Below are 144179 nucleotides of genomic sequence, written 5' to 3'. Positions count from 1 at the left end.
TGGAGAGAAGAGAGAAATAGATTTCAGTCACTTAGTCAATGGTGGGATATTGGTAAAGTCCATATAAAGATATTTTGCCAACAATATACTGCACAAAGTATCGGAAGCCTAAAAGAAGAAATGAAGATTTTAGAACAAAGCATCCTTGAACAAAGCGTCAGGAATGTTCGTGATGACCTAACTTCTGCTGATTGCATCACAGAGAATAAGCTTCTGTTGAAAAATCTGTTGGAGGAAAGAGGAAAATTTGCTTTTTTAAGAACTAGATTTTCCCAACTTAATGAAATGGACAGTCCCACCACTTTTTTTTTTGGACTTGAAAAAAAGCCAAGGGAGCAAAAACAATTTCATCAATTGAAACTTCCAAATGGACGAGTGACAACTAATCAACAAGAGATTCAGTCTCATGCAATTTCTTTTTATGAGGACTTGTATTGTTCTGACCAGTGTGATGACTCAACAACAGACCAATTTTTACAGGAGTTGCCAAATATTTCAGAGGATGAAAGGTTACAGCTTGACAATCCTTTGACCTTTTCTGAGGTTTCACAGGCTGTTCAGGAGTTGAGCCTCGGGAAGTCACCTGGGATAGATGGCCTTACAGTGGAATTTTACAAATCTTTTTGGAAACTAATGGGCCAAGATTTGTATGATGTCCTTTTAGGATGCATTAATGGAGGGACTTTGCCTTTAAGTTGCCGGAGAGCAATGTTGACATTGATCCCCAAAAAAGGAGATCTTGGATGCCTAAAAAACTGGAGACCAGTTTCACTGTTATGTGTTGATTTTAAAATCTTGTCAAAAACATTGACTAACAGACTCAAACAACATATGGCAACCATAATCCACGTGGATCAAACTTTTTGCATCCCTAAGCGGACAATTTTTGACAATTTCTTCTTGGTGAGAGACATCATTACTGTTGCAAAAAGATACAATTTGGACATTGGCTTACTTTCTTTGGACCAGGAGAAGGCCTTTGACCGAGTAGACCACCACTACATGTTTAAGACTCTGGAAGCTTTTGGATTTGGTCCATACTTTGTATCTTGTATTAAGCTGCTGTATAGTGATATTTATAGTATGCTTAAGATTAATGGATCTTTGACTAGATCTTTTTTAGTGACCAGAGGCATAAGGCAAGGCTGTCCTCTATCAGGCCTTCTGTATGCGATGTCTATAGAACCACTTTTAGTTATGCTGAGGAAACAGTTATGTGGTGTTTCTCTTCCTGATTCCCCTGAAATTGCTCCCATTAAACTCACTGCTTATGCGGATGATGTAACGATAGTTGTAAAACATTCTGAGGATATTACCAGGTTAATTTCTTGTTTAAATAATTTTCAAAAAGCATCATCTGCTTGCATTAACTGGGAAAAATGTACATCTTTTTTGCTGGGTGATTGGCAAATTTTTGTACCTCCAAAATTGCCAAAACAGTGTAAATGGGGCAGGGATGGATTCAAAATGCTTGGAGTTTATTTTGGGAATGAACAATATGTAAAGAAGAATTGGGAGGGATTAATTGATCGTGTTAATGGTAGGCTTCAGAGATGGAGATGGCTACTTTCGCAACTTTCTTTTAGAGGAAGATGCTTGGTCATTAATAACCTTATAGCCTCAATGTTGTGGCATAAGTTTACTGTTCTAGACCCTCCAAAAGATTTGCTTAAATGTGTTCAAAAAGCATTGGTTAATTTTTTCTGGGATGGATGTCATTGGCTTCCTCCAGGAGTCCTTTACCTTCCAGTGGCAGAGGGAGGTCAAGGGCTTATACATCTGGAGTCAAAGATCTTGGCAATGAGGATGCAAACATTGCAGAAACTATTGTATAGTTCAAATGATGTGCCTTGGGTGTGTTTCGGGAGATCTATACTTAAAGAGATAGGTGGAATAGGTATTGACAAACAATTATTCCTAATGAAGAAAACTTTTGTCAAAAAGTTTTCTGATCTATCTTTTGGTTTTTATGTCTCAGTGCTCAAATCATGGGACTTGTTTGAAATATCAAGAACTGTTGAGGAGCATTATGGTGTGGAGGAACCTATTTTTTTTAATCCTCTTATTGAGCTTCCATCAAATATATCTCAATCTTTAATCAATAGATTTTTGAATACTGGCGTCACTAAAGTTATTGATTTGATTGATTTAAGAAGAGGACAATGGAGAACTTCACAGTCACTTGCTGATCAAGTTGGCTTGAATTCTCTTAGAATTATAGAAGGGTTTGTTAGGGGTTTTAAATCCTCCATTCCTTTATCACTTGATCACTTTGTTAATCATGTTTTGGAAGATGGTGTAGTATGGCTGAACTTTCCTCAGTTAAAGGTGTTTCCTAAAGAATGTGGCATTGATGACTCTGGTTCGGTTTCCTTATTGAAAGGTTATGGAAAAATGTTTTTTGTTGGTATAGGGAAAAAAATATTGTATCACATATGTGTTAAAACTTTACATTTGGGTCAATTGAAAGGAAAAGTTGATACTAAATGGAGAGCTCAACTCTCTATATCTGAAGATACTTTTCCATCTTGGAGACTTTTGTATAAACCTCCACTTTCTAAGAGATGTGGTGATCTTAATTGGAGACTGATCCATTGTATCTTAGCTACAAATCAATTTGTTGCCAGGATGAACGAAAATGTTTCATCGAATTGCCCATTTTGTGATGCACTTGATACTATTTTTCATATGTTTTGTGACTGCCCCAGACTTGTTCCTATTTTTGAACTGTTGAGAAAAATAATAACAAAATTAGGGTTTCTGTATACCAATAGCTTATTTATATTGGGCTGTTATTATAAGAAATCTTTACGAGAACAATGTGTACTTGCTAATTTTGTTATTGGTCAGGCTAAATTAGCAATTCTGAAATCTCATCAGGAAAAAAATGCAGGAAGAGACATTTGTATGGTGGCATTGTTCAGATCCTTAGTGGAAGCACGAGTGGTTATAGAATATACATATTACAAGTATGTTAATAATGTTATTTTCTTTAAATGGAGATGGTGTGTTAAGGAAGCACTGGTTTCAGTGAATGAGTATGGGGGGTTGGGTTTTAATTGGTAATGTTTTTTTTAATGGGTGATTTATAATTGAATGTGTTAAGAACATGGTTTATATATGTTTATTTATTTATTAGAAAATGTGTGTTTAATGTGAATGTAAAGGAATAATGTATATCTACATTTTTTATGTAGAATAAAGAGGTTGTAAAAGTCAAGTCTCTCTCTCTCTCTCTCTCTCTCTCTCTCTCTCTCTCTCTCTCTCTCTCTCTCTCTCTCTCTCTCTCTCTCTCTCTCTCTCTCTCTCTCTCTCTCTCTCTCTCTCTCTCTCTCTCTCTCTCTCTCTCTCTCTCTCTCTCTCTCTCTCTCTCTCTCTCTCTCTCTCTCTCTCTCTCTCTCTCTCTCTCTCTCTCTCTCTCTCTCTCTCTCTCTCTCTCTCTCTCTCTCTCTCTCTCTCTCTCTCTGACATTTTCTTAGGCTCGCTCCATGCACTCTGGTCTGCTGTTGCCTTCCCCTCTCCCCAGGTAAGAAAATGAATTTGTTAATTAGAGTAGCCTAATTAAGTTAGGGCTTTTGACGGCGTCTTTTCTTTTTATTTATTTTTATTAGTTAGATAAGAGGTTTAATTACAAGTTAGAATGAGTTTTGTTTTGTTCTTTTCATTTCTTTGCCTTCACTAATTGCGTCCCCCTTTTCTCTTGGGTTATTTATTTATCTGATATCTTTTGGATCTGTAAATATTTTGCTAATTTTTCCTTGCTTATATTCACCATTATTTTCATTACTAGTGTCCATCTTTTTGTATAATTATTCCGCTTATGTATGATAAATTATCTTTCTTTCGCATTACTTCGTTACGTGTTGTCTCTTGCCACCCAAATCACACCAAATTTTATCATGGCGTCAATGTTACCTCCTCTGACCCTAGATCATTAGAGTTCGTAACAGGTGCGACGTTTTTTGTTTTGTTTTGTTTTGTTTCATGAACTTTCATCGTTTTGAATTGAAAACATGCTATTAGGCTATATGATTAATGTAATTCATGTTTTGCGTTTTTGACATATCAGACACAAATAAGAGTGATTTTTTTTTTTATTATTATTTGCAAATAGTTTAAATTGATTACTTAATAACAACAATAGACCTGGAACTTTTACCGTTCTTATTTCTTTTTCGTTGTTCCCTTAAATCCCTTGTAGTCTTTCAAATATGTAATTCCTTTTTAATAAAAAAAAAATACCCAATAACACTCAGTATATATTAGGGATGCCATAATTCTCAGTATCATCAGTTTTGCATTTAAATAATTTCTATGCATTTTATTTCTTTCCGAATTGGCTGTTTGTATGTGCCCGTGAGTCTACATGATGATTTATGTAAATATCCAATAAATATGCACTAACGTTAGGGGGTACTTAGCTACAACTGCAATTCAGGTGTCAGATTTCATACTTTTAACAGGGTGAATGGTGAAGTGAGGTTTCAGTAAGCACAAGGAAGCACCACAGTCTTTCAAATCTGTGGTGTGGGCAGGGGTGTGCGATATATCACAGCTGGAGTGTGTTTCTTCCGAAGAGACCAGTTTCAGACAGGCATTATGGCAATCCTAGCCATTTTCGGATAAACGAGTTGGCTTTTCCATCCGGCCTGCTTAGATAATGGGATCTCGGACAGCTTAAGCAGCCACATTATCCTCTGGTAAAGTATGGTGTGATAGCACCGGGCCTTAAGTTTCCCGGGAGCTGGCTTTCATCACAGCTTCCCCTGCTGGTTTGTCAGAGAGTTCTACCATATAATGTCACCAAAGGCTTTTAATGGGCCGGTCAGCAAGAAGGGGGATCTTCTCACCACCGAGGGTGAAGGTGGTGTGATCACTTCTAACTCCCTTCCTGAGAGAAAGGCTTCGGGACTTGCCAGGTTTGATCTTCATTCTTGCCCAGGACATTAGCTCATCCATTCTCTTCAGCAGCCTTGATGTATGGGGCTGTTGGCAGAAGGCCTGTCTAACTCCTCCCACCACCTGCCTTTCCCGGATGAGGATCATCTCAAAGGCATACAGTACACAAAGAGAATGGGGGATATTGAGCACCCCATGGCGATGTCCACCTCCAGCTGCTGCCATCCGGTTGAGAACTCCTGAAGGGAGATGGCCATTCGCAGGTCTTTGAAATAATTTGAGACCAGTTTTCTAATGCTGCCGGGTATGAGGAAAAACTGTGGCGTAGTCGATTAGCTGGTGGGCTACTGAGCCATATGCATTTGCCACGTCAAGCCACATGACGTGCAGGTCTGATCTTTCCCGCTTGGCCCGTGGAATCTGCTCCCAGATTACTGAAGGGTGTTCCACACACCCTGTGAAGTCATGGATCCCGGCCCTCTGGCAGCTGGTGTCGACATACCCATTCTCCAGCAAGAAGTTGGTCATTCTTCTTGCTAAGACGGAGAAGCAAAACTTGCTTTTGACGTTGAGCAATGCGATGCTCCATAAGAGGCCAATTTTCCTGGAGTCCTTTTCCTTGGGGATGAAAACAGCCAGTGCACTCCGCCATGCCTTATAAATAGTAATTTTTCTCCTCTTACTGTTCCTGTCGCCTAACCATAGAATAACAAAAAACAATCTGATGTGCCAAGCCATCAGAACTAAACGAACCGAAACCCGTGGTTAAAAAAACGATGTATGTATCGAACCATGGGCTAACTGTATTGTTGCATCCTTAATATATATTTTATTTATTTATTTATTTATTTATACATACATACATACATACATACATACATACACACTCATGGATCAGATTTGTGGGGTTAGAGCTGGTAAGGTTCCTTATGTGCTTTTAGTCCCATTGTACCCTGTTTGTCATTAGCGGTGATCATGTTAATTGTGAAACGCAGAGAAAATTATTTATTTTAACAAGATCATCTTCATTCATATTTAAAATTTCATTATCATTGACAAAAAATAAAATGTATTTGTATTCTGTTGACTAAATGAATCAGAGCAAAACATTGGCTTCTTTTGATTGTTATAAACTGCCAACTAAAGAAATATTAAATATAATGCAGGATTTCTAACAAAAGTATGTGTAGTTTATTGTAACTTTACTGGCCATGTGAAAACATTCAAGGTAAATTACAATCACTCCAGCATATTTCTTCAGAACATTGATCTTCTTTTATTCATCCAGACATCCATGTATTTTTCTGTAAAACGAAAAATTCTGTCTTATATAACGTATCAGAGTCTAATAACCACAGGTGTCATATGTACAAACACAGGCATAATGAACACTGATGCAACAGAAGTGATGTGATATTGAACACAAAAAAAAAAAAAAAAAAAATCGTTTCATACTGTTAAAAATTATATAATATTTGAACGCATTGATTTTTAAATCTAAAAATGCTAATGTTCATGTATATATTAGTTTTGCGGAAACAGACATTCATAGTAAGAGAAATAAATGGAAAGTAGCCTTATGAGCTAAAATCAATGATGCTTTCATATTGTACTTTAAAAAAGACAGCAGATATATTTTGATATTTTAAAGAAGAAACATATTTAGATACCTGAAACATGATACCTGAACTGAAGTTATCTGTCTGAAGACCATATCTGTCTGAAGGTCTGAGTTTTTGTTTTCTTTATGATATGATCCACCTACCAAATTCCCTCTTACAGTTCTTATCCAATAGTTTTCTTAATGAGTGCACCTTTTCAAAACTCATCACAATAATAAAGTAAATTATTAAATTAAAGTAGAGCTTAAATCTGCATATGATAGACAAAGTATATTTTAGATTTATGATGCTAAACATACCGGAGTACAATAATACACTTACAAGTAATGTCTTTCAGCTATCAAGTTTTCTTACTGCTTAATACCCAAGTAAAAATAATTTGCAACACTTTGGAGTAAGGTTTCATTAGTTAACTATTATTACTAGTGTGCATAATGTTTATTTTCTAAGGCACATTTATAAAAGGTACTTAAATGTCCTATAAGCCTTAACTAAGGCTTAATCTAAGCCCTGTCCTAAACCAGGCCAACATGAACTAACAATGAACAACACTTCCGACAGCATTTAGCCTATTAATATTAGATCATGCTAATCTCAACATATATAAGTGTACTAATATATTTTTAGATCAAAAGTTGTATTTAACTAACATTTTCGTTAACAAAGGTTAATAAATGCTTTAAAAATATATTGCTCAATGTTAGTTTATGTTAATGTACTATATTAACTAATGTCAACAAATGAGACCTTTTTGTAAAGTGATGACTGCAAATGTTACAGAAAACAGACAAGAGATTAATTTCCTGCACTGACTGCATTCTTTTACTTTCCTTTCATTCATTCACTGCTTTTTTTAATGAAAGTGTCCCGAAGGTTACAACTGAAAATTCACACAATCTATTTTGTTGATGAAATGAATACGTTAACCATCATAATTAAGAGTTTTGGTTTTTAGGAAAAATTGGTTTATTTAACTTTTTAATTTGCACCCTTATGAACTTGAGCATAACCATAACCTGAGTCCTTCAAGTAGAACATATATGCAAAATGCCCTTTCAGACTAGTAAGAATGAGGAAAGGCACTTTCTTGTGTAACATTCTATTAGCAACATGGTTTGCATTTGTCAGTCATCATTATAAACCTGACAGACTTCCTCTTTCCATTTGAAATGGGATTGACCCTATATGAATTCCTGAAAACTGCTCAAGAGGGAGAATGCTTACAACAAAGTGCACATCTCCACAAACTTCAAGATTATGTCGTAATAGGTTATGAGCCACAAAATGAACTTAAAGGGATATATTGCCATATATTTTTATGCCACTCAAAACTGAGTGCAGCTCATGGACAAAGACTACTCTTCATAAGAAACCCACATGAAAACAACCACAAATTATGACAAAAACTTTAATCTGTTGATTTCTCAGGTTACATGATAATTAACAATAATAATAAATGTCTTGGTTACATGTGTTACACTTTAAAACAGCCATAAGAATACATATCTTTCCGCTCCATGATTTTGTCCTTGTTTGTTTCTAAAAAGCTCATCCGACACTCCTTCTAAGATCCAGGAGAGTTACGAACTGCTATATCATCTTGACCTATATATTTTTTTAAGTTCAGCGGCCAAGCGACCTGAAACACCCTGTTATTAGGATAAAATCAACATCTATCCCATAGTTTGACATCTAGCACCAGAGTGACTTGATTTAACAGAGTTTAACAGAGACATTCTCTCTGTTCCACATATCTGCAGTATGAATACTGAAATGCTACATCTAAATATTGTGAAATAATTTTTTGGTGGTACTCTAGCCTGTGTGAAATTACTTCGCAATCATACTTGTTTTTTGTCCTCTTTTATAGGAAAAGCACATGGGAAGGGAGTTTATTTTAAGAGTTGTATAGTGAATGCACATTATCCACAGCCATGATTTGTATCATAACCAGTAGGAATGATTTTCAATGCCCTTGAAATCACATAAAACACAAACAAAGTTACAACAAATGATCTAAACAAGCTACAGTAGTAATACTTGTGAACAAAAAAAAAAGGAACAAAAATACCTTGCTAATTAGGATGTGTTAATTTGAAAAGTAGCAATAATAAAATAAAATAAAATAAAAATAAGGTCAAGGGACTAAATGGTTGATTTAACAATTTACAAAACCGGTTTATAATTTACATCACATAGCTTTTGAGTTAGACATCATGCTGAGGTGTGTGCAAGAATATGCTGCATGTTAGAGAGGTTATAGCATTGACACCAGCTGTATCCAGAGAACGCTTCATTCACGCTAATGCAAGCGCAAGGAGCAGCTTTTTGATGCAGATGAACTCCCGTCTGAGCATTCAAGAGGTTTTAAAATTGCGTGCACGTGACTGAAGGACACAATGGAACGGAGTGAGCGCACATTTGTGTGTCCGTCACTTTGCTTCTGTAGCTGACATTAGTGAGATGCTGTAAAGGTCTAAAGGAGGTCAGGCAAGTGACTATAGACCGAGTCGAGTAGCGTCTGGCTTGCTTCTTGACTCTTCACCCCAGCGATCTCGAACAAGCGGTCCAGCTTGTCCTCCGCCATCGGGATCTCCTCAATGACATGGAGCTCCTCGGGGTTGAGAATGTGCAGCATATCATCGAAGATGGGCTGCAGGTCACAGGGGTCCAGACGCACCTGTCGCAGCACAGTGTCCTTTTTCTCTGAGGGACAGAAGAATCCAGCGTTGCCATTAACACAACAAATATTTTACGACTTATTCATTATACTCTTAATAATTACTAAAAGAAAAGTGCAAAATTTTGAATACAATATATGGTAGAACATAGAGCATCCACAAGGGGGCAATACTGTAAAAAATGACGATACCTTTCACATGTTGGGGAAACCTGTTTAAACCTTTTCCTGACACTTAAATTATAATTTAAACTTTAATTTAACTACTTACATGAATTTAAATGGTAAAATCACAAGAATATATATATATATATATATATATATAGAGAGAGAGAGAGAGAGAGAGAGAGAGAGAGAGAGAGAGAGAGAGAGAGAGAGAGAGAGAGAGAGAGAGAGATGCATCTATATAAAATGATATCTATAGAAATAATATAATCATAATAAAGAAATCTCATATATATGTATATAATGTATATGTGATTTATATATTTTTATGTCTAATTATATATATTATCTAAATAATATTCAATTAATTAATTTATTATTATTATGTATTATTTCTGAATATATCTAATATAAAATAAAATAGCATAACACTTAATACATAATAAAAGTATCATAGCCTATCAATGATAACATTTCTTATGATTTAATCGTTTGCATATTTAAAGCGGTTAAACATATGATGCAGGGACGTAAAGCTTTCATAAGGAGGCCATTTTTACAAACTATAAGAAATTACTTTTCATCACAATAAAGATCATCAAACAACACTGAAGTATTTGAGGAAAACTGTTTATATCTTTGAGGAATTCATGGCACTTAAATGATGTTAAAGTTTATTTAAATTGTATTATATTTTAATTTAAACTGTTAAATTACGAGAAACAAAATTAAATAATAATAATTCATAGAATATTATTATAATTTTTTTTTATATTATTATAGATCGGGTGTGTTCAGCAGTGTTTAGCTCCAACTTGCCTCAACACACCTGCCTGGAAGTTTCTAGCATGGCCAGTAAGACCTTGAATAGCTGGTTCAGGTGTGTTTAGTTGGGGTCAGAGCTGAACTCTGCAGGACAGTGGTCCTCCAGGAGCAGGATTGGACACCCCTGTTATAGATTTTTTTTTTTTACTACCAACTCTTATTGGTGTGTTGTTCTAGATGTGTTCCTGTTTATCCACGTGCACTTACCTTTGGTTATAAAAGAGCCCGTCCGGCTGAGGGCAGAGTCCTTGCTGGAAGTGGAGTCACAGCGCAGCAGTGGCTCGGATTCGTCGGGAAAGAATCCCTTGGTGCGCTCCATGGGGGACTGCTCCACCACCACACCGGGCGACTCTAAAGGCTTATGGCTGGGGCTCAGACAATGGCTTACATTCACAGCCGTCATTAGCTTGTTCAGGTCAACCTACGGCAAAAGAGGTGTCACAGTACATGTTAATGACGGCGATGAGAAAATCATTCTGGCACACACATATTTGTTTAGAGTTTCCTTTTCAAGCTGTTCTGAACTCACAAGTGTAGTCTGTCAGGACAAACAAAGATTTCTTGGAACAACTATTATGTGAGTAATGGATTTGGAAGAATGAGAGTCTTTGCTGATAGACAGCGATGACTGTATTAATGTGTGGGCTCTACAAGTGTATCACTATGTGCCCATGGCCGGGTCAGTACAAAGGGTTCGGCCTTCGCAGACCTGGACCACCCACATGAGTCCTGTCCCTGCTGCCCTTTGCGTCATGGGAGGACAGATGAAAAAGATCAAGTACAGCCAGAAATTCACTGCCCACAGAGCACATAGCCTGTACAATCCGGATTTTATTACCACAATCTAGTACTGTTCTTTAGTCTGTATTGGATACTAAAGGCCAATGTGGCCACCATTTTAGCGAACTATGAATATTGAACTTATCCACGATCGATCCTACCTACCTACCTACCTACCTACCTACCTACCTACCTACCTACCTACCTACCTACCTACCTACCTACCTACCTACCTACCTACCTACCTACCTACCTACCTACCTACCTACCTACCTACCTACCTACCTACCTACCTACCTACCTACCTACCTACCTACCTACCTACCTACCTACCTACCTACCTACCTACCTACCTACCTACCTACCTACCTACCTACCTACCTACCTACCTACCTACCTACCTACCTACCTACCTACCTACCTACCTACCTACCTACCTACCTACCTACCTACCTACCTACCTACCTACCTACCTACCTACCTACCTACCTACCTACCTACCTACCTACCTACCTACCTACCTACCTACCTACCTACCTACCTACCTACCTACCTACCTACCTACCTACCTACCTACCTACCTACCTACCTACCTACCTACCTACCTACCTACCTACCTACCTACCTACCTACCTACCTACCTACCTACCTACCTACCTACCTACCTACCTACCTACCTACCTACCTACCTACCTACCTACCTACCTACCTACCTACCTACCTACCTACCTACCTACCTACCTACCTACCTACCTACCTACCTACCTACCTACCTACCTACCTACCTACCTACCTACCTACCTACCTACCTACCTACCTACCTACCTACCTACCTACCTACCTACCTACCTACCTACCTACCTACCTACCTACCTACCTACCTACCTACCTACCTACCTACCTACCTACCTACCTACCTACCTACCTACCTACCTACCTACCTACCTACCTACCTACCTACCTACCTACCTACCTACCTACCTACCTACCTACCTACCTACCTACCTACCTACCTACCTACCTACCTACCTACCTACCTACCTACCTACCTACCTACCTACCTACCTACCTACCTACCTACCTACCTACCTACCTACCTACCTACCTACCTACCTACCTACCTACCTACCTACCTACCTACCTACCTACCTACCTACCTACCTACCTACCTACCTACCTACCTACCTACCTACCTACCTACCTACCTACCTACCTACCTACCTACCTACCTACCTACCTACCTACCTACCTACCTACCTACCTACCTACCTACCTACCTACCTACCTACCTACCTACCTACCTACCTACCTACCTACCTACCTACCTACCTACCTACCTACCTACCTACCTACCTACCAGCATCAAAGGCTACATTCATTGTAAAAATAAATAATAATAATACATAAAATAAAATATTATAAATTCACAGCATTACAATAACATTACTAAAAATACAATAGCTTTCTTTTTAATGTTTGATAGAAATTCTAAAATTTCCATAAAATAAAAATAAAATTTGATATTCATCTTCATAAATATCAAATTTGATATTTATGAATACAACCATTGCCAAGTAACATTAGAGACTGGAAAGGTCAGTAAAAGATGCTTAACTCTTAAAATAACAGGGTTCTCTGGAAATCATAATTCCAGAGTAATGTAGCAGCTGAAATCTTAGGCCTCTAAAAAAGCTGTGGTGATTTCCAGGTTGGGAAATCCTGACATAAGCTATTCAGGGAAGTGTATAATAGCCTGGGCAGGTATTCAAACTTCAGAAGTGGCAGATCCGAACTGTAGGAAAGATGGAAACCACTCCATTTCCAGGAAAGCTTCCCTTGGAATAAGCAGTGAATAATCAATGGCACGTAGAAAAGCAGACCATTACTCTGAGTGGCACGCTGAGAGATCACATTTAGTCATTCATTAGTCACCCCACATAGAGAAAAACAGCTCTGAACTCAAAGACACCACCAATAAAGGAGTAAAATGGCAACACAAGTGGCCAAGAAAGTTAATATATGAGTAATGCAGCATTACAGACCATTGGCATTTTTTTCCGTCTGATATTTTTCATGTTATTGCAAAAGTACATCAAATATTTGAGAGTTTTTCTGGGAAATTAATTAAATGTGACAACTCACAGTGATTCAGAGGGTTTTTTGTTTTGTTTTTATGATTTGTCTTCCACGGAAGAAAGAAAGTCATTTGATACAACATGAGGGTGCATTTTCAAACTGCGTGAAATATTCCTTGAAACAGTAAGAACTAAGCTGACAGATAAGACTGCTCCACCCTGTCCCAGAAGTCATCTATTGGTGCTGAAAGGAAGGAAGCAAGTGTGCCGTAGCACATGCAAGATACAAAAATAGATTTTTTTTACAAGGGAAACCAGAATGGCTGTGTCAATTACAGATGCATCTCTCTGGTGTGCATTGCTGGCAAATGTTTACCCATCTATATCTAACTGCAAAAAGCTTAATGCCCCCATAAAAGTAAAAAAAAAAAAGACTTATTTTTCTTTAAAATTTGACATTATTTTCATGCCAATTAAACGTTTCCCCACAAAATAAAATCACAATAATAAGAATGAGCTTTTTACAGTAGTCTAGTGTGCTTGAAACTAATGTCAATTTTTTTTAAGATGTCTTCAGTAAAAAGAGTAATATTGTGAAATATTATTACAATTTAAAATAACTTCTATTTTATTATATTTTAAAATGTAATTAATTATTGTCATGACAAGGCGACTTAGTGCTCAAGAAACATTTCTTATTATTAATAATGTTGAAAACAGCAGAGCTGCTTAATATTTATGTGGAAACCCTGATACTTTTTTCAGGATTCTTTGAATAGAAAGTATATAAAATATATATTTTTTAATAATGTAAGAGTCATATTTGATCAATTTAATACATCCTTGCTGAATAAAATGTATAAATTCCTTTTAAAAAGAAGATACAAAACCTTTAAACAGTATATATGTACACATATCAGCATTATCTTATTGCAGATCCCATATTGTTTGTATTAGAACTGACTAGAATCTGCCCCGTTTCCATATCTAAGGTCTAGTGTCAACGACTCCAACAAACGCATTATTCTGAGCACACAGTCTACTGTTCATACAAGTTGCATGTCGCAGGAAGAAGGATGGGCGTATACCCAAATATCTTTTCTATTCACATCCAGCAGAAAAGCTGTTGGCAAACATCTGAAACCACAACATGGGAGCCGCCAAGAACGCTGTGCCATCACCCACCAGGACACAAGCCACAGATGTGGAAAGTGTGTCACTCCCACACTGATCTTATTAACCGCAGCTAACACTGCTCCAGACTCAACAAGACCACCTACAGAACACACCGCATGGTCCACATCTGACTATAGAAAGCTTGCTGGTGGAACTTTTAACATTATACATTTTAAAAAAATGACCAAAACTACTTTGTTCCTTCTTTATGGCTTGTAAAAACCTGTCAAAATGCTGTATATAAATAGTAGCACAGAACAGACTGAGTGCTGGTGACAGCGTCTAAAAGTTCTGGGGCTGTTTGGCTGGCGTCCACGACAAGTGGAGCGTTGGGTGTGTTTATCCTCTGAGGGCCCTTATCTGAGGTTTGCTTGCATGTTGAGTGCAAGTGGTATGACTTTGTATCCTTTGTAACTCCTAAAAATGCACATCTCTCATATTCCTTCCTTACTTTCCAGACATTTCTGGGCATCGAAGTGACCAAATGTCCTTAACACATTGAATCTGACAGTAACATCTGCCTCTTCCTTACCATGTGCAGTTCATTCACCTGACGGGAGGTTATGCGTGCTGTGGCACTGTGGAGTATGGGATACAAGTGATTTGATCTGGAAACACGTGGCTCTGATTAATGCAGCTCTTTCTAATAATGAAGTTTCACCCCCCCTTGCTTTATCAGCATTGCTAATTCAATATCAGATCTTGTAAGCATGTTTTTGCTCAGAGAAACAGAAAATGCCCTCACCAGGCCCATGTAATTCTTACGTTCCGTAGTTCACATCTCTTAAAGAGATGGTTCACCCCAAAAATAAAAGCCCCATCAGCATTTACTCACCCTCGTGATTTTCCAAACTTGAATGACTTTCTTTCATTTATGGACCATAAAAGAAGATATTTTGTAGAATGTTGGTAACCAAACTGTTTTGATTACAATTGACACATTTCTCAAATTATCCTCTTTTATGTTCCACAGAAGACAGAAAGTCATAAAGGTTTGAAATGACATGAGAGTAAAGGATGACTGAACTGTCCCTTTAATTCCCATTCAAAAAATGTATCTGCAAATATTTATGCAGTCATGAAACAAATATATCTAAATACCAATTCAGATTCAGCTTCTAAAAAAAAAAATATATATAATAAAAAAAAAAAAAAAAAAATTATATATATATATATATATATATATATATATATATATATATATATAATAATTCATGGCCATTGTAGCCTAAAGGTTTTTGTGCAATAAATGATGTTGAACAAAAATAAATAAAAATCTATGTAAATTTTGTAAAGTCTATTTCATGCTCTTCTCACTTAACTAAATGATGACTTTAAATGATCTTTTGGGGGTAATTTCTCAGACAAATTTGATGCGCATTTAACTTGCAATTAATTAGACTAATTAATTGGCACATCGTGTATTTAATTAGATTAAAATTTGTAATTGCTTGACAGCCCTATTTATAATATTCAATGATTCTCAAATATCTTCTTTTTTGTGGCAGTTTGCAATTTTTCTAGCAATAAACATATAAATTAAATAGACTTTTAAATGAAATAAAGTTGAATAAATAAAATATAATTTATTTATTTATAATTTATTAAATATAATTTATAATTTGGACAACAGTTTGGGACCAGATTTTGCCTTGGTGCTTACTGATAAAAATATTCATTGTCATGGTTTTATAATATTCAGTGATTCTAAAATCATTTTCAAATTTTAATTTAAAGTCGAGCTATTCATTTAAACTCATAAAAAACATGAGGATGAGTGATGTGAATGAATGGAGAACTGCTTTAAAAAGGTGAACAAGATGTGCTCTGAGAATGCTCTACCTTTACAGACGCAAGTTCAGTGAAAGTCAACACCCGCACTGGCAATTAGGTGATTATGAGGTGGCGTTGACAGGCAGGCATATAAATATGTCTGAGAGTTTTATCTCAGTTTATCCTGGTTATATCAGTGGCATCAAAATTTGTCCAAAAGCCTTAACTTCACCATCTACAGTGACCTTGAGACAAGGACAGAGTAAATAAAGTGGCTTTTATCAAATCTGCACACAGGAAAGGCTTGAAACACTAAAATGAAAGTTGACGACTGATCCTCCGTCTCCGGTAGCCTGTCAGGCCTTTGTCATTAGTAATGCAGCTTAATGGGATGCAGCCAGGAGTCATGAGGCACTCATGTGGCTTGTTTAACCTTCTGCACACGTATTATCCAAATAGAGTGTTATTAGACCTGGGGCGTGAGTGTTATGTAAGACTATATACACATGACAACTTGATCAATTATCGTGGCCTGACTAATACAGCAGCTTGTGGTTTGCTAATACAAACATAAAATGTAAACCATTTAATCAACTTTCTTTTGAATTTTTTTAATAATATGAATAAAATATATTTCTATATTAATAATAATAATAATAATATATATTTATATAAAATATTCAATAAAACAATACAAATATGATTAAAATAATAGTTTTTTTTCTTTTTCTCATCTTACATGAGAAAATGAGTCCAGCTGTATCAGTAGCCTTATAAAAGTTGTTTTATTCTAGATGAAGCATGTTGCCTCATGGGTGCCGCTAAGTTGAGGTCACATGACCAGCTGAAAATGGCTCACTTGTTCATCCTGTAATCATGGCTGACTGTAAAAAGCTCACGTGTACAATGATGTCTGTGACTGAAAATGTTTTTGCAAAAAAGAAACGCTTCATTGTCAACCGAAAACCTAGAGATGCTCACCTGAGGATTGTCTTCCATGACACTGCGTATCTTGTCCACCACGTCAATGCGGCGTTGGCGGTGAAGGGCATTGATCAGCTTAGCCAGGTTGGCGTCACTGTCACGTATGGTCCAGTGCTGCAGGGCAGCGTACGCCCTCTCGTGATCTGCCGAGTAGCCGTTGGAAAAGGCGGCCACCTCTCGCTCGTTGGCACTGGCCAGAGACTTGTACATGTCAATCCATTGACTGCCAATCTGTGCTGCCACCAGCTTCAAGATGTCAACACCTATAGAATGAGAGCAAAGGTCAATCCTATGTTCATCTACTGCATACTCTAGTTTGAACCTTATAGAGAAGTACAGTACAACATTACCATGGTATTACCTTCTATATATTACAGTGCAGCATGCCATATATTGTAGGGCTGGGTAAAAAAATCGATTTTAATCGATTCTCATTTTTACGAACCGATATCGATTCTTAAATCCCAATAATCGATTAGTCATCCTGTTTTCAGTTGATGAATGAATGGAACATTGTTGCGCGCATCCCATCCAATAAATCGCAATAATCTTTGTGCTTTGTTATTATTGATATGAAATGAAGTCTCAGGTTTCAAATTACGTCCATTTTCTTACGAAATTCAAAAACATAATTACCGTTTTGGCGCTGTGGCGTGAGATCGCTCTGGCTTAGCTCAAGAGAAGCACATTGATCTTCTCTTCTGCCTTAATAACACCAGTTACAGCGTGAAATAAACATGAATGAGCATCTGAAAGTGTTAAAAGACAGAGTACAACTTATCGAAGTCCGTATCCTGTCACATGGAATATGCTCAATCAGTGTTTCAACCGTGGAAAGACGTTAGTAAACAATGTAATGTAACGTCACATTTACCTCAGAAAAAACATATCCAGTGACCATAAACTCGTTTGTAAGTGTTTGTATGCAAATCAGTTCATTTTTACCTTCAATATTATAGTAGGCTAATGAAGCCAATAGGCTACAACTGACTCCCATAGTTTACAATAATAGTTAAGGGATTTGTTTTCCTTGAGAAAATTTGCAATGCATTGTACCTGATATCCAAAATAATCAATATTGAATCGAATCATAATCGAAATCGAATCAAATTGCAAGCTTGTGAATCGAAATCGAATCGAATTGTGAAATTTGTGTCAATACCCAGCCCTAATATATTGATATACAGTGACAGTCCAGTTTAAAGGGGTGGTTGATTGCTATTTCACTTTTTTCATTTTAAATACTGTGTAATGTTGCTGTTGGTGCATGAACAGTATCTGCAAAGTTGCTGCGCTGAAAGTTCAACATAAGCAGAGATATTGTCTTTTAAAAATCAGGAAGTTGAATGCCTACAAAAACGACTCGAATGGGACTACAACGAGATACTTCCCGGGTTTTATACGTAACTAACCCATACATTTACATCAACCCTCCCTCCGGAACATGTTCTGCTGTCGAAGAGGAGGAGTTATAGTGGAGAGCTGTAGCTGTCAGGTCTTCTGTGTTCAGGCTTCCTACAGACGCTGTAGTTCGTCAACAATGGTTCAAATTTAAGTTTGATTATGTTCCTGACAATTACAATCGTAGTTTAGCTCTCTGTGCTGCGCATTTTACGGAAGACAGCTTCCAGAATCTACACGAGTTCAATGTCGGATTCAACAAGAAACTATTACTCCAACATGAAGCAGTTACAGCTTTAAAACCAGAGGCCACAACCTGCAAGTAAGATTTAATCATTTTAAATGTATTTGCCTGTATAATTTAAGACGTAATGTTTTACTTTTATCAAGGATGTAAAAAAATGCCAGCGCTGGCTGTAGATGCGTACAAACATTTTGGACCCGAATTTGTAATATGTACAAATTTTGTAAACGTATTTCCCATGTTTACTTTATGACGTCATTTTTTTATTTGATCAAGAACGCAAACCAATGCCAAAGCTGTTTGGTTATAGTAGCTAGTTAGTTCGATGTTATTTTGTGTGTATAAGAAACGTGTACAAACTTCAAAAAATTATCGCAACAGCAAACTTCAGCTGCTGTTATCACATGTACACCTAAAGAAAACGACAAACTGAGTAAACTACCGGTAAGTTTTGTGAATAGTTAAACGGTTGTTCATTCTATCAATAAAACAATATCTTTAAAAAACAGTATTACTCAGTCATGTATTCAGTTATATTAAATGTTTAATCAGGGGGAAAGCGTATCTCAAAAGCTAACAAACAGCAGTAGCATTTTCAAGTAACAGCGTATGGGAATTCTTTGAGAAAATAATAATTAAAAAAAATTACCATTCAGAAACGTTTAGTAAGAGCCGTGTTTGCGGAGGTTCTGCTTGACTCTCTTCATCACCGCTCTCTGGGTCTGATTCTGGCTCAAACTGATGAGGCAATATTGACACCATTACATTTGACCGGGATCGGAGCACATGCAACTGTCGCCCGTAAAGGTAATGGGCGTGAAGATTCCGGACGCAGTTTAGCCAATTACAACACACCGGCCGAACTAACCAATCTGAGCTCATTGCCTCTTTCTGAGGGAGTGTTTTCATAGACTCAGGAAGTCAACCGGTCGTTCAAATGACAGAGGAGGACGCGGCTTACAATAAAGGTGAAATTTATGAAAAATAAGCCGTTTTTTAACAAACGAAACACGAAGACATGTTATATTGCAGCCCATAAACACAATCAAGCAAAGAAAAAAGGCAGTAAACCACCCCTTTAAAATATGGGGGCAGTATGTATGCATTAAGAAATTAATACTTTTATTCAGCAAGGTTGCATTGTATTGATAAAAAACCTTAGTAAAAACATTCTTGCAAGGTTACATAGGATATCCATTTTAAATATTTGTTTTACTTTCTATTTGTCAACGAAAAAAAGTTATGTGAATACATAATAATGATATATTTAGGCCTAACTGATTTCAACATTGATAATAATAAGAAATGTTTCTTGAGCACCAAATCAGCACACTAGAATGATTTCTGAAGGATCATGTGACACTGAAGACGATAATCATAATGATGCTGAAAATTCAGCTTTGATATTATAGGAATAAACTACCTTTTAAAATAAATATTAAATTAGAAACAGTTATTTTAAATTGTAAAAATATTTCACAATATTACTGTATTTTTAATCAAATAAATACAGCCTTGGTTAAGAATAAGAGACATCTGTTCAAAAACCAACCCCGAACTTTTAAACGGTAGTGTATACATTGACTTTTGTATCTGCTGTATCCAAAACCATTAATGTGTCTTTGAAATGTAATGCAGTCAGCATGATGTGCAGTTGGCGCAGTATAGTGTAGACAGACACAGTTAGCGAATGGCATCATACAGTGTAGAAGGGCAGCACTCTTGGGTTACAGTACACCAGCGGCTTCTGTGGGACATGCTGTCCCATGGATAAGGTCATAAGAATGACCTAGATTGATGCCTGTGTTTATATACTTGGTGTAGTGTGACAAACCTCCTAGGGAATCCTTCTAAGAGTGAACCTCAGAGAAATGTGAGCACAATCTTAATGATTTAACTTGCACGATATGCATCTATGTTGCATATTTCCACTTGATACTTATTAGTGGTGTTTGTTAACGGTCATACTTAGGGTTAGGGATCTGAATGTTCCCCAAAGTATTAAACTCCAGCAAGTACTGTAACTCATCCAGCACCATGTGTGCTATAGACATGCATGATAAATCATGAATATATCCTCCACCAATATATACCTCCTCTAAATTTTGTGGGAAAATCCCATATATTCACAATGAAGAACACGAGCCATATCAACGATACTAAACAAATACTGCTATGGATCAGAATACAATGCGTTCCAAGCTAAGGTGATTTTTTTATGACAAGCACCAATCTGTTTTTTTCCACTTTTTTTTTTTTTTTTGAAAATGTAAAAATCTAGTTGTATTTCATTATATATACCCGCTTGATAATTATTGTGTAAAAGCAGACTATTAAAAAAGTGAAAAAAATACCCATATAGTTGTAAAAAAAACCAAAAAACTTCAAAGTATTAAATATGTCGAATAAAACAAAATAATACTTTGGTAACACTTTATTTTACAGTGTCCTTGTTGCATATGTTACATGTACTAACCATAGTAATAACAGTAAATTATGCATAATTACATGCAACTAACCCTCAACCAAAACCTAATCCTACCCTAACCCTATATTAAGTACATATAGTAAATTATTATTACTCAGTACTTACACTGTAACAATGACACCTTAATATAAAGTGTAACCAATACGGTAATATCAATAACTGCATTCTATAGTTTATGAAAAATTCTTGTTTGTCAAAGAACAAATTATAAATCATGTAATCTTCCATGAAGAGGACCCAACATAAAACAACACAGATGAATCCATGTTAAAGTCGTGTCTACTGAAGATGAACGTGACAGAGTTCAGCGTAACAGGATGACTGAGGGGGACAACTGCTGCTGGAAGGTATTAACGCATCTATCTGTAAGCCAGATCTGTCTTATTTGGGATCCATCTGTAGCAAATTGAGTGAAGCTCTCTGAGGGTTAGCGTGCCACTGACTGTATTGCGGATCTAAAAATGCCAAGCCTGCGGGCTGCCCATCCTCTCGCCTGTCGTTTCCAGAGGTCGCTCCGGCATGACAGAGTGCTCTGTCTGAGCGATCTAGGCCAAAGTCGATAGATTGCGTGATACTTTCCCTTGTCTATGACTGTACTGCGTAATGGACTAGGTTGCTAGTCCTGAAGGCAACTTTTATGGAATGCTGGGAAAACATGTGCCACCACTATCTGAATGTACAGCATGTTTACATATGTTTCAAGGCTTGTATGTGCTTCAGTCAGCAAGTATTATGTTATTCTTGAACTCTATGTGACTATATGCACTGTAAAAAATATATTTTTCAAAGTAAATAAAATTTTTGGAATATGTTTTACAAGAAAATAATACATTTTTAATAAAATAATAAAAAAAATAATAATAATAAAATTAATTCTTATTTTAGAAAAAGTCATTATCCATCAGAATTTCACATTTAATTCAATGTTAAAGGTGCATTGTGTAATATGTAGGAGGATCTGTTAACAGAAATACAATATCATATACATAACTATGTTTTCAGTGGTGTATAAAGACCTTCCTCAATGAATCGTTATGTTTTTATTACCTAAGAATGAGCCATTTCTATCTAAATACACCGCGGGTCCCCTTACATTAAAATAGCCATTTTTGCGCCATCATGTTTCTACAGTAGCCCTTAATGTACAAACTGCTCTAGAGAGCGCGTTTTGTCACTATGTTGTTCTTCGTTCAAAGAAGCTAGTTAAAGTCAGCGAATAAAACACTGACACAATGATGAACAAGTAACAATAATATTCGCAATAACATATTGTTTTACTGAATAATTAAGTAAAAATAATTTCTCAATGTATCTTTGTAAAGAAACCTCATTGCTTAACTGGCTACTCTCTGCTGTCTCAAACGACAATATAATGTATTTTCCTGTCGGCCACCGTAACTTCTCACCACTAGATGCTAAAATTTACACACTATACCCTTAAATGTTGTCTATATATGCATGCAATAATATTTGAAAAAATTATACAAAAATACATACAGTAAGTAACAGACTGACATAGCGAGTGATGCAAGTAGTCACAAAATCACCCTTTTGTGTTTAAAGGAGACGTATTTGAGACGCGTCACAACCAGGTGTAAACGGCTGACCACTTGTGATCGACCACCCTATGTGCATCATAGTAACAGCTGTCAATACAAAAGGCATAAGTGAAAGTGAGGAAACACAGTGGATCATTTACATGTACAAGGACAAAAGCTTATCAGCCACAGCCGTTTACAACAGAGCAAAGCCTTAACGTCTTCATATGAGAAATCAAATGAGGTGGCAAACCGGCTGCAACAGGTCTAGGTTGGCTGGGAAACAAAGGGATCCTCAAAGGGAGTCAGGACTTCCCCTTTTTTAGTGAGTCGCTGTGGTGGCTTTGCCGGAATGTCTCACAGCAACGCAGCCATCCCATAAATCCCTGACACCTCATACACGATACCAGCCGCAGTAATTACCACTTCCCCATCAAAACAATGATGAAGACCAGGGGAGGCTTGCTCGCAAGGGGATCCTACAAGCTTCCCCCGAGTTTCCCTGACTCTTACACAAAATGCTGGCAGAGTTAGGCTCACCCATGAAGTTCCTAATTGTCTCTTATAAAAGCCCCAGCCCACCCTGATTCTGGGCAGTGGGCTTTTATAGATAACACCTATTGCAGAGGTTGTTATATGGGGCGTACATGCGGGTGGTTCTACGTCTTTGATCTCCGCTATGCGTGCTTTGTTATACCTCCAATGAAAGAATTCATTATTTGTACGATCGCTCCTTCATCTTTATATATGTTTCCCATGCGGCCCTTTATGGCCATTATTTCACTAATGTAGTAAACGGACACATATGCACATGCACTTCAGGCCGCCCAATTACACACCTTGAATGCATTAGTGAAATGTTTTGTTGTGTTTGTGGAGGCAACCGGCTGTGTAAAGGTTACCTGTGATTTCTAACATGATTCGAGGAGGCTCTACTATATTAGTTTAGCATGTAATAAATTATTTGCTCGAAGAAGTCAATAAACAACGCAATTGTTCACGTTTAAGAGTGCATGGGAGAAAAACACCACAGTAAAAATAGTGCAAATGTTTGTTTTTTTTGTACCTGGTGGAAGTGTTTAACTTTTTCTTTTTATTTACATTCTATCCTCGTGAACAGGTCATTGTTTTTCCCTTTCCTTGATATCCCACTATTTTCAAGGGCAATTAACTTTTTGAATCTTGTGTTAGGTTGCTAGGGTGTTATGGTGTGGACATATTTATCATTTTTTGGCAAATTCTTATGGCCGAAATCCAGACATTTCAATAGGAATCCATGTGATTTGGAATTTCGCATAAGGGCGAATGATTTCCCCATGCACATTTTTCATCAGGTTTATTTGGTCATGTGAATGCTCTGTTTTGACCAACACAAAGCTGCTTGGTTTGACTTCTGTGTGAGTTGTGCTTTATACATCACTACACTATAGACAATGGACATTTTTTGCAATGAATCATGCTACATGGTTCCTTACTGGCCTAAATTTAAAATAGCCCAGGTAAAAGTGTTTATATGATATTACATTCCTTTAGATGTTTTTTTTTTTGTTGTTTTTTTTTTTTTTTATCATTGTATTGTTCATCTTATCATTGTAAGTGTGAATGCTTTAAAAGTAATAGCACACCTCCTCTCAGCAAACCACACAATTTAAAGGGATAGTTTACCCAAAAATGAACATGTTGTCATCATTTACTCATTCACCCTCATGTTGTTCCAAACCTGTATAAGTTCCTTTCTTCTGTTGAACACAAAAGAAGATATTTTAAAGAATGTTGGTAACCAGACCCTTTAATAATAGCCATTGACTTCAATAGTATTTTTTCCTACTATGGAAGTCAATGGCTACCATCAACTGTTTGATAGCTAACATTCTTTAAAATCATTTTTTTTGTGTTCAACAGAGGAAAGAAACTCATAGGTTTGTAACAACTTGAGGCTGAGTAAGTGATGACAAAATGTTCATTTTTTGGTGTACTATCCTTTTAAGATACCAGTCACGTCTGTAGCACAAATGTGTGGAACAAGTTACATACCCAACACTTATGGTTAGGGGTTTTCTCAAGCATGAGTCCCAAGTAGAATATACGCTGAATTCAGACACCTCTAAAGACACATAATTCAGTCCATCATCTCCCACAAGGGCATGACTGCTGATAAACTCCTCTAACGCTATACCACAAAGAACTGGAATAATCTGGTTCCAACTGCTCATGTTTGAAGCAGTCACACACAGGCAGATATCTGAGGCCAATATAAACCATTACCCATCACAACAGTCCCAGCTAACCTAGCAGCCTCTGATGCATTGTAACAACCAGGTTATGGGGCACATGGTGTGAAATGAATAAATAATAAAAGAGAAACCCCAGAGAAGTAAAGCAAAGGCTATCCAAGTAGCAGAATGAGAAACAGAAAGAGATCAGGTTCTTTATGATCATGTGACTGACAGAAAATGAGAGAGGTGATCTTGACATTGGCCTTGTTTGCGTAACTTTTGAAGTTCTCAATACAATATTGAGTTTTCTAGAGCAGAATAAATGGGATTAACAGCACTGATGTGATGATAGATCCACAGATACTCTAGTGCATTGGAAATTCATTGTGAACACTTTTATTGTAAAGTGAGTGTCTGGCATCTGCCAAAGCATATAGCTATAAACACTATTTCAAAAATCTATTTATGCAATTCAGCAATCTAGAAGTGTGTTAAGCCACTGATCAGCCAAACAAATAGCCATGCCTCAAAATCATGCCATTGGTTAAATCATTGTTGCTATAGTGGGCTTGCTGGGATCAAACAAACAGTAGTACACAGTATTTACACTTTTCTGGGAAAATCAACCTATGAATGATTTACTTATAGATTACCTGGGATAGGAGAAAGTATTTTAACATAGAAAAAATAAACACTTCACCTTTAAGTTATTTGGTTAAATAATTTTAGTATAAAGTACATTTAAATTAAGCAATTCAATTTTCAGATTTTAATAAAAAAATATCTCTAGGTCTACGAACTTCTTCACACCTAGTCTGAAACAAACATACTTTGGCAATACAATTCATTTAATTTAAGTCGATTTTTTTAATTGTTTGGACTGGCCAATTTAATCAGGTATTTTGATTACATTTTTTATTAAACATTTTGACCAAAAATGGTGATAAATGATTAATATAAATGGTAAGAAATTACATAAAAATAATTAAAATTACCAACAAAAAAAAAAAACTAAAAGGACATGGTAATGAAAAAAAAAAAAAAAACATGAGATTGGAGGAAAAATTACATTTCAATGCTTTTGTGTTCTTTAAAAAAATATTTGCATTCGCCCACAAAAAGCATTGAAATATAGTTTTTTCTCCCACCTCATATTATTTCCATCAGAAAAACTTTGTTGAAAGTTTTGAGAGAGAACATGAAAGTATTGAAATATAATGTTTCCTTCCATCTCTTTTTTTTTTCAATCACCATGTCCATTTAAGGCTCTGTAATTTTATGCTTTCGTGTTGTTTAATCACAGTTTTAACTCACCCTGTCCATTTGAGTAGTAGATCCACCTCTCCTTGGTCTGCGCTGGGGAGCTAGGCTTCTTGTGGATGGCTTTCTCCATGATGCTACTGGGATCCTGTCTTGGACCCTTCTTCAGTACCCGCGAACTGCGCTTTACGCTGCATACCACGATCACTACCAGCACCAGCAGAAGCAGCAGGACTATCATCCAAGGCAGGTGCTCATTGATGTCAAAGTGCTTGTGCGTGCTAGGCCTCGGCGAACCCCTGCGGATAGGCCGGTAACCCAAACCTTGGGCCTTGCCCTCAGACAGAGTTTCCACAGCCTGTTGGTTGTCAAGCTGTGGGTCTCGTGATACGGAGAGCTTGTGTTGCAATTTAGGAAGGTCCTGAGTTGCAGCGATTAAGAGTCCTGGATCCTCCACACTAGCCTTGGAGGAAGCTGTGGTTGTGGGAATGTCTTCGGCGCCGAGGGACGTTTCTGTGCTACTTAGGGCTGGCTCGGCTACATCCTGAGTCTCTGCAGCTGGTAAAACTGCAGTACTTGCTGTGTGCAGAGTGGATCATTTAATAGCAGGCAAAAACAGAGACAGAGAGAGAGAATTAAATACAGACCTAAAGATGAGCTTAACCTAGACAACAAACCAGAAGGGAGAGTATCTAAAACTTTAATCCAGCATCAAGCTTGCATGTGTAGAGAGCAAAGTGGATATATGCTGCTCAAGCCAACATAATCTCACATGGATTTCTCATCTTAACTGCTCAGATCTGACCCAAAAACTAGTCAATGCAATCTGAAGAATCAGAAATTGTTCTCTTATGGAAATGTAAGATAAAACAGTATACTTCTATACTTCAATACTTCTACTATTGTTTTTAGTGAAACATTGTCTTTACGATTTCACATTTTTTATTATATATTTTTTTTACATATTATATATCAAAACATTTTACACGCTACTGTTCAAAAGTTTGGGGTCAGTATACTTTCTTTTAAAAGAAATTAATACTTTTATTTAGCAAGAATGCATTAAATTGATCAAAAGTGACAGTAAAGACATTTATTATGGTGCAAAAGATTCTATTTCATATAAACGCTGTTCTTTTGAACTTTCTATTTATCAAAGGATCCTGAAAAAAAAAGTATCATGGTTTGTACCAGAGTCCTGCAAGGGTTCGGGTACCCGTTTTGCTCAAACGGGTGAAAAACATCCAACTGTGTTGGATACGGGTGCGGGTCGGGTCGGACACGGGTCTAAACAAGGGTTTAAAACAATCACGTGCAAACGTAAAATATGCATATTTTTAGGAACACATCTACAAAAATATGCCTGTATTTCAAGTTGATAAAATAATTTAAAATCCACATCAGTTTATTTGTGCCCACGCCCTCCCAGGAGTCTCTACACCTACTTTCACTTTTAAAAATTCATCATAACCACGCGCGCGATCTGCTTGCAGTCGTCGAGATGGATGCTGAGGAGTTGAAGAAAAGAATAGCTAGTGGAGATGGTAAAGTTGTCGACAAATTTGTCATCAAAAATCAAGTCCAGTGTGTGGGAGAAATATGGAGTATTCTGAAGAAAACAATATTGTGAAAGGCTTTGCTGCATACATTTTTGTGTTGGATATATAGCCGCAAATGTGGAACTTCATCGTTGAGGAAGCACGCAGATAACTGTCGTAACAAACCAAGCAGTTCTATCGAAGTATGTGTGGTGTGCAGGGTGTGTTTGAACCCAAAATTGTCAGATGTAGGCTAGACGAAATTGCATGGCAGATATAGTGTTGTAGCCACGTCTGTTTGATTGGTAAAATGTTATTTTAGGCTACTCAGTTTTGTGGCAACGTTAGCCATGTTCTTAATGTACCGGCCTTTTGACAGCTTCAGCTGAAGTTGTCCTTGTGTTAATGGTCGTGTGATAACTTCTGTATGACCTGGCAATAAACATTTTTGTAAGTGTGTCTATAATGTGATAGTCTAAACTGATTTTATTTCAGGTCGGGTGGTCGGTTCTATTTTAAGCGGGTCGGGTGCGGATTTTAATTAGTGCTGCTGTCGGAAAACGGGTCGGATGCGGCTTTAAGCACTGCGGGCACAGGCGGGTGCGGATTTACAAAATCGGACCCTTGCAGGACTCTGGTTTGTACAACAATATTAAGCAGCAAAACTGTTTTAACATTGATGATCATAAGAAGAAATGTTTCTAATCTATGGAGCTAGAATCGTCTCTTTATTACATGCGCGAAAATAAATGATCTGAGAGAAAAAAAAAAGTTTGAAAGAAAAAGTTATCACACTGATAGCAAAAAAACATTTCATTAGAGAAAAAATAATATTTGAGAGAAAAAGTTTTCATACCAATAGCAAAACATAATAATATTTGAGACTAAAAAAAAGTTTTGAGAGAAAGTATTTTCTCATAGAAAATAAAAAAGTATAAATTTGAATTTTTTTAAATTATTTCTGAGAAAAAAAAATCTCTTTTTAAAAATACTTAAAAAAACAACAACTCTCAAATATATATTTTTTGCTATCAGTGTGATAACTTTTTCTCTCAAACTTTTTTTTTCTCTCAGATCAGTTATTTTCTCGCATGTAATAAAGACACAATTCTAGCTCCATACAAATAAGCATATTAGAATGATTTGGGAAGGATCATGTGACAAAAATAAATGCAGCCATGATGAGAGCCAAAACAATTCAACTTTCAAAACCATTAAAAACTCTTATCAACCCTAAAACGTTTGAGCAGTAGTGTAGGTGTAAATTAAAAAAGATGTTAAATGATTTTGGTGCATGTATTATTATAATAACATTATTCAGACAGTTGGCTATAGAATTAGGGCTTCAAATGCCTAGCAGACACTAAGTGGAGGATTTTATCTCATAAACAGCTACATGATACAGGACTAAAAAAAGTCCTCTAAAGAAACCCTGCTGAGGTGGACACCATATATTCACATCACATACAACCACTGCTGTTAAACACCAATTTAGGGAACTTGATGAAAGGGTTGAGCAATCATGTTGAACAGAGGGAGCTGTTAGTAACAACCAAACCAGGGAAGAAAGCACTCGTACAACAAACACTCTCTATCTATCCATCCATCTATCTATCTATCTATCTATCTATCTATCTATCTATCTATCTATCTATCTATCTATCTATCTATCTATCTATCTATCTATCTATCTATCTCTAGACACACTCTAATCAGTAAGGAATAGCTCTACATTGAGCTTTTTCACTCTCACCTCTATATGCTGACTCAGTGCTGGAAACCGTGGAAACGGAGGCCTCTCCAAGTAGGACATAGACTGAACTCATTGGGCCACACACACTATCTGTCTTCTCTGTGCCTTTAATCAGCAGCGTTAAGCCCAAAGACGCGCAATCTGAGTGAGCTCGGCACCTCAGTGCATCTGATGCCACGTTGGAGAAGGTGCCACGCTGACATGGCCGGCAGCGCACATCCTCTGTTTCACTTCCTCGCTTTCGGACGCCCCACCCTGGTGGACATAATGAGTGGTGCTGACACTTTCCACCCTGGGAGAAGCTACCTGGCGGACACATGCACAACCGATCAGTGGTGGACGTGCAGGGAGTTTTCTCAACAAAAGGGGCTTGGCAGCTTCTCTGACAGGGGTGACACTGCTGAACTCCGTTCTCACCCCGGGTGAAGGTGCCGTCCGGGCAGGGGCTGCATTCCCGTATGCTGGCCTCTGTGCAGTGGGAGGACACGTAGGTGCCTGCCGGACACTTGTCGCAAACAAGCTTGTTACCAGTGGCGGGGTCGATGTGTTGGTAGTGCCGAGGAGACAAGGGCTTCTCTGTGGTCGGGCTGGGGGTCAGTGTGTGGGTTAAGACGTCACCGACCAGCAGAAGCTAACAACAATAAAAGAACAAGAAGAGGACTGTTATACAATGACTATACACGCAATCGAAACACACAATATTGTCCTTTTAGCATGAATGACCATTGTCTCATTGGTTTGTATTGTAAGAAGAGTCAACAATATAATAATAAAGACCACTGGTACTGGGGAGGAAAGTTTTTTTTCTCTGATGTCTTTTTAACAACTACATGACAAATTTGACATTTTGGAAGAGTCGCTAATTTAAGAAAATGAACCAACAGTCATTTAAAGTTGTGAAAAACTGGGCTGCACACGGACAGTGCGCGCGGATGTCCGAGGACCCTCCTGATGACGAAAATTATGTCACGCAGAACCCGGACGGCCGAAGTATACTTTGGGTTTAATGCATTTTTCTTTGGACCAATAATAAACTCCTTTAAATTCACTTGTGATATGGGAAGATTTTCAAAATACTTTATCCAAAGGGAAAGTAGACATTTTTGTTCTCCTTGTTTCAATTTCATCAGGCCTTAACTCTAAAGTTTAGCTACTCCATGCAATGAAAAACGCTAATGTGCACTGTCCCGGATGGGTGGGGAGCTTTGCTTTTGTTAGTCTTAATGTGTGTATTGGCTGTTAACCAATGAAAATGAATTAATAAAACAAAGAGTATGCTGTACAAAACAAGTGTCCATCGGGCTAATAATAAAGATCTGATTGACTGATTGTTTTAAAAAAGTGAAAAATCACCATGACAATTAACTATACCTTTTAGGTAATGAGCATTATGAAATATCTTTATTGATGTCATACTATAAGGTCCAGATGACCTCAAGATAAGAACTTTATATTGTGAGATCAAAATGCAGTGGAATTGGATCGCCATGCATGTTATCCTTAGTCTGCCATGTGAGCAGCCAGAAATGTGAGCAAGTCATAATTCTTCTCTAAAACACTGACAATAAAAGTCTGCATAACATTTACACAGTCTGAAGCAAATCACCCATGCAAAAACACTTCAACAACATTGAACCCTGGAATGTGTTGACAGCACTCTCACAGCCTGGTGACCTTCAAAAAATAACTTTTAATGACAAGAAGCCTGTAAACACAGCCGCTTTTAAGTTACTTCAGCTTGAACGTGCCCCATTGAAAGCCAAATTCCGATCATAACGGTGCCCCTCTTTCCTCCGGCACATCCAGCAAAGCTGACTGCACAGCATGTGAACTGCACCTAATATTCTTTATGATGCTAGCCCACATTTTAATTCCGCACATAAATGGGGTTTTGGCCACAACAGGCATCTTGGGCTCAGTACAAAAGTAGTCACCAAAAAATATGATCCTGGAAAGCGTGAACATCCAACACACAAGGGCCTCGCTGCATCATCAGATTCTAAACACAAAGTTCTATTAACTGCTGATCGTGAATCCCCTGGAGTTTTATTACAGTTCCTCAACAACAGAACAGACCGCACAGAAGAAGTATAAAAGCGCAGAAGACTAATTTCCTTGCTAATACGGGGAGGGCTGAATCAAAACAAACGTGACATTAATATTCTCCAGCCAACACATACTGACATCGCTGGGAACCGCAGGACGATGCCAGACCGATTGGGCTCGGATACACGTGTTGCTCTTCGTGAGGTGATGGGGATTGTTTCAGGAGGACACACTGAACATGAATAGCGATTAGGCAAAGCTGTTCTTTCCCAGCGGCCTTAGCTCTAGAAGAGGACCAGAACAGACGAGGGTTTGAAGTAGGCCAGCGAGGGGGACAACTTCACTGATGACAGGACAATGTCTGTTCGCTTACTGTGCTACTAAAGCAAGAATGAGTACACTGTTGCCTCAAGTTCACAAGTTTTCTTTCAACCGGCTTTGAAAAAAGAGGAACGAACAACCTAAGATAAGAGGAACACTTTTTCACGCACTCTTGGTTTCGATAGACATGATGTACAAAAACCAGTAAGAAATGTTACAACTCCACCTTCTCATCCCACCCAAAAACAAGGGCACTTGTATGAAACCTAATATACAGTCTTGGGCATTTTTATGAAAGCTTATATAGATGTGACTTATTATGTCTATTCGCATTTTCGACCGTCCATGTCTGTGTAATGTCTCGACATGTCTCGAGTACTGGCACTAGCTAGCTGTGACTTTCAAAGTGCAACTTTTAAAGACACCAGAATATCTATTCATGCACTCATAAATTCACTTAAGAGTAATACTTACTTTTCTCTTCTGCTGATCAGAAAACCAAATGATCAAAAGATATTGACTGCTGATCAAAGATATTGACCATAAAGCCTACTGTATCATATTTGATACATGAAATTCTAAGGCCTCTGAATTATTAAGATGATTAAACTTTGCTGAAAAAACTGTAATATACACAATCTAATCACAAGCTCTAATCAGAAAACTAAGCATTTAAATAGAATCTGAACAAGACATAGGCTAGCCTATTACTGGGAGATATAGAATGACAAGTGATAGTCATAGCTTTGAAAACCTCATTAACTTAAAAGCTATCAATGTCATTTCATATAGCATATAAATATAAGAAACTAAAGAAAATTCCTTAAGTTTGCTCAATTTGGGCCTCTGTTTTTTTTCCCTCCTCAAGTGTGACTCCATATTTTCATTATATAATACTATATTATGCATAAAAGCCTTATATATTAAATATGATACAAAACAACAATTACATATTATTAATTTTTTTGTCTAAAAGTCCAATAAACTTTCATTAAAAAAAATATCTTCTGAATATCATTTAATATGTCCAGCTTTACAAGGTTAAATTATTTAAAGCAGTAATTTACAGTTTACAATGCTTGATTGTTGACTCCATGAGCTATCTATGTATGATGCTTCTGAGTGACTCATGGGGTTTCCTGACTAACCAGTGAGTAAATGGACTTGGCGTTTCACTGATTACATGAGCTTGCAATCTGGGTGAATAGACTTTACATAACTTTACAATTATTGTAATTACTGAGTAATCAATGATGAACTAAATACTAAAGATATGTGGAGAGACCAAATGTTAAAGTGTCATAAAATGCACTAATCTGGGGTTACCATGGTTTTTCAGTTCATTTATCTATGGATGGACTTCAGGATAGGGTTTTTGAATGTGAATATTTGTTGATTCTCAAAACAGCATAGGGTGTAAATCTACAAGAACAGACACAGGGACAGATGTGATATCATAGGGATTCCATGTGCCAGACTCTGCTCGACAAAAACAGGGCACCTGTTACACCTCCGACACATCATAACTGAAGACTGCAGAGCAAGAACAAACACTCCCTGTCTGGAGCCATTCATGCTCATTTTATAATCGACAACAGCCAAATGAGTCTGCAGGCAGCATGAATGAGCAAGGAATATTCCTGCAAATGTCAGGCCACCTGCCAAAAACATTGCATCATTTGCATCTATGCCAATAAATACATTTTCAACGGTGCATGGATGATTTAAACTGAGAAAACTGCTAATCCTTCTGGCGTTGTGAGGCTAATAATGTAAATCAGCCCACACTGATATCACAATTTTTTGAAAACTGAGCTACATTAAGGGATTTAGCCTAATGGTCCCCTGATAAAGACTTGCTAATGGATGAGCCAGTCTGATGTGATATACCAAATTAACCTCAACTGACTTCATACTACATGGGAATATTAAGTCATGTTAGAGTATCTTCAAAACAATAAAGCCATTGCTTCTGATACAATGACATAAGTCATGCCAATGTCTTTAAAATGATAAATTGTATTTATAAAATATACAATACTAAATAGATTACATTAAAATCATGACTATAAGGATGTTAAGTCATGTAGATCTCTTTAGTATAATACATAGCCTAATATTAGGATATTAAAAAAGGATATTAAGAGAATGTATTAAAAAATGATAACTAGGTAGGGATTTTATGTAAAGCAAATGTCTGTAATGTCTGATATATAGGAATAATAAGTCATAATAACGAACAACAAAAATCCAAATGCTCTTAAAATGTATACTCAAGCACAAAATGCATACTTGCCGTTTTAATATCTCCTAAAATAGGTCAAGTTGTGTCCCTAATTTAACCTTTAGCGATTCAACATTTCATAGAATTGTTTGTTAGCTATTTAATATTTAAATATTGACTAATGTAGGCTATGATATAAAAAAAAACTGTAACACAAACAATATGCTACAATGACAATATTTGCCATCCAGCCTCTATTATCTTAAGCTGCCTTAAACCTAGGTGCGCCACAGTGACAACATCTCTAAAATAAAAATAACTGATTTATTATTCTGTCTTCATCTTTTGTTTGGACTCCATCATCCTCACCACTGTAGTATTACACCAAGTGCGACACCAGGTACATCTACTGTCCCTTTAAATAGAACAAAAGCCAGAATATTCGAGAGGACAAGAGAAGCATAATGCGAAAACAAATGTATCCTTGACTTACCATCAGCGAACAAGTCATAGACATTTTCCCAGGCATCGTCCCAATGGAATCACTCTTGTTTAAATATGCCCAGGTCCACATCTGTTACTTTTCGGCTTCATAGGTGGAGCATCAGCATCTCCGCATCAACAGGACACCCACATTGTTGTGAGGTATTGTCCCTTTGCTGGCGTCTTCCCTCAGTGTACAAATTTCGTCCACTGACGCCTTTTTATAGTCTGTTGCCCGGAGTGGACGGGTTTCAAGTAGTAGGGGATAAGCGCTTCGTTTTGGAAGAAGAACGCTATAATTCCCATAGCGATGATGGATGGATCTGTGGACTGAAGTCTGGCTGCTGTTTGTCCAGGCTACGGATTCTCTTCCCTGTGCCGCAAAGACGAGCTGCGGATGATGGGCGGGAACTGGCGACACGCGTCACGAGCGAAACTCGCCACTGGCTCATATTCGCCGTATCACAGGCCTGATCCGAGACGGTTTCCGGGAAGATACTGGGGCTGCTGTAGTGTAAAGTGTACAGTAGTGTACCCTACAGGGCTTTAGACTAAAAAGTTGTTGCACAGGTGTACCGGGCGTACCTCACAAAATTAATTATTAACATTTTGGAACACATTGTGGCAAATCATTACAGTAAATTGGACAATGCGACTTTATCCTTAGGCCTACTCTATCGGTCAAAATGGTAAAATGTTTTTGTGAGAAGTTGCTGATGCTTACCAAAGATGCATTTATTTATTTATTTGATAAACATAGTACAGGAAAAACAGTTATGTTGTGAAATATTATTTTAAAATGTATTTCTTTTGTCTAAAAGTTCAATAAACTTTCATTTAAAACGTTTTTTTTCTTCTGAATATCATTTAATATGTCCAGCTTTACAAGGTTAAATTATTTAAAGCAGTAATTTACAACTGCTTGATTGTTGACTCTATGAGCTATCTATGTATGATGCTTCTGAATGACTCATGGGGTTTCCTGACTAACCAGTGAGTAAATGGACTTGGCATTTCACTGATTACATGAGCTTGCAATCTGGGTGAATAGACTTTACATAACTTTACAATTATTTTAATTACTGAGTAATCAATGATGAACTAAATACTAAAGATATGTGGAGAGACCAAATGTAAAAGTGTCATAAAAAACACTAATCTGGGGTTACCTTGGTTTTTCAGTTCATTTATCTATGGATGGACTTCAGGATAGGGTTTTTGAATGTGAATATTTGTTGATTTTCAAGACAACATGATGTAAATGTTTTAAAATGTATTTTATTCCAGTGATGCAAAGCTGAATTGTCTGCACCATTATTATTATTATTATTATTATTATTATTGCAAATTTAAAAAAAAAATGTTTTCTAAAATATTTTTAAAGATTCTTTGATTAATATAAAGTTCAAGAGAACAGCATTTATTTTAAATAGAAATATTTTGTAACAATATAAATGTCAACTGTCACAATTTATATGATCCTTGCTGAATAAAAGTATTAATCTCTTTAAAAAACACAACTTTTGAAAAGTGTTTCACTGTTTCCACAAAAAATATGAAGCAGCACAACTGTTTTCAACATTATTAATAAGAAATGTTTTTTGAGCAGCAAATCAGCATATTAGAATAATTTCTAAAGGATCATGTGACACTGAAGACTGGAATAATGATGCTGAAAATTCAGCTTTGCCATCACATAAATAAATTACATTTTGAAATATATTCAAACACTATATATATATATATATATATATATATATATATATATTAAAAAATAAATAAAATAATCATAATAAATTACCAATTTTAAAATATGTATAACTAAACTATACATGGGTCCATGAATATGTACAATGTAGGAATGTTTGTATGCCTATGGCTACACTGTCCAGTCTCATTTGCATTATTGTTTGAAAGAAAGTGCCGCATTCAAACACTCATTGTAAGGCCTCAGACATATGCAAACAGAATGCTCTTCTGTGTCACTGGCACAAGGACAGAAGATCATTTCCAGTGTGTCTCTGTCTCAGACAGGCAGAGCTCAGAGGCCACAGGCAGATGAAGAGCGCACCATCTGGACAGGCCGACACGTGCAACTGAGTGCTAAAAGGATGAAACGGGGAAATGCTCTCACGTGCCACACAGTTTCTGCCCCGGGAAATCACTCTAAGTGGGTTGACTTAGATGATAGGGTAAGAGAAATGCCTCGGTCTGACTAACATTAGTGCATCCATGCTGAAATGTACAACAATATGGCTATTTGTACCACACACCACCTAGTGCTATATTCTACACACACTGTGGACTTAAAGTTTTTCCATTTTAATAGATATATTTATGTGGGCTGACACTAGATTATTTGTTACTCAGCATTTTCTGCAGAATGGGGATAAAGAGAGCATCTGTATCTCAAGTGTTCACAAATATATCTGAAGCAACCAAATGTTTACATGCCAGTCATAAATAATTAGAACTGTAATACTCAAAATAGCCTAATGTTATTTGTGAATATAATATAATATAATATAATATAATATAATATAATATAATATAATATAATATAATATAATATAATATAATATAATATAATATAATAATAATATAATATAATATAATAATAATATAATATAATATAATATAATATAATATTACTAAGCTGATGGTTTGCTCTTTTCCAATCTATGCAAATGTGTAAAGTTTTTAGCATAAAACAAATCTGTTGAAGTCAATTTGAGGCTTTGTGGTGCAAAAACATCTTTAAAATAACGTTATAATAACTATGACCTGCCTGAAACTGCATGTACTGTACATTCAGCAATCAATGAAGATCAATAAAGAGTTTGCTTTATATTTTGGCACATATCACCATTTGATTTCATGTGAACAAAAATACATTTAAGGTCATTTGGAGAACAGAAGGTAAATAAAAGATGAAATAAGAAGGAATACCGTTAAAGTAAAAGAAAATACAATAAAATGTCATTCCACTCTGTCTTAGTTTTGTAGATTGTTCATATTCTGCCCTCTGCTGGCAAAAAAGGCAGTTTTGAGGACACAAGGAGAATTTCATTAACCTTATTTGATCTAATATAAAAAGCAGTTTCTACAACTGATGTTGGATTTAAGGGAGTTCTAAGACTAGGGCTATTTTTTTCCCCCAGTTGATATTAAGGCAGTTTAAAATTAATTTAAGTTTAGTTAGGATAGATTGGAGATGGTATAAAATGAGGCAACTTCTGTTTGTGCAAGTCTACACAATTGCATGGAGCGCCCAGCAGGGAGAGACAAAAACCACAGGAATGTATTCAAAGAATTGCTACCACGGAAGGTAAAAGAGCAAAATAAAATAAAATAATAAATTAAGGTTATTTAAGGCCATTTGCCCTTGAACAGTCTTGGAATGCTGATAGTAGGTCTGAACTGTGTTTATGAGAGGATCAAATAGACATTTATAAATCTACAATTTGTGCTTTGGAACAACCCATAAAGTTTCAGTGATGTTTATGTCTTGGGATTAGGGAAGACATGGAAAGCATGACTTCATTCTGGAGCTCCATTTCTAGTGGAAACCATTGGACCTTATGACCCCACTAGATAGATGTTTATTAGATGGATGTAAATTGTGGGTTGACGCCATCTTTTGGCTTTTTCTGAACACAGATGTTTTTAAGTGCATGATATTTTTCCATAACTCTTATATTATTATTATTTTAATTCTCTACAAATGTCATTATGCTTTTTTTTTTTTTTTTGGTCTTTAACCAATATTTGTGTGTGAAGAATAATAATAGCAGTTCACAGAAATTTATAATTTACTATTTTGCTTTATATTTTTCTTCTTTGCTATTTTCTTTTGTTATTTAACAGTGCCAAAGCACAATGTGATCCAAAACTACCATGGTTCTTTTGCCTTCATCTTGATGCAAATAATCTTTCACAATTAATGTAATTGTTTGTGGTTGTTGTGTAATCATGGACACAAGCAGAGAAGATATCATTTCAAACAAGCCATAAAAACTTAGGGAAGTACATGCTTATGGAAATTGGCTTTGATTGAGGCAATTTCAGTTTACAGTTAACAGCTTAATAGCCAAATTTAATGCAAATAATTCAGTCACAGAGAGACATTCAGCTGAGCGAAGACGAGATTTCACAGCTAGCCTACTTCAAACCTACATACTCTGTTGACAAAAATATAATAAGTGACTGCAAATGACTGGTATTCCCACTCCCAATGTAAATGTAGCATATTGCTTTTTGTACTAAAATAATACAAAAATATAAATAATAAAAAATGTTAAAAAATGCTAATATACATTATGTACAATTATTTTTCATATACAATAAAATATATTTTCCAGTTGGTTTACAATGCTCTAGTCTACATAATCGCAGAGTACATAGGCTTGTACACAATATATAAATATATATTAATTTAATTTATATGTAGTTAAATCACTGCAAGATTTGCGTGGATAGCAACATTTATGCTTGAATACTCAATTTACACTGAAATGTCACACTTCAGCCTCTTGTATCCAGCGAGGAAACCTGACTTCTCGCGGGATCCTCCCGTTGAAATATCGCGGAGGCAAATCTAAGAAAGGTGGAGACTTCGGGATAACTTCCTGCACAGTACTCTTAAGAATCATACCTCACAGTTTAACACCAGGCCGACATTTAAACCAAGTCGAATGGATTAATACCGCAAATAAACTCGCTAACAAGCATTTCACCAACACGATTCCACGCACAAGGATTTACTGCTAGCATTCAGTCTGCTAGCTAACATCAGCTAGGACGGCAGATAGTACACATCAGATCAAGACGGTATCGTATCGAAGGACAGTATGGGTGAGTTCAACTCGCTTATTTTCGATCAGTTACAGTGTTGCGTTTCAGCTTCCAAGGAAACAGCGCGAACGAGTCACATCAGCGTCATTTACAAAAATGAAACTGTATCCAAGTTGAATAAAGGAAAAAAAAAAAAAAAAAAAAAAAACTTGTGATCAAATGAAAATTTGACTAGGCGCCAGTGTCGCAAACTGGCTAGGCTTGTCTAAACCAGTAGCTAAATTCGATTCGTTTTGCGTCATGATTAATGATCCATGCCCTTCCACTACAGTATTATTGTTTACCTTTCGGATGTAAGTGGCATTGACTTTGTTTGATTGGTTTTAAAGCAGTTTGTACTAGTTGCTGTGGCTCTGTTCCAAAGAAGCCCCCTTAAAGGTGTACATAGTAATTTTTTAATTGATGAATACAACTTTACGTTTAAATAAATAAACTCCACTTTTGACAGGTCCATTACAATGATGTACACTCACATAAGATGAAAAATCCAGACCATGTCAGCTTTCGAGAAAAGCTATTTTATTTAAGAAGAAGCGGGTCGCCCCCTTAAGGGCGCCGTCGTGTTTACATTACATGACCTCCAATAGAGTTACTACTATATTATTAATAACAACAATAACTTGTGTCATTATCAAATCCAGAACCACCCGTACGACTAATAAGAATCAGCTAAACAGTAACAAAAACTAATAAGAAGCACCGATCCCTATTGCAGTTAGGTAGGTATTTGGTAAACAAATGTAGTGGAAAACGTTAGGTTAGTAGGCTACCTGTTCTGCACTGTCATGCTCTTTAGCACGACTCAGCTGGTTTAAATAAAGTGCAAATGTTATGAGTTGTCTACAAATCCTCTTTTGAGTTAGGTTCATTTCCATTTTTACTCCTCTAGATTTCAGGTTGTTGACTCCAATTAAACTTACTGTATTATCATTAGCAGTTACTTTTATTGTACTTTTAGATTTAGTGAGGGAGTCAGTGGTGTGTTTGTTTTATTGGCTATTTTCTCTGTCAGGTGACCAAGACTTTGGCTCATGCTTGTATTGTTAGTAGCCAGAAGCGATTTGCACATTCAAAAGTAAATTTTATGACTGGTAAAAATGGCTGTTGGTCAAAACTTTCTTACATCTTTCTTCATCACCCATGTTATAGTCTGAATTATGGGTTTTATGTGAAGTCAGCTCCTTGTATAACACTCTAGGGCAGAGTTTTTGATCTCAAACCTGTAGTGGAAGAGGTGTTTGAACATGTCCCTTTTACATTTTCTGTTAGTGTTTAGTGTGTACAGAAGCATTGACTTTTAAAGGAAAAAGTTCAAGGAAATGTTTTGGTTTTTAGATGTTACATGGGGCATAATGGTCATTTGTTTTCCCAGCTGTAGGTTAGAGTGAATGTCTGGCTGGCAGGCAGGTTGCTTTCGTGGCCTTGAGTGCCCCCCCTCTCTCGTCAGTAATTCATCATGTTGTCACAAAGTTATGTAAGCGCAGGACTGGAAACTGAACCCACCAGGAAGTATGGAAGTGTGTTAGAGTAATACGTGTACTTTGCGCAGGTGCAAGTGGACATCGCTTGGTCATGTCAGGTCTTGACTACAGACAGTGTAGGCGAAATGAAAATAAGTGAATGTGTGGTTTCAAAAGGGACCTTTAAAACTGATCTGTTCTTCTTCCTCTCATGTGGGAATATTGTTCACAGGTCTAGTGATTTTGTTAACAGCTAAAGTGTGGCCTAATAATGTTTAGTTGAATAGTAGACTTTTACTTTGTCTGTACTAAAAGTCTGTTGTAGTTTGCCTATTTCTTAATGCAATGATTTTAATTGATAGATCAACTACATTCTTTTTGCCAGCAGGACACCCATGTAGCAATGCGAATTGTATAGAATTGACTTGAGCCATTCTTGTTGAAATTGTCAGATTCCATTCTGATTACTTAATACTTAACAATTCCATCAACTAATCTTTTAGGACTATCTGCTAACTAACTGTCTAACTTAAAGTGTAGACAATTTTTTTTTCTTTGAATAGAAAGTTCAAAAGAACATTTATTTGAAATAGCCTAAAATGTTAATGTTTACTGTCACTTTTGATCATTTTAATGCTTCCTAGCTGAATAAAAGTATTAGGTAATTTCTTAACAGAAAACTGTTGTAGTTCAGTCAAGAACCATTATGATGGATTCAGTGAGTGAGAGAATGATTAGTCTGATTTGAACTGAACATCACATAAAGTTCCTCAATCACTCATTTCTTTTGCTGTGCCACTATTGAGTAGTGGTGAAGGAGACACTATCAAGAGTGCTTCAGTATGGGGTTCTTTCCACATTAGTAGAAGAATTCAGATGGTGATGAACTGTTAATAATAACTGATGCTTGAAAATAATTTTGTTTAAATATTTTTCTAAAACAATATAGAACCAGTTCTCCTTGTATGAGAATCACTGCTCTGACATCATCCAAAAAAACAACAACCCCAAAGCTGAAAAATGTAAAGAATCTCAGCAGCCTCTCCCTGCATGCTGACTACTGTTCTAGTTATTGTGCCAAGTGATTTTGAAGAAAGGACTCTGGTTGACATCTGAAGTATGTATAATAATAATCTTAGATTTGATTTTGTGTTTGACTGACATGCTTGAGAATCTCGGCTGTGGTCTCAGACTTTGGCCCCAGTGTATTATTTTCTGAACCAAACACATTTTTTTGCTTGGAGAAATCAAAAAGGAAGCAGCTTCATGTTTGACTTTGAGGAGTAGCAGGCTAGCTTGCAAATTGAGCCGAAATAATTGTCCTTTCAACAATAACTTGTTGTTTAAGGTCTTGATGGTGGTTGTTGTTGCCATATTCCACGTTAGTCAAAAGGACTTTATAACTTGACCTTTTCATGTTTGAAAACTATTTCTTGGAGGGCTGTAGGAACTTCCCTTCTGGTTGGTCTAAATTCTGCTTCCTCCTGTGTAAATTTAAAATCTTTAAATGAGAACTAGTTTATTCACAGGGTGTGTGTGTGTGTGTGTGTGTGTGTGTGTGTGTGTGTGTGTGTGTGTGTGTGTGTGTGTGTGTGTGTGTGTGTGTGTGTGTGTGTGTGTGTGTGTGTGTGTGTGTGTGTGTGTGTGTGTGTGTGTGTGTGTGTGTGTGTGTGTGTGTGTGTGTGTGTGTGTGTGTGTGTCAGCCAGGGTCTTGATTAGCTAAGTCCAAACTGCTTGAGGGTACTATGAGGTTGAATTGAAATGAAGTGTCCCATATTAGGTGCTCTATTTCTTCCGAGCTCCAGTCACATATTGATTGTATGTGTGTGTTTTTGTTTAGTGTAGTAGTTTTATTTTATTAAACCACTGACCCATTTAACGTCTGACCTCCCACTCTGGTTCACGAGTCACGACACACACGACTCGTCTGGCTTTCACATCTACAGTTAACATATGCTCTAAACAATTTGTCTATGGATGTTTGAGGTTGTCAGCACCTGATTTTAAAAATAGAACCTTTTAATGCACATTTCATTTATGTTCAGTATCAAGGATGTTTTCAGCAGGAATTTACATTTAGAGCTGGGAAGTCATTATTCTGTTACTAATTAGTCTTGCATAATCAGACTTTTGACTATAGGCAGAAAATCTGGTCCAAGAGCTATTTGTACTGACATGAATGTTAAGTAACCAACCCCAGTTTTTATTTTATTTATTTATTTATTTATTTATTTATTTAACATAGGTCAGATGAGAGGTTCTACAGACAATGTTGAAAACATTTGTTAAACTAAAAAAAAAAAATGATATCGGAGAAAACCTCGACATAGTGATATTCTGTTTTCTGCAATATATATTATGATATGAAAAAAAAAAAAAAAAATCACCAGATGACTCAAATAGCTCTGTTTGGAAAAAAATTATAATTCTAGAATGATTGGGGTGATTTTGTAGGGGAGTGAATCTGCATAGAAAATAGGCTAATAAATAAATTACAAGCACAGATAAATACAATAGAACAGAAATAAAAATGAAATAAACAGTGCTTTATGTTTTTCAGGTAAGTCTAATAGTATTAAGGTACAGAAATGTAATAGTCAAATGTAAAATAGCACTGCATGGTCTTCACTGTATAAATTAAATAACATTAATATTTGTTACAGCTACAAAAGTGATTTTCTCTTTGTATTTTGTTGTTTGATTAACATTGTCACAGACAGCAGCAGGTTTAGGCTGTTGTCACTTTAAGACCGTATGCACTGATTCAATATAATGATATGCATCTGTTTTCTTTCCCAGTTGTTTATGTTCAAGTAAGCCATGAGCGACTGTGTTTTAGGGCTGCCCCCAACTAAAATGTGTCTAGTCATTAGTCGACTAATCGCACGTTTATATTAATTTATTTACTTAAATATATACTGGGGGGAATACTAAACCATAATGAGCTTTTAATATATATAGGCCTAATTAGGGTTGAGCGGTATGACGTTATTGTGACCATGCTATAAAGCTATATAACCATGAGAACCAGACCAAAAAAGTTATGTGCACCTCTGTTTATATTGTCATTAGTGGTAGAATTAGTATTATTATGTTATTATCAGTTAATTGTAACCCCCCCCCCCCGCAATACTGAATGACCAACGTCTCAAGCATCACAACCCCTAAGTTCTGTTTAAATGACAAATGCATTTTCATTTGTAGATGGTTACCACGTTTTAGTTCTAATTACCTGTTAAAATGTATTTTTTTAAAAATGCTTGATTTGACTGATGTTAAAAGTGTAGTTGTTTTGCTTTCAGATCATATCACATGGAAATGTATCTTAATGTAAAAAAAGATACAAAGTATAGTGGATATGCCTTTAGAGAAAAATGCACCTTTCATACAGATCACATAAACAGAGTATTTGTTTTTTGATTTGATTTGACATAATTCCACTATTACTTTAAGATGGCAAGAACACTGAAAGCATTATAGTGCTTGTGTGTGTTTCGCAGCTCTTTGATCCATCTGTAACGGTTCCCAAAGTTTAGACTAAACAATGGGCCGCTTACTTCAGCTCCGCCTATGGAAATTAGTTTGAGAGATCATTTCAAAGATTGTATTTGTTGGATCAAACTTAAGTAATTATTAAGGCATAATTTCTTGTACTAAAAATGTTATTAGGGCCCAAGCCCTGAAAGGGCGAAGGCCCTATTGTTTCCGTAAGGATTATTAGGGCCCAAGCCCTGAAAGGTACCGGTGCGTGGCAGGGGGGCTCGACGGCGCCCCCTGGAATGGGGTCCGAAAACTTGGTCCATAAATCAAACACGCTTGCATGTAATAATATGAAACTCAGTACACATATAGATCTCATCGGGCCGAACAACTTTCGTGCTCTAAGTTTTACAAAAGCCCAACAGGAAGTCGGTTATTATACGTTGTTTGGAAAACGCATACAATGGAATGTGAAATACTCCTCCTAGGGATTTCATCCGATCGCCACCAAACTCGGTGAGAATAAAGTCAAGACATTGAGGATGAATTCTTGCGAACAGATTTTTGATATCTCGAACGGTTTGGCCGTGGCGAGGAAACTAATTTATGGCGAATAATGGGACACAGGAAGTGTGTTATAACTTCTGCATACATTGACAGATCTTGATGAAACTTCAGCAGTGTATTCGTTGTAAGAGGCCGATCACATGGATGTGACTATTGTGAGTCAAAGTTATAGCGCCACCAACTGGCAGCAGGAAGTGTGTCACTTTCAAAATGCTTTGAAGTCACCCTCTTACTTTTACCCGATTTGCTTCAAACTTTATGTGTATAATGTAAACACACGGCAGATGTAGACCTGTGAAAGGATTATTGATATCTTAGATACTGTTGCCGTGGCAACGCATCAAATTTTAATATTCTTTTCGGATGCGTTTGAAACTCTTAGCATGCTTGAAATTGGATGAAACTCGACAGACACATAACACTTATTAGCCAGTAGACATGTGAAAAGTTTCAGAAACGGGCGTGGCAGGGGGGCTCAACAGCGCCCTCTTGAACAGGGTCTGAAAACTTGGTTCATATATCAAACACGCTTGCATGAATTAATATGAAACTCGGTACACATATAGATTTCATCGGGCTGAACAACTTTCCCTCTGTCAAGTTTCACGCCAGCCCAACAGGAAGTCGGCTATTATGGGTTGTTTGGAAAACGCTTGCTGTGGAATGTGATGTACTCCTCCTAGAGAATTCATTCAATCACCTCCAAACTCAGTCAGCATGAAGTCAAGACATTGAGAATGCTAAATTGCGGACGGATTTTTGATATCTCGAACGGTTTGGCCGTGGCGAGGAAACAAATTTATGGCGAGAAAAGAGAGGAGACGAAGTGTTATAACTTCTGCATACATTAACTGATCTTGATGAAACTTTAGCAGTGTGTTCGTGGTAAGAGGCAGATCAGATGGATGTAACTATCGTGAGTCAAAGTTATAGCGCCACCAACTGGCAGCAGGAAGTGTGTCACTTTCAACATGCGTTTGACAAAAGTGGGTGGGTTAGTTTTACCAACAGTTACAAAAATCAGTATATATATTGGTCTCACCGAGCCGGACAACTTTCTAATTTACAGTTATTAGCTCAGAGCAAAAGGAAGTCAGATATTTTGGTTTGAATGTGGATTTTTTGGATATTTCAGACTCTGAGTTTTTAGCTACTCTTCCTAACTGGTTTATTTTATTCACACCAAACTTTTTCAAAATGATAAAGATACATTAAAGATGCTAAATTGTGAACGGATATTAAACATCTCAAACGGTTTTGCTATAGTGAGGGGCTAAAGTAAAGTAACACTTAAAACCTCATCTTCTAAAAATGTAATTAAACACCATTTATTTCTATATAAAAGTATAAAAATATCACAACTAAACCCATTTTATTCTTTTTTTTTCAATTTAATAAATATTTATAAGTTTAAAAATAGTAATTGTACTATTTAGTCCCATAAAAGTCAAGTCATACATAGGGCTATACTGCCCTCTTGTGTTCAAAATCAGGTAGGCCTATTGTATCTACTTAAAAATATACTAGGTATGTGACGGTGAGAATATTTTACCACCGGTTAATCGACATGTGACACCGCTGGGGGCTTTTGAATCGCCAACTTAAAAACGAAAGTAAAATATGTTTGTCCACACTGACATTGATAGTGGTTGAGCGAGCGTTTCAAATTAATTCCTATGGAAGTAGGAATTAACTGAAAAACGTTCACTCTGTTCTGCTCGTTCCTCGCCGTGGATGTGCACCGTTATGAATGCCCGTGCAGCCATGAGCATTTTAGTTTAATTTTAAAATTAGCGCCTTTCGGGGGTTGATTGCTTGAAATTATTTTACAAAAGCACAATGTTGTGTTTTATTGCGACTGTACACAAATATAAGTTAACACTTTGCAGTTTGAATGTCGTCCTGTATAATGACGGAGTATGTTTTTATGTGTCCACTGTTCAAACGCGCCCACGCCACACACACACACCCACCCACACACACACGGTTTACTATCTTTGTGGGGACTCTCCATAGATTTAATGATTTTTATACTGTACAAACTGTATATTTTATCTCCTTACACTAACCCTACCCCTAAACCTACCCATCACTGAAAACTTTCTGCATTTTTACATTTCCAAAAAAACTCATTCTGTATGAAGCTTGTTTACCCATGGGGACCTCTATTTAGGTCCCCACTGTGATACGAGTCCCCATGAGTCTGTGTGCATTCAGGTTAAAGTCCCCACCGGGACAGAAAAACATGAACACACACACACACACACACACACACACACACACACACGCACACACACACTAGCATTGCAATCTTGACATTGCAGCCTGTTCATTATAGACTTAATAAAATATAATAATAAAATGGTCAACCTAACATATAAAGATTACACTGCTCTAAATAGTCAGTAGTACAATTCGTACAATCACAGTAAGCACCGCTCCACTGTGAATTTTCCAAGGACATTTTTGCGCATGTGAAGAGGATCATTTTTCCCTTCGATATTGGAACGTGAGTGAAGTACAAAGCATATAATAAACAATAGTTTAGCATCCAAAAAAAGGTAATTATATATATATATATATATATATATATATATATTTTTTTTTTTTTTTTAAGTGACAAGACAAAGAATATTACTTGTCTGATATATATATATATATATATATATATATATATATATATATATATATATATATATATATATATATATATATATATATATAAATATAGCTGCGAGCAGCGATGGAGGGCCCAAGCCGGTGACACCGCCACCCCGGTGCCTTTAGTGTAACTAAAGGCACCAGGTTGGCGGTGCCACCGGCTTGGGCCCGCAATCGCTGCTCGCAGCTATATATATTTTTTTTTTCTTCATTATTTTTTTTTTTGCCTTTTTGCCACTTTTGGGGCCCTTAACATGCTCAAAAACTCTTGAAATTTTGCACACACGTCAGAACCTGCGGCCATCAGGGCCGGGCTGAAGCTGGTACTGGGGCGTGGCAGGGGGGCTCGACAGCGCCCCCTGGAATGGGGTCCGAAAACTTGGTCCATAAATCAAACACGCTTGCATGTAATAATATGAAACTCAGTACACATATAGATCTCATCGGGCCGAACAACTTTCGTGCTCTAAGTTTTACAAAAGCCCAACAGGAAGTCGGTTATTATACGTTGTTTGGAAAACGCATACAATGGAATGTGAAATACTCCTCCTAGGGATTTCATCCGATCGCCACCAAACTCGGTGAGAATAAAGTCAAGACATTGAGGATGAATTCTTGCGAACGGATTTTTGATATCTCGAACGGTTTGGCCGTGGCGAGGAAACGAATTTATGGCGAATAATGGGACACAGGAAGTGTGTTATAACTTCTGCATACATTAACTGATCTTGATGAAACTTCAGCAGTGTGTTCGTTGTAAGAGGCCGATCACATGGATGTGACTATTGTGAGTCAAAGTTATAGCGCCACCAACTGGCAGCAGGAAGTTTGTCACTTTCAAAATGCTTTGAAGTCACCCTCTTAATTTTACCCGATTTGCTTCAAACTTTCTGTGTATAATGTAAACACAGGGCAGATGTAGACCTGTGAAAGGATTATTGATATCTTAGATACTGTTGCCGTGGCAACGCATCAAGTTTTAATATTCTTTTCGGATGCGTTTGAGACTCTTAACATGCTTGAAATTGGATGAAACTCGACAGACACATAACACTTATTAGCCAGTAGACATGTGAAAAGTTTCAGAAACGGGCGTGGCAGGGGGGCTCAACAGCGCCCTCTTGAACAGGGTCTGAAAACTTGGTCCATATATCAAATACGCTTGCATGAATTAATATGAAACTCGGTACACATATAGATCTCGTCGGGCCGAACAACTTTCCCTCTGTCAAGTTTCACGCCAGCCCAACAGGAAGTCAGCTATTATGGGTTGTTTGGAAAACGCTTGCTGTGGAATGTGATGTACTCCTCCTAGAGAATTCATTCAATCACCTCCAAACTCAGTCAGCATGAAGTAAAGACATTGAGGATGCTAAATTGCGGACGGATTTTTGATATCTTGAACGGTTTGGCCGTGGTGAGGAAACGAATTTATGGCGAGAAAAGAGAGACACAAAGTGTTATAACTTCTGCATACATCAACTGATCTTGATGAAACTTCAGCAGTGTGTTCGTGGTAAGAGGCCGATCAGATGGATGTGACTATTGTGAGTCAAAGTTATAGCGCCACCAACTGGCAGCAGGAAGTGTGTCACTTTCAACATACTTTTGACAAAAGTGGGGGGGTTAGTTTTAAATACAGTAAAAAAAAAATGTTTTTATATTGTTCTCATCAAGCCGGACAACTTTCTAATTTACATTCATTAGCTCAGAGCAAAAGGAAGTCAGATATTTTGGTCTGAATGTGGATTTTTTTGCAAAATCAGCCTATGAATTTTTAGCCACTCCTCTTAAACTATTTATTTTATTCCCACCAAACTTTTTCAACATGATGAAAATACATTAAATATGCTAAATTGTGAACGGATAATAAATATCTCAAACGGTTTTGCTATGGCGAGGGATTAAAGTAATGTCCAAAAAGGAAAAACTAAAAGCCTCAAATTTTCTAAAAATGTAATTATATACCATTTATTTCTATATAAAAGTATACAAACATCACAACTAAACATTTTATTATTTTTTTTCAATTTAAGAATGAATTTTAAGTTTAAAAACTGCCAGAATGGTTGTTTAGTCTAAACAATACATAAATAAAGTCAAACATAGTGCTATACTGCCCTCTTGTGTTCAAAATCTGGTAGGCCTATTATATCTATATAAAAATATACTAGGTATGTGACGGTGAGAATATTTTACCACCGGTTAACTGACGTGTGACACCGCTGGGGGCTTTTTAATCGCTAACTTAAAAACGAAAGTAAAATATGTTCGTCCGCACTGACATTTATATTGGTTGAGCGAGCGTTTCAAATGAATTCCTATGGAAGTAGGAATTAACTGAAAAACGTTCGCTCTGTTCTGCTCGTTCCTCGCCGTGGACGCGCACCATTATGAATGCCCGTGCAGCCATGAGCATTTTAGTTTCATTTTAAAATTAGCGCCTTTCGGGGGGTGGATTGCTTGAAATTATTTTACAAAAGCACAATTTTGTGTTTTATTGCAACTGTACACAAATATAAGTTAACACTTTGCAGTTTGAATGTCGTCCTGTATAATGACGGAGTATGTTTTTATGTGTCTACTGTTCAATCGCGCCCACGCCACACACACACACACACACACACACACACACACACACACACACGGTTTACTATCTTTGTGGGTACTCTCCATGGACTTAATGGTTTTTATACTGAACAAACTGTATATTCTATCTCCTCACACTAACCCTACCACTAAACCTACCTATCCCATAAAACTTTCTGCATTTTTACATTTCCAAAAAAACTCATTCTGTATGATTTATAATCTTGTTTACCCATGGGGACCTCTATTTAGGTCCCCACTGTGACACGAGTCCCCATGAGTCTGTGTGCATTCAGGTTAAAGTCCCCACCGGGATAGAAAAACATGAACACACACACACACACACACTCCAGCATTACAATCTTGACATCGCAGCCTGTTCATTATAGCCTTAATAAAATATAATAATAAAATAGTCAACCTAACATATAAAAATTACACTGCTCTAAATAGTCAGTAGTACAATTCGTACATTCACAGTAAGCACCGCTCGCTCCACTGTGATGTTTCCAAGCAAATTTTTGCGCATGTGAAGAGGATGATTTTTTCCATCAATATTGGAACACGAGTGAAGAACAAAGCCTATAATAAAGAATAGTTTAGCATCCAAATACATCGCAAATGTTGAAACATTTTGATTCTGATGAGAGGGTTACGTGAGCCCAACACTTCTTACTTTCATTTTTACTTTTACATTAAATTTAAAGGATTTGTTGTGGAATATTTTGAGTGTATCATAAAATCTGAATAATAAAAAAAAAAATAATAATAATAATAAAAAAAAAATGAATGAATGAATGAATAAATAAATATATATATATATATATATACATACATATATATATGTATGTATATATATATATATATATATATATATATATATATATATATATATATATATAGCTGCGAGCAGCGATGAAGGGCCAAAGCCAGCGGCACCGCCACCCTAAAGGCACCGGGGTTGCGGTGCCACCGGCTTGGGCCCGTAATCGCTGCTCGCAGCTATATTTTTCTACTGTCTTCAGTTTTTTTGTTTAATTTCACTGGCCCGGCTTATTCATGCAGTTATTCACAAACTGGCAACTGTTAATAGCATTTTGAGTAAAGCTTTAAAACATTTTGGCAATAAGAAAGCAGAGAAGTAAATGACCTAATCTGTTTTCCTTTCTGAATGGCTGCAGAGGGAATAACAGCAAATGAAAGCAGAGTCGTACTCTGGATTTGTGCCTTGCCTTGTCATTATGATAATTTCTGCAAAGCTCTGCTCTAGATCAGGATGCTTCGGCAGGCGAAAACAGAGAGGCTAAGTCAGCAAACTATCCTTACAACATGGGATACATGAGCTACTACACAAAGCAGCCATGCTGTTTTACTAGACACTTTCAGTTGACCTCAGTTAGTCTCTGCATTTCTGTTGTATTTGCCCTGACCTGCATACAAAATAAAGGATGCATGTGTCTAGTGACACACCGATGAAGCCTTTGGAGTGAGTTAATTTGGAAGTTCTTCTTTCTATTTTTCTTTCCTTTTTTCGATTTGGAAACAGACTCGAGACTAAATTAGAAGCAAAACCATCTAACCTACAATTTATGGTGGTTTGACATTATATGTAACTTTGTCTTCTTCAAAATACACCAACAAGAAGAGGATGAGACAATGACTGTGAGACAGCCAGCCTTCACAAAGTGCAAAAAACAGATCCATCTAAGAGGAAAGATAGCAGCACATGGATTGGCGTTCGCTCAAAAAGGCTTGGGTTGCGTGTACTTGGTTATCTATTGTTTAAACTTCCCAGAGAGCTGTAAGGTGCTTGACCTTGTGTGACCTGCCTCTTTTCAAATGGTCTATTCAAGTCTAAAATGCAGGTGAAGTTAATGCAATTTTTGAGTGATTTCAATTTTCTATATAGCTTATTTCACCCAGATCCTATTAAAATATGGAAAACTGTTCCAACATATTGGGATTTTATTAATTCACACATTGTGAGTACTTTCCCTATCCTGGAAATGTTACTAGGGTCTGATGCCGCGATCGCATTTGACAGTTTGGCCGTAAAATCTCCAGAATCAAAGCCCTTTGTGGTTGTCAGCTTTTGATTTATCTCTATCCATATAGGCTACTGCAATATAATTAAAAAAAAAGTTTGTTTATCATCTTTTTGTTTTATTTCTATTTATTTTAATAATTATTTTACCATGAAATTCCCATTATGAGAGACCTGGCCAAGGTGGTATCCATTCAAACTAACAACAAGATTAAAATGTCACGTCATCATGATAATACATCATGATTAAGGTTGGGAGTCGAGAGAAATTCAGAAGTTTTGGTTCCGAAAACGGTTATGGAGTGATGTTGTGCTTGCTGTGGAGCTCGCACCAGTGCGTGCTTGGCAAAAGTGCGTATAGGGGCGCTTGTGAGCACCCTTCTGAAACCTAAAATGACAAATGGGACACTCTACGTTTTTGGATGGTACATTACGTTTTAGATGGTAAACATGGTGCGGAAACCACGCAATGTGCCACAACCCCTCCTGGAACTTAAAGCTGCTGTCCGTAGCTTTTTTGGGTTAAAAATTATCCCAAATAAATTGTTGAGTAAGTACATAACTTGCTAGTGTTCAAAACTATCTGCTTGCCTTAGCTCGATTCAAAATGGTAAGCTTGTAATAATGTTTTTAATTCCAGTGGTACTGGTGGATTTCTGCGGGAAATTCGAGCATGTCTTTGCGTCATTACGTCACGTCTGTACACATAAAGAAGGTGTCTCGGCTAGTAGGCTATATTGCGTGTGAGGATGTTGGTGGTGGAGATTTATAGCCTTTTCTCACAGCACTTGATATAATTAAACTTTTTTCAATTTGATGGCGGATCCAGAAAGGTTAAAACGACAATCACCAGTGACAACTGTAGATTCACCCGTTGTAAATAGCGAAATACTTAGGACTTTGGAGAAAAAAAGAGACTGCAACCGGGCCATGTGAAAACAAGGACAAATATCGGAAGGGCATTAAATGTAGTGACGCAATGCTGATGTTGTTAACATTAAAGGGATATTTCACTTTGAAATTAATTTTTGATATGTTTTAGCTTACCTCAAGGGCATCCAAGATGTAGGTGTCTTTGTTTCCGCAGTAGTTTCAATTTTGATATTTTTAGGTCAAACCGTTCTTGTCTGTCAGTCATATAATGCAGGTCGATGGTCACTGTCTCAAAACACAAGCACAGAGTCCAAATTAAAACAATTCCCCATCGTCCAAATGAAACAATTCCCCATCATAAGTACACATTGATGGCCTAAGACACGAAACGAGCGGTTTGTGTGAGAAAACGAACAGTATTTATATCGTTGTTATCTCTTGAAAACAGCACACGTCCAAATGATCTGACGGCGCGGGCGGGTATAGATATATACACTAGATGTCGCTTGGCTACGGTTTCGTTCCAATGAACTGCAGTAGCCAAGGCGACATCTATGTATATATCTATACCCGCCCGCGCCGTCAGATCATTTGGACGTGTGCTGTTTTCAAGAGATAACAACGATATAAATACTGTTCGTTTTCTCACACAAACCGCTCGTTTCGTGTCTTAGGCCATCAATGTGTACTTATGATGGGGAATTGTTTCATTTGGACGATGGGGAATTTTTTAAATTTGGACTCTGTGCTTGTGTTTTGAGCCAGTGACCATCGACCTGCATTATATGACTGACAGACAAGAACGGTTTGACCTAAAAATATCAAAATTGAAACTACTGCGGAAACAAAGACACCTACATCTTGGATGCCCTTGAGGTAAGCTAAAACATATCAAAAATTAATTTCAAAGTGAACTATCCCTTTAACAATTTGAGAACAAAGTATAATTTGCACGGTTTGACGTGATATGATAAGCGATCGTTAGATTTAATCGGCACAGTTTACTGCAATGCTTTTTTCCCCTTAGTTGGTCAGAACAAAAATGGATATTACTTGTTCAGACGACATTTTCCGGTGAAAATCCTTATGTTGGTCACACTTCCAAAAAGTAGAATCTGTGATTGCGAATGACAGCATCCACACTGGCACGGTGACTGGCAGCTGCACATTCTCCTCAAAACATTGGATTCATCCGCGCTGTGCCATGCTGAGGCACAATGCACATAAAGTTGATAATTCCGCGAATAACTGCATTTGCAGATTTCGAACAGAGATGGCGACAAAGAGGAAAAACTGCGGACTGCAGCTTTAAGAGACTTTTACTCCGTTTACTTTAGCAAGTAATGGGAAAATGACCACAGAGTGTCACAGGGCTGGTACCAGATTTATTGTGAAAGGTGTACATCGTTTTTCCACCATTGAGTCCCCATGGTTTAGGTAAGTGTTTCGGTATATGCAGCTGAATTACTATTTAAAAGTAAATAGGCATTATGCAGAGAGAGAGAGTTCTGTGCCTCCTGTCTGGATCTTACATGTGTGGTCAAGCATCTTCTACCCCTTCTGAGAGGTGTTCTCCACTGCTGGAGACACAAGAAGCCAGGAGAGGTCTCCCAGAGCACTGCAGACATTTAGATTTTCCTTCAGAAAAGTAATTTATGTTAAATTTGTTGACATTACCAGTCTGTTAAATCCATTTGACAGTAAATAATAAACACAAAAAGGATTGTTTGAGTTGAGTATTGTCCAATTTTTTTCCCTTGCTATTTTTTATTTATTTTTTGTATTATTTAATAATGGGAATCAGAACAGGAATCATTAGGCAGAACCGGATAAGTTCCCAAGATTCCCAATGCTAATCATGATATACAGAATTCACAAAAAACAATATGATGTTGGGGTGTCACAGTACACAGGTATTGACATAATATTGTAGCTAATCCAGCGCCAGAACCGGTTGACATTTATATAGCGGGTGGCTGTATTGCTCCTTAATGCTGGTTTGCCACCCATTATAAAATTAAAAAGAGAAAACGCAAAATTAGCTATTTCATTTATTATTTTTTAATTTCTGGACATAATATCTGTGATTCTTCGGGCCACAATAATTGTGTAGTGAAAATCTGATATTGTGACAGCCTTATTAATATGATGTATTGTTCACTGTTGCAATATACCTGCCATGTTTTTAGCAGCAAGAAAACGGCTTCCTTGTCAAAACCAGATCTTATTATTATTATTATTATTATTTTTAACAGCATTGTATCTAATTTGTGATCAAATTTTCAAAACTGTTGCCAGTTACACATCCCAACGATAACATTGACATGACATCCAGCATTTACTCCGATAAAATCATTGTGAACGGGGCATATTTCACAGATTCTTCATCATCATGTTGGCCTGAACCGGTTTATTTTGCCTCTCTCAACAGATGCTCGCGAAAGAATTCCTCAGAATTTGTGAGCTGTAGGCTACATGGTATTTCATTTGATGATTACCGCTGTAACATATTGTTTGTAGAAATACTGTGCTTAGACATAACCAGCTGAGGTAGGGATGAGTTCCTGTCAGACACCCTGACCTCTTCCCTCTGTTTTCCATGAGAAGTCTCTGCTATCTCTGGCATCGCTGTGTAAATAACCTCTGTCAACAGAGGTACTGTGTGCGTATGCTGCCGATCACATTCTTCTCAAACTCATGCAACTCACAGTCAGATTTAGGGATTTTCTTAATGCATTGTCTAACTCTGTACACTTTTTTTTAAAGACTCGAAAAAGAAATGGCTGGGAGATGTTTGTGTCTGGGTGTCCTTGGTAATGATTAGGTAGCGGAGAAAAGCACATTGTTCTGACGTCATTTTGTTTGTCCTCAAAATTTGATGGACACCATACCGCTTTGCTTGGATACGGTCATTCCTGCTGTTAAATTGCTGTTCCATTGTCCCCATTAACATACCTAGTATATTTGAGTAAAACATTATTTATAGGCTGTGCTCTGCTGGCCCGTGGCCCAGCCGTTTTGAAGTTTTTGCTCAAAAAAGAGGTCAAACAATGGTGGCTGTAAAGTGCAAGGCCTAGATTTCCACACGTTTTTTTGCTGGTCTTGGTGCGGAATGTTTATTCAGTCTTTAAAGGTCAGAACCAACTATATTAGGACACTCTTTGAATATTGGACCAGTCAAGTTCATGTTGAACTTTAGATAGCGCTTTAAAGGGTAAGTTCGGTATTTTACACTTAAAGCCCTGTTTACAGATCGTTTCTGATGAAATAGAACGGTTAAGATTAAAATTTGGACACATGCTGCTGTCCCGAGAATTTTAGGTTTCTTTCGCTTTCCCCAAAACCTCTAGAATGGGTGTATAGGTGCACTGGAACAATACTTCATAAAACGCATTAAACTTTCGTTTACAAAGACGTGAAACTCACCGAGTGGTTAGGGGTGTTCACTGATATGCTCACACAAAAATCGCTGCAAAAGATGCTTTCCAACAGGTGTTTTACCATTCGTTGTAAAACTGTGGATCTATTTTTCCAAACGTCTCACACCCGTAGATTCTTCCGTTGAGAGCTTGAATAATAGACACTCCAGCCCAGTTGGTGGTGATAATGCACCTTTGCCAATTGCAAGCAAACCACTGGCATTTCATTGAATACACAGAAGAAGCAGAAGAAGAAGCGGCGGAGTAATACCGTACCTCACACAGCACATTCAATACAAGTCAATGGAGTTGGACAAAAACTACGATAAAACCTGTTGGAAAGCATCTTTTGCAGCGATTTTTGTGTGAGCATATCAGTGAACACCCCTAACCACTCGGTGAGTTTCAGGTCTTTGTAAACGAAAGTTTAATGCGTTTTATGAAGGATTGTTCCAGTGCACCTATACTATGGGATTAATATCCTGCCATGGTTCAAAACTGAAAATAAAGTTCTGAAAGGTTGAAACTAAGTGTTCGAAAACTCAAAATCTTACAAAAAACAGTTTTGCAAGATCGAAAAATAAGATTTGCAAGCTTGTAAAATGTAAAAAAATAAAAATATCTCTGCAAACATTATGTTGTTTTTGAGATTTCCTTCTTCAGAACTGCAACATTTTTTTTTACGATGTTGCGCGAACAATTTTTCAGAGTTTCAAATTTGTCAGTGTTCTCCCACTGTATTAGTTTGTTTTCCAGGGTTGAAACCTTGTAAATGGTGAATGGTGAGTTGTCACGCAGCTCTGCTCTGAAACTCTGAAACTCAGACTGAGCGAAAATGAAGCTTCGCAACTTCGCAACTTCAGAAAAAGCCTGGAGGGAGGGCCGTCTGCTCTTGGCCAATGCTTTGCTGTCTGCTGACGTACAGTCCAGTCACAAGTCGTATTTACTGGAAAGGTGGGATTGATCGACTGCTCCGCCAATGACGAAAGCCAAAGTATTCATAAACTGATTGCACACTGGCACGTCAAAAGCGTGCATTTCAGCCAACGCTTCCAGCGCGCTTTTGGCAAATCGCGCGTTCTTAATGTGCGTGGCCACGGAAACGTGTAATCTGCTATTTAAAACGATCTGCTATTTTATGATTAATAAAAATGTTTTTAACCACTATTTTTAAGACTGCTCCTCCCTGACACCCGTGGGACACTTGCCATTCTACATTTATAACAAGTCTAAACCTAAAGTAATCTTGAAAAACTATAATTTAAAAGCTTTCAGACTCTATTATTCATATTTGAAGACTAATTATCAAAAGAAATGACAGCAGTAGTCATTGGCTAACGTCAGACCTCGTCTCATTCTCAAAATCTGGTCCATGGTGTCCAGGCTGCCTAGCAGCGTGAAAAACAAGGCAGCATGGGGAAACCCAGGCTACAGCAGTAGATAAATATAGATTCTTCATTTGTGATGTGGACGAAAACTATAACGCGCTTTGATTCTTTCCGTACATTTTATATGTGTTTTAGAGATTAAAGGAGAACTTGGTAGCTTTTTTAACTTAATAAAACTGTCTAGAAATCATTTGGATGGTTAAACAACCTGTTCTGGTGATATTGGTGACTTTCCCCACTCCCCCCAGCGTTCCCAGGCGGAAAACCAACCTTGCAACTTGTTCACTACCGTCCCGGCAAGATAGAAATTGGAAGTCTCGTGAGAAGCGAGAACTAGAACGAGCGCGAAACACAAATTGCTTTATGGCAATTCGACATAAACACACACGCATGTATGATGTATTACCAGATTACCCACCTCGGTAGACAAAGCTCCACACGATACAGTTGGCTTGCTCCGATCAAAACAAACGCACATAAGCAGCGGTAGAGAGGGGGAGGAGGCCGCCGCAAGTGAGTTTTTTACGACTGTGTTGTGAAATATACGCCCCCCCACAGCTGTAGGGGGAGCTCGTGGGGAAAACATGCGACAACAAAAGGGAAAATCAGCGAAGAAGTGACTAGAGTTCGCTAGAGTTGCCGAGTTCTCCTTTAAATTAAAATAAAATATTAACATTTATGCCCAAACTATTTCTGAATAGGATGTCTACTTCATAAATATTTGGAATAGTATGGAAATATAAGGTTCAGATCACTAAAAAACATATATGGAAATCGAAGAGTCATCGGTGGAGTCTGGATGTCATCTAGTGGAAAAGTTTGGTACTGCGCACAATAAAATCTTTCCTAAAGCTCATTTATTGAGACATCAACCTAAAATCTGGCCCAGAACTTGTCCAGATATTTAGCACTGATTTTCTTGAAGTTTTAGGGTTGAAAATGGTTTGTAAATATATGTAAAAAACAACATGTATTTTATATATTTAAAATGTTCATAAACTTAAACTTCATAACTTTTAAAAAAAAAAAAATGTAAAACTTTGTTTTACTTCCTACTAATCTGAGAAGTGTACCCTTTTAGTACCCTGCTCGCAGTGCATTAAGTAATGTTAACAAATACAACTTTTTATTTTAATAATTAGTAAACGTTGTTAACATTAACAAAGATCAATAATATATGAAACCTTATTTTAAATTGTTACCGAAATTACAACTGGAAAATTTGCGAGATGTGTCTCGAACGAAGGGATTAGGGCATTGTCCGAGGTGCTGAAATAAAAAAACTGTCTGTTTTCTTTCTTTCTTCTTCTTTTTTCTTTTCTTTTTACCTAAATGATAACTATTGGATTATAATAACTCACCGATTATAATCCTCTCCTCTGTCAAATTTGCCATCGATAATTCCATGCTGTTTTGCTTGGGTTTAATGATAATACAAGAGTCCTAAACCACATATAGGGACAAAAGCATGACAGACTCAAGCAATGACGCCTTCGACGTTCGATAGGAGAACAGGGAACGAGCACGTTCTTTTCGCCTGTTTGGACACTTCACACACGTTTGCACTGCCTGTTTGGTTTACCTGTTTACACGTTCATAACGTGTGGTCTGACATTAGCCAGGCTACTACTGCTGTCATTTCTTTTGATAATTAGTCTTCAAATATGAATAATAGAGTCTGAAAGCTTTTAAATTATAGTTTTTCAAGATTACTTTAGGTTTAGACTTGTTATAAATGTAGAATGGCAAGTGTCCCACGGGTGTCAGGGAGGAGCAGTCTTAAAAATAGTGGTTAAAAACATTTTTATTAATCATAAAATAGCAGATCGTTTTAAATAGCAGATCACACGTTTCCGTGGCCACGCACATTAAGAACGCGCGCTTTTGGCAAATCGCGCGTTGGCTGAAATGCACGCTTTTGACGTGCCAGTGTGCAATCAGTTTATGAATACTTTGGCTTTCGTCATTGGCGGAGCAGTCGATCAATCCCACCTTTCCAGTAAATACGACTTGTGACTGGACTGTACGTCAGCAGACAGCAAAGCATTGGCCAAGAGCAGACGGCCCTCCCTCCAGGCTTTTTCTGAAGTTGCGAAGTTGCGAAGCTTCATTTTCGCTCAGTCTGAGTTTCAGAGCAGAGCTGCGTGACAACGCTGCCACAAATCACGTGAGTCGCAAGCTCGCAACTGTGTGGCCGTATCTCCGCAAAGTGGGTGTTGTAAACTCAGCTCTGAAAAAATAGTATGCAATAGGAGTGCAAATGTAATGTAATGTAATAAGTTTCGCCCTTTCGAACCTCAGTTTTCAGAGTTTCAAAACTTTTTTTCACCTATTCGCACACCAGTTTTCAGATCACCATTTACAAGGTTTCAAATCTGGAAAACAAACTATACACTGGGAGAACAGTGACAAATTCGAAACTCTGAAAAAATGATTGCACAACACTGTAAAAAAGAGTGTTGCACTTCTGAAGAAGGAAAACTCAAAAACAAAATTATGTTTGCAGAGATTTTATTTTTTTTACCACTTTGCAAGCCTGCAAAACTCTGTTTTCAGAGTTTCAAAACTTTTTTTTCACACATTCGCACACCAGTTTTCAGATCACCATTTACAAGGTTTCAACCCTGGAAAACAAACTAATACAGTGGGAGAACACTGACAAATTTGAAACTCTGAAAAATTGTTTGCGCAACATCGTAAAAAAAAATGTTGCAGTTCTGAAGAAGGAAATCTCAAAAACAACATAGTGTTTGCAGAGATATTTTTATTTTTTTACATTTTACAAGCTTGCAAATCTTATTTTTCGATCTTGCAAAACTGTTTTTTGTAAGATTTTGAGTTTTCGAACACTTAGTTTCAACCTTTCAGAACTTTATTTTCAGTTTTGAATCATGGCAGGATATTAATCCCACTATACACCCATTCTAGAGGTTTTGGGGAAAGCGAAATAAACCTAAAATTATCGGGACAGCAGCATGTGTCCAAATTTTAATCTTAACCGTTCTATTTCATCAGAAACGATCTATAAACAGGGCTTTAAGTGTAAAATACCGAACTTGTCCTTTAACCCCTGTGTTTGGGTTAAAAATCTTAGTACGATTGTTATGGTGAGGACAAAATTTACCCTAATTGGATTTAATACAATTAACCAGAAATCTGTGGAAAAATAAAAAAAATCTTTAACATTAATTTTTCACACACATTACAAAAAATAACTTGAGAACTATTTTTTTGTGAACTAAATATTCATGCTGAATATATAAATACCCTCATAGTGTAACATACTGAAACACTAACATAATGAAATGCGTTAAAAAAGGTTTTCATTTTGGGTTTGTGCAGCTGCCTAAAATTTAACCTGTTAACTGTCACCCCCCTTTTTTTGAGAAGACATGAAAATGCACATTTCGAACTTAAATGGCTGTAATTAAAGAATGCTTTGGAGTATAGACATACAATTGGTCTTGTTTTAAAGAAGACATTTGGCAGATTTTTGTAGAAGTGAAATAAATTAAGAAAGTGAAAGAGAAAAAAAGTTATAGCAGTTTGAGTTTGAGGAAATGTAAAATGTAAAAAAATTAATTATTCATATTTTATATAAAATATATATTTTAAAACCTGGGTGACTCTAAAACTGCAAAAAAATCAAAGTCAAAAATCTGAACAAGTTGTGTTTCAAAATTTAAGTTGATATCTAAAAAAATGAGCTTTCAGTAAGATTTTGTTTGGGCGCAGTACCAAACATTTTCACTAGGTGACAACTAGACTCCATTACTGCCCATATAAGGACGCCTCTATTTCCATATGTGGTTTGAGTGATCATCTGAACCATTATTTTCACAATTTTCATACAATTTATGAAGTAGACATTCTATTCAGAAGTAATATGGGAAGTTTGGCAGATTTTGATATGAATTCAACCTCTAAGAATCACATAAAAATGTTCATTGCTATTTCAAAATAAAGGTCTGAACACGCCTTAGGAATATGAAAATTGTCTTGTTGCAAATTGATAAATTACGGCTCCTCTGTAATTTATTTTGAAAATCAGTCACCAAATATGAAAACTACAGATTGTAAGCTTTCAAATGATATATAGTTTGTCAAGATTAGTTTAGGTTTAGTATAGGATATTACTGTTTTAAATATGTAATGAATTTGGGCCCACCGGTGGGCCCGTGACAGTTAACAGGTTTTAAGTTAACTTGCAAACATTATAGTCATAATAAAAAACAATGTTGTTCACACATTTCGCAAATCATCAGTGTCGACACTTTGCAGGCATATTCTTGATCCTAAACATCATTGGTTAACTGGTATCTCTGACAACTCAAAAACAAAATGGGTCAAATAGAGGCTCAGTTCATCCCCATGTTTCATGTAGTTCAGATAACTTTTTGACTACATGTATGATACTTTTATGGTGCTTTTAAAGTGGCCACTGGCCAAGATGTTACACAGAAATTCAACTTATGCGTTTCACAGAAAATACCAAGTCACATGGGGGTAAATGAATACATCCTTTTAATTTGTGGGTGAGCTGTTCCTTTAAGGACAATCAATACATTTGAAATTGTAAATGTAGCCTACAATATCAGTTTCAGTATATGTGTCATATACTGTATGCAAATATACCAGCATTTGTTTGTCAGATAAACTATTCATTTCTTCATTTGTTTTGCTTTATCAGCTTGTACGCCTATTTGATGTGAAAAGGCCTTTGTGTTGTTCTGTACAAGTGCTTGTTAAATAATGTATCCGTGCTTCTCCGGCAGCATGTCACAGATATTTTTTATCAGATGCTTGATCACAGCATGAGTTTCACGCTGACTGAACGTGTGTTCCTTTCTTCACAGTTGAGGTGGTGGTGGAGTATGACTATGAAGCCCTCCACGAAGATGAGTTGACCCTCAGGCTTGGAGACGTGATCAGAAATGTGCGAAGAATCGATGAGGATGGATGGATGGAAGGAGACCTCAATGGGAAACGAGGCCTTTTCCCGGACAACTTTGTAAAGGTAATTTTAAGAATGTATAGTATATTGGCTTTAAGTGAGGTGATAAGGAAATAATGGTGGTTAAAAAGCTTTGCGGTTAGCACAAGGCCAAAAATTAAAGTTAATAGGAAGGAAATGTTTATCTTTAGGTATTACATTACAAGTTTTGAATTCTGTTTGAAATCTTAGCATGTGTCATTGCATTTATAATCTCATCTTCAATTTGTGTACCTCTTAGTCTTAAGTAGTGTTTTGAGTTGTTTCTGAGGCAGCTTGAGGAAACCCACATTAAAGTCGGATGTAATAGCAAATGTTGTCAAAGGCAGGAAATTATTGCTTTGGTTTCCTTGTGGAGATCCTTTAGGAGGGTGTGAGGTAATCTTTCACTCCCTGAACTGAACTTTGATCCCGGAAAGATTTGATAGTCGGCACTCAGGTGGTTTTAGGAGAGGACCATGGAAAGCGAGCAGGTAGGAGCTCATTTTAGTTCGTCTGTCAGATCGTATCTTGGGCTTGTTGTGTCTGGAAGACGTGTTACTGGTAATGTTTTGTCTTAAGGTGGTTTTCAGTTCATTCAGTTTCTCTTAACGTGGCACTTCATTTGATTGCTCGTTTCACTGAATCACCAGACAGATCACAGATAGCACAGGATTTAAAGGGCACTTACAGGAAAAAAAAAATACCTAAAGAGATTTAAATAAAGTTTTTACACAAACTGCACTATTTTATTGTGTGTTGAAAGTAAATTTGCTGGGTTCTTTTCATTTGGAGTATTTGTATTTTGAGTAAAGATTTTATTTTTATTTTATTCAGCCAGGATTAGTTTCCAAAGCAAGTTAGTTCTTAACTTAGGACATCTGTAATTTAATATACTAATCCAGACATGACTGATATATTTTTTTTATCAATGATCTAAAATAGGAGTGACTTGTTTTCTGCATGAGGGTGTTACAGTAGATCATGTGCTCTAGATGCATGCATCATATAAATTCTTTTGAAATAAACTTAGACATCAGTAAAATAATCTCTGTAGTAGTACTTATTATTTTATTTATTTATTCAAATGTATTTCATTATTTTTTATTATAAGAAAATCAAGAGCTTTAAAAAGGTTGGGAAATCTGACCTCAAATTAGTTGAGGAGAGGGGAGTAAGAAAAAGGAATTTGTTTGTCAGCATCTCAGAGAGGAAGTTTGGAGCGGATGCAGCCTGTGGCATTCTCCATTCTACACCGGAGCCTACAGGAAAGCTCCACACGCCTGTCTCTCCAACCCAAACCGTGTCTGAGTCCATCTGAACCCAGCTGAAAAGGCCACTGGAGAGATTCAGTGATACTATTGTGACAGTACTATAATGCTATAGTACCTTGATATATATATTGCATAGTACTGAATGATTACCATAGTATTAAATAATACTTCAGGGTACTTCAAAAAATGGCATGTCCAAAAACAACATGGTATCATATCCCAAAAAACATGATAGTTTTATATTAAGTGAGTTATTTAAAGACTAAATAAAGCAGGTACAAAATAATCTGAGATTTGCATATCAAATGGGTTTAAAAAAATCAAAAAAAAATGTAAGAAATCTGATTGTGATTATGCATACTGTGCCACTAGGTTCACCAAATGGATTTAACTTACTGAATTCTCATTTAAATTTTTGGATTTTAGTTTTACAATACAGCACCACAAAACACTTACTACAGATAAATTTTTTTTAAGAGGTTGTGGTAAAACACATGTTTTTAGGTAATTCATACTGATGATGAAATCTATTATTTAAAACAACACTAACACTTGAACATTCCATTTTAATTAGGGATGTCACGAGCCGGTCTCAAGGATCGGTATTGAGGTCGATTAAAGGGATAGTTCAGCCAAAAATGAAAATTAGCCCATGATTTACTCACCCTTCTTTCAGACGAATACAATCGGAGTTATATTCAAAAAATGTCCTGGCTATTCCAATTTTCATAGTGAGAGTCAATGAGTATATTCTTTTTGGAAGTCCATCAAATCGCACACATCCGTGATAAAAGTGCTCGAAACTGTTCTGCATTAGGCTGGTCCTTATTTTTAAAGTCTCCAATTGTCATGCTCTTAACCCTTCAAATTGTTCCTTTATATAAGAAAATACAGCATGCCAATTTTTATGGCAGTAACATAATAATTACTGGTAGCTCAATAGCTTTAAACATTCTGAGATTTTGATGATTTTCGTAAAATCAGATCATTTGAAGTAAAATGTTAGTAAAATTCCAAACAAATCTCCATAAAAGCATCTATTGCACCATATATTCATAAATATGTATTTTAGATACATATCTCAGTTTACTTATTGTAGAAACTAAATCCAAATTAATCCATCCATGACCCGGTTTAGCAGATTTACCTTTCCTGGTGGAATCAATACATATTTCTATTGATGATCACCTTGGTTATTGTTTGGGTTTAGAGCACATTTTTTGGTTTAAAAAATTACATTACGTTCCTTGAAATTGGCCCGGAACTTTGGCCGAATCAAGCAGATTATCAGGAGGCACAGGCAACCATACATGCAATGAAAGTAGTCAATGATCACGCCGAGAGAGGAGTGGCTCTGATTCAAGAATACAATGGCTATCTCACACACTCTGAAGAACAATAGCAGTTTCTCCTTCATGTGGTGGAAGATCACCAACGGATCTATCCAGACTGCAAAAAGTCAACACTGGCTGCTGAGCATCAGAAATTTGTGCTTTTTTTGAGATTGTTGTCATTGTTGTCATGTCATGTTGTCATGTCATGTTGTCATGTCAGTGTTGCTCTGATTTCAATAAAATGTAGTTCATTTGCAGCATCTTTAAATATTACTTGCATATCACAATAACGCCGCACAGCTTAACATAGGGAATCTTCCACATGATTGAGCTACCTCTAGATATCATTTTTTTTTTGGTCAACATTTTTGCATATTTCTAATTTTGAAGTTAAGAGGAACATAAGGACCACCCTATTCTGCATGGGTTAATAAAGGCCTTCTGAAATAGAACGATGCGTTTGTGTGACTCATGTTTTGGCTTAAGTCGACTTGTGTACGGCCGTCTGCTGGAAGCTAGTTATTTTAATCGATAACATTTTAAAGGGTAACTAAACCCTAAACCAACTTTTTTTTAGTTATTGATCTGTAAGAATGGGGCTTTATTAGTGCTGTTCATTGATTCGAGTAACTTTTTTGTTACACGTAGGTGTAGTGTTGCTGGTTGCAACAGCACTGCTGGACTGCATAGCTAGACTTGGAAATTAGGCGCCAGTGGTTGCATGCACTTGGCCTGGAAGACCATGAGTTCCCGCTTAGAGCTCAAGTGTGCAACCTGCATTTTACTAGGGGGCCAATGTTTCGGAAAACATTGAAGCTTCCCCGGGCGCCGCCATTGATTAGCGGATCCCCACCTGCTGTTAGCATTCCATTGACTCCCATTCATTTTGGCTTCACTTTGACAGCGAATAACTTTACATCTGAGGCGTTTAAAGACTCCATTTGTCCATTATTTATTTCTAAAGAAACATGAAAATGTAATAATAAAATGTAATAAAATAAAAATAAAAATATGGAACTACATCAAATTTTGGCAATAGTAAAAATAATTAAAATTCTATATATATAAAACACCAACAAAGAGTCTGTTAAAAAAAAAGAAAATAAAAAATTAAAATAAATATATTTATTTATTACGCATTAACTGCAGAAAGCATCTGAAAAAAGCTTAGTCTTTAGTCAAGTTTTAAAAATTGTGATAGTTGGAGCGTTTTTAATGTTTTCTGGAAGCTCGTTCCAGAGATGGATGCCAAAGTAGTTAAAAGCAGCTTCCCCTTGTTTTGTTCTGACAATAGGTTTTAGTAGAAGCTGTTTATGTTGTGATCTAAGGGGTCTTGGTTGAGTATACTGTAGAAACGTATCATGAAGGTGTTTAGGTCCCATCCCCTTTATTGACTTCAAAACTAATAAGAGTGCCTTAAAATTAATCCTGTATCTAATTGGGAGCCAGTGTAAGGATTTTAAAATTGGAGTAATATGATCTATTCTTTTGGTTTTTGTAAGGATCCTGGCTGCACTATTCTGTACCATTTGGAGCGGTTTTAAAGTCTTTTGGGGGAGTCCTGTTAGAAGCACATTACAATAATCAATCCTACTAGAAATAAAAGCATGTATGATCTTTTCAAGATCCTCCTTAGACATGAATCTTTTAAGTTTATTAATAATTTTAAAATATGCTGATTTTGTGATTTTTATGTGACTATTAAAATTTAGATTATTATCTATTAGGACACCAAGGTTTCTTACCACTTCCTTTGCTATTAAGCCCTTTGTTTCGAGCAGGGTAGAGATTTTACATCTTTGCTCATTTCTTCCAAAATCGATAACCTCAGTTTTATTTTTATTGAGCTGGAGAAAGTTCTGTGACATCCAAGTATCTATTTCTTCAATGCACTGACAGAGAGTTTCAATGGGGCTATAGTCGTTAGGCATTAAAGGTAAATAAATTTGTGTGTCATCAGCATAACTGTGGTAAGAGATACATTTTTTCTTTATGAGTTTACCAAGTGGTAGCATATAAAGATTGAATAACAGTGGACCCAAAATTGAGCCCTGGGGAACTCCACAGGTCAAAGATGTTAGTTTTGAGGAACAATTTCCAATTTTAACAATAAAACTCCTGTCACTAAGATACGATTTTAGCTAGCTGATCACAACACCGGTGAAGCCAACCCAATGTTCCAGTCGATGAAGCAGTAATGGTCAACAAACAGTGTCGAAAGCTGCACTGAGATCCAGTAATACTAAGATGGATGCCTTGCCTGCATCTGTATTTAGCCGGATGTCACTTGTGACTTTAGCAAGAGCTGTTTCTGTGCTATGGTGAGTCCGGAAACCTGACTGAAAATCGTCTAGGCAGTTGTTAAGTGTTAAAAAAGATGTAAGTTGATTAAAAACAATTTTTTCAATCATTTTGCCAATGAACGGTAGGTTTGAAATGGGCCTATAGTTGCTTAATATGGATTTGTCTAAGTTATTCTTTTTGAGAAGTGGTTTTATAACAGCAGTCTTTAGGGATTTAGGAAATGTGCCCATTTGTAAATATGAATTTATAATGTTAAGCAATTCTGGTGCTAGAATATGAAAAACAGATTTTAAAAAGGTGGTGGGTAGAGTATCTAGTGTACAAGTGGAAGAGGTGAGGCTTTGAACTGTTTTATTAAGTGTTTCAGTATCGATCAAACTGAAGTTATCCATCCTGTTTAATGTTCCTGTAGTTGTTTGTTCTGGTTGCATAGTAATATGCTTTTGATGTATTATGTTCAATCTAATTTGATCAATTTTGGAGTTGAAAAAAAAAACGCAAACTCATTACACTTTATGGTTGAGATGAATTCAGGTGGCAGTTTTTGAGGGAGGGGTTTCAAATGGGCGTGCGTGATGCGCAAGAACCAATGAGGTCTGTTCTATTGTTTCACACATGCTTCCGTGATGAGCGTATTTGATGCGTACTTTTGTAAAGGATCACTCAAGCCATTTATTAACTTTATTTTTTATCTGCCGTTCAGAATATCTGAGACGTTTATAACACGTTTCAATGGGCTACGTCCTGCTTCGGACTTTCGAAACACTGGCATGAATTTCATGTTTTTTTCAACCTTATCTCTACTTTTTTTTCTTGCAATTATTCTGCTTACTGTACAGATAAAATTCAAGTTTATATCAGTAGTCCCAGTGTGTTGACCACACTGTCTGTTTACAATGTCTGCCATTGTAACAGATGGATACATCTACGTGTGTGTGTGTGCCGCTAGGAAAAGTTGGCACGGAATTTCTATCGGTAGATACTCAATATTCAATGACTTGGATTGTGGGCATAAAAAACTTGATCGGAACAGCCATACTTTGAATTTGATTTTATTACATTTTAATTGCTACCTTATTTAATTAAGTTTAAATTAAAAGGCATTCTCAATTCAGTGCTGAATTGAATCTTAAATAGGATCTACCAGGTCAGAGATTTTTTTTTGTTCTTGTTATTAGTAGTATGAAGTGTTATCCTATACTTTAGAATCCTCCTATATCCATAAATGTTTTTAGAATGATCTTGCAGAAATACCATTCATTGAGAGGGGAAAACACAGAGCAAGTTTCAACTAGATGAGTTGAAAACTTACGGTGAGAACATGTCTGTCTGTTTTGCTGGAGATCTTATCACTCCTTTGTTTCTCGCCTGTCGCTCTCTCTCTCTCTCCAGCTTTTCAGATTGTGTGAGGGAGGCTGTGCTGTTTGGGAATTTACATGTGTTTGAAAAAGGTGTATGTGTAGGTGCTAGTTGGTGGTTTCTGTGAAGTTATATATGACGTGGGTGTGACTTGTGTTAAAGTAGCAAATTTTAACCTAACAAAGAGTTCATGGTAAAATCAACAGAACTTACAGGTGCTGCTTTTCTTGTTTTATAGATTCTGCATTCATTCCAGTTCAGTTTATTCATTATTCATTCATTCATTTTTATATATGTATACACACACACACACACACACACACACACACACACACACACATATATATATGAATGAATGAATGAATGAATGAATGAATGAATGAATGAATGAAAGACTGACTGAACTGGAATGAATGCAGCATCTATAAAACAAGAAAAGCAGCACTGCTTGGTAGATAAGTTCTATGGTAGATATATTTGCACCTCTAAGAGTGATAAAAATGTGTAAATACAGAGACAAATCAATGGGCTTATTTACACCTGGTCTCTTCATGCATTGTCTCTGATCAAATAGCTATCTGATGGTGAAAACACCCAGGTGTAAATGGAGACAGATTTATATCCGATTGCTTAAACCACTTCAGGAGGTGGTCTGAGATGCATTCCAAACGAAACTGTTAACTGAAAGTGTAAATGCATCTGGTTGTTGAAACCACATATGTAAATTTTACTCATCCCAAAATGTTATAGGCTATATAACATGTTCTAGCCATATATGACAGCGCTACTGCAACATGCATCGCCACAGATAAGTAGTCGAGTATCTCTTCAGCAAGCCAAATCGCAAACTGACTCAAGTTAAACTGAAAGTCACAGACACACAGTCATCTTCATAATGAGACTAAATGATCTTACCAGTGCTGATGCTGCTCTCTCCCCCATTGCGGTCTTTGATTTTGAAATTAGCTGATGATAAATAAAATACTGCTCATATCTGTTGCTGTCTTTGACGTGAACTTTGCGTGTAACTAGAATTGTTTTACCAAATCAGATATCCAGGTGTTATCCTGTGACCAGGCCCAATGCTCTCTGAGAAATGACTTGTTAAGGGTACAATGTCCATCAGGTTCCAAATAAACCGAAAATTACCTTTTCCTTTGTGCAGTGTTTTATTCACTGGATTATAAAAAAAAAGGCTTTACCATATGATTATTTAATATATTCATTTAAGTATTTTCATTTAATTTCCAGGATTTTTTTATCTTTTGATGATATATTGTGATTGAGGAATAAAATTACTTATACCATGGTGTAAGATTTTGGTCACACTACCCACCTATATTCATACATATCAACAAAAGATATTATTTGTGATTTTATTTTTATTTAATTTTTTATCAGGTGAAAAAAGAGGAGCCAAAGTCCAAAGAGGAGCAAAAGGAGGCTAAAGAAGTGAAGGAGGTTAAAGAAGTGAAGGAGGCAAAGGATGAGACTCCATTACAGCGGCGACCATCAAATAATGTAGCAAGCCTGGTTCAGAGGATCAGTACCTACGGCATCCCGACCGGAGGACTCGGCTTACAACCCCATTCTCAACCCCGTGCCTCAAAAAAGAGTGCGTTTCTATCTACGTAAACTATTTTGTTCAGAATACCAAACATAAAATGTTCATACTTCCTGTCTCTGTGAATGCTTTAGACTATGTGAACAGCAAAAAAAAAAGGCCCACACTTCATAAAATGTATCCAATCAGAAACGCTCTCTACCTGTAAATCATTTTGGACGTATATGAGTTTGCTGACGTCGGGTTGACTGACATGTCTATGGAGGAAGGCCACGTGGTCAATGTATTGGGGTGGTCTAATTCAGTCTAGTGGAAATTAGCGTCATGGCTTACAGCATTTTTAATGTTAATTAGCTATTGGTGTGTCATTGTTTAAAGGGTTAGTTCACCCAAAAATGAAAATTCTGTCAGTTATTACTCCTCACCCTCATGTTGACCTTCGTTCATCTTCGAAAACACAAATTAAGATATTTTTGATTAAATCTGAGAGCTGGATTACTCCTCCATAGCCTTCTAAGACATTATAACTTGCTGGCCCAGAAAATGTATTAAAGACATTGTTAATATAGTCAGTTAATATTGTTAATTATAGAAATGAATAGTGGAATAAAGTCGTTATTTTTGCTTGTTTTTGCGCACAAAAAGTATTCTTGTGGCTTTATAAACTTAAGATTGAGCCACTGTAGTCACTTGGACTATATTAACGATGTCTTTAATACATTTTCTGGGCCAGCAAGTTATAATGTCTTAGAAGCCTATGGAGGAGTGATCCAGCTCTCAGATTTAATCAAAAATATCTTAATTTGTGTTCCGAAGATGAGTCTTACGGGGTTGGAACAACATGAGGGTGAGTAATTACTGACAGAATTTTCATTTTTGGGTGAACTAACCCTTTAATAGCTTTTTTTATCAATAATTTGTCACCGTTGGCTGATATGATTTTTATATTGTTTACCGCGTATTGTAAATTCTTTCATTGCTATATGTTTTTGGTCTTTGTTTGACTGGAATTAGAGTTTAGCACAGTGATCTCAAACTCAATTCCTGGAGGGCCACAGCTCTGCACAGTTTTGCTCCAACCCTAATCAAACACACATGATCCAGCTAATCAAGGTCTTCAGGATTACTAGAAACTTCCTTGCAGGTGTGAGTTGGAGCTGGTTGGAGCTAAACTGTGCAGAGCTGTGGCCCTCCAGGAATTGAGTTTAAGACCACTTAAGCACAAAAAGAGTTTAGCAGATAACAGCGTTGGCCTGTAGTGGGCAGCAATAGCTTTCCTTTTGGCTCATGAAGCCTGTTTTTAATTTCCTCTGTCTGAGACTTGAGCGTACGGCTGTCTCAGATTTTAGAGGAAGTCCACTTGATCCTCTCCAGCTGCATAGGAACATTATCACAGAACACAGTGAGTGTGATGCCATCCTACATTCAAGGCTTCTGCTGAACAAATCATCTAAAATGGTGATAACAGTGGAATGTAGTTGCGCTTCGCTTACTCTCTTCCTCTGTGCAGGTACATCGCATTGTACCCTTGAGGAATTATTGGATATTTTGTTTAGTTTTTGCCCAATGTATTTTTCATTTCGAGCTAACCATAGAGATAGTGTTCAGACGGGCCCTCTTCTAAACGGTACTGTGGTGCATTAATTGATAGTAATACCATGATAATGAATGATGACTATGTTCACATAATACAGTATTTACATAATACTCCAAAGGACACTTCTGTTCAAAAGTTTGTGTTGGTAAGAATTTTTTTAAAGAAATTAATACTTTTATTCAGCAAGAATGCATTAAATTGATCAAAAGTGACTGAAAAGACATTTGTAATGTTACAAAAAATAACTATCAAATAACTTACTTTTCATCAAATGTATCACTTTCTTAAGACTAATTCGGTAAATTGACATTCAAATATCACAGGAACCTTTTAAAGTTCAGTTTTCAAAATATGTAGTTTTACTCATCAATAGTTAGCAACATATACACTACTGTTCAAAAGTTTGGAGTCGGTAAGATTTTTAAAAGAAGTCTCTTATGCTCAGCAAGGCTGCATTTCTTTGATCAAAAATACAGTAAAAACTGTAATATTTTGAAATATTATTGCAATTCAAAATTACTGTTTTTTTATTTTTATTTTATTTGAATATATTCTAAAATGCAATTTATTCCTGTGATGTCAAAGCTGAATTTTCAGCAGCCATCACCCCAGTTTTAGGTGTCACACGATCCTTCGGAAATCATTCTATTATGCTGATTTGAAACATTTCTTATTATTATAAATATTGAAAACAGATGTACTGTCTAATATTTTTCTGCAAACCATGATATTTTTTTTGAAGATTCATTCATTCACCCCCCCCCCCCCCCACACACACACACACACACACACACACTATTTTTTCCATTATAAATGTCTTTACTGTCTTTACATCCTTGCTAAATAAATGCATACATTATAAAAAATAATAATAATCTTACTGACTCCAAACTTTTGAATGGTAGTATAATTGTTGAATAAGTGGACTTTTTTCACAGCTAGTGACCGTTAATGTTTCTTAATTGGGCATGTAATAGACCTTAGTCAGGTTAGACACCATGTTGACTTAGCACTGATGAAACAGAGCTGTGAGGGACAGCCTTACAGTCTTTACAGTGGCAAGCACTGTATCAAGTTCTTAGATCTTGTAATTGTCACAACTCTAAACTTTCAAAACTGATTTGTTGAGTTTTGGTCTACCGAATTTTGTTTTCTGAAAGAGGTTTCGTCAGCCGAACAATCGGTATGTTGTTAAACAACAGTAGGCCTATAGTTCATTGCGCGCACTGTAATTCTCCCCCTTACAGCGTTTCTCTTTAAAGGGCACATGAATCATCTCAAGGAGAGGGTGTGGTGTTTGTGTTTGAGAGTGTATGTGTGCATTCAGGTTCAATAAAGACTCTTGATTTGGTTGGTTGTCACTCATTGAGCCCTCTTCAGGTAGCTAGGGGAAATGTATCCCTTGCATGTCTACTGTTATTGGCTGAGCATGTCAGGCCAGATCCAGAGTGACTTAATGTGTTTTCATTACAGAGCCCAAGAAGCGTCAGTGCAAAGTCCTGTTTGAATATGTGCCTCTGAATGAAGACGAGCTGGAACTGAAGGTTGGAGATATCATTGACATCACCGAGGAGGTCAGCAGCGTCTGTCTTTTATATTCTCTGTTTATAGAAAATCACACACTGCACATGTGGTTTGAGATATGATGATACTAAAAATGTTCCTTAATTTTAATTTCTCACAAATTGAGCATCATTTGCTTGTATTTCATTTACCCATTTGCTCCGCTTTTTCTCATTGGGTAATAATAAAATGTTTTATTATATTTAAAGTTTTAATAAAAGTTTCTCCCCAAACATTCTTTTATTCATTCATATCAGTAGATTTCAACCAGTGGGTTGTGAAAAAGTCAAAGGTCTATTCTGATAGGCTGGCAGATGTCTAGAATTTATTTTATTAAATGCAAATAAAACAGTGCAAGTAACCATATCATTGCACATAGTTAGTAAATTAATAAAATGAATGGGCTTACATAGGGTAAATGCTTCACTTTAGGGCTGCACGATTTGAGGAAAAAATCTAATTGAGATTTTCCTGGTTAAAATTGCGATTTATATATAAAAATATAATATACTATAATAATAATAATATAATATATATTACTCCAGTCTTCAGTGTAACATGATCTTTCAGAAATCATTCTAATATCATTCTAATATGCTCTAATATGTTGGAAACAGTTGTGGTGCTTAATATTTTTTTCAGGATTTTTTGAATAAAAAGTTAAAAAAGAACAGCATTTATTTAAAATAGAAATCTTTTGCAACAATATTGACTACCGTTCAAAAGCTTGGGGTCAGTAAAACAATTTTCTTTCTTTTTTTGAAAGAAATTAATAATTTTATTCAGCAAGTATGTATTAAATTGATGTGAAGTGATAGTAAAGATTTATAATGTAGAAAATATTTCAATTTTGAATAAATGCTGTTCTTTTCAACTTTTTATTCATCAGTTAATCCTGAAAAAAGTATCACAGGGTCCAAAAAATATTAAGCAGCATAACAGTTTCCAACATTGATAATAACTAAGTATCAAATCAGCATATTATAATGATTTCTAAAGGATCATGTGACACTGGAGTAATGGCTGATGAAAATTCAGCTTTGCATCATAGAAGTAAATTGTATTTTAAAGTATATTAAAATAGAAAACTATTGTCAAAAAAGCAGGCTTGATGAGCATTAGAGACTTCTTTCAAAAACATAAAATATCTTTTGACCAGCACAGTATGTGTGTGTGAGTGTGTATGTATATGTATGTACAGTGTATATATATATAAAAGAACACTCGATTTGTTGTGCTTGTTGACTGCCCAATTTGCCCCAACACTTTGTGCTTTTATATTAATGACTAATAATTATTTTGATGGTTATTATTGTTGCTAAATAGAAATATTAAACAAAATAATAAATATTACTATTATAATAATTTGTAATAATTATGCCTTACAGAAGTAATATAACTTATGACATTCCAGGAAATCCCTAATGTGGACAAAGGCATCCTGTTATCGGTGTAGCTGAATAAAAAGCATTGACTGATTAATAAAGTCAGTTGATAATAAAATTATCTTTGTTTTATTTTCAGGGGTTTTTTTACATTGTAGTTTAAGCCCGGCTACATTTAATGTGGGCCTATTTGTATTTTATACATTGTTGGGGACTTTGCAGGGTGATAATAATGAATTTCAATTGAGGAATTGAAATGATGCTTTAAATAATTTTGCTGCTGTGTTGGTTTGTCACTTGATGTTCAATGTAAAATCTGGGTCCTAAAGTGAATCCAGTTGAAACTCACTGTTGAAATTGAGTGTTTGACATTTCCTGTATTAGTGCTGACTGTGAGTGATTTTTAGGTTGAGGAGGGCTGGTGGAGCGGAAGCATGAATGGGAAGTCTGGACTTTTTCCTTCCAATTTTGTCAAAGAAGTTGACGCAACTGAAGACACAGAGACCAGCGATGTTACAGAGGAGCCAGGTACCGCTCAGCTAATCATGTGATGCATTCTCAGGGAGGACATGTCCTTACAAGAAAACACTCAATAGAAACCTTTGTTGTGTGTGTGTGTGGTTTTTGAGATGTTTAGACCTAGTCAAGGCATCTGCTGCAGTCAGCATAACTTTTTGTTCTTGATTTTTGTTTTGAGGCAGTAGGCCAAGTGAAGCCGTCTGAAAGTTAGACTGTTCGATGGGGTTAGTGAGAATTTTGTTGAAAGAAAGTAATACTTTTAATCAGCAAGGATTCAATAAATAGATCAAAAGTGAAAGTTAAGACATTTATAATGTTACAAAATATTTATATTTCAAACAAATGCTGTTTTTTTTTAGCTTTATATTCATCAAAGAATCCGAAAAATTATATACATCACGGATCTGCAATATTGATAATAAGAAATGCTTTCATTTTTCTTGAGCACCAAATCAGCATTTTAGAATGATTTCTGATGTGAGACTGAAGACTGGAGTAATGATGCTGAAAATTGAGCTTTGTATCACAGGAAGAAATTACATTTTAAAAACAGTTGTTTTAAATTACTGTAATATTCAACCAAATTTAGCTGTTTAGTGAAAATTCCCTTTTACTGGTTGCGTAGTTTATTGTAAAACGGATAATAGGAGGATTAAAAATATAAACTGGGTACTATACGACTGGCCCTGTGATATTAACATGACCCATATGATATTTATTTTTTACTTTGTGCATCTTTGAAAAAGGTAAAAGTGACAAAGGTAAAAGGTAAAAAAAAATAAGTGACAGTAATAATGTGACAGTAATAATGTCATAATTTACTTACTCTTGTTGATACACATCTGTATGACTTTCTTCTGTGCAACCCAAAAGGAGAAATTTTAATTTTACGGGTTGTTCTTCACCACTCAATTACAATGAATGGACACTGAGGGATTCAAACTTAAAGTATGCTGAAGCATCATAATATAAGTAGTCCATATGACTTGTGTGTTGTATTCCAAGTTTTCTGATTTAATACAAAATCTTTATGTGAGCAACTGAACGAACAGTCTGTCTGAACAAATGGTTCAGGTTAGTTTTACAGTCTTGATCAGATCAGTTCATTGAAAAGATCAGACTCATAAGAACAATTCATTCATTTTCAGTTCTGTCGTCTCATTTTTTGTGAACTCATCCTTTAAATAATATCAGTTATTTTATCAGTGTTTACTTCACAAGTGACATCAGAACTTTGTAATGCTTGTTGTGGCAGGACTCATACAGAGGTGTGTGTTCACAGATAACACAGATGGACCGTCTAGCCCCACTTCCCCTCACCCAGGCAACGGGGTCATGGCCCAACCGAAGAAGATTATAGGCATTGGCTTTGGCGACATATTCAAAGAGGGCTCTGTAAAACTGAGAGTCTCCCAAAGAGGACATGTAAACGAAGAAAAGAAAGAAAAAGTAAGTGGTGTTCTGTGCCTGAAAAAAGTATTTCCTTCCTGTAAACTGCAGGACCTCTTCCGATCCCAATAATTGCATCAAAGAAAACTTTTATTATTGCGCTTTTTCATAATCAAAATGGATAGGGCTGTGCAATTAACTGAATTTCGATTTTGGCTCCCAACGATCACCAAAATAGTACAATCGAGTAAAAACGATTATTTTGCCATGTTCTGTTTTGCAAGAACACTCTTATTTTGTCTTGTGTTCTGAATGACACGCGCACATCCGTCCTTCCCGAAGCCATAAACTCTCTCAGCTTGAATGTTTAAACTGATAAGACTTAAAAAGAAGTGAAAATGATCAACTTTAGTTGATCCCGATTCCGTCATGTCCCGACTCCTAAACGCGAGAGTATAGTTTCGACGCTTGTGTTGTTTTTCGAATACTAAAACTCTCATTAGTATTGAGTATTAGTAGACTATATGCTTAATATCTGCTGACTGTTTATTGTGATGCTCCTCCAGCAGACATGCTACTGACTATAAGTAACTTTGCAAGTACATGTCAACTTATTCTAACCCTAACCCTACCAGTCTACTACTACTACTACTACTACTAATAATAATAATAATAATAATAATAATAATTCGAAATACTGTGTGTTAAAAATGTGTTAATGTGTTAAAGAGACCATCAAAATAAAGTAAAACACAATTTTTTATATTCAGGAGCAATGCGATCGTGGCCTCCCTTTTTCTTCTGATGCCCTATGGCTTTCCAGTTTCTACCTTTCACACTTTCTGTCTTAATCTTTCACTTTTTGACCTTCATTGTCTGTCTTTCTACCATTGTATCCATTTATCTCAGGCAAGAAAACTAACCCTGTGACATCACAGGTTGTAGTACAGAAAGATGGTAGCACCTTTGCTAGCCATAACAAAACATCATCTTTTTCTTTTAAGTGGTTACATTTATTGTGTTTGTTATATAATTTTGGATTAGAGTGGAAATCAATTTACTAAATAATGCTAACTTGACTTAATGCTTAATTTCCACAAAATAGTGCCATATAAAATTATATCATTGTCTTGGCATGTATGAAAATGTGTTCTGCCCATTCCCATAGCCATAAGCAATGGAGCAATGAAGGGTAATTACATGTCTAACTGCAATACAAGTTTTTCCAGTGATTGCTCAAGACAGTACATATAGGCAGACAGTCTCATGGTGAGACCTTCCTTTTTAGGCAATATGCCGCTATTTTTGGACTTCATTATTTAGGGTGGCTGATTTTTGAAGCATTCTGGTTCTGTGTTTTTCTGCACTAGTTCTCTTATTATCTCTTATTAAGTGTTTTTCTGCACTAGTTCTCTTATTATCGTTTGTGCTCTGCACAGCTCAAACTGAGAGCCGTATATCCCTGTTTGGCCTGCAAATAGCTGGAATGCAGCACTTTTTTTACTTTCTAGAAGTGAAAAGTGCATTTTGTTAAAGGAATAGTTAACCCTAAAATGAAAATTTCATCATTTACTCACCCTGGAAGGAAAGAAACCTTCTTTCTTTTTTTGGGACCACAAAAGGAGAAATTTAAAAAAACATTTCCCGCTCGCACTCATCAATATAATGGCAGTAAACAGTGACCAGCATCATGCTTTTAAAAAAAGAATTAAAAGCATCACAGAATGGTCCCATGCAATATGTCGTATAATCAGGGGGTATACGATAGGGTTTGGTAAAATAAAAAACAGCCAAATTGAATGTATTAGGATATATAATGAAAGTCCATTTTCTTTGAAATTATATATATTTTGAAAAGTACTATAAGATATAAATCTAAATTGATTTGAAAATGTTTTTTTCTCATATTCTGATATTGAGTATAAAAATGTTTTGTAGAAAACAAGATACAAAGTATTTTCCAGATAATGTTTTAGTAATGTGTTTAAATATTTCTTTATTTTTATTATTTAATGTTTGTGTATGTGTTTTGTGTATATAATAATATGTTTTCTTCATAATATAATACTTTTAAGTAGATCTATATAAATGAATATGTATAGCTGCCTTTATATTTGATGGTCCTTTTGAAACCCCTAATATAAATAACGATTAGTTACATTTCTCTCTGAATTTTCTGTTTCACTTAGGAATAATTCTATTCAGAAGATAAAATGTTTTTGAAAGAACTCTCTTATGCTCACCCAGGCTACATTTATTTGATAATAAAAAAAAAAAAATACAATAATACTGCAATATGGTGAAATATTGCAATGTAAAATGGCTGTTTTCTATTTTAATATATTTTAAAATATAATTTATTCCTGTGATGGCAAAGCTGATTTTTCAGCTTCATTACTCCAGTCTTCAGTGTCACATGATCCTTCAGAAATCATTCTGATATGCTGCTCAAGAAACATTTCTTTGTATTATGTTGAAAACAGCTGTAATGCATAATATTTTAAATAGTGATACTTTTTTTCAAAGGAACTGCATTTATTTGAAATACTTTAGACACGTATAATGTTATAAAATATTTCTGTCACTTTTGATCAATTTATTACATCATTGCTAACTACAAGTATTCTTTTTCTTTTTTTAATCGTACTGATCCCAAACTTTTGAACGGTAGTGTACATCATATTTAAGTTGTTAAATGCGCCACAAATTACCTTCCATTTTATTTTTAAGTAATTTAGTTCTGTTTACAGCATTAATGCATTTAACCAATACTTCCTCTTTCCCTTTTTATCACATTTTGCATCCCATTATGTCATTCAGATTAGTTCTGAATGACTCGCGTAGTAATAGAAGTAGTAATCTTCTACTACTTCTATTATCAAGAGCTCAGAGGTCATTAATAACTCGCCATCATGTGATGTGATGGAAGGGTCAGAGGATTTACTAAATACCTGTAGGTTTCTTATTCACTATTTGCTCACTCACTAAAAAAACAAACAAACAAAAAAAACCATTGGGTTTTGTGTCCTTGCGCAGGTGCACTGCAAAATTCAAGACTAAATTTGCCATGCTTTCCCATTTACTCTGTACATATGTAACAGGCAACAGTGGTTGTTGTTTACCCAGCATTCCTTTCATCCAGGCATGGCTGATCTGTCTCAGTCTGTACCTTCCAGTGTGCAACTGCATGTGTTTGTGTGGCTGCCGTGTCAGTAAATCCATATGTGGTTCTGCTTCATTTTAGCCAATTCCATCATTACCATCTGCCACAAAACCCACCCCTTTGAGCTCTCCTGAACCCCCTAAAGGAGAAAAAGAGGCAGAGAGCAAAGGAAAAGGTGAGTTCATGGGGAGGTTGACATAAAGCTGTATATGATAATCAAAATAATGATAGGAGATTTATGGAAATGGACCAGACATGAATGCCTGAATCCGACTGCAGTGATTATGACTAGTTGACATGAGTTTTCCTCCTCTCGGGAAATAGAAGCCCAAATTATAGATTGGCATACCTATCTGTTTTTGAAAGTGCCTGTGCTTTATGAATATATAATGAGTTGTGAAGTGCATTTTCTTATGCAAACACCATCAGATCTCAAGGGGAAGTAGGAATGCCAACACATAGCTTTCACCAGCCATTATAGGTCCCTTTGGGTGAAGTTTCTATATGCGCTGCCATTACTTTAAACATTAAATGATGTCTGTACAACACAATCAGAGCAAATAACTTGGCAATGTGGCACTTCAGGCACTCCACAGCTTTTTACAACACCAAGAGACTGCTGTAGGCACATAAGAAATCATTGTAACTCATGTCATGGGTATATTCTTTTATTTTTCTCGTTTTTCTGTAGTAAAAGAATACTGCAAGGCCACTTTCCCCTATGAAGCAACTAACCAAGATGAGTTGGATTTAAAGGACGGTGACATCATCCACGTACTGAGTAAGGTATGTAACAGACAGATAAAATGTCTTCTCAACCACAGGGATTTCTAAATAAACGACACATAGGCTAATCAATGAGCATTTTTAATTCAGAGCATCAACATTAGGAACATGGGTAAATAAAAAGGGAATAAACACTTTTAATTTTAGTGTTAAGTTATCATGATGGAGCTGTGTAAACCAGTTTGGGCAGAAGGGCTCCACCTTTTGCAAAAGCGTTCAAACCAGTTAATTCTGATCGCTTCATTTTGACCAGTTATTCTATATCATGTACTGTATTTTATTCTGGTGTGTGAGTTAGGTTAGATTTGTGCAAACTATGCCAGAGAAGTATATTCAATGGTACATGTTAGAATTACATATTTATACACTGTAATTATGAAGAATATTGAAATCTTTTGCATTGAAATCACCCTTGTTAATGATTTAAAGGAAAAGTTCACACAAAGATGAAAATAGTCTAAACCTGTATGACCTATAATGCAATTTTTGCTATTACAGAGCCCTCAGATGAGGATTCTGATGTGAAATCATTCTACAGTGATCAGAGACTAAGCGTTTTGTAGTGTATTCCCCAGTGTGTGTGTGTTTGATACTATCTGCTGACACTTTGAAAGTTTATATGAGAATGTAGCTGTTGTATATCATACTAATGACTTCTGTTCTGTTAGAAACCCAAGGATGTGTTTGCTTTATTTAAGTTAAGACACAGGAAGACCGTTTCACACATTCACCTATTCTTTGTCAAAGGCCTTGAGCAGGAAGCAGATCAGAGCTGGAATATGTTTTATACATGACCACCATCTAGTGGCAAGGGATATATCTACATTTTCCATTCATAATGATGTGTATTTAAGCTTTTAATACATACTATTCAGAAACTGTTGTGTAGTATTTCACGAAATAATCCATTTATGTTCAGAGTGGTTGATGGTTTTGATGTTTTAGGACACAGGAGAGCCAGGCTGGTGGAGAGGAGAGATCAACGGCAGAGAGGGAGTTTTCCCTGACAACTTTGTTGCTCTGCTTCCTGAGACAGACAAAGAGGTAAATTTACATTTATTGATGCTGTTATTTATGTCTACCTTAGGAGTCTTCATTATCCGGAAAGGAAATTGAACAACCCAGTGCAGACGTGCAATTTAAAGATTGCAGAAAGGAAAGTTATTACCTCAAAACTACCAGTCTACAGTTACGCCAAGTAAAATCTTCTTTTAAAATAATCTCTAATCAAAAGCTATTATTTTCTTTGTTTATACAGACACTAACATCCAAAGGCTCCTTTAAAGTATCTCCTAAACAGGAAGCAGAGGAGGTAAGCAATGCATATTCTTTTGTCGGAAAATTGCTTATTGGAATACACTTCTTTTTTAAATGGAAAAATATGTCAGTTTTGCAGTCCTTTCACGTATCAATTTGTTACATATCATACATTTCAAAATACAGTTCCATTCAAAAGTTGGACACACCTTCTCATCCTTTGTGTTTAATCATTAAAAACTATAACAGAAATGGCAGTATGGGAATTATTTAGTGACTGATTATTTACTTTTTCCAAAGTTGCCACCGTAAAGTTACTTAAGACATTTATATGTAGGCACAATCTTATACAAAACTAAATCCAAGCATTTTACCATTGATCTCAAGGTTTTTAAGATCATGAGAAGTATGAATTCGGTCAATTGTGTCTTAAAGGGATAGTCACCATTTGCTCACCCTTATGTTGTTTCAAACCTGTATGAGCTTCTTCTTTCTGTTGTTGAACACAAAAAAGAAGATATTTTAAAGAATGTTGGTAATCAGACAGTTGACGGCACCCATTGACTTCCATAGTATTTTTCCTTTTTTCTATCATTGAAGTCAATAGGTGCCGTCAACTGTCCGGATACCAGCATACTTTAAAATATCTACTTTTGTGTTCAACAGAAGAAAGAAACTCATACAGGTTTTGAACTTTCATTTTAGGGTGAACTATCCCTTATACTTCTGACTGGTAGTGTATATCGAGTGTCATCAAAAATATTGATAGATTTTTTTTTTTTTTTTTTTTTAGCTAAATCTCCTATCCCTGTTTTTCAATGAATGAAACCTTTGAACCTTTTGATCAAAGACTTTAAGAACAAAAATAAAATGCAGTCCAGACAATATCCGACAATATCAAATAACATGTGACTTTTTGTGATTCACTGTTGGGGATTTGAGCTTGAAAGAAGCATTTAAATCAATTGGAGCCACTTATCTTCACCATGTGTTTCACAAACACAGCTTCATTCTAGCTTCTGAGGTCTTTACCCCGAGGGTGCATGTTTAACCTCTTTTTGGCAAACTGTGGAACAAAAGGCCCCCTTTTTATTGTGAGGAGCACATTATTTGTTCAAAGCACCAGCTACCATCACTAGAGAACAAACAGAGTTTTGTGCATGCAAAAGTTATGCTCTGCCACATCCATTTTCTGGAGAAATTCTGTGAATCCTCATATCCCTCCAATGACTGAGGTCATGGTTTGATATGCTCTCGGCATAAGTGTTTTTCTTTCTTTTTTCGAAACATTTTCATTTTCAACCTGATTGCCCTGAATGATTGTCTTTGTGCTACTACAGTGAGAATGTGATGAGCTGAAGCTCATGTGATGGCTTGTTGAGGTCAGCGAGCAGTTCATGAAGATGTGAAAGTGTTCATTCCTCCAACGGACTCTAGGCAGCCCATGATCAATCCTTTATCCTATAAGCATCCTGTCAGATGATAAGACGTGATCTCTGTATCATTGGGCATTTACACAAAGGCAGTTTCTGTAAATTGTTGTTGACTCATATTATAGAGCATTCAAATAAACACAGTACGCAAGATGTGGTTATACCACAATATTGGGCATTTTAATCTATTGTTATTTTATCATTTATTAATAATGCATTTTATCAAAAAAAATTTTTTATTATTTTTTGCTTGAGTAGTTGTAGTAGTTGTCTGCATTGCCTTATATTTAAATGACTATCATGGCAAGGCAACTCTTGGAAGAGTTTAGCATGGTAACTGAGATGGACAATGTTAATGTATTTGTTGTTGGTGGAAAAGAGCTGCTACGCTCCAGCTGTTATTGCTCCTGATGCTGATGCTGCTGCTACTGCAGAGCAAGTACTAGGAATGCTCGATTATGGCAAAAATCATAATCGTGATTATTTTGGTCAATATTGAAATCACGATTATGTAACACGAAAGTCTTATTTCATGATACAAGTAATTTTAAACGTCAGTTCACAGTTGTCGATACTTCAGCAAAAACTAATACTAGGTTAATTAATGCAAGTAAAAATAATTCAAAACAGTTACAGAAGGCAAGTAAACAGTCAGCAATAAAATAAGAACAAAAAAACTAAGTACAAACAGTACTTTAGGTTTTCCACTTTCAGGAAGATGAACTCACAGTGGTATTCAGATCTCTTTCACGGCTTCATGCTCTTTTAATAACACTGTCTAATATCAAGCGCGTCCTGCGGTTTAGCAACAGTAGACTGCATTTTACATCACTCACTTATTCGGCTGATTTGGATGTTAAGTTTGACTTGGGGAGGAACGAAAGCACACCGCTTTGAAGGAAAGGAAAGTGCGCTGGACTGAATGCAGCAGCGGAACAATAATCATTTTACTTTGATTATTTTGTTTTCATAATCGTTGGATGCCGAAATTGAAATATGATTAATCGCACAGCCCTAGCAAGTACAGAGACTAGCATCTATGAAATTACCCATAGCAGATCTATACAGGTGGAGCTGGGGAAGGCGGAGGTTTTCAGAGGAACCTTGAAAGCGCATTGCAAACTGATACAGCAAACACTGACCAACTATTTATATGTTGAGCAGCAAGCTCATTGGCTACAGATGCAACAGGAACCAGTCAGCTAGTGCCATGTAGTTAACAATGTAATTGTCAGCAGGTTGTGTTAAGGACCAATCAGCCTTAGACATCTAGAGTTTCATGATAGAACTTGGTATATTGCATAAATTGACTGGTTTACACACATCAGCCTCTGTGTTGAACTGGAATTTTTTATTTTATGAAATGCTAAAACATTTGAATAAACAGTTTTTTTATAATTTTACATTTGAACAAAGAGTTCCAATCTGCAGGATTTGACTGCTTTTCTCTGTTTGCTGTGAGCGATTGCACATTAACCCCTCAGCCCTTGATTTCCAGGTATGTCTCTGATGTTGAGGGAGAGGAAATTGTTTTGCTTTTCTTTGGCCCCAAACAGATTTCTTCACAGATAGGGTTGGTTAGAGACGGTCTAAGTCTAATTTCTTCTAAATTGTGAGCTGTTGAGGTTGCTTGAGCTTCCTGTGACGGTAATTTAACCAAATGTATTACTGTCTCACTTCACCAAGATCTTACTTCAGTGCAATTACTGTAGTAAATTGGCATTTAAGCTGCATCTGATTTACAGAGACGTGCCATCATTTGTTTTATTTGCTCCACATTTTTCTTTAGTTTTCCCCCCAATTTGACCAGTGAGACTTCTCTCTTTTTAGTATAACATAACTGTGACTGTTTAAAGTGCCCCTATTGTGTTTTTTCGAATATTACCTTTCATGCAGAGTGTAATATAGCTGTTTGTGAATGTAAAATGACTACAGTTTTAAAGATCAAAGTGCAGTTCAAATAAAAATATATTGTCTCCTAAAAGAAAGAATCGATTCTGAACTACCGAAACAAGTTGTCAACAAGTAGTCTAACTAGTCTAACTTCCTGTTACATTGGCTTGCCAGCCTATGGTCTTCTTTGACCCACCCTAGTTGTAGCTGATGCCTGGAAGGCTGTGTATCAAACGCTGAGGAAGTCTCCGGAGCTGAAATTCAGATAAAATAATGGCCGTTTCATTTCCGACATGCGCTGTAAGCAATCACAACAGACTGTGCCATTTGACCAAATCAGAGCTGAGTAGGCTCGCAGAAAGGAGGGGTTTAGAGACAATCTTCATGTCAAGTCAAGTCAAGTCATCTTCATTTATATAGCGCTTTTAACAATGTAGATTGTCTCAAAGCAGCTTTACAGAGATAAGCGTATAATTTAAGGTAACAGAGATTCTTTCGGCTTTACAGCAGAGTTAAGTTATTTCCATCTAAAGTTAGTTTTAATTGATTTGCTTCCGTCGCAATGATCATTTGTTATTAAATTAGGGGCCGCTAAGACGACACCATTCCCTCTACACAGACTTTAAACGCGAACCTGTGAGAAACGCTGATGGCGTTCACATGCGCATTTAGAATGGGTTTTATAGTAATGTGCGTTTGAATATACGCAGGTTTGGAATTCCCTACAAGCCAAGCCTAAACAAAATACTTTGTCTTTCCTTATAAATTTTGATAAGGAATTTTATTTTATTTCTTGCTTTGGGGTAGGACCGCGAGACGGATTTTCCCGACAACGCCTTATCTGTAGAGTGGTAGTGGGATCCTCCATAGGGAGAGACTAGTTGGCACTTCAGCACTGCGTTGTCATCGGTCCAGGCGAAGGTCCTTCGTCAGATCTGGATACGGCCTGGATCCGGCAGGCTGCAGGAAAAACCTCGGGATAAACACAGACACTAAAATTAGCGTAGATGCCATTCTTCTCATGATGTAACGAGTACATCAGGATTTTTGGGAAGTGTTCCCGGTTCCGGCTGACCTACTATATGCAGCCTAACATTAAATTATAGAAGTCTATAATGTATTATGTGAAAGCTAGGTCAAAGAGATGTGTCTTTAATCTGGCTTTGAACTGACAGAGTGTGTCTGCTTCCCGGACAATGGTAGGAAGACTGTTCCAGAGTTTTGGTGCTAAATAGGAAAAGGATCTACCGCCAGCAGTCGATTTTGATATTCTAGGTATTATCAACTGGCCGGAATTTTGAGATCGTAATAGACGTGACGGACTATAATGCGTTAAGAGCTCGCTCAAGTACTGCGGAGCTAAACCATTCAGTGCTTTGTAAGTAATCAGCAATATTTTAAAATTGATGCGATGTTTAATAGGGAGCCAATGCAGTTTTGACAGAACTGGGCTAATATGGTCATACTTCCTGGTTCTGGTAAGAACTCGAGCTGCTGCGTTTTGAACCAGCTGTAGTTTGTTTATTAAGCGTGCAGGGCAACCACCCAGTAGAGCTTTACAATAATCTAGCCTTGAGGTCATGAACGCATGAACTAATTGTTCCGCATTTGTCAATGAGAGCATATGGCGTAATTTAGATATATTTTTAAGATGGAAAAATGCAGTTTTACAGATACTAGACACGTGACTTTCAAATGAAAGATTGGTATCAAAGATTGGTATTTCATATGAAAGATTGGTATTTCATACGAAAATTTTAATTTTAATTTCTTTGAGAAATTAGGTGATGTAAAATGTATGTTATGAGAAAATTACCTTGGATGCAAAACTACGGAAGCCCTTAACCGCAACATAAAAATATATTATTATTTTTTTTAAATCTAAAATTACGAGATTAAAGTCAAAATATTTGGAGAATAAAGTCAAAATATTTGGAGAATAAAGTCAAAATATTTGGAGAATAAAGTCAAAATCGGGCTAAAATCGTGTAATCTAAACCAGGCATAACAGTAACCGTACTGTCTCCCTCTTCACTGTAAATCCTTTGTGGATACATTTTAAGTGCATCATTCTGTATCCAATCATTTGCCCGGATCCCCTGATTTCCTCAGATATAAAGCTGGCTACCTCAATCCAGTCTGAAAAGTGTTTCTGCCTCTAAAGTTTACTCCGGCGCAGTATATTTTGTAACGTCCTAAAACAAATGGTAATACCATGTTGGTAGATTAGCACCTGTAGAATTTCCTTTTGTTGAAAGCCCAGATAAAAGTAAAAAGCTACTATTATGTTTAGATCCATGTCCGAGGCAGTTCGACTTCACAAGCGAAATGTTCTCGAAATGTTTGGACTTTAATCTTGAAATGTTTCGACTTTATTCTCGAAACGCCACGACTTTATTCTTGTAATTTTAGGGGGAAAAAATGTTACGGATTATTATTATTTTATTTATTTTTTACGTTGTGGTTCAGGGCTTCCAACGTACAAAATTTTTCATCTTTAAAATTGCATAACAGGGGCACTTTAAGGTGAGCGGTCCAATTTAGTTGGCTTTTTTTCTTTTTTTTTTTTTTTTACAAATTCTTGTTCATTGTCTCTCTGAATTATTGGAAGGCCATTTCTTGCCCTGTGTTTTGAATCCCTCTTTATTCTTATAAACCAGATATCCATTAAGATGTTCCTTTCTTCTCCCTCATGATGATTATCCAGAACATAGTGGCATAAGCATCTTTTTGCTAGAGCGCTAGAAAGTATATATTCTGCTGTTTTTCTTTGTTTTTTGTAGACATGTCATATGAATAACTGAAATTATGAACCAGAATTTTGACAGTGTCAAAATTAAATCACTGTTTACTTAGTTATTACATGTTCCTGGTCTTATTGTGAACAATTCATCAATTCAAGTGTGGCAGAGCATTTGTATAATCATCTTAATCTGCATTCATGCATAAGTGAATGAACACCAGAATCATGTACATGACAGAGGTTATCATGCTGACCTTCTCATAAACGATACATATCTATGTCAGTTGCAAATGTTGATCTATGCCTGTGTTGTTGTTTGAACTTTCACTTATGCTGATACAAAAGAGGTGAATTATTATGGTAATCAGTGCAGCCGATTCATTGGCACTGAAAGTCATCAAATCCTCCATCAAAGAGGAGGCTGGGGGATTTCCAGCCTCAGCCATTTCATGTTTCAGTTCCTGCTGACTTTGGGTTGTTGGGCTTTTTAAGATCCTGTTTTAGTTATGTTATGCAGAGTTATGCCGCTAGGGGTTATGTTAGTTAGCCTGACCTGTGAAGAGACTAGGTTTGGGAATCGGAAATCGATTCCAGTTCTAAATTCAGATACTCAAGGTCAGGAATCAGATATTTGTTATAAAATTAAAATTTCGATTACGCCTATCAATTCCTGTGCGCGCATTTTAATGTGGTTTTAAACCCTTCAAGCGCAAGAAGACGCAGGGAAAAAAAACTAAATTCTGCACTCGCACTCAGTTTTCTGTGCTGGGCACATCTCATATAGTGGATGGATACTGAATTGAGTTCTTTTTCACAACTTCTTTGCGCTTTTTTCCTGTCAGTGACCTTCAAGATTCAAAATATGCTAGTTGATGTCCGATTATTTGCTACAGGCAGCTGACGTGATTTGAAGGGCCTTGACAGTGGTACTTAAAGGGAACATGACAATATTTCTGCATTGGTGTGTGAGTGGATAATAACCGGTGGAAGATGCAGTCACAATAAGGTCTATTACATCCATTAAGAAAATGTTTCATTTCATGCTGACTTTAATGACATCAGCACTCAAGTTCCGTCCTTCGGATGAGACGTTAAACCGAGGACCTGACTCTCTGTGGTCATTAAAAATCCCAGGATGTCCTTCGGGAAAAAGAGTTGGGGTTAAACCCCGGCATCCTGGCCAAAATTTGCCCATTGGCCTCTGTCCATCATGGCCTCCTAATCATCCCCATATATACAGATTGGCTTCATCACTCTGTCTCTCCTCCACCAGTAAGCAGTGTGGGCATTCTGGCGCAGTATGGCTGCCGTCGCATCATCCAGGTTGATGCTGTACATTGGTCGTGGTTGAGGAGATTTCCCCCTTCCATATGTAAAGCACTTTGAGCACCCAGAAAAGCCCTATATAAATGTAACAAATTATTATTATTATTATTATTATTATTATTATTATAAGTTCCATGAACTATTGTGTTTGGGTAAAACCATGTTCTCCAGCATAATTTGAGAATGATCCAAAGAGCATGTTGTGCTTCAATGGAAGCAAAATCATGTGACTGCCCTGATTTTCAATGCATTCTGATGTTTTGTTGTTTCTCTACAGAAGCCAAAGAAGCCCCCACCACCATCCAAAACCACAGGTATGTCACATTTTTAACAAACCATTTCACATCTCACTGATTGCATGAATTTGATTACATCACTTTACTCTTCTCTTTTCATTTCAAGCTGCTGTGAGACCTCTGAGGTATAAAAAGAGCTTAAAGTGTCATCAAACGTATTCTGGTTGCTGAGATAATGCTCAATAACTCTCGCAATCATATGTGATAAGAGCCACAAAATCCCTCTGATAAGTTTAAAGGTCATTGTCTTCAAACATCTTTCGCTTGTTTTTGCTTGTCATTGACCATCAAGATTCAAAAGATGCTAGTTGATATTCAATTGTTGGCTGCAGGCAGCTGACATGATTTGATGGGCCTTGACAGTGGTACTTGAAGGGAAAATGCCAATATGTCTGCATCAGTATGTGAGTGGATAAACTGGTGGAAGATGGCATATTGATTTGAGCTGCTTCCTCTGTGGTTTTCAGAGAAGTATGCTGGTGTATGGTGAGAAGATTAGAGGTGATGCAAGATAATTTGGCACATTTAATTATGGCACTGAACACAGAGACCATGCGTGCCCACACACTCACGGATGCATTTTGAAAATCATTATTTTTAGCTTAAAGGGATAGTTCACCCAAAAATGAAAATTCTGTCATTAATTACTCACCCTCATGTCGTTCTAAACCTGTAAGTCATTCGTTCAGCTTCAGAACACAAATTAAGATGTTTTTAATGAAATCTGAGAGCTTTCTGTCCCTCCATTGACAGCCTATGCAGCTACCCCGTTCAAGCCCCAGAAAGGTAGTAAATACATCAATAAATCCATGTGACTCCAGTGGTTTAACCTCAGTTTTATGAAGCGACGTGAGTGCTTCCAACGATTATGAAAACCTGATAAATGATCATTGTGCCGCATGCTTTAAAGTCTAAACTTAATGTCCAAGTTGTAGTAAAATGCAGTCTACTGCTATTATTAAAAGCTGTTGTTATTAAAAGCGCATTCAATTGCGAAAGAGTCTGATCCCCACTCGGTTTCTGTGTGCGCGATGCGGTCAAATATACACAAAATGTGTCAAAATGACTGTCTTGGCGAGTATTTACATAAAGTCAGTCAGTTATGTCTTAAGTGAATAAACAACTGGGAAAGAAATCGGATGCGTGTCATCATATTAGATCCATACATTCGGTCTTAAAGTGTAATGCAAATACGTCTGTCTGTGTCATTTGTTAAACAAAAGACAAAGACAAAAACACTCACTGCTCTTGACTTAATAACTTTAGTAGTTTTTGAGAAGTAATTTTAGATAAGAATCAATATGTTTAATTCATACAGTGAGTTTAACTCAGGGTTTAATGACTATTTTGACAACTGATTGTTTAATGCAATACTGTGTTTTAAATTGTACAAATGGATAAATCCATAGGCTTGTTCCATTCTGGATATTCTCGATAGTACATCTCAAAATTGGGAAGGTTAGGGATTCAGATCGTGGATCCTGATTGTTTGTTATAAGATCGTGATATGAAATCTTTGGAAGATTGCCCGCCCCTAAGGGTGAGTAATTAATGACAGAATTTACATTTTTGGATGAACTAACCCTTTAAGTTGCTTTTATCATTTTATATTGCTTGTGTTTTCTGGAGGATTCATTTTTAGCCACGTCTTAAAGGGGTGGTTTACTGCCTTTTTTCTTTGCTTGATTGTGTTTATGGGCTGCAATATAACATGTCTTCGTGTTTCGTTTGTTAAAAAACGCCTTATTTTTCATAAATTTCACCTTTATTGTAAGCCGCTTCCTCCTCTGTCATTTGAACGACCGGTTGACTTCCTGATTCTATGAAACCACTCCTTCAGAAAGAGGCAATGAGCTCAGATTGGTTAGTTCGGCCGGTGTGTTGTAATTGGCTAAACTGCGTCCGGAATCTTCACGCCCATTACCTTTACGGGCGACAGTTGCATGTGCTCCGGTCAAATGTAATGGTGTCAATATTGCCTCATCAGTTTGAGCCAGAATCAGACCCAGAGAGCGGTGATGAAGAGAGTCAAGCAGAACCTCCGCAAACACGGCTCTTACTAAACGTTTCTGAATGGTAATTTATTTTATTTTATTATTATTCTCTCAAAGAATTTCCACACGCTGTTACTTGAAAATGCTACTGCTGTTTGTTAGCTTTTGAGATACGCTTTCCCCCTGATTAAACATTTAATATAACTGAATACATGACTGAGTAATACCGTTTTTTAAAGATATTGTTTTATTGATAGAATGAACAACCGTTTAACTATTCACAAAGCTTAGTTTACTCAGTTTGTCGTTTTCTTTAGGTGTACATGTGATAGCAGCTGAAGTTTGCTGTTGCGATAATTTTTTGAAGTTTGTACACGTTTGTCTTATACACACAAAATAGCATCGAACTAACTAGCTACTATAAACAAACAGCTTTGGCATTGGTTTGCGTTCTTGATCAAATCAAAAAATTACGTCATAAAGTATACATGGAAAATACGTTTACAAAATTTGTACATATTACAAATTCGGGTCCAAAATGTTTGTACGCGTTTGTCATATACTAAAGCCAGCGCTGGCATTTTTTTACATCCTTGATAAAACTAAAACATTACGTCTTAAATTATACAGGCAAATACATTTAAAATGATTAAACCTTACTTGCAGGTTGTGGCCTCTGGTTTTAAAGCTGTAACTGCTTCATGTTGTAGTAATAGTTTCTTGTGGAATCCGGCATTGAACTCGTGTAGATTCTGGAAGCTGTCTTCTTTAAAATGTGCAGCACAGAGAGCTAAACTACGATTATAATTGTCAGGAACATAACCAAACTTAAATTTTAACCATTGTTGACGAACTACAGCGTCTGTAGGAAGCCTGAACACAGAAGACCTGACAGCTACAGCTCTCCACTATAACTCCTCCTCTTCGACAGCAGAACATGTTCCGGAGGGAGGGTGGATGTAAATGTATGGGTTAGTTACGTATAAAACCCGGGAAGTATCTCGTTGTAGTCCCATTCGAGACGTTTTTGTAGGCATTAAACTTCCTGATTTTTAAAAGACAATATCTCCGCTTACGTTGAACTTTAAGCGCAGCAACTTTGCAGATACTGTTCATGCACCAACAGCAACATTACACAGTATTTAAAATGAAAAAAGTGAAATAGCAATCAACCACCCCTTTAAAGCGACTGCATGACTATATTTTTATTGACACCATCAAAAAAAAAAAAAAAGTATATATATATATATCTATATATATATATATATATATATAGATATATATATATATATATATAGATATATATATATATATAGATATGTATAAATAGATATGTATATATGTATGTTTATTTTTCATTTAGTGTTAACAAAATGATATTATTTACAAAGAAACTGGCAAAAAAAATGTAATTAATAAAATAATTAACAGTATTTTATTAAATTGATTGAATTCAATATAATGCAGTTGAATTGATTTAATTTACAGCTTTAATATAACTTCATGGCATAAACTTCATAAACACATTTTCTAGAAAACAATGTGTCATTTGTTTATAACATTATTTATAATGCCGTTGTCAGTTTTTTGGTTGAAAACAGTGTTGTGTAAACGGCCACTAAGACTGATGCATCAGCTTGTAGTTATCTATTGTTAGGGTGCCAAAATCAAATGATCTGGCAATGCAGATGTGAAGTTTGATAAGGCAGCTGTAACAGTCAGTCAGTCCCTCACAGCTCTTGTCTGCGAAACATGCAAACAATAAAAGCGAATGTGCATCAAAGGAGACCGCATTATACCAATTGGGTTATAGAAAGCTTGCAGAGGGTTGCAAAGATTTGGTCTGTCTTTCCAACCCACACAGGAAATGCAAGTCATAGACTGTATGTTTCCTATTCTGTTCAAGTGCCTGTCTCAGAAGTCGTTTTGTTTTTTTTATCTGCCGGATCTGGAGCCGCTGTATCTCCATTGTAGTACCTAAAAACATATTGTTAACTCAGACAATATGCTTCGTTTCTCAGTCCTGAAACCAGAGGCCCCCAGTGTGGACAAGAAGCAACCGCAGCCACGGCCTGAAGATAAAGGTAAGAGAGGGTTCGCTGCCCAGTTTCTGTTATACCACAAATTGAAATTGACCTTACTGACTGTGGTTTCAGTTTTATTCCCGTTTTAACGGACCCAAAAATCACCATGGCCCTTATTTGCTCTTTTTCTTTTTATTCATTTAATTATTTGCCGAGTGCCTATTAAGAGTCTGTGTAACCTGAGGAGAGAATCATTCTTGCTTTCTTGCCTTCAGACATTTCACTTTCATACCCAATCTTCACTGCAGATAAGCAGTCACAATGCAACTAGATTGCTAAAGCATAAGCTGTCTATGTGCACTGCAAGAACCCGACATCACCACACTTACAATGTAGTCGTCTTTGTTGATTTTGATAATTGATTTGTTTTAAATAGTTTAATTATTTGGAATATTATTTTAAACATTTCCATTTAAAAGCAAGGATTCATTAAATTGATCAAAAGTGGCATTAAAGTCATTTCTAATATTATCAAAAAAAAATCCTATTTCAGGATTTTTTCAAACTTTCTATTTATCTGTCTGGGTGGGCATAAAGAACAATAACTTTTCTTCACACTAAGAACAATAACTGTAAAGACAACTATGACAACAACTTTATTAGGATCCACACCAGTGGACGATGTCATTCTGCAGGATTCTGATTGGCTGTCAGTGTATTTATCATTGTGTTGTTGCTACTCTGATGAAACAGCGTTTTGAACGAATCTCCTGAATGGATGATTTAAACATTTAAAACATTTAAAGTGGCTGTCGCAACCTACTTGTGTAACGATGAAATTGATGGGAGTTACTTTCAAAAAGTGATTTTCTCTATTTTGATCACTAAGTAGACATCAGTGTTTATAGAAACTTTTAGCCAGTACTTCTATGATAATCTGAATTATTGTAATAGAGGAATAACAATACTGTGTGATTGAAAAGGCTGTTTGTGAAGCTGTAGTATACATTCACTGCTCTCCCTGGCTCAGCGGTAGCAACAACGCAGATTTGAATGTTCTGGCACAGTGACAGGCGAATCGTTGCAACATGCGCCACTGCCAAATTGTTGTATCAATTGCTTTAATGAGCTCATTGTTTCTTACTAAATTAATAAATGATATTAGCTAACTGTATGATTTGTTTTTTATGATGATCATAGAACTGTTTTTGACACATGGACATTACTTGGACATTACATGGACACAGTCACCTCTGATAACAGATTACTCTAAATCATAATGTAGAAACCTGCATTTTCTGTAAAGCTGCTTTGAAACGATATGTATTGTGAAAAGCGCTGTACAAATAAATGTGAATTGAATTGAATTTAGGAATAAGATTGTGTGAGTGTTAGAAACGTTTAATCATGCAGCTCTATCATATATAAGCAAAATGGGCATTATACCTGAAATATACCCAGATTTTGAAAATGAATTATAGATATTAAATGGAAAGTTAATGAAATGGAATAAAGTTGAAGCAGGAAATCTGTATCGAGACCATCCCTATTTACGAAGTTGATAATATAGCTCAAGGTGGATGGGCATCATCAAAGTCATCTAGTGTGTGCACTCTGAAGTACTTTGTGTAAGTGTTGACTTTGTAGGAAAACTGTCATGCACTTTGAGCACCAGGATGTCTGAGGATCTGCTGTTGTGTTTGCCTCAAGGACTTCCTGCCGAGTACTTTCTATTCATATGAATGTCACTCTACTGGAACGTATATCTGATCAACTCTGTGGTGTTTGAAAGCTGGACTCTCTTATTTAGACCAAGTGTTACAAATTGAACGATATACTGTGAATGTGAATATCGGAAAGTGTGATGAAAAAATGCATCGATTCAAGAAGATGGAAGCAGATCGATGTGGTGAAAACATCCTGCCAAAATCTCCCCTGACCTACTTTGAAACATACATGTCAGTGTGAACGCTTATGAAAGTTCCTCATGTCTTTAGGAGAAGTTCAGTACATTACATGCATTACACCACTACTTGTATAAGTGGCTTCTGTTCTCATGGGTTTCCACTGATTTTTGCGATTGTGTGCAAAGAATCAACAGACACAATTAGCATGTTTCAAAGGATTGAGAGCTATATGAAATGCTTAACCTTATAGTAATATCCTGCATTTAGATGATTAAATCTCTTAGCTATCAGAAGCTTATAAGAGACACACATGAATTAATAATCCAAATTAGAACAATGATTAGGTAGACATTTATTGTCTCAAAACATATATATATTTGTCATTTGTGTCTTTAAAGTTGTCAAGCCCTTGCCAGAGAAACCAGCCAAACCTGCTGGCCCCATCGTTCCCCCGAAAAAGCCTTTGCCTCCAAGCAAGGGACTGCTGCGTCCTTCCATCCACACAAAACGACCTGACTTGCCTCTCACTCCATCACCAGCCGCCAAGCAAGTGTTAGTGTCACAAGCTTTATTATAATGCATTTTTTATTTTTCAGAAGATTCCCAGGTGTTAAAAAGTATATTAAAATTATTATATTAATATTTGTGTTATATTAAATATTAAAGTATAATTTGTCCCAAGTATAAAAATGTTAAATATTTTAAAAATAAGCCAAATATTTATTATTATTATTAACCCAAATATTATAATATTTAATATTATATAAGGATTTAATATTATTATAATCGCATAAGGTCTAAATGGCAACATAGCTTTGCATTTAGAGTGTGACTGTGATGCCTGTTAAATCCCACAGGCACAATGGAGAAGTTCCCCTCTCACGAACAAAGCCAGAGACCGAACCTGTACCAATCAAGCCAAAATCTACTGTTGTGGACAGCGGCGAGAAGAATTCAGAAACAGGTAAGTTGTTCTTTGCTGGTTTTGATATTCATTGATCATAACATGGCTCGCTCAGTGTTTTTATTTTCTCTCAGCTCAGTGTGTTTTTTGCTGTGGTGTGGGTGAATCCTAGCTCTGTTTGTGGATAAGCACTGCGAATCACTTTCTGGAAGCAGAATTATTCCTCTTGCACTGAAAGGGCATGTTCTAAATCCTCAGTAATCTCCATGATTTCATGCCCTACTTCTATCCATTTGTCAACCCATCTTGTGCTTAATACTGCACCAGCCACCTTTTCAGAGATTTTAGTTTCATGTTAAAAATTACCTGTGACGCTTCAAAAAGTTCATAAAGGGATCGTAAATCTAATCCATATAAATTGAGCAGTTTAGTCCAAATTTACTGAAGAGGCTCGACTGCTTTATATGATGTACATGTAAAGAGCCAGGCATTCTGTTATTATTATTTCTCAAGGTTTACCAAGTTTTGAATCTTGGAATGCTTTGTCTCTGCTTTGTGATAATCGCAAATTAATTAACTCTGAATAATTTCCTGAGCTGGAGATGATAGTCTTTTCGGCTGTTAAAAGATATTAGCTGTAAAAAGAACATTTCATATAATTAAATTGCTTATTTTTTTGATGACGTAATTTAGGAATCTTAGTTAGAGGTCCATTTTTGGCATTTGATAAACTATTATAATCACTGCAGAGTAATCAAACTGTGTTTAATTGGCTGATTAGTGCAACTAATCTCTCCGCTCAAGCTTATTCTGATAACAAGTTTCAATTAAGTCTAGCTGTCTGTATTAAATTAGTTCTTTGGCATTAATTTGTAATACTGTGATGAAGACAAAATTAAAAGTCTTTCAGTGTGCCACTGCATTTAAAGACTTTTTTATCTAAGGAACCATATTTTGCTTGGAAAATGTGTAAAAATTGCTTCAAAGTAGGCAATTGATGAAATGGAAACAACGAGAAAGATAATAACATCAAAAAAAAAAAGACGTTTGAGCAGATTCACTGTTTTTGAATAAAATCTTCTTTTTTTCTAAAAGGTTGACCAAAGTAGCACCAAAATTGGTATAATCGCATCTTCACGAAAGGCCATGAGCATTTCAATGCAGCAGACCTTCAGAAAGAGAAAATCAGAAAGTCAGGTTATGTCACTTTCTGTAAAAGGAAAAATAAACAAGACATCTGCCTTAAGGGCAAGTGATTTGTGTCTGTAATCTCTGAGATACTATTCAGAGGCTGGCTGATATGATAAAATTGTTAAGTTGTTAATGGTGGACATATAAAATCCGAATTTTAAGTGCCAGATTAAAGATATCAAACTGACAGCTAAACCAAGATGATCGATTGAAAATTTTTCAAACATGACAGTCTTTATATACCGATCACTCAGTCATGATTGTAATTTCCTGCTCTGTTGGGTTTTGATCTAGACTGGGTGTAAACTTACTTTATTACCTCATATGACTTTTAAATTGGCTCCAAACTCATTTTTCGTCTCAAATATAACTTCTAAATTATGATTCAGCTTAGTTCTCACGTTTGTTCTCACGCTTAGTTCTCAAACTGTTCTCACGTTTGAAGTAAATATTTTATGTGTCTTATTCCCATAGTTAATCTCATGAGTTTTGATGATGTCTCCTCTACCTCGGAGAAATTAACCCACCCTACCGCACAGCGACCAAAGATGCCTGGGAGAAGACCGCCTGCTCACAGAGGCCAATCGGTGAGTAGAAGCTTGAGCTCTGGTCTCTCAGTAATATACTAATGCAAAAGTCATAGAAAATGGCATAAAAAGTATAATTTTTTTAAGCAAAACATTTTAATTATAACATTTCATTAAGACATTATTTTATTTAGCACATTCATGAAGTGCCATGTTTCCACTTGGAGATAACATTTGAACTAAAATTTATGTAATTTGTATTATTTCACTAAGAAAATTCATTAAATGACATTTTTGGTAGAAGAAAAACACAAAATAATTATTTATATCAACCAATCAGCATTTTTATAATCTTCAATAAATACATTTTCAAGTTCTTGGTTCACAGAATTGTTGTGCTAGTTTGTGTTAGTATTTATTTTTTATTTTTTTTTATTTTTTTGAGTTCAATAAATGTCATGGGTGAAATCACAGATGTCACATAGACCACAATCTGAAACCAGTATCTGCTTAATCTCTTTATACTACCATAAGCACTAAAATTTGTTTTTAGATTTATACATCTATTTTGAGCAGTTTTTGCGATGTTGAAGAGTGGCATAGAGAAGGGATCATGCAGTTCTCCAGTCTGGATCAAAAAAAGCTTTACTAATGAAAGCCCAGATGGGATGCTTGTCAAGTATAGCGCTATTTGCACTTTGCTCTTCACATGTTTTTCTAAAACGCTTTGTAACATCTTACAGCCGAGCAAGGAGATTGGTGAGAAAGCTGAGAAAATCGAGGAAGTGGACGAAGTTGACCCCGTGCCTTCTGCACAGAATTCACTTAAGGTAAATCTGGTTTTTACCTTGAATATATAGTACACAAAAAAAGAAGATTCTGTAAATTAAATACATGTTTAGAATGAAAGCAGCATTTTTCATTTTTGGTTGAACTATCCCTTTAATGCAAGAATCTTATGTGCCTTTCTGTAATATCTGAGTCAAGTAATTGAATAGCTAACCAAAAGATCTGGTCTGATTATCTGTGGCTCCTTGAGAATAATACATCCCATGAAATTACGTTCTCAGGGGTTTGGGAACAATCAACAACTCTTGATATGATCTCGACTGAATGCCTGGCTCTTCTTTTTCAGCCCTGAGGATTTTAGTATGTAGTGTTCTTTACATTAAGCTTACAGTATGTAAAGTGGACTGAAACACTGTCTGGTTTCACACAGATGGTTCTCATATTTGGTCATTCAGTCAAAATCTCTCAGTCAAAAAAGAGAACTATTGATTGTACGGTAGTTGTCAATTGGTGTCTGGTAGTTTTTGGAGTGAAACATAAAAACTAATAAAATAATATTGAAATTAATTTTGGCAAATAATGTGGTTGTAGTTTGATCAGTGATATGTTTTGTCGTTATTGCTGCTTTTTAGGTATAAAAGCTTAGATATAAAAGCTAAAAGAAATGTAATTGAAACCGCAGCTTTGTCCTAATTTGCCATTTATCTGCTAAACTAATAGTCCTAATAGTTTAGTCCAGATTTACTGAAGAGGCTCGATTGCTTTGTATGATGAACGTATAAAGAGCCAGGCATTCAGTCGAGATTGTATCAGAGTTGTTGATTGTTCACAATCCCTTGAGAACGTAATTTCATGGAATGTATTCTCAAGAAGCCACAGATAATCAGACCAGATCTTTTGGTTAGCTATTCAATTACACAATTCAGATATATAACTTTTTTTTCACATATAAACATTGATCAGCGAACATAAACGGAAGCTCAACCAAACCTGCTTGACATGCAAGAACGAACCTCATTGGTTCTTGCGGAAGCTCAAACTTGCTGCGTAAAATGAACATGCTTGAGCTCCCGTTTACCACACCTGGTGTGGTTGATGAATATATGTGAATAAAATCCTAAATGAAATCTTTTCTTCAATTATGCTGTAATGTTGAAAAAATTTACATGAAATCAGTTGCAGTATTGGTATCAGTTATACTGGCATTGATGAATAAAAAGATACCATTAAATAAATATTTAAAATGTAAATGTTGGAGATTAAATGTGAAATAATTATAATATAAAAATATATCAACTTTAATGTTAGTTGCAATTAATCGCGATTAATTACAGATAAATGTGCGATTGAGCTTTTTTTATTATTGTTTGACAGCACTTAACTTAAACTTAAAAAATCCAAAACTTTTTGATTAATGGGAATTATAAGCGTCAAACTTTGGACAAATTAACTCAGACCACCTTCTGAGTTTGTGTGACTTTTTCTTGTGGTTTGTTAATATCTCATTTTTAGCAAATTCATTTCATTACATTTAAAGTGGAGTAGTGATTAATGTTCCTCCTAATCAGGGGTTTCTAGCAATTTTGAAAATTACATCAGGCTCTCAGCTGGAAACACCTCAGCTTGTTGGTTCAAAGTCACCTGCCGTTGTGTAAAGTTCTCAAATCAAGTGAAATCATCCTTGTACATCAGACTATAAGGGAACTAATTCAGAAATGTTAACAGATAAAAGATAAGGGTATTTCAGTAAAAGGATGTATTGTTTGAAAAGGAAATGCGTACACCACTAAACACACATATAAGCATTCATAAAAAAAATATTATTTTGCTAGTTCATACTATTGATACACTTTTTGGTATTCTTGCAGACGTCCGTCTCATCGCCCTTACCATCTACGGCACCTAAAGCAATTTCATCCATCCATGTTATGCCTGAGCCCAAACCAAAACCTGACAAGGAAGAGGAGAAAGGATCTGAACTAGATGACCTGAAGGCTCAGATGAAGGAGCTAATGCTGTCTGTAGGGTTACTAAAGACACAACAGACGTAAGTAGCAACGCTGCGTATTAGTTTTTTTCATGCTGCTTGGTTTCTCGTATTCTCTACTGGTCGAGTTATGTCTATAATGCACAAAAGCATTTAAGCATTCACATTTAAAATTTAATCTACGTTTACATTTATTCAATTTTCAGATGCTTTTATACAAAGCACCTTCATCAAAGTGATTCATCTTAAGGAGGCAATAACTTTAGAAATGCTAGCAATGCAAGTATCAAAAAAGTATCACTTGTCCAGAAAAGTACCAGCTAAAACAGGTTTTTTGATGGCTGATGCCTATATAAAGTCGACATATATATATATATATATATATATATATATATATATATATATATATATATATATATATATATATATATATATATATATACTTTATATTTATTTTAAACCAATATTTAATAAATTATAAATACATTAGAAAACAAATCCTTAAAAAAAAAAATGTTTTATATAAATAAAGTTAAATAAACATGCTTATACTTTAGATGGCAACTTTTTGAATCTGCAATCCTATTACAGTATTTTTCACAAATAAAGTAATTGTTTAAAAATATATGAATATGTGAATAAAAAGGAAGTAAACACTGTAACAGGGCACTCAGTAATCTGATAATTTTGTGCTCACTGGTAATCCTATTTTTTTTTTCAAATAAAGACAAGGTAACGCTAATTTTACATACAGCACACAGTGAAAACGATATGAATATGACACAGTGGGCAACTGGATATAGCACAGCATATTTTAAAATTAAGGATTTAAAGTTTTTCGATCGCGTCTCTTGTGAAGCTGATCTTCTGTTTGCATTCACTCACTTCACACTTCCGTCACTCGCAGTAACACCTTTTATTGCAGGCTACAAATGAACACTTCACAAGATATCACAGCTGGATTCCATTAAATCTGCAAGGCTTGTGAAATGAAATGTTTATTAGATATTCAGAGATTTGTTTAAATGATGTAGATGTGCATTTGCTGAATGTTGACGGTAAACGATACAGTATTTTAGTCGGATTGTTTGCCTTTTCTGTTACAAATAATATAAATGCAACGCTTTACTTTTTCGCATACCATTTACTTCCTTTGTTTACCAGTTCTGTCTTACAAAGTATTAGATATGACTGACAAAGATCATAAACTAATGAAGACTGAGAATGTGAGTGAGCGCTGTGTGATCAGGCGCTGGTGTTCTCAGTGCCACCCGTCAAAATAAAAGTCCCGCTTCCAACACATCGGCCAATTAGAAAAACTTATCGGCCGATGTCAGTATTTAAAAAAATGCCGATATATCGGTCGACCTCTACAGGGAGGGATACAAGAAGTAGTGAAAACATAGAAGAAGATAAGTGCTATCAGAAGAAAAGAGTTTTCAGCTGTTTGAATATTGTCAGGGATTCTGCTGTCTGGATAGGGTTGGGAAGATCATTCCGTCTCAGTGAAGATAAAGTACATAGAAATCACCCGCGAACTTAATGTTTAGAACCTCTGTTTTCTTTTGTAATTCTTTAACTTTTTTCATAACTTTGCAGGAGAGAGCTTAACGAACTCCGAAAAGAGCTGGACGATGAGCGACTCAAGCGGGTGGCCCTGCAGGTAAAGCGATCTTTAAATCAGAATTTCTCTTTACAGCTTGTCCGATTCTGTTAGTTTGATGTGAATGGATGTCAAGAGTGTGGTTTCTGAGGGCAATGAAATGTAGGCGGGATACCATGAGTTTGCCTCCACACTCAGCAGGGTGAACACAAAGGGTCTGACTCGGCTCTGAATCTCATGCTGAGTGTTTCTTCCACTTACTGACCACAAAACTAACTATACTGAATCAGAATTCCACCTCTACTAGCCACCAAGGGGTACGGCATCAAATTAGGACAAGGTATCGATTGTGGCAAGAGGTGATTGAGGTGATTTAAAATGTGATATACCTCTTTGCCGCTGTCTGGTGAAAATCTCCAAAAACGCTACTTTTCAGGAAATGGAAAAAACACTTTGTTTTACGATTAAACACCTTGTTGTCAAAGCTGATATTGTGGCTTTATAAATAGTCAGACACTTGCATGCGTCATTATAATATTATGTAAGGAATAATTGACTCCGGGCCGTTGAATTGTTTGAAAAATAATGCACACCCGAGGTGGTAATGTGACCACGAAGCGGAGTGGCCGTTACACGTTGGGTGTGCAATATTTTTCTAATAATTCAACAGTCAGTCAATTATTCTGCTTATACTGTGGTTACCAAGCCTCAAAACATTGTTCAGATGATGTATTTCAAGACGTTTGTCAGGTTTCTGTCATTAAAACGCTTTTGAAAAAGCCTTGTTGCTAATTTCAAAACGTTATTTTAGAGCTAGTAACAAATACTTGAGCCACTGATGGCAGACTTAATGCAGTTATGAGAGAGAGAGCGAGAGAGCGTGTGTGAATTACCTCAGTCTGCGCGTCTCTCAACAGTGTTCGGCACCAGCCTCTACTAATAGCAAAACTGCACTCGCTAGTGAGAAACGTCATGTAGATTTCAAGTTGCTACTATTCTACTGATAAAATCGTCAGAGAAGCGCTGACAGCACACGAGTGTGTGTCCTTACTGTGTGTATGTGCGTTTGAGTGGGAGAGAGAGTTCGAGAAAGAGATATGTGCTTTCCCATAATAAATGCATAATACATAATAAAACACAATTTTGTGGCAAAAACTCTGAAATAATTTGTCGGTTTTATCCTATTGTTTGCTATATTTATTTGCTTTGTCAGTGTCGGTGTGTAACTGAAATCATTTGGCGAAGTTGTATGGAACTGTAATGCGGTCAAGACCTGCCTGGATCTACTTTAGCCGTGCGTTTCCCTGAAAATAATTGCACACCTTTGATTGTTCGTCAACCAATCAGAATCAAGCATTCAACAGCACCATAGTATAAAAACATATGATTAATTGCATTACTTTTTCGTTATAAAGTTTACTGTAGCTATGCGGTCAATCGGTTTTTCCTGTAATTTGGCCAAAATCTCATGTTATTAAAGATGAAGCTGCATGGCACTTCATTCATGAGAGGGGCGGGTGGAGTTACGAGGTTTGACTGACAGTTTGAGGATCCAACGGAGTTATGAGGTTTAGTCGCAAGTTCTTTTTAATACTTTTCATTGGTTACGTTTTTGCAAAACCCACAGAAAGATATGAAGGCTGACCAATAGTATTGATTTATGGAAAGAAATAAAAACGATGGAATGCGCAGATACCAGGTTTCTGCTCGATAGCGACATCTTGTAACATACTTTTTATATTATTTTTCTTAACCACCTTATGTATCCCACACAGTTTGTGTGCTATTACTTTTTAAGCAATCAGACTTACAATTTGAATTTAAATTCATTTGAAGTAACCAAAGACATGGGCAAGCTTTCATCATTTTCTTTAGAAAATGATTATGAAATGACACTTTATCCAAGTTACCTTAACTGAAACAGCCTTTGAACAAGCTAACTACTTTAAAAGGAAGACTACGTTGTTTAACGCATCATTCACCAAAATTATTTTGGATAAGAAGTAATCTGTACTTTATTTCTGCTGGTAAAATGTTTCTTATAGATATTTTGTGTTGGACTATTCATGTTCACCTGACTGTTAAACATCAACTAATTTATGACACAACGCTTCCTCACCATTGGCGAACTTTTCCAGCAATCCATGTTTTCACATTTATATGGTAGGCTGCAATATTATACATCTTCTGAAATAATACAGAATCTTTGGATCAAAACACAGGTGAAGAAGAAGCAGAAACAAATGATAGAAGCATTGCTTACGCACATGTAAGCTAACGCGATCATCAAACATTAAACAGCATATAAATTAAAACTGCCTAACGTAAACGAATGAAGTGTCGACCCAGGACGAGGTATAGGACTTTGCAAGCTTTGAATACAACAACATATTCTGGGTACATAAAAGTTTTGTGAAAACAATCAAAAATGCCTGTGCTGAAACGCAGGCGGGAAAAGAGTTAAAACAGGTTTATAATGCGAACAACACTTCACCATGTTAAAGTGTTTGTGTGCTTATTTCCAGATGGAGATAGATAAACTGAAGAAGCTTGTACAGTCAACATGAAATCTGGCTCCCTGAACTGGACTGATGGCTCCGCTGTCACGTCACGAGTGGAAAGCGACCTCCAGATGGAGGGACGATATCATTCACGTCGTCATTACACTCTGACTTACTCCACAAATTGTAAGATTCACATATTTGCACATTAGGTTTTTTCTAGGTTTAGAAAAGTGTAATTATGACAGATGTATATGGTTGTTTTCCTCTCTTTTTTTTCTTTTTGCCAACAAAAAATGATTGAGGCCTTACTTTACTACTGTGCTGGATATGCACTCTGGTCACTTATTGAAAAGTGCAGCAGATTATGCATTTAATACTACTGAGTCTGTATAAATGTTGGGGGATTATCTTGTTTCCTTGTTTTTTTATGAGTTTTTAAAGAAAACTATCATGATCTCAGCAACATTCTGTCTATATTAGCCTCATTAGATGATTATCAAATGTATGGCGTACTCTTGGTTCCTTAGTTGATGATGTATTCTGTTGTTGTTTCAAAAGGGAGAAGATTTCTGTTTGTTTTTTCTCTAACATTCCTATCCAGGGTAACACTATCGTGCCTGTTAAGATTTTTACAAGTGTTAATACTGGGAGCTCTCATACAATATAAATATATATAAATATATATGTGTATACTTAGATCTACAGCATGATATATTTTTATGGTCTACTGATTGACTGGGATTGTGTACCTGTGTTTTGGTTTAAAACACCCAACACAAGCAAATGTGGCTTCGACAAGCGGTGCCATTTCACCACACGAATGGCAGCAATCCATTTTGCAATTTAGACTTCGGTTTAATGGCATAGAATACCGGTGGTTTTGTTCTGCATTAATGCCCCCTTGCAAAAATCACGCTGAAATTGGAAAGATCCATTTGGCATAAACCTCTCTGACTGCTGTTTCTACATGGATGGTTGGCTAGATAAAACATCTGGCATGATGAAATATGGATGTTGAGCAATGAACACCTCAGGTTATAGACTGGTGGTTGGCACAGAGGGAATGAGTGGCTCTCTGAGGAGTGTTTTTTGTATTTTTTCACCTCATATTATTAACAACTGTGCAGTAGAAGTACGTACTGCTGACCAAAATTGATATTTTAGTGAATTGGTTCCGATCCTAGAATTATGCAATCAATAAAACACTCTCAGGTGCACTGGAGTGTGCCCATTCCTCAGGCCTCTTAACCCTTCAGCTGAAAATACATTTTTAAAAGCATTCCTGACCAGGGATTGTTTGTTTGTCTCTGTGAGAGTGTGCAGGAGTTGCTGATACAGTAGGAAGTGAGGTTGATCTCTAAAGCAATAAACAGACAAATCTTTTTGGTTTCCATTTCTTCATGTTTAATGAATATGGTCATGTTCTGATGCTCCAACTTTACAGGATCTCCCATGAAAGTACATGAAAAAATTGTCATCTATGTTGTCTGAAATTGGGTAAACACATTCCATTTTATTATTTTATTTCTTAAGATCTGTTGTGCACATACAACATCTATCAAAATGATCTTGTTTACATGATTTAAAACTGAATTGCATGAGCTGAGATTTTTTTTCCAAACAAAATAAATGTTTATTTACTGAGATTGTTGTGATTATTTGGTTGTTCAAGATTTTTTTCTTTTTTTTTTTTCTCCAGAAATATCTGAAATTGTTTTCTTTTTGGGGTTAGTATTTTTTTTTTTTTAGATTTTAAAGGATAAATCTCTTATGCCTATACCAAGGCTGCTTTATTTTATCAAAAATAAATAGTAATATTATTAAATATTACAATTTAAAATAACTGTTTTCTATTTTAATATATTGTAAAATGTTTGTTATTCCTGTGATCAATCTCCACTCCAGTGTCACATGATCCTTCAGAAATTATTCTAATGTGCTGATTTGCTGCTCAAGAAACATTTTTTATCATCGGTGATGAATACGTGTGTGTGTGTGTGTGACAGTTACACTTGAGATGATTTTAGAACACTACATGAAATGAAAGCATATTTTAATTTCAATCAATAAAAGTGCAATTTTGTTAGAATTAATTCTATATAGACCTCATTGATTATAATGGTGGTAATTAAGGACATGCAAATTGGATGATGATTCACTTAAGGAATTGAAATGTTTTACTAAAAGAATGATGATTAAATTCACATCTCACTCGGTGCCAATTAATTTCCCCTTTAGAAGATCTACAAATCCATTCTTAATGTCTGGAGGTCATATGCATACAGCCTTTTAGCACTCGTATTGACAAATTCAATCGGAGAACGAGGGCATTTTGAGATGTTATAATTATGCACTTTAACAAGTTACAAAAGGCAGGGAACTCTTGGAAAGTCTCCATCAGCAGAGCTGGACTCAGACAGATCCATACGCAGAGAGCCATGATGTGAGAGACACACTTTTCCATCTGCTGAGCTGCTCAGAGCCAGTGTACATCTTCTCTGCAGCACCATGATGTGTCCTACCAGAACACATGAGATGCTCAGTCTGTGTTTTCACCACAGATCCATCCAATCCATCACTGATCTTAAAGCCAGTCAGATGTCAAGATCATGTTTAATCGCGTGTCTTTGTCAGATCTACAATATGCCCCCTTCAAAAGCTGCAGCTATTCAGACACCTGTACTAGCACTATTATTGACGAGACTACAGGCTTTTGCCAAAAAAAAAAAAAAAAAAAAGACAGCCCTGTAATTTAACTGCTGCCACCACAGAAATGCACACAATTTGTGAGAATGTGAACTTTGTGCCTTTAGCAACTAAAATCTACTTATTGCCTTAAAGAAACAACTTTTTAAATATTATTAATTTAATATTTGATGCAGCCTCCTGACACTGGATCAGTGAAGCTACACCAGTTACTGTTATTTGACTGGGAACATTTTGACATGATATGATATTATAATCTAATACAATAAGAATATACAGAAGTTTGGAGTCATTAACATTGTTTTATTATTATTATCCACCAAGGATGTATTACATTCTCAAAAGTGACAAAGATTACAAAAAAAAATTCAATTTTTTTTTATAACAACAAATACATGCTGTACAGTATGTTCTTTTGAACATTATATGCATCATATAATCCTGAAAAATGTATTATAGTTTACACAAAAATAATTTTCCACGTTGATAATAATAATAAAGGTTTATTGAGCTCCAAATCTTAGAATGATTTCTGAAGGATCATTGGCCATTTATCGTAAGTAAAAAAAAAAATTTTTTTTTTTCATTCCAAGGTCCAGAGAATGAGGCAAATAAGTGAATTTTGCCCAAATAATGTTCTCAGAACATTCAGAAAAAATAGTTTCATTTATAAGTCAGCTGACAACTCATTAACTGGAGTCTTGTCATTCTCATAGAGCTGTTTTGTGCTCTTTCCTAGAGAGCCTTCTTTAACCAAACTCGTGACTATCAATGGTGTCCATTAATTTGTGTGGTAATGTCCAACCCTTTTTTAAATTCTATGGTCACGGTCACATCCATAGTGATGGATTCAGCTGTTTTTTGTTTTGTTTTGTTTTTCACAATTTAAAAATCTCAGAAACAGGAACATATGATTACATTATTTGATTTTCAGGTTATGCCGTTTATAACAAGTGAAGGTTGCTGATAGATAGGAGATGATTGTATACTACTTTACTGGATAATGGAATTAAGCTCATCCATTATTCATTAGGCTTGACTACACACTTGCTACACAAGTGTCTGATCATACATCACAGCTCTGCTGTCAGTAAACTAAAATTAACCCTTTCTGGCAGTGATCACTGCAAAAGCTGGGTGCACAGTTACAAAACGTTTTTAAACATGACATGAAGGCCAAGTAACCCACACTCGGAATTTGAGCAATCCATCTGTCGGACAATTCAGGGTAAGATTAAATGATTTCCACTTATTTTTTTTATTTGGTGATTTTATTAGCATGAAATAAAAGGAATAATGCACAGTCATCTGTAGTCATTATTGTGAAGTGTTATATCTTCAGTGATGTGATGTGTTATATCTTCAGTCACAATTGAACGCAGTGATTTGTACCATTGAAATCTTTCGAAAGCCTTTAATCCACAGTCACTCGGAGAAACCACGTCAGAAATGGCCCTTATAGAACTAGCATCTTGATATGCCACACCTGTGAGGTGGATGGATTATCTCGGCAAAGGAGAAGTGCTCACTAACACAGAATTAGACAGATTTGTGAACAATATTTTAGAGAAATAGGCCGTTTGTGTACATAGAAAAAGTCTTAGATCTTTGAGTTCAGCTGATGAAAAATGGGTGCAAAAACAAAAGTGTTGCGTTCATAATCTTGTTCAGTATAAGTGATATAGGAACTTTTTACATCTTTTGCCTTTGAAAACTAGTCTATCCCTCACTGCCACCTGTCATGGCGATGCTCTGAAGAAGGTTTATAGGTAAACTGATTATGAAATACAATGTGGCTTGAGGTTTAATGGTCTTCTGAAAATTAAATGTTTGAAAGAAATTCTTCATCTGTGCCGGAAAGGTAACTGCTTTTTTTAACAATAGAGCATCTCACTAGTTCTTTTTCATGTGGTCTTGCTTATTAACCCATTACACTGGGGTTAGAAATTGCATAGCAAGCACAGATTTTTCATCCACAGACTTGTGGATGTTTTGCCAGATGGACTGCAGTGCTGACCTTGAAGATTATTGTCCTGCATTTTTTCTATTCATCTGTCTTTAAATAGTGGAGAACACAATACGCTAAAGCAAACACATACAGATGCACTATAATAAAAGCATCAACCTACTGACCTATTGCTTATTTCCATAAAATGATTCAATGCTGGCCATCTTGCCTGGTGATTTGAACAATAATTAGTTATTTGCAATGACTTGGCATATAATAGCCAGTTTATATTTTATAACAAGATGCCAGGTAGGTACAATATGTAATATCTAAAATGCCTTATTGTTTTTACCCACAGAGATTGTTGTATGGTTATCTTGTTCTTTGGCTGGTTATTTATGTCGTATTTCTCGTTTATGCAACTTGGGTTTCAGGGTCTTATCCATATCAGTTAATTATTTTGGCGGGATTCATTATTACATGCATTTTAAATTGGTAGATAAGTGACTCTTCAAACACAGTCCAAGGTCTGTGACCACTAGACTTTTCTAAATTAATTCAGTTTTTCTAATACAAATTTATTATCAGCATAACAGCTTAATTTGGTTTGTCCTACTTTTAATTTAATGGAAGAAAAAACATCTGACCGTTTGTACAAAATAATTAGTTTTTCTTCATGTCACACCATAACTTTACTTTGTTTGAAAAAAAATCAACAGTTCTATTTATTTCCAGGTTTAAATGGAAACCTAAAAAAATTGTCAGGCTAATCTCAGACTTTTTTATTTCATTGCAAAGAATGTGTTTTTGTGTTCTAGACTTTTTAATAGTCACTGATTAAATGGAATCATGCGTAATAGTCCTACTATATTTTCAAGCCTACATATGAAATGATATCTCTGTGTTTCATCCATTAGTGAAGAAAGTCAAGTTTAAAAGAGCATCAAAGAGTGAATCTCTCTTATCCCCATGGAAATTGTTGAGATTTTCATCTTTTTGTTGAGAAATGCTACAGGTCTGCTCTTTATTCTGCCTTTTCACTTGTCACGAAGTTACAGCCAACTACTTCCAAATACTGTAATATATGTGTGAATCTGCTAATGCATTTCTCTGATGTGCTGCCAACAGTTTTTTTGGCTTTCTAAGCCACTATTAAAGGTGCAAATGGACCTTGTTCCACATAAAGCACTCTGTCCTCTGGCTCTGACATTTTAAAATCAGTTGCACCAAACTTTAAATTGCATTTCACTAACACAATGTGTGTGGATAAATATGGATGCTTTCAAATAATACAGTAAAGAGGCAGGGGCTAGTTGTCACATGTTTCAGTGTATAGATAAACACTGATATATCTATATTAACTGACATAGATAAACACTGATTTCAGATATCAGCTGTAGATGTTTTTGTGTTTCCTGTCATCTCAGCTTTTCAATTTAATACGCCAGATGTGGCTAGCAGCACAAGCAGGAAGTAGAGTTTGTGTAAATTCACCTCATTTCAAAAGTGAGATGTCAAGCGTCTAAATTTCAGACAGATCTATTATGCATTTGATTTTGATCTCACTTATACAGAACATTGTGGTCCTCCACGTTTACCCAGGGCCGGCGCTCCGCACACGCACATCACGCACTGCGCGTAGGGCACCAAGTGCTTGGGGGGGCACCAAAAAATTTGGGTCGTGAAAAATCATCACAATAGGGTACTAGTATAAATAACAAATAAAATATGTCTAAAGCATGTTAATATTGGGTTTAAGTGGTCGTTCAATGAGGCCTATTATATGTTGATCCGACAAATATTATGTGTGTATTTAAGTGGTCCAATGGTAGAACTTTTGCCAAGCGTGTCAGAGGTTCTGAGTTCTAATCCGCACTCATATAGTTTTTTTTTTTTTTTTTTTCATCAAAACCGATTATGTTTTTTAGTGGTTGTATATCAGGCAGGGACACTTTTTGTGCTTTTTGTTTTCTAATTGTACCGGAGCGAATAGAGAGTCTCTCCACAACGGATTGAAACGCGCGTCTGAGTGAAGGCTGTGCGCGAGCCAGAAACAAACATAGTATCCGCGCCACTGATCGCTCGGCAACGAGCACTTTGATCAGTTGATTTAAAAAAACAACACATTTCAGCGCTAAATCCACTCTTATTTAAAAAACGAATGAAATGAATGCTCTGCTGGTTAACTGGAGATGTTTTGTTTGTTTGTATTATTGGTACATTCGTGCCGCGAGATGTTTCAAAAGTGGTGGGGACATGTCCTACCCGCAAATTACGCCTATGCGTATGCATGTCCAGGGGCGTCGCTATAGTAGTGCAAAAGATCCGGGGCTTTAGCCCTGCATGGCTAAAATCTTTTTTTTTTTTTTTTACTTTGAAACTGCAATTAGAATAAAAAAAAAAACCCCACAATCTCAGTGTTTGTATATTTTCATATTCACAGAGTTGTTAAATTATGTACAGAATTATTATATTGTGCCTGACCTTTGCACTTTTAACTTTCTGTGTTTACATTGTTCAGTTCCAAATCTGTGTTTTTAGTAATTGTGGTGGTATTTGGTATTTATAATTTTAACCTTTATATTATTTATTTCTTTTCATGTTTGGTGCCATTGTTAATGTAAAATTATTTATTTGCAGCAGTTAGTTTGGAAGTAAAGAGAACCTAACTAAGAAATTCTGAATGGTTGTTATTCCCTTGGTGGGTGGGTGGGGGGGGGGGGCACCACCAAGCATTTGTGCTTAGGGCACCCAAATGGCTAGCGCCGGCCCTGCGTTTACCTTTAGTTTTGGTAAAAGTTAATCTACTCATCCTCTTCCTTTAAACTATAGTATAGCATGTAGATTATATCTTTAGATGGTTGTGCATGCTGACAGATGAGGGCTGTTTCTCTGAAGTTGAATTTCGGCCCCACCAAGTAAGGGAAAATATCTCAGTAAGCTGCTAAATGTATTTTTGCATTCCAGTTGCGACAAGGAATTTTCATCCAGATCATCACAACAATCAGTCATCCGATCATCAGACCTCTGAAGTGGGGAATATCAACATCTTTCTCTGATAATGCATGCATGCGTTCTGTCTTTCTGATCTTCTCCCTATTTCCATCTTTTCATTGCTGTTCATGTAATACTGCCTTCCTTATAAAACCATCAGCCAATTATAATGCAAATTAACACATATAATGACATACATTGCTTTAATTTATATATGCATGTAAGTGAGATAGTAACTTGAACACACTAAGTGCCAAATGTGTTTTTCAAATCCTCTCAGCCTGTAGCCACTGAATCAACTAACTGGATGTGAAGCCATTATTACCCTAATCCAATTCCCTAATGCATTGCTTATATTAACTGATTTTTGGGGGCTTTCTTCTAAACTTAATGGGTTTATGGCTGTCAGGAAGCAAATTAAAACAATACATTTTATAGCCTATTTATATTTTGCACATTTAAAACATATACATTTCAATTAGACAAACTTTCCTTTCGGGCTCATGTCAGGATGTGTGCTTTAAAGAGTATGAAAATGCATGAGAGGAGTGAATAGGTTGGGTATTCAAGTAGGATGTGTGGAGTTGTTTCCCCTCTGAGATATAACTATAAGAGGCTTTTTACATTCGCTTTTATCTACAAATGTATATAATTATTTTATATAAAATGTGTATGCATTAGCATTCATTTTTAGACTTTTGTTGGATTACATATTTTATTAAATGTTTAATTTAGTTTGCATCAGTAAAAGTTGAGTATATTGAAGTTAGCATTTTAAGGTTAGGTTAAGATAATGGTATCAACAGTTCCTGCCAGTCCTGTTTTCTCTATTGTGTTTTAAATGAATCTTTAATGGCTCTAGCCAGTAGCTCCAAGACGCACCTTTTGTCTTCAATGGCTCTGGGATGGCCTGTGGAACCAGAGTTCCTGGCCAGTATCAGCATTTGAATAGGTATGCTGATTAAATTGATACTGGTAACACGCTGGGGTCTGGGGCGGGTTCCTTAACCTGTATACCTAATTTGCATGCTTTGTTCAACCTCAATGTAAATCCCTCCCCCTAAATGTCTATAAATTTGCAAGGCAACTGTCTTGAGTTAGTCTTGATGATGATGATGATGAACTACAGACTACTTGGAAGAATAAATCTCTTCTGCTTATAAGATCCATCTCAAGTCTCCTGGTCTCTGCTTTGAAGAAAGAAAAACTCTACAACACTTTCATCAGTGGAAAAGCTCTCCTAGACAAAAAAAAACATTTCAGTCCTTTCTAACAGTTGAAAATTAATCATTGTGCATGGTCCAGAAACGTAACAAAATCTGTTTATTTAGAGGCAGCCGAGAGAAAAACATGTTTTTATTGGCTCTAAGATCATTTTTGGCTGAACATGGAAAAAGAGCAAAGGTTGTGTGAATTTATAAGTCTAACTAAAATAGCAATGGCAGCAACTGACCGATGCTTGCGTAAAATTTTACAGGACGCTGCATCTGTGGCCTGAATCCCCTGAGTATGTTCAAAAATATGCATCATTTCACAGTGTGCAGCCATGTGTTGTTTCCGTTTTATCAGCAGCTGGACGGACACGAAGTTTCAGTGATGCAGAATATTTTATGATTAACCCTTTCACGCATAGTGGTCACTACAGTGGACAGCTATTCCAAAAAAAAATGTTTTTGCAAATGCATGGATTTTTAAGGCAAGTTGCACATGAACCGCTACAGTGGACTCTTGTGCATCGTCCTATACATTGCCACCCAGTGGCAAGCCCTTGTATAAGGATTTTTTTTACTCCAAACCAAGATGGCTGACAGCCAGCCAGAAATGCCAAGTTCCTCTGGAATATCTGTCAGATCCTTCTATTCTAGGAAATTCATGCAGGTACAGTAAAAAAAAAAAAAAAAATTGCAACATCAAGTAACACCTAAAGCAGTGGTCTCAAACCGGTTCCACGGAGGGCCTAGTGTATGCAGGTTTTCTCTTTTACCTTGAACCAAACTGATTGAGTAGGTCACTAATTGGTTAAGATCTCCCCTCACCTGGTAGTCTAGGTCTTAATTGGGCACTAATTGAAGGGAAAGACCAAAAACCTGCATACACTAGGCCCTCCGTGGAACCGGTTTGAGAACTCTGACCTAAAGAGTCATGTCATTGTTAAATTTTCCAAGTATTGATTTTAGATTTTGGTAACCTCTGATTAATCATCTGTCCACTAAATTGGACATTTTGCATCACTAACTATATTTCAGCTACAATTCATACTATTACTGTGACTGCTCTTGAAAATCTGCAGTAACTTTTTTATTTTTTGGCTATATGTGTAGAGCTCAAGAGCAGGGCATGATAGAAAGGCCCACAGGATAGTGGAGGAAATACCATCTGAGTCAAGTGAGGATGATGCTAGTGGTAGTGAAGAGGAATGGCAGCCAGAAAGAGGAGGATTAGCTAATGCTAGCAGTAGTGACAGTTGAGACGAGGGTACTGAGGGATCTAAGGATGCTGAGGATTAAGGAGCCAAGGACCCCCATCCCAATTATGGCAACCAGTTTGAGGAAGAGTTGTCTCCTTTTTTAGGAGAGTGGAAAGTGAATGTTTTTTATTCACCTATTTCCAGAAGATCTGATTGATGAGATTGTGCACAATACAAACCTGTGTGCACTCCAAAAAGGATAGGAAAACTGGCCTTGACAAATGCTGAAATGAAGACCTTCCTAGGAATAAATATGGTCATGACATACGTCAGATACCCAAGATCAAGAATGTACTGGTCATCAGAGGAAGGTCTTCGTCTATTTTATAGAAAATGCCAAGCCAGTGAACAGATTTGAAGAGATTCTGAGGTACATTCACTTTGTTGATAACTATTCACAGGAGGCCGGAAATGCTGATAAGCTGTTCAAAATTAGACCAGTGTTGGATGCTCTTGAGAAAACCTTCCATTCAGCAGTTGATCCCGAAGAATTTCAATAGATGAGCAAATCATTCTCTTCAAGGGCAGACTGTCTCTTAAAGGGGTCATATAATGGTACATGCACTTTTACAAGTTGATTGTACTAAAAAGTGTGTTGGCAGTGCCTGTACACAACCATCATATAATGATAAAAAAAAAAAAATTAATCTCCTTATATGTTTTCTCCTGTCTCAAATCGAGCCGTCTGACCGTGTGACGTCACACGGTCGGACGCCCCTCCCACGATTGTTAATTGACAGCAGCGTTTCACCACAGACCTGCCCTGAGCGAGCTGTCATCATAGTCCGCCATTGTTGATACGCTGGAGCAGAATGGCGTCTAAGCGATTGTGGTGTTCTGTTCTTGGGTGTAATAACGAACACAGCAGTCATTTTGATGTTCCTAAATCCGAACCACTTAAGACGCAGTGGCAGAGCTTTGTTTTCGAAGGGAATATTCCCCACGATCAACATCAATGCTTTCATGTTTGTGCAAATCATTTCTCACCAGACTACTTTTTAAACGAGGGTCAGTATAAAGCTAAAGTAAAAAGTTTATCATGACCATTAGCTGTAACGTCAATCTGTCAATGAACTAACGTATACATCAGTAAACTCATAGTGTTCGTATCTCATTACTCTACCCTGCCAGTACATACAAAGATCAAACTGACATTACATTAACCAACCATTCAGAAACGTCCTGTTCGAGCATTAATTGTCTAACTTCTTTGGGGCCGTCATCTTGTTCCGGGTCCGACTCCGGTTCAAATTGAGACGGTTGCACAGATGTGTCCTCAGAGACTCCCACTGCCATTCTTTCTCCAAAATATACCCTCAACTGTTGTCAAGGCAACACTCCACGTGTGTTGTGTCAAAACGCCCCACAAAACAGAGGGGCGGGGTGAGCAAAGCTCATTGTCATTTAAAGACACATGCACTTAAATAGCATGCTGAAAACAGAGCTGTTTTTGACCAGGTAAAATTAGTGTTTTCTTACAATACTAATGAGAATTTTTAATTAAAGTATATTACAAACTTTTCATTTAGACCCTAAAGAATCATATTAACTTGTACAAAAATGGCATTATATGACCCCTTTAAGCAGTATCTTCCCAAAAAACCCAAACCCTGAGATTTGAAAGTGTGGGTGAGAGCAGGATCCTCAGGATACAGGTTTGAAGTCTACCAGGGTTTAGCTGGACGTGGCCAGATCAGTCAACTAGGAGTGGCTGGAGATGTAATTTTGCGCCTCTGTAATGACATACAGCACAAGAACCACAAGGTGTTTTTTGACAACTTCTTTTCCACCATTCCTCTCCTCATGGCATTGCAACATCGGGGCATCTATGGCACCGGCACAATCAGGATCAACAGGCTCCATGGAGCACAAGAGAAACTGAAGAGTGAAAACCAACTCAAGAAAGAAGGAAGAGAGGAGCCTGCTCTGCTGTCAGCATTGGTCAAAACATTACCATCACATGTTGGCTAGATAGTTCAGTCATCCACATGGCCTCGTCCTGCACTGGCAAGTCCCCAATAGATGTGGCCTAGAGATGGAGCAAAAAAGAAAAGAGGATGCTCAACATCGAGAGGCCATATTCTGTAAAGCTGTACAATCAGCATATGGGTGGAGTGGACCTCATGGATCAGTGTGTGGCAATGTACCCCCACAGACGCAAGAACAAACAATGGTACATCCGAGTGTTCTTCCACTTCTTGGATGTTGCCATTGTCAATGCCTGGCACCTCTACAGAATGTCTGGCTTAGAAAAGAAGGACCTTCTGCACTTCAAAGCATCAGTAGCTTGTGCACTACTGAATGCAAGTTCCACCAAGATACGCACAAGAGGAAGACCCGATGCCACCCCACCTCCGGTGAAGTGCAGAGCAGTGTCCAAGGTACCCTCTGAGATCCGGTTTGGCCCTGGGAACCATTGGCCCCAGCTCATCGAAGCCAACAACGCAAACAGGTGCCATGATGCTGCATGCACCCAAAAAACAAAGTACATCTGCATGCAGTGTCGTGTGGCTTTGTGCTCTGGGTGCTTCTCCAGGTTTCATACAAAATAGTTTTTTTCTTTTGAAGTCTCTCTGCAAAGAGCAACAATGAAATTTGAGTGTCTTGACAGTCAATGGGCTTGCTTGGGTGGAAAACTGTCATTCCACAGCCATTACATAATTATTGTTGAAATTAAGAAGTTGTGTTGTGTTTAGAAGTTGCATAAAAGGGTTAAATGGATATAGGCTACACTCAGCATAAATAAATGTATTAAAAAAAAGTCTTTTTTTCTTATTTTTTTCCAGAAAGATGTCTTAACGTGTAAATATTTGTCCACAAAAAGATTCAACAACTGAGACATAAACTAAACAAGTTTCACAGACATTTGACAGACAGAAACAGAATAACGAGTCCTTGAACAGAGCTTAGGCCCTGTTTACATCTGCTATTAAGATGCGTTTTGGTCGATCCGATCACAAGTGGATGATGCTAAATACAGATGTAAACGGGGTCTAAATGGTTTTGAGCTTGTCCACTTTCGACCACTTCCAGAGGTTAGGCTGCGTTCCAGTCCAAAATTGTCATGCCCTTCACTCGCTAACTTCCCTCCATCTCGTTCACTCGGATGTACGTCATTGCTTACCTTGCACGAGTGCCAACTACTGGTGGAAACTGCAATGGGCTGAATTGGAACGTCCTTGTCATGATTCTTGTCTTGTGTTCCACTTGTTTTGTGTGTTCTTTTGTCATTTCCTGTCTTGTGCTCAGTCTTGTAGTCCTATGTAGTTTTTCATGTTCATTAGTCTCCCCAGGTGTTTCTAATTAGCCACACCCCCTTGTTATCTTGTTTAGCTTGTTTGTCCCTGTGTATTTATAGCCCTTGTGTTTCACTTGTTACTTTGTCAGTTGTTGTACATGTAATGGTTGCCTCTGTGATTCCCTGGTTTTGTTCCTTTTACCTTTGAGTTCTGTGTTCCTTGTTACTTTATTAAATAACCTGCGTTTAGATCCTTGTCTTCACCTGTCTTCCTCAGCAACGTTACAGTCCTAAGCCCTTGATCACTTGAAATCAGCTATGGAGTTGTTATACCCAAATGTATATATGTGTGTTTGGGTTGTTTTAAATAAATATATATATATATATATATATATATATATATATATATATATATATATATATATATATATATCATTAATATCATAGTTGTTTGTTGTGGTGGTGATTAGACAAGATCTGTGGTGACGTCACAATCCTACTGCATTGTGGGACATATAGGTGCCTGAAGTGTAGCCTACATATGAAGCAGACTCAAAATCGGTCAAAATCGAGGGAACGAGGGTCTGTCCATATAAACTTCCCTCGTCCACTTCACTAAGTGGAACGCACTTCAAAATGGCGGCAGGGAAACACATGCTTAGGGAAGTTCGCAAGTGCGTGTCTAAAAGTGGACTGGAACGCAGCCCTAGTCGAAAATGCATTTGACAGGATTGCTTTTGTAGACGCTCATGTGGTCGAATGTATTAGAACAGCCACAAAAGACCTCCGCCTACTGACTTAATGCATAAACATTATGGGAAGCACGCTAGCCTGATCGGATTTAAACCTTGCTGGCTGGGGGCCCAAGTTTGGTTTGAATGCGAAAAACACACCAAGCACAATGTTCTCTCACCATTCCTGATTTCTAACTCCACTCTCTTTCTTTGGCTTAGACTAGCCATAAGAGCAGAAACAAAAGCTGCTTTTCCGTAATTTTGCGTTTCACTCACATCAGTGCATATGAGTTGATCATTTGAGGACTGTTTAAACTTAAAGAATGTTTAATTTACACTAAAATTACTTCTTGTTGGTTTAATTTAAACCACTTGCTTGAAATCAAAATGCAATTTAATTTCTGTTCAGGTTTAAATCTGGCCTGGGGATTTCCAGTTCCCAACAGGTTTTGCATGAGACTTAATTTAAAGAGTAAATGTTAGAATTGTTTCATGTATTTTGAGAAAAGTGAAAATGTTAGGAGACTTGTTGGGGTTTATTATTCTGTTGTATTAGATGAGTATTATTTTATGGTTCGCCAATTATTGCTTACACATTGTTATTATTGTAATTAATTAGGCCTATATGAATTTATTGGAAATGTAATGATTACATTAATGACATTAATAGTATGATTATGGACAGGCACTATAAATTATAATATATTGGTGTCCAATCCATAGCATGATTTATCTACGTGTGTTATTACACCATGATTGCTTGATTGACAGATCTACCACATAAAGAGGCGGAGCTTTACCGAATAGAACAGTCAGTGCGTTATGGATTTCTGAGGCGACAGTTACTTTGACCAGTCACTCTCCATCTGAATAACCAGAGAGAGAGAGAGAGAGAGAGAGAGAGAGAGAGAGAGAGAGAGAGAGAGAGAGAGAGAGAGAGAGAGAGAGAGAGAACAGCACCTCAGCTGAAGCGTTTAATAACAGACGGAAACAACACCGGTGCAGTCTGTGGTTTACAAACGTGGATTATGGAGAAGTTGCCAACTCAATTTTAAGATCATTTCAAGACGGGAGAAAAGTGCTCAAATCCCTCGGGATGGTTGAAGAATCACAGCAAGGTAAGCATTTGTTTTTCAGTAAACATCATTATTAACGCTTTCCGTGGGTTTGTAAATACGTTGCGTTCACATGTTGCGTCTGTTGTAGCCTACTTTATTTATTTGCTTACAATCGTGTGTAGGTGAGGACTGAATAATGTCGTGAAACAAAATCCCTAAACGATTTTAAAAGTTGCAAATGAACCCTTGGCATTGTTGTTAAAATAATACCATTATTAAAATTATTTTTGTATTTTGTTTTTATTTTTCAAATTAGCTGTACAGTCTCCTGTACAATGTCATGTTTAATATTGGGTTCTACGTTGTAATAGCAATAGTAATAGTTGTAAATAGTGCATGTTAATTAATAAAGGAGATTTATACAAACCTGATTGGATGACTGACAGCTTTGGTTTGGTAACAGATGGATCCCCAGACATTCTGTTTTGAGATGCTCAATACAATAGGCTACGTTGCATTACACTAAGTTTGACATATATTTAGGGGCAAGACATCGACATCAAATGAACAACATCTGTTATTAACAATGTCCTTGAAATATTCTTTATTTCAACTTTGATAAAAGCATTAAATGTTTGACGTGCTGCCGGACTAGCCATTGCAGCAGACAGATGTGCACAGCTAGCAACCCACTCTGATTACTGCAACAAAGGAATGGTTATTCCTTTTATAGCAAGTCACACTTCTCTTGTTAGGGCATTTCACATTTGACTCTTTTTATTCTTTTTTTTTTTTTAATGAATGGATCTCAAAAAACTGACTACAGCATTGAAATGATTGTTGCATGCGTCAAGTGATCAACTCTTAGAACTTAAGTCTATTTTTAGAAATTGCATTATTTAGATAACCTATCTGGGGGAGGAGACTGATGGTTTAGTAACCTCACACATTTCCACAACTCGAGTATGAAGTGGCAGGATGCAGCATCATATCTGATCTCGCGGGAGATGAATTCAAAAGCTGTGTGTCACCAGAGAGCATAGTGAATGCTCATTAAGTTGAGCCATGTTTGTTATCCATAAATCCACTAGAAGCGTTAAAGTGACTAACAGTGTGTTGATAGGAAACTCAATTCTTTACTGTGTCCTTTTGAGCTCATTCTCAATTTTAGATGACTGATTCAATGTCTTCAGCTGTATAAAGGTTTGTTTTGAAGGCTTTGGAAGGTATTATTTGCCACGCTGCCAAGTAATATCATTATTTTGATTTGTCTTCACCAATCTGGAAAAACAATCTTTATAATGGAAGCAAGTACCAGACTTACAAAATATGGCTCTAAAATCAAATGTACCTTTACTGCACTGGGAAGCAGTTATTGTGAAGTGTGACTCTTGTAGTAATTGGTTCCGCTTTTCTCCTAAAATACCTGGTGGGAAATGTCTTCTCTACAAAAGCAATTGTGTTCCCAGATGTAGCCTACTTCTTCAAACCCCCCTTCTAAAGAAAATGTAAATGTATTGACATTTGTCTTTGATTTGTTTATTCCCAAAGTTACGATTTTAACAATGTTAAATAAAATTCTAAAAAAGTCAACATCTCAAGGACAACCCTTAAAGGAGAACTCCGGTCAATTTTAACATTGAGCTAATTTTTTTGTACATTTGGAGTGCTGTCAATACAGAGAACAACGAAAAAAATCGGTGTTGCCTACACCGAGTTATCCTCTTTTTAAAATTTGCACCCTGTTGACTTCAATGGGGCAAGTACTAAACCTGCTTTTAGCCTCATAACATCCTTGATGTGTCATTACAAGTGCACAGAAAATGTGAGTGATTCCTTCAGAGTGAACACGAGTGAATCTGACTGCAGTAGATGTGAAAGATATGTATAAAAATTATGTTATTTAAGCCAGCGCAAATACCTGTATTTACATCCTGTTTTTCGGTTGAAGTCCAAAGTAGTCGATTGCCGAGTTCACGTGCATAGGTTTAGTTACCAATGATCACGCGTGAACTCGGCAATCAACTACTTTGGACTTCAACCGAAAAACAGGATGTAAACAGGTATTTGCGCTGGCTTAAATAACATAATTTTTATACATATCTTTCACATTTACTGCAGTCAGATTCACTCGTGTTCACTCTGAAGGAATCACTCACATTTTCTGTGCACTTGTAATGACACATCAAGGATGTTAAGAGGCTAAAAGCAGGTTTAGTACTTGCCCCATTGAAGTCAACAGGGTGCAAATTTTAAAAATAGAATAACTCGGTGTAGGTAACACCGATTTTTGTCGTTGTTCTCTGTATTGACAGCACTCCAAATGTACAAAAAAATTAGCTCAATGTTAAAATTGACCGGAGTTCTCCTTTAAGAAGTCTATGGGGAATTTAGTAATGAATGTGTGTGAACATAAGGTGTCACGGTTTGGGGTTGAGGAAATGAGACGAGGACCCAAACGCAGAAGAAATAAAGGCTTTTATTAAGCAAAAAATAAAACAAAATACAAACAAAACTACCCTGAGGGGGAAGACTCAGGGTCAGTGGTGAAGACACATCAAAATAATTATATTACTTGGCAGAGTGGCAAATAATACCTTCCAAAGCCTTCAAAACAGACTTGGACTTGATGAAGAACACACAACATATGACAACGAACCAGCAAAGGACTGCAAACATGGGGAGAATAAATAGGGAGAGGAGGGAGGACAGGTGGGGCAAATTAATCAATAATCAGGTGTTAGACAATCGACAGGAGAGCACATGGCACAACCGCATGTCAAGCCACGTGTTCACACAAAACATGACAACATGAAAGCACACAGCTAGTGGAAAAGCACAGTACAAGACTAAACATGACGTGAAAGCACGCGGCCGATGAAAACATGAACCGCGTGCTACACTGAAGGAACACAACAGCAGATGCAGACAGGAGAGGAGAGCGTATGGCCGAGCGAACTCGAAACCGCACGCTCACACGACAAGACAGAGCGCACGAGAACGAGCGAAAGCCCATTCCGTGCGCTCATAACAGAGGACAAACACGCGGAGCATGAATGTCCGAATCCTGCCACAGAACCGAAACCAAACTAGACAGATGTGTCGGGATCCAAACACCACGCCCCGCACATGTAACAAAGAAACAAAGACATGTAACAAAGACACAAAGACATGACAAAACAGAACCAAGAAATACACTAGACAGAAGTGACAGAACCCTGACATACGGTATACACACACACACACACACACACACACACACACACACATATATATATTATGTAAACAAAAACTTGTATGTTAGATGCGATTAATCAATTTCACAGCACCAAAATAAATATAATAAAACCTCAAAATGCCAAACCAAATAATATTTCTGTAAAATAAAAGCTTTTTTTTCTGGACAGTTGTGGTCAACCTCTTCCATCTAGATCAGTGGTCTTATCTGGTTTTCTTGAGGACCCGGAATTCTGCAGTTACTTATGGTCTTTCATTTGATACATTTTTATAATTTTTTTTTTATTATTATTTATTACAATTATTATTGGAACTGACAAATAAATGTCTGTAATGAAACCCCTGCTGTTAAAGTAATTAGCATTCTGAAGTGATTTACTGTGAAAACTTGTGGAGGCTAAGTTAGGCATGTGACTGTCAAATTTTCATGTTGCACATTTGCTGAAGTTTTTTTTTTCATGGTATGCACATTATCACAATATTGAAATAAGTTGCAAAAAAGTGTTGTCATACTATAACAGATTCAATAACTTATAATAAAAATAACTATATTTAAATACAATAATAAAACTCAAAAAGTGTATAAAGTAAACAGATGTTTCAAACAGATGAAAATGTTTAAGAATTATAAAGAACAATAGATAACCCTTTACAATAAGATCTCATTAGAGCTAATAACGCATTAACTAACATTAACAATGAACATGATAATGTTACTGGTCATTGTTAGTTAATGTTAGCTCAGGTTTTGATTTTAATAATGTATTATTAAATGCAGAAACTAACATTAACTGAGATTAATAAATGCTTTAGAAGTATTTGTTATGGTCAGTTTATGTTAACTAATGAATGAACTAATGTTTACTACTGAAGAATAATAAAGAATCAAAACATTTCAGACTTAATCAAAACAACTTAACATTGAGTGTTGGGCTTGTTTGCATCAGAGTGCATGTGCCTCTTTGACGTAGCATACAGCGGTGTTGTGCATTTTAACTGTTGATGGAACAATATTCTTCAAATGCATTCTAAAAATCGGAATAATTCATAATAAATAACTATTCACTGTATTTTAAAGTGTCCACGATAACAGTACCGTGCATTATAGTGATATATTGTATTGCCGTATATCGGCACATGCCTAGTGTAAGTAGGACATGGTGGTGCAAATATCACAAACACAAAATCACCATTTATTCCAGAACTATGTCCAATTTAATGACCTAAAAAGGAAAGAGAAGCTTTTGCTAAATCGTTGGTAATGATAATCATTAACACACGCATCAGTTACAGCATTGCTCAGTAATATCTCTGTAAATGTATGTAGAACATATCTATGGTAGTCAGACGTGTCGGATGTGGCACTAAATTGCACATCATTAGACAACCTGTCATTAACCCTTGAAAATCGCTCAAGTTCCTGGTGAGGACCTGCTGAAAATGACATGCTAGCAGGTCTAACTCATTTCTTAGCTCTATGCCATTATTTCACCTCTATCTCAAAGGCATCAGGCTTTTGAAGAACCATTCATGTGATTATTTTAAATCTTCCTGCTCTGTTGTCTTCATTCTTTTCCTTCCACAAGAACATTTTGCATGGCAGTGCGCAGGGACTCAGCATGTATTGATTGCAGATATGAAGGGAGTGTCTTGACATCCAGTAGCCGATAAGAGATGACAGAGTTTGTAGAGCTTAGTCTGAAGCGTCAGAACATTGGCAGGAGGTTTTTGAATCATAAAGCTGTTGGATGTGACTGCCCTTCAGCTTGTCTTAAACTGAGTTCAAAGACTTTTCTGTTTAAGCCTTTCATTTATTTATTTTTATTCTGCAGGAAAGTAATCACACTCCTCAGTAAGGCCCTAATGGAGAATGACACCTCCATCCCCTCGGGCTACGTCCCACATTACCTTCTTCGAGGGGATCCCTTCGCCTCCAAGCTGTCCAAGGAGGCAGACATAGTGGCGGCGTTCTACATCCTTATCATTGGTAAGTGTACAATGTGGACGATCATGTGGAAGAGTTCTTTGCAAGCATCATGTGAATTGTCATTGATGAGACCAGTGATAAATTTGAATTCAAATATTTAAATTAAGTTATAGCAGAATGTCTGGAACTTTTAGAGGCCGTTATTGTACTTACACCGCTGTTAAAAAGTTTGGGATCGGTACGATTTTTAATGTTTTTAAAATAAGTCTCTTTTGCTCACCAAGGCTGAAATTATTTGATAAAAAAACAGTAATATTGTGAAATATTATTACAATTTAAAGTAACTGTTTTATATTTTAATATATTTTAAAATGTAATTTATTCCTGTATTGCAAAGCTGAATTTTCAGCATCGTTACTCCAGTCTTCAGTGTCACATGATCCTTCAGAAATCATTCTTAAAATGCTGATTTGCTGGTCAAGAAACGTTTATTATTATTATTATTATTAATGTTGAAAACAGTCATGTACAATTTGTTTCAGGGTTCTTTGATGAATAGAACAACAGACAACAGTATTTGAACAATGCTGTTGTTCAAGACAACAGCATTTTTCTGAAATAGAAAGCTTTTGTAACATTACACCTTTCAAAAGTTTTAGTTCAATACTTTTATTCAGCAAGAATGCATTAAATTGATCAAAAGTTACAGTAAAGACATTTATAATGTTACAAAAGATTCTATCTCAAATAAATGAAATAGTTATTTCTATTAATCAAAGAATGCTTAAAAAAATTCTCCACGACTGTTTTCAAGTCAAGTCAAGTCAAGTCATCTTCATTTATATAGCGCTTTTAACAATGTAGATTGTTTCAAAGCAGCTTTACAGAGATAAGCGTATAATTTAAGGTAACAGATATTGTTTTGGCTTTATAGCAGAGTTAAGTTATTTTCCATCTAAAGTTAGTTTTGATCGATTTGCTTCCGTCGCAACGATCATTTGTTATTAAATTAGGGGCCGCTAAGACGACACCATTCTCTCTACACAGACTTTAAACGTGAACCTGTGAGAAACGCTGATGGCGTTCACATGCGCATTTAGAATGGGTTCTATAGTTATGTGCGTTTGAAAATACGCAGGTTTGGAATTCCCTACAAGCCAAGCCTAAACAAAGTACTTGTCTTTCCATATAAATTTCATAATAGAAATGTTCAACATTGATAATAATAATGAATGTTTTTTGAGTATCAAGTTAGCATATTAGAATGATTTCTGAAGGATCATGTGACACTGAAGACTAGAGTAATGATGCTGAAAATACAGCTTTGCATCACAGGAATAAATTATATTTTGAAAAATTTATTCAAATAGAAAACAGTTATTTTAAATTGTCATAATATTTAACAATATTACTGTTTTTTTTGTCTTTTTAATCAAGTAAATGCAGCCTTGGTGAGCATAAGAGACTTTTAAAAACATTATAAATCTTAACGATCACAAACTTTTGAACCGCAGCGTATTTCTTGTTGATTTGGAGAAATTTCAATTTCCGTCTAGCAAAATGTCTTCAAAAAACAAGATATAATGACATTTTGATGATACCAACAATGACAGAAATGTACCTTACTGACTCTCAGTGATGTCTGAGAATGAGGTTTTGCTATCAGATTTATTGTCTTAATTTTGCCTGAACATCTAACAGCCTTGCATTAGAACCAATTTTAACTTTGTGTAGGTTGGTAAGGCCTACACATTGCTAATGAACAGTCTTGTGAGTATAGGCCTAGACTAGACACATTGACATAATCTTTAAAGCAATGCGTCCAAACCCTGATTGTTAATTATGAATGATGCACAAAGACTAACATAATTGAATATAGATTTAAGGAGATTTTGTAAATATGTGTGCACCAGAAAAAAAGATTCTGCTTTGTTTTCTTTATGAATTGTTGGATTTCACTTGACCATTCACAGAGAAACCTTGACAAAAAACAATTAATCATTATTGCGTATTTTAATTAGAATCTTGTGTTTTTGCACCTTTAACTCTCAAATATTCATTATTGCCCATATTGTACAGCAAGTCAAGTGTATCTGAAGAATGAACGCCTCTCTTTTATTTAAAACTTCATATATTACCATATCAGCTTGTTTGTGGTGTGTTAATGTGCTCTGATGTTATGTTTAATCAGAGTGATGATCCGATCAGATTTAGCAAGTGTGAACGGCAAAAATCACATGAAATGCGATCTTTACAAATCCGTTTCGAGCTACGTTCATATGTGGTTTGAAATCCTATTTAAATGGGATTTCTGGAAATCCGTTTCAGTCTGACTGCTCTGTTCGGATTTCCCGTGGTTTGTGGCTTTCTCATGCCACTTAAAATGCATCAGACGTTGTTATAGGAAACATGCTGAAAGTCGTTGCAGAAACAAGGTTGCGTTGTTGCAAAGTGCCAGACGAGTAGACAGACATAACAGAGATAACATAACAGAGATATGCTTTAAAACCGGTGGAGACTAAAGCATGTAATAAAAGTGTCATGTGAAGGCCAAGTATTGTAACCCATACTCGGAATCAGTCCTCTGCATTTAACCCATCCAAGTTAGTGTACACACATTAGGAGCAGTGAGTAGTGAACACACACACTGCAAACCGTGAACACACACACACACCCGGAGCAGTGGGCAGCCATCTTTGCTGTGGCGCCCGGGGAGCGATTGGGGGTTAGGTGCCTTGCTCAATGGCACCTCAGTCATTTCCAGGTTACCAGTTTGACTTTCTAACCATTATGCCACGACTGCCCCAGCAAGCCAGCCGCCTCAGAAGACGCAGTAGTCTAACACTGCAAGTAGACAACATCTGTATTGCAAACCCTTACATGTTGAGGTTGTTGTTGTTGTTTTTTGGCGCATACCTACCAATGCAAGATCTTTGCCATAAAAACCAATGCAGATATTCTGGGAAACGAAAAAGTGGCATGATGGGACACACAAATCGGATCTGAACAATTGCGATACATAATGTGGACACTGGACAGTCAATAATGAAATCAGATTCCAATTGGATAGACAAATAATTGGATTTGGACTCAAAGTGTGAACGTAATACGTGTTATGAACAGGGCCATAGTTAGGGTATACGGGGCACCGGTGCAGGTTGCTATTGTGATTGAAGTCTCAGGGGGGACCCCCGAAAGCTGTAGCTTCTCTAGCAACAGCCCTGGTTATAAATGTAGCATTTGCCTTCTTGCATTTAATTCCTTTGGTTCTAAGCAAGAAAAACCTGCTTTCCCCTTAATGTGCAAAGCCTGACAGATACCATATTGCCATGCTGTTGTCACTGAGGAAGACATGTTCTATCCACTCATGTTGTCATTGAGATGACATCCTCCGTCATATAGAAGAGTTTGTGTTGAGCGGTGTCATCTAGTGCATTTTAATAGAACTAATATATGACATGTTGGGGATACTGTGGCTCCACTGAACATTTTTCAGGTCATTTTCTCTGTAGGCACATGTATAAGTATTAGTTACCTTACCAGAAAAATATTTTGAACATTTTGACCACCATCGCAGCAGAAAAAATTTGTTTTAGTTTATTAAACGCTTTTCATGAAAATATAAACAGTGTAGTAAAAAAATAATGAAACTCAAAATAATTAATGAAACTGTAATGTAAAATGTACAAGGCTGCATATTCTTTTGGACTTATATTAAATATCTCTCCAAACCAGGATGAACATTTTTAACATTTTGTCCATTATTTAATTGTTTATAATACCTACATGACTTCTCCAAGAGAATGCTAGCTATGTCCGTTCTGCATAGTATTGCATTTTTTAGAAACAATTCAGATGTTTTGCCAAGTTGATGTGTCTTTATGTAATACGCTTTTGAAAAATATAATTAGAAAATACATTTTTGCTTCAGCACAACATTATTTATTCCACAGGTGTCCATCAGTAACTATGTTATCAAAGAGATGCTCAAAAGGATGTTTCCTCTTTCATGCGGACATTGTGTCTCATTTGACCTGAAAGATGTGTGTTTCAATCAAAAGACTGAATCAATAGTTCTTCCTCACTGCAATTTTCAAGTCTGTTCTCCTCCGCTCATGTTAAGGGAACAGTCTGAAGGTGTTTCATAAACATTTAGTCTCAAACACATACAATCAACAGTTACAAACTTCAGTTACAGTATTTCAGTTCAGTTTTTAGTTCACATTTGGTATGTAACAACAACAGTGTTTTCATTTATGGATGGACTGTCTCTTTAAGAACTAAAACTGGAGAAACAATGTATCTGTTAGTAATATTAATGTGCGTGATCCGTTCACATTGATTCATGATCATATGAGGAGAGTGAAAGAGTTCATTGAATAGTCACATGAAATAAAGTGTCTTCTCAGAAATGGTGCATCAGTCAGCTGACGCAACAGGCCAGGATTTGAAATGATGTGGCGCACATGATGATCTCCACTTTGGAAAGCCGATGTTCAAAATGTGTTAATGGACATTATGAATCGAACATACTGTAAGATTTATGAGTAATTAATTCATTTTTTTTGTTTTTGTTTTTAATAAAATTTGATGACACTTTCAAAGCATTTTCTGGCTTAATAAATACAGAAGGAACATATTTGCAGCAAATAATCTAGGTCATAAAGAAAGGAAAAACGAATAACACGAGTGAAATCGTTGTGTCGTTTGAATGTATGTGGCTGTAACCTGCAAAGACTAATTGTCACACTGCTCTTTCATTATGGTGACCTTTTTTCATCCTTTCACTGGGAAATGGGATATCCAGTAAGCTTAGACTCTTATTAGTTCTCTACAAATAACAGAAATGTTATAACAGGATTCTTAATGTGCTGTCTTTGTATTTCAACAAATACACAACCCCAACACCTGGGTGGCAAAGGACTCAATATAATGGAAAGTATAAGGAAGCCTTCATTAAGGTCCAAGACTTTCTTAAGGCACTTTTAAAAACAGCATCTGGTCAAACACACAGTATTACTGTTTGTCTTATGTTTTTACAGGTATCTTGTCAGCCACTGGAAATGGTTATGTCATATACCAGACCGCCAAACGCAAGAGCAAGTTAAAGCCACCAGAATTCATGACGCTGAATCTAGCTATATTCGACTTTGGCATATCAGGTAAGTTTAAATGACTTGATATCATGCTGCTGATGTTATCTTCATCTGTCAGATTATGTATTATACAGCCTGTGTCTGAAAGGATCTCTGTTGTATACAAGATTTCTTTTGGTTGTGTGTTTAAAATATACAGCGTTCAGTGTATAGTTTAGCATTATATTTGGAGTCAACAATGTGGCAGTTTATTCAGCACTGCCTCTTATGACACTGTCTTTCTGGCTTATGTATGTGCTGTTGTTGAAATGCACTTGTTTAAATCATACAGAGGATTTTAAGGCCCTGAGGTTACAAAAGAGAACAAAACATCAAATTCCTGCAATGATGACCTAGAAAGACTCTTTTCCTTCATCTTCCTTTTGTCATGATTTTTTTTCTCTTACTTTAGTGTTCAGTGCATAACATGAACACAATCTTCCATCTAAATTGGGGTTTGCATCTTTTGTTACACTATATATATATATATTTTACCTGAACATATGGTATTTCACTGGGGCTCGTGACCCAATAAAAAATGTCCAGCGACGCCCCTGAGATTTCCAACAAAGATTCCCTCTCCTTCAACGAATTTATATCCATATTTGTACTCTAACCCCACCTAGTGTATGTTTAGTGTTGCTGCTTCAGAGCAGCAGTGACGGTTGAGGCCCCTTATAATAATTAGAATCTTAAAGGGATAGTTCACCCCCAAAATGAAAATTGCATCATCATTTACTCACCCTCACGTTGTTCCAAACCTGCAGGAGTTTCTTTCTTCTGTTAAACACAAAAGAAGATATTTTAAAGAATGTTGGTAACCAGACAGCTGACGGCATTGACTTCCATAGTATTTTTTTTTCCTACTATGGTAGTCAATGGGTGCTGTCAACAAAATTTTAATTTTAGGGTGAGCTATCCCTTTAAAGAATTAACTGCTGCTTACAGGCCAGTATTTATATTTTTACTTATACAAAGAGCTCACTTTCTAAGATTTACAGAACAAATGACTGCCTGTGTAGCTCACAAAGTTCATTCCAGTTAATTAAAGGTGGAGTGTGTAATTTTTGAGCTAGAGATAAAAATAACTGTTTATCTGCCTGATATTGCTTAGTGGAGGGTCCTGCCCCAAAATCATGGCAGTGATGCGGTTTTGGGACACTCAAGCAAATGTTAAATTATTACTCAGTTTGTTTGAGTCTACAGATGGTTTACTTAGTTGTCTCTGCATATTATTCGGCATAGGAGAAAGCAATTTAACAATGAACAACAGGGACAAGAGAATTGATCAAATATGATTTATCATTTTAAATGCTTGAGAATCACCCTTGTCAGTCGAAATTTTACAGTAAGTTCAGCATTGGTATCCATAGCATTTTGGATAGAAATTATATTTTGTTTTCAGTGTACCATCAGGAGTTCAAATTGATTTAGCTCCGTCCAAAATGCCATTCTCGTCATGTCGCCTATTAGCCAGGATGGCGTCGCTGGATTTGAGCACAATGAAGCTTTTGTTTTCTGGGAGTCATGCACATGGCAGACTGCTTTAGTGCGTCACATTTACGCAGACTCGGGGTCAGTGTGCTTTCTGGCTTCTCTTCCTCTGCGTTTGTTCATATATGAAGAACACATATAGGTCTGCAGTGAGTCATAATCTGCATCTCTGAAATGGCTACCGTCAACTGTTTAGTTACCCATATTCTACAAAACATCTTCTTTTGTGTTCAGCAGAAGAGAGAAATTCTGTAACACTTTACTTAAAGCCTTTAAAGATAATGCATTCTAAAAGTATTTTTAATGCATTAATTATGCCTTATAATGCATTGTTATAACTGTTATATTACATTATAATACAATTTTAGAATGTATAATGCATTAATCCACAACCAACAAACAATTTCAGATGTAACAAGGAATCTGTGGATATTATAATGCATTTAAACTTTGGTTATAATTACTTAAAGGTATAGCGGAGGATTTTTTTACTTCCGGGTGGAATGCCTATACTATTGGTCCTCCTAATTGTCAATCATTCTGGTGAATCAATCAAACTTTTCAAAAAGTGGAGAGGGCGGGTCTTATCTAAAATTCAGAAAGATCCTCTGCTATACCTTTAATGAACTTAATGAAAAGATATAATGCATTATGCCATACATTATGCATACCTAAATAATGCATTATACATTTAGGCTATAAAGGCTTATACATAATGTTCTAAGGATGTTTTGCCAACGTTCCCATTAAATTCTGAATGTTCTCAAAATGTTCAAAACGTCCAGTTTTTTTTTAAATGTTTAAAAAAAAAATGGGTTCTGTGAATGTTGGAGAAAACATTAGGGCGTTTTCTCAATTTTTCATTTATTATTGGAATGGGACTTTTGAATGTTCTCTGAACCATCTGAAAAAGTATTAAGTAGTAACATTGAAAAAAAAAATTAAACTAATGTCCAACTAATATGTTTCAGAAAATGTTCCATGAATGATGTAGAAGTATAAGTTTTTGCGCTAATGTTTTGATAAAGTTATTTAAAACAAGATAACTTTGAACAACCATTCTATTATTGTTATTGGAAGAACGTTTGTTCTTAAATTTCAGAGAACCTTAGCAGAATGTTAGCCAAAGGTTCTGAGAACGTTCCTGGGAATGCCATCTGAGAGCACATGTTCTTTTGTCTCAAGTCTTATTTGACATAAGGTTGTTTTTATGTTTTTGGTCAGTCACTGGAAAGCCATTCTTCATAGTGTCGAGTTTTGCGCACCGCTGGCTGTTCGGATGGCAGGGATGCTGCTTCTACGGTTGGGCCGGCTTTTTCTTCGGATGCGGAAGTCTCATTACCATGACGATTGTCAGCTTAGACCGATACTTAAAAATCTGTCATTTAAGATATGGTAATTAAGTCTATCTATCTATCTATTGTCTGTCTGTCTGTCTGTCTGTCTGTCTGACTAACATGAATTTACTTGGCCATCAGGTACATGGTTCAAACGGCATCATGCCTTTCTCTGTTTGGTTTTCACGTGGTTCTACGCTGCCTTCTGGGCCACCATGCCAGTGGTGGGCTGGGGAAACTACGCACCTGAGCCATTTGGGACGTCCTGCACACTGGACTGGTGGCTGGCCCAGGCCTCTGTGTCTGGCCAGAGCTTTGTTATGTGCATTCTCTTCTTCTGCCTCATCCTCCCCACTGGCGTCATCGTCTTCTCCTATGTCATGATCATCTTCAAGGTGAAAGCCTCAGCCAAAGAAGTCTCTCATTTCGACACACAGAATAAGAACAAGCACAACCTGGAGATGAAGTTGACTAAGGTTTGTGTGTTTTATTAATCAGAAATGCTATGTGAAAATGCCATGTCATATTTCATGTGGTTCTGTTTGCATTCTCCAGGTGGCGATGTTGATCTGCGCTGGGTTTTTAATAGCTTGGATCCCTTATGCTGTGGTATCAGTAGTGTCTGCTTTTGGAGATCCTGATTCAGTGCCTATCCCAGTCTCTGTTGTGCCAACTTTGCTGGCCAAGTCCTCTGCTATGTACAATCCAATCATATATCAAGTCATTGACTGTAAGAAGAACTGCTTCCAAGCTTGGAGTAAAAGGAAACAACGTTACAAGACTTCAAGGTATGTGCACCCTTCAAATTCTAGAGGAATAAGGGATTAACTGGCTTCTGATCTCTCTCTCTCTCTCTCTCTCTCTCTCTCTCTCTCTCTCTCTCTCTCTCTCTCTCACTCACACACTCACACACTCACACACACACACACACGCATTAATATTTGTATGTATATATATATATATATATATATTTATATATATATATTACACAACGTAAGTATGTTCAGTTTATGATATACTTGGGTACATTGTCTATAAAGACTAAGATAAAAATTTTCCTCTGCGCTATATCATCATATTATGGATCAAATGCAGTTTGCTAATGCATGTCCCACTGTGGGTGGATGTTTTTGCTGCAATGCCGGATCTTGCTGTCTCTCTTGTTCCATTAGCGTTTGTTAAAACACTTGTTTGTTTGTTGTTAAACAGAAAGTTGTTAGTGTGCAGAAAGAATGTGATACATTTACATCATTCTTCGTCAGAGTTTTGTCTGAATTTTTGTCTCTTTCTGTTATTTAGACGTTTATTGGAAAAATTGTTGACACAAAACCCAGGCATGACTTAATTAGGCTGAATGACTGATTGACTGAAGACTATTGAATGCAGCTGTCTTGTTTTTCCCAGGTTCTACTCCATCTCTGCCTCCCTGAAAAAGAGACCAGCCAAAGAAGTTCCGACTGAGATATGAGCAAATGACAGGAACTCACAATGGACCTGTGATAGGACACTGGGCAATTAGTTATTGTGCAATTTAGACATCAACAGTTCACACCCACCTACTGTAACTTCGCTCTTGTATACTACTGCCGTCAGTTTTACAAACCCCTGCAAACACAGCTCCTTTTAATTTGATCTTTCTGTGTATAAAAGTATTAAGTGGTATACATGATGTATTTTTATACATATATATCTTTTGGTTATTTGTTTTATATTCCAGCATTCACAGTACCAACACGTTTAAAACAACCTGCTTAAAGTCTAATGTGACACCGCTTTTTAACAAATAGTAGTCAGTCTATAGTTTTCAGTCTATAGTTTCTCATTTAGTGTTTGTACAGCAAGTAAACATATACTGTAATTGAAACTGGGCACTCACACACATCTATAGAGCAGCATGGTCACAGTCACAGATAAACAACAATGTATACACACACACAACATGAGTGCATCTTTTACTGTTATTTTTTTAATCAAATTGAATAGACACTGATGCACTAATTGAGGCTATTGAATTTCTTTTTTTTTTTACATTATAATATACTTAGCATGATAGTTTTGGGCCACGTGCAATGATTATATATTAGACATTACATTGAAGCTGTCTTTAACATGGAAAGGTGTCTCCCAAAGTCTATGGTCTTGAGAATTATTATTATTATTTATTTATTTATTTTTTACTCAATTGACTTCCAGTGTCATTTTAACTTTATGTATTTAATATGGTAGCCTTTTGCATGTTATCAGCCTTCAGACAGCCCCTAAACTGTTAAAGGCTAAAGAAGAAAGTGCACAGTTGGTAAAGATAAGTTGATTATAGTGTGTATACAAGTTTTCCAAAAATATTACATATGTTTTGTGGAAGTTGGACGATAATTAACAGATAATGCTAAAGCAAGATGGGTTTATAAAATGTTAGACATTTCTTTTTTAAATACATGAGACTACTAGCTCACAGTATTTAAAAACAAAATCTCAGACCTGTGAAAATACACCGTACAATGCTAGTGCTTTTTTTTTTAATCAGAAAGAAGCTTGTTAATACTCAAAACATAATTCTTGGACAATTAAAGCTAAATATTATTGAATATAATAAATAGTTTACACTTATTTTGATGGAGGTCACAGTTTTACCTGAATGGCAACCAGTTAGATTGTTGTAACTGGATGTTTGGTTATACTGTACAATAGAAACATGATCGCTGTAGTATTGAAAACTAAATAAACAAAAAAAAAACAACTAGCAGAAAAAAATAAAGACAAAAACAATTAGCAGAATGATGATATAATGAAATGATGATATAATGAAAGTGGACTTTGATTTAAAATTGCTAAAAACACTAAATAAATAGCTCTTTTTTGTTTTCCGCAAGAAAAAAAAATGCTTTGAACCCCAATTGTGTGAGTAGACTATGAAGACAGAAATGTTTTGAATGAAAGACTCTTTATTGCACTTATGCTTACAAAGGTCTTCAGCTTTAGTGTGAATGAATGTTGTTGTGGTGTGCTGGATCTCATCAACAAAGCTAGAATAAAGTTTGGATCTCCTTGGGTTCAGGGTTAGGTTTCGAATGAATGACCAGAGATTCCCCCGTTTTGATCTCCTGAGCCTCTGACAACGTGTCCAAAGGTAGCCTACTTAAAATCCTTGCAGTCTGTCGGTAGCTGATCCTCATGGCGTTGGACTTCCCTCAGCAGTTCATCCCGTTTTTCAGCAGTTTCATTTAATTCCCACGTCTTTTATCTGATGCTTTCATGCCGTTGTGACAGAGAGGTGACGTCCCCTTCAAATCAATGGCCCGGTTGCAGGAAGTGGAGAATGCACTGGATGCCTCACTGCCTGCCTTCTGTTGTCCTTGTCATAATGCAGTTTACGGCACGCAGGAGCCAGAATAACAACCTTGTCTCTCACCAGACAAAACGCTAAAAGACCCTTTTTTTCCACAATGATAGCTTTAAAAGCACACCTCTCATGGTCTGTTGAAATTTGTTTTTCTAACCAAATTTAGACTTGAAATGAATGCCTTTTCATATATGCTTCACATGCTTTAATCAGCTTGATGAATGATGTAATGTACTGTACAGAATGTGGTATGAACGATTAGCACATTGAACCTGAAGTGAAAAGTAATGAAACCAAAGGTAAACCAGTCATGTTTTGTTTAGGCAGAATGAGTACGCTATCATTCTTCATCAGATCTGGCAGGCTTGTCAGAGAATAGGATTGATGAAACCTAACAAAAAAAATCTTTTAAAGAGACTGGAATTATTGAAATCCCCATTAAACTGAGGAATAGCCTATACCATTCTACTATAAATAACATTTTGCTTTACTTATCAAACCTAAGAAAATGGTTTTCTCTAATGGTCCCAGAAAGCACTTAGATGCAACCAGAAAATGCCTTGCCATGTGAACTGATGTATAATGGGGCGACTAAAGTGTTCTAAATCTAAATGTGATCTGAGAGGCAAATAAAGCTGGCAGATTAAGGGATACTTACCAAAGACAAACAAATTTAACAAAAGTGGAACACAATATGTGCATATTTCTTCTATACTATTTTAGGGCTTCGTTATCATTGTTCTGATGCATTCAGCTTCAAAATGCCATTGCATTAGTCAGCTGCTAAAATTGATCCAGGACTCAGAGGATATTAGCATTTTTGTTACATAAGTTGAAGACTGCACCTTGATTGCATAAAAGAAGCAAATATACTGTAAGAAATTAATTACCATCAACTTTCTTAGGACAAATATTCCATGTAAACTGAAATAATCTCAGATAACATAAGAGATTGATTATAGAGTAATGGAGAAAATAGAAGTGCAGAATACACGCTGATGAATTATTTAGCTTTGTTTTGTTCTCTTCCATATTATTTTAAACTCTAATACTATTTTTTACTCTAAAGATCATTAACAATATGGTAAACAGGGTTTTAATATTTCATTTCCAAAGGAGTGTTTCTCTGTTACTACGTTGATTTTACTGTAAACCTGCAATGGATGTCATCTATTGATTATTGCATGTCACCAAATTAAATTAGTTAGAAATCTGCATATCGTGCTCATCAGATGTAGTCATTGTGTGTTGACACGATCATTTTAAACTTAAAGGGATAGTTGACCCCCAATTTTTTTTTTTTATGATGTCAGTAGGCTATTTACTCATGCCATTCTAAACCTCAAGACAGAAAGTCATATAGCCTAGGTTTGAAACGATATAAGGGTGAGTGAATGTTGACAGAATTTAAATTTTCTCGCTCTCCTTTAAGTTAATAACTGCCATAACATTACATTTAACACACCTGTCAACATTGGGATTTGAAAATAAGGGAAATTTTCAGGGCCGCCCAAGCAGAAATCCCGCCCTGCAGCCGATTCTAAAGATTTTATTGGTCATGTGAATCACAGTAGCCTACTGATTGCCTACACCAAACGCTGATCCCTAAACCCATAGACATAATAAATACATAGACGCCCTATTGGCCGCTTTGGAACGTTGCTGCGATACGTCAACGCGTCCGCCATTTTGTGGAGGGCAAGACTGCGCTGTAATCAAATGCAAGTTAACAGGTGAGCTGCGGTTTTTCTGTATAAAAACCAAAAAAAATTACATTTATCAACCGATTTCGGTGGTTTGTATGTGGTGTACAAAAAAGTTCCATCTGTAGAAATTTAAACTCTCGATAGTTTGACTTATAATTATTTATTTATTTTAATAAGGAATGGCCAAAGCTCAGGCTTGTCATGTATTTAGCTTTTCATTCTTGGATAAGAATTGTGAACACCCCCATACTGAGATATAATTTAATTTTCACATTAAATTAAATAAAGTTTTCTTATTGTGGGAAAAGCATATTCTGTCATTGACCCGATTTTAGCAATAACAAAGATAACTGATGGATCCTTTATGGTAATACATATGATATGGTACAACTACAGTGCAATGCAAATAGTAAATATAAGATAAAGTGAGAGGTAGGCAGTAAATAGTTTAGTCAATAAAATAAACAAACAGTATACAGTAAATAAAATAGTAATGAAAAGTATAATTATAATATCATAAGTACTAATATAATAATGATAATATATTGATAATAGCATATAGTTTATGTATAATACTATAATAATAGCAATAGAATATGAAATATCAATTACAGAATATAGACAATAAAAAATAATAAGTTAAATAGTTACTATGAATAGTAAAATAATTTAACAGCATATATAATAGATTGATAATCGCAAGTGGTATATTATTATAATAACAATAATAAATCACGTAAATTTATACATTTTAAAATATTATTACATAGGCTATATAAAATAAAATGACGCAACCCTGTCTCTTTTTGTTTAATTTCAGTTTTTAAAAGGTATAAGAAGCTATACAAGTCAAGAAATAAAGTAAACGATCCAGTCAAACATACAGCAGGCTACACTGTTAAAGTTAAATAGCCTAAATATATAAAGTTATGAAACTTCACTTTGCCCTCAGCCAAAACAATCTGCCAAGGAACAAATTATAGATTAATGAAACCAAAGATCGCCCGTTAGATAAACACAAGACGAATTATTCTCTCTAGACTGACAGCGGCGAACGTCAGAACTCAGAAGCACTATAGCCGAGGCAAGGCTGTTCTCGGCGGGGTACATGAGCGCTGAGCGCCAGCGGTGATCGCTGGATCTCACAACTCCGAAACCGTCAGATAACATTTTTAAAAAGGCGCTCTCATTATAAATAAACCACAGATTTGAGCTTTAAACAACTACGTTGTCGACTGAAAAACTCTTAAAACTACATTTCGTGACACAATAACAGTAGTATTTTTAAATTTCGCGGCCTTTCTCCTCTGAAAATAAAAATAGTAAATGAAATGCAACCAGAAACAAATTTTCAATTTTGCTTGTGAAAGGTAATTCCCTGAGACCTGTTTTCAATTGTGTGGCGATTTGTAAAGCCCCAAGCAGCACAAGAAATAGGCATTTTTCTCAATTCTCGTTATGAGAAGTATGGGAAAGTTGCCCTCCGCAGTATGGCGGCGCCGTTGACGTACGATCCAGCGGCCAATAGGGCGTCTATGTATATTATGTCTATGCCTAAACCTACCCGTCATTTTAACCTTAACCAATGAAATTAGCAGCAGGGCGGGATTTCCGCCTGACTGGGTTGCGCCCATGGGATTTTTCTTTCTTTTTTTTTTTTTTTAGAAAGATTTAAAATATGGGAGAAATACGGGAGAATCCCGGGAGGGTTGACAGGTTTAAACTTTGATTTAAACAGTTAAAGTAATAATTATTGGCTGAATTTACTGTATGAATTAATTTGTGTATTCTCTGTCTCCATGTAGCCTAAAAACAATTTATGTTTTTAATTTATCTACAATAACGATTAAAAAAAAACACTGAATAAAGTTGTTGATGTTACATACAAACAGTGAAAAATATGGTGATCTACATACTGATTCTAGTGAAACCAGGCCTCAGTTAGGCTATTCATAGTTTTCATGTGATGTAGCTTTTAGGAATGCCCACCTGCAGGGCAAAAGTAATGGAGGCTTTCCTTTTATTGCCTGCCAGTTAGGCCCATTTTTATGATGTGCGTGAGATAAACTCCACACACGCCGTGATTTTTAGTTTGAGCGGGCAGAGAATGGGCTTAGAACCGGGAGATTCAGCTCAACACAACAGACATGCTGAGCTGATGAGGTCAGAGCTGCGTGCGTACCTGGTGCGTACCCATGCGCGAGCACATTCCCACCTCCCTGCTACAATCAAATGGACCGTTCTCACGACCTGATGGGAATCACAATTAGCATTAAAACTCCTTTCACGGTTGCAGTCATTCACTCTTAGAATAACGATTATGTTCATAAATAATATATTCAACGTTTTGCATGACAGCTTTTATACGATGCAATAATGGATTCGAAAAAGGTATCGAAACTTATAGCCTAGGCTACTATACAAAATTTCTCAGTGGTAGCGTCACAGTTTTATAAATAATGTCGCTATGTAACAAAACTATTAGCATTGTGAAACTCCATATTTTTCTTGACAATATGTGTGTGTTCGGCTGTAATTTGAATCAGTTCTTTTCAACCTGAATCATTTCATTAGTGAGAGTTTGAATCGATCTGAGCGGTTTCAACGTAGGCTAAATGACTCATGAATTGTTTGGGAGGTTCTTCCAAAGTGGACATAGATTTCTTCATATCTTAGGTAATGTGGCACTGTTTTTTCTGCTACAAAGACACTTGACAAACAAATGGAAATATCTATATTTTATATAATATCTCTTATCATTTTGTAATTATTATTATAATTTTTTTAAAGGGCACCCATGACTCTTTTCACAAGATGTAAAATAAGTCGCTGATGTCCCCAGAGTATGTATGTGAAGTTTTAGCTCAAAATACCCAACAGATCATTTTTTACAGCATGTTTAAATTGTAATTTTTTGGGGCTCAGAAAAACGAGCTGTTTTAGTGTGTGCCCTTTAAATGCAAATTAAATGCTGCTGCCGGCCCAGGGGGCGGAGCCTCACGAGCTCGCGCTTCCGTCAGGACAATCTCATCTGATAATAGGCTTGTTTGAGATGAGCAAAATCGGCACAGAATCGATCACCGGTGATCAGCGCGAGATGCATGCCGGTTAGAAATGTGTCCGAGTGTGGTCCGCCTTGCTCTGATGTCATGCTGACGTATGTCAAAAAACTCTCGCAACCGCACGGCGCACGTGTCGGATTCTGCAGTCGAGCGCAGTTGTTCTCCACCGACTACGCTGATCAAAAGCATGATGGGAAACGACTTGCGGACGACACAGCTTAATGTTCATTGGTTTAAACAACCGTGATGTATCGTTCTCTTTTAAAATGTTTGATTTTAAAACTCTGATATCATGTTTTATGTGTATACGTTATGTGTGAATATTCCCAAACTATCTGACAGTGCGATCTCTTTGGGTTATTCAATGTAATTTTTATAAAAAAAATAAAAAAATTAAAAACATATGTCTGTATTAAATAAAAAAAGATTGATAAACATGTATTTGGAATGGAATTAAATAGGCTACTTTGGGTGACTTGTTCATTATATTTATTTTCATATAAAAGCAACAGAACTTAAATTCCATCCAGTTTATTAGCAACACTGTGCACGAGCGTGAATCCCGTGAATCCCGCAATATCCATCTTTGATCTCACAGGTGTCAGATCCACTGCGAGAAGAGAGAACTGTCTGGCTTGCCTGCGCTTTTTTCACTCCTCCTCTCACTGCAGCCGCCTGATCTCGCATACATTTCAGGCGAGGCAAGGCGCATCTCAAACAAGCCTATTATCAGAACAGAAACTCTCAGTTGCGTGTGTTCATTTCGACTCGGAGTCGGACAATAATGCCCACAGAGCCAGAGAATATATGCTGTATGGACATAGAACAGGTATAGTTTAGTTTAATTATGGTTATAACTTAATTGTCATCTGCTTTTATCCACTAATACAAGCCTGCTGTAGCAAAACCCGTCCGAATGATGACCAAAATATACTGACGAGTGAAGTTTATTGTACATCACACAAAAGATTAGCGTTAGTTTTACTCCAGAGAATCTCTGTAAGAGCTGAATAAACATAGTATAAGAAGTGCGCATTAAAGTCTTATCCATAAACTCTCTCTCTCTCTCTCCCTTTCATTATCAACAACATACACAGCGAAGAACACAAAACACTCGTTACAACTAACAGTAAACAAATATATAGCCTACACACCTTTTCAGTGGGTGCTAAATAAAATGGTAAACCTTATATCCGTAAAATGACTCGAAGAGCTGTCATAAAGAGCACACTCGCGCTTTCATTTCTTCCGTGTCCAGTCACGTTAGTCCTGTTGCTCCGGAGAGTGTAAGCTGGATCACGAACAGTACAGATCCATCCTTGAGTAACAACGGGAGTAAATGAAGACTGCTATGTTCATTCTTACATCCATCAACAACACACCTCAATCGCTTAGGAGACATTCTTGTCTACAGCTGCTCCAGCGTCGAACAATGGCGGACTCTGTGTCCAGCTCACTCAGGGCGGGTCTGGGCTCAAACTGAAGTGTCAATCAACAGTCGTGGGAGGGGCCTGCTCAATTCTACATCACATTGCGCCAAATCTGAGAACAGCTCATTCTGAGACAGTGCTTATGATTTATTGAGATTGTAAAAAAAACACTGGGTGGATTTTTATCATTCTAGGGTGGTTTTGCTCACACACTGCCAACACACATTTATGTTCAAACACCATGTAAAAGTGAATTTTGCATAATAGGTGCCCTTTAATAAACGCATTTGATCAAAGTATAGGCTATCTTATTTTGAAAATAGGTCTAGCTAGTAGTGGTGGGGTGGGGGGGGGGGGTAACACTTTAGATGGTCGTTTTTGAACATTATGTTTACTATAACTTTGCAACTGCATGATAAGTAACTTTCAGTAGACTGTCTGCTTAATATATGCTAACAAATATTCTGACCAAGTAGCCTAACTTTGCAAGTATGCCAACTTACTCTAACCCTAACCCCACCAGTCTACTGATATTCTACTAACACTCTAATGAGAGTTGGTAGACATGTAGGTGCAACATTACTTATAGCCAACAGAATGTGTTAAAGGAACACTTCGACTTTTTGGGACTTTAGCTTATTCACCGTATCCCCCAGAGTTAGATAAGTCTATACATACCCTTTTCATCTCCGTGCGTGCTGTAAAGGCCTGTTCACACCGGGATGAATTTCGCGCGCGATATTCGCCGACGTTTAACACCTCGTGACTAAACAAAGGGGAGCCAATGTGAGTGTGCACACCGGCGCGAAAAACGCCACTCGTAAAAGCGTAATTTTTTTTAAAAAGCCTCGGGTTAGTTTTTTTGGTTTGACGCGCCGCGTCAAAAACTATCCGACCAATGAGATTGCCGCTTTTGTTCACGTGTCTGGAGCTTCTGAAGTTACAGTAAAACA

The 144179-nt window shown here is 36.5% G+C and overlaps 3 protein-coding genes across 5 annotated transcripts; 2 read left to right on the top strand and 1 right to left on the bottom strand.

The window, feature by feature from the left end:
* Positions 1-7911: 7911 nt before the first annotated feature.
* On the bottom strand, positions 7912-34873 carry tnfrsf21 (tumor necrosis factor receptor superfamily, member 21). 2 transcript variants are annotated; one of them, XM_081378164.1, is made up of 7 exons: positions 34502-34873; positions 29835-30048; positions 29418-29723; positions 26181-26705; positions 16977-17242; positions 10399-10612; positions 7912-9227 (listed from the first exon to the last, which is right to left on the bottom strand). In XM_081378164.1, exons 1-7 carry the CDS (start codon positions 34580-34582, stop codon positions 8998-9000), a joined length of 1836 nt encoding a protein of 611 aa, XP_081234290.1. In that variant the 5' UTR covers positions 34583-34873; the 3' UTR covers positions 7912-8997. The 2 variants fall into 2 exon arrangements, with proteins under 2 accessions (XP_081234290.1, XP_081234289.1); XM_081378163.1 differs by having other exon boundaries at positions 29418-30048.
* Positions 34874-39054: 4181 nt separating this feature from the next.
* Positions 39055-107057, top strand: cd2ap (CD2-associated protein). 2 transcript variants are annotated; one of them, XM_081378162.1, is made up of 19 exons: positions 39055-39345; positions 62683-62843; positions 70471-70684; positions 73704-73804; positions 75586-75706; positions 76980-77146; positions 80331-80424; positions 80941-81035; positions 82123-82191; positions 82294-82347; positions 89965-90001; positions 93999-94061; positions 96307-96460; positions 96766-96872; positions 98478-98590; positions 99274-99360; positions 101188-101366; positions 102906-102969; positions 105435-107057. In XM_081378162.1, exons 1-19 carry the CDS (start codon positions 39342-39344, stop codon positions 105474-105476), a joined length of 1926 nt encoding a protein of 641 aa, XP_081234288.1. In that variant the 5' UTR covers positions 39055-39341; the 3' UTR covers positions 105477-107057. The 2 variants fall into 2 exon arrangements, with proteins under 2 accessions (XP_081234288.1, XP_081234287.1); XM_081378161.1 differs by lacking the exon at positions 82123-82191 and adding an exon at positions 81981-82079.
* A 13162-nt stretch (positions 107058-120219) lies between these two features.
* On the top strand, positions 120220-136398 carry opn5 (opsin 5). Its single transcript, XM_081379665.1, has 7 exons — positions 120220-120618; positions 125628-125782; positions 130765-130884; positions 133576-133746; positions 133830-134164; positions 134244-134476; positions 135093-136398. Exons 2-7 carry the CDS (start codon positions 125659-125661, stop codon positions 135154-135156), a joined length of 1047 nt encoding a protein of 348 aa, XP_081235791.1. The 5' UTR covers positions 120220-120618; positions 125628-125658; the 3' UTR covers positions 135157-136398.
* Positions 136399-144179: the final 7781 nt, after the last annotated feature.

This window comes from Scardinius erythrophthalmus, assembly GCF_964197995.2.
Source record: "Scardinius erythrophthalmus genome assembly, chromosome: 11".
NCBI lineage: Eukaryota > Metazoa > Chordata > Actinopteri > Cypriniformes > Leuciscidae > Scardinius > Scardinius erythrophthalmus.
Note: the sequence above shows the minus strand (reverse complement) of the source record. Positions and strands in the feature narration are given on the sequence as shown.

Bases quoted from the DNA above. Each gene is read 5' to 3' on its own strand.
- tnfrsf21 (XM_081378163.1), bottom strand. From the start codon at position 34,582: ATGTGGACCTGGGCATATTTAAACAAGAGTGATTCCATTGGGACGATG. The intron at 30,049-34,501 runs GTAAGTCAAGGA...TATTGTTGTTAG, and splicing joins CTATGACTTGTTCGCTGATG to CTTCTGCTGGTCGGTGACGT. The intron at 10,613-16,976 runs GTGAGCATCTCT...CTTTTGCCGTAG, and splicing joins TCATGGAAGACAATCCTCAG to GTTGACCTGAACAAGCTAAT.
- cd2ap (XM_081378161.1), top strand. The intron at 82,348-89,964 runs GTAAGCAATGCA...GTTTCTCTACAG, and splicing joins CTAAACAGGAAGCAGAGGAG to AAGCCAAAGAAGCCCCCACC. The intron at 94,062-96,306 runs GTAAGAGAGGGT...GTGTCTTTAAAG, and splicing joins GCCACGGCCTGAAGATAAAG to TTGTCAAGCCCTTGCCAGAG.
- opn5 (XM_081379665.1), top strand. From the start codon at position 125,659: ATGGAGAATGACACCTCCATCCCCTCGGGCTACGTCCCACATTACCTT. The intron at 130,885-133,575 runs GTAAGTTTAAAT...GTTTTTGGTCAG, and splicing joins ATTCGACTTTGGCATATCAG to TCACTGGAAAGCCATTCTTC. The intron at 134,477-135,092 runs GTATGTGCACCC...TGTTTTTCCCAG, and splicing joins CAACGTTACAAGACTTCAAG to GTTCTACTCCATCTCTGCCT.